Source organism: Sinohyriopsis cumingii, chromosome 15 (genome assembly GCF_028554795.1).
Source record: "Sinohyriopsis cumingii isolate HCF-2022 chromosome 15, ASM2855479v2, whole genome shotgun sequence".
NCBI lineage: Eukaryota > Metazoa > Mollusca > Bivalvia > Unionida > Unionidae > Sinohyriopsis > Sinohyriopsis cumingii.
Window position 1 is genome coordinate 25,073,842 of NC_142975.1, and position 144,179 is coordinate 25,218,020.

Below are 144,179 nucleotides of genomic sequence, written 5' to 3' on the forward strand. Positions count from 1 at the left end.
GGAGTAAGAGGATGAAGTCTTGCTTTTTAATTTGATTGTAATGCGTGTTCTGTTGTATACCGTCCCGCAGGTCAGTGGAATATTGGGTTATTAAGGCGGGATTGATATTGTCCTGTGTTGTGATATGTACCCCTTTTTCCTCTTCTCCAGCACTAGGGGTGGTATTTTCCTTGTTTATGTGTTGACTACGTGCTGGTTCTTGTATGTTTCGTTTGGGTGTAGTATTTGCTTTTGTGTATTGTCTAATTTATGTGTGTCATTCCTCTTGGTTGTGGGTGATTGAGGTCGACTGAACGTAGCGCGTGATCCAAGAGAGGTAGTTGCTGTTGTTGGTCGCTGCTTGTGTTGGGTTGTTGTTCTTCGTCAGTTTTTTGGCTAGGTTATAGGAGATTTGCCTTTCTTCCACGATTTGTATGATTTGTTTTTCCTGTGTTGTGTAGGGGCACTCCCTAGAGTATGGTGTGTGTTTTCGTTTGCAGTTAGCACATTTATACGAATTTGTCGCATATTTTCCTTTGTGCTTTCCTCCGCATTTATTGCATCTTGTGTGATATCGGCATCGGGAGGTGAAGTTCCCCCATCATTGGCAATTATTGCAGTAACGAGGCTTGTTGATGTATTTTTGTAGTGTTATGGGCTTGCCATATAGACCGAGCCTGATACTGTTTGGGGGAGGTTCTGCAAATTCAAGCATTACTGTAGAGGTTTCCACTCCTTGATGATTTCTTAGTTTCGTAATTCGTCTATATGGAATATGGTGGTATGTTAGATCATATTCTATTTCCGATATTGTCTTCCATAGATGTTGGCCTATAAGCTTTAAGATAGCTTTGAATCCACAGCTTGGGGTTTCTTTCCTTTCCTTTTCATTGGTCTTGATTGGTTTATTTGGGCCCCTGTCTCTCGCCTCTTCTCCCCGATTGGGCGTTGTTGTTTTGTTAGTGCTGATAGTGTTCGTTGCTTTATGTCTGTTGATGGTAACAGGGATGCCCGCTGTGTTTGTTATTTCCAGGTATTTGGCGAGCTGCCGTGCAGAGTTACACCAGATAATTATGTAGTTGGCCTCTGGTCGAATAATTTGGAAGGTACCGCTGTGGTGTTGTGTTAATGTTACTGCTAAACTCTTACTACTTATTCGTAGAAATCTTTCATTGGTGCCACTGATATATATTGTTAGCTCTGGTGGGTGATAGTGGTATTTCGCGGGTTTAGAATTTTCCTTAGGTTGGTATTCTCCATATGTTGTGTTGTTATTTCCCTTTGATCTTAGGTGGCTGGTGTTGTTGTTATTCTTGTTTCTTGTATCCTCGTTGGTTTTATTGTTGTCATGTTGTTTTTGACCTGTTGTTGTTTCTCTTCTGTTTGCTGTGTGTTGGTTGTGATTGTTTTTTATATATGTTGAGTTCCTTTGATTGTTTTTTTCCCCCTTCCCTCTGATGCTTGTTCTTGGTATTATGGTATATCATGGTGGGTATGTTGTGTTGTTTCTTGTAGTTCTTGGTTTTCTTCCTGGAGGGCTTTTTCTATTTCCGCCATTTCCCTGGCCGTTATGTGCTCCGATGGACCCGCTTGCTGACTTTTATGTATGGTGTATTTTGGGATAGTGGACGGGCGTAAGGTTTTGTGTGTTGTGCTAGTGATTGTTGTTGTTGTTGCTGTGGATGATGTGGTATTGTTGACAGTTTTTTGTCCAAGTACTACCATTATATCTTGATGATGTAGAGTGCTAGGTGTTGTTTGTGTAGGCGTTGTTGATTGTGTCGTTGTTGTTAGCTTGTTGTCTCTCATCCTTTGGTTGTTGCTCGCCGTTGTTTCTGATCCATCTTGTGTCTCCTGGTGTTGGTGTGTATTGTATGTTGTGGTTGTTGTTGTATTTGTATCAGTTGCTGTTGTCTTGTTGTCAACCTTAACATCCTTTGCAAGGGAAGCTGGTGGCATTGTTGCTATTTTGTTGTCGGTCCCCTTTTCATTGGTGGTTTTGTCCTTTTTGGGTTTCTTGTTTTTGTTGTGAGATGTAAGTTGTTTGGTTGGAAGTAGTTGTTGTGGTTATCGTTGGTGTCACTGTCGCTACTATGTTGTCAGTAGGTATTGTTGGCAACTCTGCTGTTACTCTGTTGTTAGTCTTTCTGTTTTCAGCTGTGTTGTCTTCTGGTGTCTCCTGATGGTGTTGTGGGGTGTAAGTTGTGTATTCGTTAGATGGTGTTATTGGGGCTGTAGCGGTTGTTGTTTGATTATTGTTGGTTTTATCTTCCACTATGGCTGTTGTTGGTGTTGTTGTCGTTACCCTGTTGTCGGTTTCTTTGTTTTCAGTTGTGTTGTTGTTTGCTGTAGTTGTGTTGTCGTGATCAGGGTCTTGGTTTTTGGTTTCAGTTTCAGTTCTTTGTTCTACTTGCAGTTGTATGGTAATCCGTTTTGTGGTGGTTTTAGTTTTCATGGCATCATCAAGATTTGTGATTTCGGTATTTGTCTTTCGTGTGGACACTTTATCGGTTCTGGTTGAGTACTTTTGGACTTCTAATTTCCTTTGCGTGACTTCCTTTGATGGAAGAGAGGTTAGAAAGTAACCTTTAACAAGCTCCCTGGGGGGTTCCTTCCGTATTGTATTACTGGTTTCTTCTTTTGTGTCGTTATTCTTTTGCTGGTTAATTTTTTTCATTTTTCTAGTTAGTCTACTCTGCTTAGCAGTTTCCAATCTCGTTTTGTTAAGTAGGGCAACTTTGTTTCTGGTGCCCTGTGACATGGCTATATACTGTACCTGTCTTGATTTGATGTTATGGTTTGATGATGTTATAAAATATATATAATGATAAATAATATTTGGTAAATAAGGCTAGAGAATAAACTTTACAATAGTAAAGGTTGAAGTTAGATTTGTTAAATCAGGGCTGTTGTGTGTTGTGTGATGTAATTGGGTCCGTTAAGTAATGATGTAACTTTACTTTGGTGTTTTGACAGTTCTTTGTTTTTATTGTAAATGTAAGTCAGTTGTCATGAACAGCCTTAAGTGAAAAATCTGTATCAACACTGGCTTGTTGCTTTTCAGGATTTTGACCAGGTATTGTTAGTGTATGTTGCCTAATAATGGTGACTTATTCTTCTTACCTTGTTGGTGAATTAACTCAAGGCTAAGTGTAATTTAATTGCAACCAGTCGCACTGCTGCGCAGGCCTTCCTTTGTTCTTTGTTCGGCTAGGCTCCCTGCTGCTCGCTTTCCTTTGTTCTTGTTCCTGGTCGATTTTTAATTTCTAGATTCTGTATCTTATGCTGGCTATTCTTGAATTTCGGTGTTTTCTTGCTCTCCTTTAGCAGCGGAAGTACAAATCTTTGTTAATTATCGGTTCCAGACAGGCTTTTTTGATGCTGCTTTTCTCTGTAGCTGCGTGGCTCTCGATTCGGCTATGGATACTCCTCTTCTAGCTAACTGCTCTCCTTTGGTGTAGCTTGTGAAATGAAGCTTTGAATCTTCTTTTTCTGAGAGTTTTATTCTTCTTTTCATGGCGCCAGTATTAAATATGCCTATCATATATCACACACAACACATCCAAATGAGACGATAGAGCGGACCTAAAAAAAATTATATTTCAATGTTTTTACAAACATACACACTATTACAAACAAACTCAATAATCCATATAAAAAAAACCTACTGGAGAAGGAAAAACGTTTTGAAAAAACAAAGACAAACACATCAACACATCAAATATAACCAACACAATATAATACAAGCAAGGGCAGTAAGTACTTGTAGGCACACCACTAAACACTCACATACAAACCCAGATTGGAGAGTGAAAATATATTTTTCGTTTTGGAAGAAAGACAAATAAATACAAGCACTAACATAGACATACACACACATGCATTGTTTGGGAAATGGATGAGTTTCTCTTTTTTCTAGGATCTGGTTGGCTCTGTAAATTACTATCTTTATCCAGTGCACCTGGTTAATGCCCACACCTCCCAAGCCCATTTCCACATACATCGTTACCTCCATATATCTATTCCCCGTATATTAATAGTGATGGGGAATACTGAAGTGGCTTATTTGGTTTCAGAGCACCAAGTTTCCATTTGATGGATTCAAAAGACTCTTTAATTTGTAACTATACGATGTGCATGTGGATGTTGTGATGGTTGTGGACGCAGGGGCTCCCACTCTCGTATCTCCTGCTACAACTCCAGTGACCCTCTATTGTGATGTTTGGTGCTGAAGTGGTGTCATTACCAAAGCCTTCATCTCTTAGATCTGGCCTTATCATTATATGGGGCATTACCGCCCTTTTCTTTTTTCTTCCTCCATTTTTGTTGTTCTTCTAGATTCGTCGCTTCCTTTATTGCCACCATAGACAATTCGTCCAGGAGACGAAGAGTGTATTCTAGTTGCATGTAGAATTCCAAAGTTTTGGTAACCTGCGACGTGAACGTACCCCGTTATACGCATGAAGTACGGACGTGAAAGAAAACATCCCTGGCACAAATTACAATACACAAACATCCCTGGCACAAATTACAATACACATCAAATGCAAGACCCTAAAAGAGACCTAAAATAAACCCTTTCTTCACTTTTTTACATACAAATGCACTATTACATACAATTACACTCTACTGCAAACATATTTAGTACTCTACATTTCCAGAAATAAAAGATAAACACACACATTCACATACAAAAGACACACCATAGCACACTCAGGGTATTAAGTGCTTATAGACACACTACTATATCCATACTTACAAAAAATACAACACATACTCAAGAAGAGACGGAAGGTTTGTTTGGAGAAAGACACACACGCGCGCGCAAACAAACAAATTAAATTTTGGCAAATGATTAGTCTCTTTTCAAAGATCCGAATAGCCCTAAAAAGAATTGTTTTGTATTTGACGAATCTTCCTGTTACTGTTTAATTTTTGCGAGGACGACCTCGTCTCACGGCTGATTTCACCACTAGATACGGACTGTTTCTGCGAAAGAAGAAAGATAACTCCTCAGTGTCCACTGCATTCAATGTCTCCTCCCTGTCACTGTTGTCTCTGATCGTCCGGATGTTGCTTGTACATTTCTGCTGACTATAACTTTCCGTCCACTTTTCTTCTTCCTGCGTGACTTCTTCACGGAAGACCTTTTCTATGAGGTCTTGTGCCATTTTCGACATCCTAGCATTCTCTATTTTTTCAGGCTTTGGAATCAGGTTTTGCCTGATACGATGCAAATGCACGTGGACTTAGCTCAGCTTGATAACTAAGGCATTTTATCTGCTGACGATTCAGCGATGGGATATCAGACTGATGATGATGATGATGATGATGATGATGATGATGATGAAATTAAATTTAGGTCGCATGCGCCAATCTGGCATGCGCAACCAGTTAATGTCGGCAAGCTTGCTGTTTAATTATTCGCGAAGGAAGGAAAGAGCCTATTTTATGCACACAATCTGTGCTGTTTAATTAGTCCGGTTCCGGGACATCTATGCCCAATGGACATGCGGTGGGCGGGAATAGAAACATATATGCCCATCGTTATAGTCTGTATATAGTCGGTGGGGTTTTTGTTTTAATTTTGAGTTATTATTGAAACGAACATGTGGTGTTAAGGTTGATACGGGTAGGTAAATTGTAAAAAGTATAAAATAAGTATAAAATAAATGTTTAAGAATGGAATGAATAGTTATATTGCATTGCTTATTTCTTATTTACTTATTGCTTATTGCATTGCTTATTGAGATGTCATACTGCATTGCTTATTGAGATAGTATAAGTCTTTTCCTAGTTTATCTATCTCGTTGAGGAAAATTAATATGGATTCGTTTGTTAGCTTTGGGTTTGGGATGTTCTGGTATAGTAATGCAGGAGATGAGTAGGGAGAGTAAACGTTCATAAGAGAACTGATCAGTTTTTCCCTTGGTTTTTTGTATCTAAGGCAAATATTGAATACGTGGTGGGCATCTTCATTATTCTGGTTATAAGGGCAATTGGTTTGTCTTAATTTATTAAGTTGAATGTAGTTCCCCATACTGTCATCTAGCAAAGTTTTGCCAGTCTTGATCCTATTTTTTTTGTATTGAGTACAGCGTACGACCTTTGGGGATGAATCCCACTTAGTTTGCCATTGTTTCATCTTGTTTTAAGAAGCATTTTTGTTTCTTTTGGAAGATTTTCTCGCCCCTTTGAATTTCTGGTTACTAGGGATTTTAAAAAGCTAAGCGAGTCGCTAATTATTCGCGTTTTATGGAGTTTCTGGTTGTTTGCCAATTTTATTGCTTCAGATGGAGCCCAAAAGTATGCTGTTTATATAGAACAATTATCCGGGAGACTGTTTCCTAATTCCTTATCTAATTCCGGGATATTTAGGGCTTCAGCAGATCTTTTGATTTCGATCTATCTGTCTAGATTTTTACCAGTTCCTTATAGGAATTGTCAATTATTGTTAGGATTTTAGATCTTGTCTCTAGTGGTTGGTCTTGTTTGGAGTCAAAGGTTGTTGCTAGATAGTTTATACTTGGATTTTTGCATACCATGGTATATTCTGGGTGTTGGATGAGCTCTGCTTGAATGCTGTCAATTTTGAGTTCTTTTCTTAATGAATCGATCTTTTTTTTCCTGATGGTGGGAAGGGAACAAGTCTCTAACTAAACGGGATATTGCATCTGCTTATGATGCCTCTTGTGGGGTGACTAGGGTTATGTACTGAGATTCCGGCTGCGTAACTTAGGGTCAGTTCTTCTCTTCTCAATGTAAATGATGTTTCGCATGTGAGGATCTGTGGTTCTTCTTTGGAAGTCTTGTTAAGGGAACCTGTACATATACGTAACGCTTTGGCTTGGATAATTTATAGCCGTTTGAGGAGGGAAGGTTTGGCCGAGGCGTAGATCAGGCACCCATAATCCAATTTTGGCATAATTAGGGCCCTATAAAGCGTTGTGAGCGTGCCTTGGTCTTCTCCACGTTTTAAGCCTTTGATGTTTTTGAGGGAGTTTAGGTCACCATTAGATTTGCGTACTAATTCGGTAATGTGGTGAGTCCATGAGAGATGTTGATCAAAAAACTTACCCAAGAATTTGGCTAATTCTCAAATATAATGGATAAGCCTTGTATGTACAGGGTGGGTGGTTCCATCGTAAATATGGCATTAGGGGAGAATAAGATTCCAGTTATGTTCCCTTTTCATATTTTGAATCCCCATTTGACAGCCCATTTACCAATGTTTGTTATATTGGTGTGCAGATCAGCGATTATTTGTTGGCTGTATGGGTTACCCGCTTTCCATATGCCACTATCGTCAGCAAATTGTTTTGGATCCATTTGTGCATCTGACCGTTAATCCAATAATGGTTCAGATCATCGGTACAAACCAGATCAATGGCTTTCTCAAGGTCTAGAAAAATCGCTATGACATGTCGACCGCATTTTCAATAGCGTTAAATGCTAGTTTAATGCGCTACTCGAGCCTTACTAGGTGGTCCAACGCGGATCTTTTGTTATGAAAACCACTTTGGTTCCTTGAGACAAGGTTGTTACTTTCAAGGTGATGTTTAAGTCTGTTGTTAATCATTGTCTTCTTCACCTTACATATAGAGTCAGTGAGTGAGATTGGTCTGTAGGATGAATTTGTTAAGGGATTTCTTCTTCTCTTTAATTATTTTTTTGCAATCATCGTTCCACCATGGGATGAAAGGTTTTGCAATTGGGTTGTTCCCTGTTTCTGTTTCGGGCACGCTTTTTCTTGTAGCTGCATTTATAGCTTCAAGGATGTTATTGTAATATGTGTCGATATCATCGTCTTGCAAATTTGCTAAAGTTATGCCTGAAAGTGAGGAGTTGAATACATGCCAATAGGCACAATTCAATCTCCATTTGGGTATATTTGAGGAGACGGCGATTGGGTGTATAGGGTTGATGGTAATGTGTCTTGCGAAATGGTCTCTACCTAGTGTGGTTTCTCTATAAACTTCCCAATTGGTCACTGCTGCTAATTTGGGGATGCAGATTGTCAGGTCTAGTGCTGATAGATGACCGTCATCTGTGCTAATCCTAGATTTGGTTCCGTCTTTTAGTATGACTAGGTTATTATTATAAACCCATTTCTCAGTCATTTAGCCTCTTTTGTTTAGGCGAGTTCCTACCCATCGTTTGCTATGTGCATTGATATCGCCTCAGATTTTATATTCATTTGCAGAGCTGGTTAACTGAGTATAGTTTAGAGAGGAAAGAATATATGATTTTCCAGGATCATAAATATTAAATATTTCAATTGTAAGTTGGCGAATGTGAATGAGTATCGAATGATACTCAAGGGCTATAGGGTGTTCTGGGTCAGTCAGAGAATTTAAATGTTGTCCAAGGGATGTATTAGGGAGTGAGTCGATGACAAAGATAACAAGACCCCTCCCCCTTTCTTTTATTTTATCTCTCATAATACATTTACTGGTTGAAACACCGGCGATGTTTGGTAGATCTTTAGCGTTTTGATGAATTAAAGTTTCTTGGATACAAATGATATCTGGTTTGTGGTTGGTCTTATTAAGTCTGATCAGTAATTCAGGTTTATTTATGTTAAATCCCCGGCTATTCCACTATATATATATATATATATATATATATATATATATATATATATATATATATATATATATATATATATATATATATATATATATATATATAGATAGATAGATAGATAGATAGACAGACAGACAGACAGACAGATAAATAGATAGATAGATAGATAAATAGATAGATAGACAGATAGATAGATAACATCGCCCTATTAATAAGAGGGGTGGTTAATTGGATTTGGCTAGCGCTATGTAGAGGATGACCTCCCTCGATATTACAACCCAGTGGGAGTGGAAAGACAGAGTTTCAACAGAGTACTAAATAAGAATGTTGGGAAGAAATGATACAATACGAGCCCCGTTAGACAATTTAAAAAAAAAAAAATAAAAACAAATTAATAGCGGCAATTCTAATTCAGTCTAAATTATGTCAACAGAATTCAATAGCAGTTATCTAATTTGGATTTATTTCATCATAATAACGAGTTGTGAAAAGAGCGCAGTATCCACGACTGATTGCATCGCCTTCCTCCCGTGACTGTGTATCAATGTCTCCCTGTTTCCACGAGCCTTCCTATTCTTTAGTTTTCATCCCTTCATGGACTTCCTAAAACTTTATTCTGAACCAGTCACTTTTTTTTCTCGAACTTCCGTCTTCTGACTGCCTTGTCTCTCCCCAGAAGGCTGTTCCTTAAGGGACACAATTGCTGGTAAATCTCTGTATGTACCATTTTCTACACCTACATAAAATTCCCTCACTTATGCTGCTCAGAAGCATACTAGCTATCCACAATGCAGAAATTCTGAACTAATCAGATAGAACATTACCCTCGCTTGACAGCGACACGCCATAATTGCTACATTAGCGGTATGTCGAACGTTACCGTATGTCTTTAGCTACGCTACCACATGCTCGATTGCAATTGCACCAAATTCTAGCGTACAACAATTCCTATCTTACAAGATTATTTAAACATTACAAAATCAGATATAAATATATGATTATCGTTAACTCACGACAATCAGTGTCGTCCTAACAGACAAAGAAAATTATTACATATGACCCGATGAAATCCTACAATATGAAAACTTGGATAGCACGCAATACTCCGTTCAATAAATGAATTAGTGACTGTAAAGTTAAAGAGATAAAATGCATAACAACTGAAGCATTATCGGATTTCCATGAAACTGAAAAAACGAAACATAATAGGGATCTTAGTCATATCAAACAAATTTGCATAAAACAATCAAAAATAGAAAACTAAGAGGAAAATTAAAATTATGTACCTTAATGCTGTTCTCTTTCAGAAATTGTGCATCCTAGCACTAAACCCTGTCTTTTCTCACAAGACAGCCACCTGGTCCCCTGTTCTTGTTTAACGAGGAAAGCACTATTCTTTTCAGGCGTCCTCGGAGTCAAACTTCTCTTCTCAGGACTTTTAAAAACTAAATAATTTCGACTAAGGTCGTCATTCTAAATTCATTCTATATTCAAAGTGTACGCTTTAACTTACTCTGCCCAAGCGTAAGCAGCGGTTCCTAAATTATCCCAAGATAATCATTTCTTCGGTCAGACTTTAGACAGCATAGAATCTATGAAGTACGTGGCATATCAAATTCCCTTGGAAAAATGATAATTTGAAATGGGTTCCTATCAAGCAGTGATGGTTGTTAGCTCAAATGTTTACTTTCTCAGGACAGCTTAGCAATGCCCTGGAGAATCTCACTGAATCATAAATTTGCGCCTTTCAAGTTTTAACACTGACACTGGGAATGAAAAGAAGAAAGGTCGATGTGACTTTTCTGACTTAAAGGTGGTAATTTTTTTAAAGCTCAATGCATTCAACTTTAAGGTTCAATACAATTCAAAATTCGACAATTTACATTATATATATATATATATATATATATATATATATATATATATATATATATATATATATATATATATATATATATATATAATTTAATAAAATTCTATTCGTCATATTTAATGAACTAAAACAAGATGTTTCTCCAACAAGTCTTGGAGCAGTTTGAAAAAAGGGAATCATGGTATGTGGTTGGTTTGAGTGAGGGTTGTGATACCTGCCGATAAGTCTTTTAGGTATGAAATAATGGTGTTATGTGTGAAGACTTCTGGTGGTTGATATCATTGTGTTACTTGCATTGCTTGTACCTTTGTCACTTGCACTGTTTATTATTTTGTTATTCGTTTTGTGTGCGGGTTCTTTGTTTCATTGAGTGCAGACATCCTGAAGGGTGATCGTTGAGTCTGAGTTTGTTTCTTGCGAGCATTTGAATTGCCTTTGGGTGCTCCATCTGTTTATCGATCCCCTTTAAGGGTGGTGGGAAGGTCCCCTTGTCAGCTGATTTGGTGTAAGTGTTGTGAATATGGTTGTTTAGACGATTTGATACTGTTTCCCTTTCCTATTGAACATTTTGTAGACGGGTTAGAGCTTAAGCTTTTGGATACGTTAGGTTCTGTTCCGTCAAAAGTCGAATAGTTTCAATTTACAATTTACACATTTTTGGCCTTGGAATGTGCATTTGCTACTATGGCTACCACCACAAGTGTCACATTTGTTCTTAAATTTATATTTGTTGGCGTAGTGTCCCCATGATTTGCAACTACCGAAAAAGCGAACCTTATTGGTGTCATCCTAAAGGGAGTATGAGTATCCATCATAGACGAAAAGAAATGGTGGGATTGAGTTGAACTCCAATAATATAGTCGAGGACACAAGACCACTGTTAGTCCGTAGTCTAAATGCACTGGAGATATCGGCACCTTGAGTTATCAACTCTCCTGTGATCTTAGCGTTGCTTAAGGAGTTGTGCTTAACATTGAGATTTAGGACTTTTGTGTAGCCCACATTATGTTTAGTTGGTTATGTTTGGTTTGTCATAGTCCATGTTTGGTTTGCCATATTCATTATTTCCCCATCCTCATTCTTATTAGCGTCTTGTGCCAAGTTACGTATATTCTGATTGGACCGATGTACTGGATTTTCGTATATTTTGCCACCTGCTTGAGGATACTACATCTCACTATAACATAGTTGGTTTTTGGTCTGATGTTTGAAAGGTAGCTGGGTGGGTTTTCGTCAGGACTGATGCAATGCTTCTTGTGTTGAGATTGATCTATCTGTTAACATAGGTAATGAAGAGTGTGTGCCCTTTCATGTGGTGTTTTCTCTTCTTCTTGGATTGTTCTCGAGTAGCAGGGTTGTTCTTTTCCAGCTTCTGATTTTGTTCCTTCTTTCGGTGGATTAGTATCCTGAGGTTTGGATGTTGTTCGTTTCTATGTGTTTGCATTTTTCTTTTATACTGGGTGATAAGGCATGCACGAGGAAACTGATTTGTTTTCCTTCTGTTCCTAATAGTTCTTCTGTTTCTGTTTCCTTAGCGGGTCATGGCGTTTGACTAGAATGAATTAACTTTGGTGAGGAATTTTATTCGGGTTTGGTTTGGTCGTTTTCAGTCTATTGGTGTTTTTTGACGTGTGGCTTTGGTGACATGGGAGACACTTGATTTATATCGTTCTTCCTGTCACGATTCGTATTGATAATGGTTAGACTTTGATCGTCTGTCACATTATTTGCTGGCTGGTTTTGAGAAAGCGGTGAAATATGGGTTGTGGGTGAAGGAGGTAACGGGATTGTGCATTGAGGTGGATATACGATTGGGGATTGGATTGAATATGGTGGAGAGTTTGGGTTAGACGTTGGATAAGGGGTGGGTGGTTCTGTTGAGGGAGAAAGTCGATATGGTGCGTTTTTTTCAGTTAGGTCTGGGAGTGATTTATTCTCTCCCACTGGGTTTAATATCCCTACGTCTGGGAAAGCCCCTCTATTGCTGTCATTGAATTTTAGTCGAAAGCAATTTGGATGGGGTTTTTCCTGTTAGGACATAAATTAAATGTTTCCAAGCTACTTAAATTTGACATGGTTGTTTGGGATGTGGTGTTTGCTGTTGCATTCATGTTGTTTATTCCTATAGTACTTTGTATGGGAGAGGCCAATTTGAGAGTTTTGTTAATCCCTTCTGGTTCCAAAAGTTTTCGTTGACCTGCAAATGAAACTGAAAGATCGTCGCGTGGTATGTTTTAAATCACGTCCAATGGGCGTTGGACAAATAAACACGAGATGGGGCTAGATGAAAAATGACCCATTATGGAATGGAAGGTGTGGGAACTGCCGAATATGGCATTCGATAGGGCTTTGATACTATAGTCATTGCTTGCTAAAGTGGTGTGTGTAATTTTAGTTACCAGGTGAATTGCTCATGGAGTTGTTGAGTTTGTTTGCCAAAGTGAGTAAGTTATTTGTTTTCCTGATGTTACGTCTAATGGAATTCGTCTTAACTTGGGTCATAGTCACTCGAGACATTTTTGGAAAAAGACGCCAAAATTTGAAAAAATGAAAAATAGATCAGGATCTTAAATTTCCTGATAGTTGACGACTACGTTTTAAGAATGTTCTTGAATTTATACATGTACCAATTATTCGAGATCGTAGCGTAGTCAAAAGATATATTACTCGGTGTTGGGGGCCTTACTAATTGGATTGGGGTGGGATAGTGGTTGTTAATGGACAAAAGTGAGAGTGAAAGAGAGAAGGCGAATGTTTTCCAAACAGCACAAATAGGTTTAATGCCGAATTAATAAATTATAACTTTTGATTTCCCTCCTTTAACGAAATTTAACTTGAAGAGGTGTTAGAGTAAGTTGAGTCACAGCTGGGCGGGCTGCTGTGCGGGCTGTAGGGCCTCGTCTGCAGTTCGAATTTCATGGCGGGCTGCAATATGCTAGACGGGCTGCATTATCAGATGTTGAATTGCTGTTGAGTTGTTTCGGTGGTTATATGTTGTTATGCCAAACAAGTCAAGCAACAACTTTTGTGATTTTTTGATCCGTACACTTCTTACTAGTGACAAGACTCAATATGCGTCTGCTCTGCTCGGTGTCGATGAGTGGAATGGAATAGAATGAATGATAGTGATCAGACTGGCGAAAGCACTGTTTTAAATGCCCCAAGTGCGGACACGACGAAAAATATCCTGTACTTTCCATAACGTGATTTATAACATAACCCAACGTGATCGAAAGGGGAAAGGGTATATATTCATACAGTATTAATCCATCAATAAACATCAATATAGACAGAATATTGTCTACTCACCATGGAATATATTCCTTGTAATCTCACATTATTGAATCGAGTCAATTTTGTATTTCTTATAATAAAATCGAAGATATCGTCTTCAAAAGATGGTTATCGATAAGAATCAAAATAGTACAGACTGTGATCATTGGGAAAGTAGACGGCTACTCAGTAGATTCCTGGTTGATGACACAGTGTTAATGACGTAGGCTTGAATGTATCTAGGTTTGCGATGAGGAAGTTCTTCTTAAGCACACAATACAGGATTACAAGAAGTTGTGTACGATCTGTGTCTCAGAAGGTAATACAGATCCTACGTATTCAATTCTGACTTTTTCTTTGAAAATGTCTGTCAAGTAAGTAGCTTAGCTCTTTGCTTCATCTCTTTACTTCGTGGAAAGAGAGATACGATCTCAAGAGAAGTCAATGGAAGAATAGTCACGCAACTCTTTATACCAATGATGCAACACTTTCTCTTGATAGATGAGACCCCAAGCGGCATTCATATACTCCTCCAATTTTTCTCATCATTATATAGTTATCGTGTTGACTTTAAATGGGTTGATCCGTTTGACATCTATAAAAATGTTCATGAGTCAGATGTGCATAGCAAAACAGAAGACTATCTGTTCTTGTTCCGACTATCTCGACATCATGACTGTCTCATTGTCTTTTCTTCTGTATTATTTTTATTTTCTTGATCTAGCTCAAGGATATCCCCGTCATCCATCTCCAATGAGGCTCCGTATTCCAAAAAGGATTCGTATTCTTCCATAGCTTCTAATAGTCTAGAATCACTTCTTTCAACCTGTTGATTTCATAAGTAAGATAAAATTATGCATAGACGATGGCGTTCACTTTTGTGTTGTCCAGAGCTTTGACATATGAAAATTCTACACAAAGTTGGCCTGATTTTAAAGGATGGAAATGTCTTTCGTCGCTGCTTTGGTCAGGTGTGAAATCAAAAGCCACAAAACATATCTTCCTGCATAGTCGTCGTACAAAATACCGTGACTGATGTTGAAACCTATCCGTCTCGTGATTTCATACAGGGATAAGTAAGATCTCAAGTAGTTCTTCCTGTCAAAGATAGGCTCGAAGAACCTTGTACACCAGGCCAGCCCATCTCGACCTACTTCAATCTTGTGCACGTCGAAGTGTTGAAACTCAAAAGAACTTTCAGTGATGGTTCCGTTGAAAACTGACGTGTTGACGATGATAACGATTAAACGTTTGAGTTACTGTCCTTGGAAAAGATGATTTTCGATCTTTGATCAGAGTCCCTTGGCAGTGGTGAAGGGTTACACTACCATTTGTCGTCTCAGATAACTGGTGGTCGTTCTGCTCAAAGTAAAACTGATGTCGCTTCACACTTTGGGTAACACTTCCTACACACATAGCACGTAGAGTCGGGCTACCGCGATGATGTTTTCTACGGTCTGTTCACATTAAATAGAAGTCGACACGGCTTCCATTCCAAATACAAACGATCTGTCACTTCTAACATGTGTTCAACTCTGATTTTGTTTTGACGTTCGTTTAATCCCTCATTATGGTCTGGACTCTATTTTTTAACCAAATTTGTGTCCTCGAACTTGCCTGTTGTTTCCGGTTGCCAGGCCAAGGAAATCACACAGATGTGTGGTTTTGGCTTTGTTACCATACGTCGAGAGATGTTCTAGGGACGCACTTTATGGGTAAGCATCAGTACTGCTGCTGACGAGTTTGTACAATTACAAATCCACTTCGCTGAGCAACGAATGCATGAAATTGTTCATTACAGCGACTTTCTTATCACGGTCGATGATGTTCTAAGCGGTAATCCAAGAATTAAAACTCAGGGTATATACTTTCCAAGGCACTTTCACTTCCTTGATTCAGCATTTGCCTATTTTAAAGGGTTTTTCGATGAAGAATGATTTTGATGTGGTACATTAGTCTGCTCTTTTCGTCACTCGTTGCGACTAGGGAAATTGAAATTTCCTTTTAATACATCCCCCTTCATTTCTTTCAATGTTTAGAGGATGACGCCCGTGCACTTTTCCAGTAATGCGAATCAATTATGTGGTCCATTTCAGCAAATAACCTTTGTCGAAGGTGCGTATGGTTTCGCCAATATACATCCGATCTCCCGTCGTCAACGAGCCACGTTCGTTGGGTACAGCGGCAGTAGGGGACGTAACATAGAGGCGCACAAACACGGTATCTTCATTATCGCGGCTGACTTCATCCAAGCGCATCAGACGCTGCAGTCGTACGATTTTGATTAAGTTTTAACTAGTCATCAGACCATGTTGATGCACTTGAGCATGTGTTGTTACGTAAAATATTTCCACATGCGTTCTTAAAAGTGCGCTAAAAACTTTTCGTGAAGTTGGCTTTTGTTTCTGGATTATCGGTGGTGAAGAAATGGATGTCTATTCTCTACAATTATTTTTGGAATGCTTGGTTCAGAAATTCGCTGATTCAGAGAATCGTTCCCTCCGCTCTTAATAAACAGTGGTTGAAATGTTCCAGAAGATCGCCATAAAATGTCCACTTCAGAGCGACAATTCTTTAACATTTATTCCTGAAAGAAAATGGGGTTGTTCGGTGCGCATTTTGTCATTATCGTAATAGTATACGTCAGGGACACGGGGTAGGACTGCGTATTGGTTGGTTTTGGTATTGATAAGAATGTGGATAAAACCATTTAGCCATTTCTGTAATTCCAAATGTTTTAGGCATTCGACTCAATGGCATGGATAAATAAATCAAGGAATTGTCCCACGTGCATGTAGATGAGCTTGGTTCCGTTCATTGTGCCTTTGGGACATTCAGTGCTTGTTATAAATAGTATTTAAGAAGTTGCCCATTGAATTTTTAGAAAGTATAAGCCATCACCGTGACAAAACGATGGCATTCTCCTTAACGTCCAATGTCCTCTTTGCTCTACGTGTTGTCGATAGTGTCTAAGATCCACCTAGATAAATGGGGAACAGTGTTAAGTCGTAGAAAGAATTTTTTCACGCCCACATGGAATCTTGACACACTTGGGGCAATGGAAAACGTTAAGTTCTTGGATGCACTTTTCGCAGGCTCTATGAGCGATGTGTACATGTGACTGTCTGGCACTTGCATACATTCAAAATAAAAAAAATGAAAACCCCTTTCTTTGTTTCACCCTTCTGTTTAGATTTGTATTTCTGAATGTAACATGCATGTTCCAAGTCAACGATTTGGTGACAAATTTGACACCGTTTATTTCCTGTAAAAAGCTCCGAGGTTGCTAGCGCTCATGAGATATCCATATTTGGAACACAATCTCAGAAGTTGACAAGCACTATTATACTGTGAACCTTTCGCCATGCGATGTTCGTGGTATCACGTCACGCTGACAAAAGTTCACTAAAAATCCGAGCAATGAACTCGTTCTTGTACTTCGTGAAGATCAGGGTTTAGCGGCTAAACAACAATAGCATTTCTCTCCGCAAAGAATGCATTACTCCGATTGGCAAATCCAAAGTCGCATTCACAATCATAAGCGTATCTGAGTACACTGGTGATACTGGTCGTGACACCGAACTGTTCTTCGTGATGATAGACGTAAATGTAGTTCGTCTAGGAAACAGGGCCCTCAAAACGCCGAGAGGTCCGCAACGCACTTGATGGTACTCTATCAATGTGTATAGTGGAGTCAAGACTTCTTAGTCCGTGCATTTCGGGAATGTCACATTGGATAGGCTTGCCTGCAGCAACGGGAATTTTGCTTCTCATTGTTGTGCTCGGTTGAATGTTCACCATGGCTCTTTTTCATTATGCCATGTCGTTCTTATCGGCATACGTTCGTCCCACATCGATGGCTCGGGCTAAACACATCTGGTTTTGGTCTTTATTAATAGCCGATGCTATGTTTGGTGCTGCGAATGTCGTCCACCTATAACCTTTTTTCTACTTTCACTCTCTTTCGGATTGGAAACATGGATCATAGAAAGTGTAGCTCTGCCTCGATGATGTGAGACTTGTGATTTGATTGCTGTACGTGTTCAATCTTGTCAATGATGGGCTCGTAAACTCGATCCATAAAGGAGAAATCAATCTGTCTTGATAAATGGAAAGTATCAAACGTTCGTCTTCTTTGGCTTGGCATTGTCTTTAAAGTGTGGTTAACAAAGAATCTCACACATCGTGAAGAAACTTTCTAATTTCTCAAGCGTCACTTCTAGCTTGAAATCTTTAAATTTCACCGTGTAAGTTTAAGCCGTAATTCTAAATTTTCTGTAGGAGCGTTTTTGCATCTCTAAAATGTGGTAATAGATTTCAGGTGCTGGTGGCTGACCCTCGTAGGAGCTAGACTCTCTTGGTCTGGGGGCAGCCGAGGAAGTTCTTGATTTAAGAACGCTCATATCGTCTTCAAAATCGCTGACATAGATTTGAGCCAACACAAGCTTTTGTGTATGAGGCGATATGTCACGTCATTGCTTCTTATTATATTCCTCTCTCTCATTTAAATCAAATCGTGTGATCGTTTCGTCTTGACTGCGAAATTTCATTGGACTAGATTCTACACGCATCTGACCCCTATATACAGAGTTAGTGTCATTTAGCTTTCAAACGGTCAAGAAGATGGAATAGGCAACTAAGATCGACCTTCTAGTCAAAGCTTTGAGAGACTTCATATGAATATTTACATCCGAAAGAACAAGGCTACTCCTCCTCTTGAGATGAAAGTCAAGATACTTGCTATATCTGTCAGAACAAAAGGACATTAGGCTACAAAATGTCCACAACGTCAAAGCAAGTCAGGAGTAAAGAGAGATGAATCTCAAGATACCTGTTATCACTATCAGGAGAAATGATATTGGTCTTCATTTTGTCCTAAGAAAAAAGAGAACCAACTATAAAAACAAGAAGATGGACGGGGAAGAGAGGCTTCTGAAGATGAAGGACTCATACCCGTCAAGAAAGGCAATACAAGAAGCAAAAAAGGAAAAGAAACAGAGGAAAAGAGACAGTACCCGTGAAGAAATTCAAACGAAACAGTGAGTGAAAGAAAAATATAAAAGGACTATAATGATATGTTGTGAAATGTGCATTGTAATTTCAAAATATGAGAGAATATACCTGAAAGAAAAGATAAGTGACTCTTGGTCTTTATTTGTATAAGGACCTGCACGCACGCACTCACACACGTACATCATTCAAGCATCATGGGGAAAAAAGAGATTTTAAGTTTTACTTGATTTGGCAATCTTTTAGTAGCATCTCGTTTCTAAAGTTGTGGGTAGTCCTAAAAGGGCCGTTGGGTGTTTAATATTATTGTTTTAACAAACTAATGGACCGCACACGATGGTCTTACTTTCACATGGTAATGTGGGTGGTTTGGTAGTGATCTCTGCTGCTGTTGATGGTATCTCAATAGTAGTCAACGTAGAGGTAGTGATCACTGGGTCGGAATGCTTGGCACGGGAAGGTCTTTTTCTCTTGGGTCCAGCTAAAGTCTGATACATTTGTCTCAGATACCTAAAGACTGCCAGGCTGTCTAGTAGCACCGTCACAGTTTGCCGTTCATCATTCTTCTCTCCTTGGCACTTTCTCTTCTTTTCTTCCTCTCGTTTTTTCTTTTATCTTCTCGTTGTTGCTGTTGAATGACAAAAGGTTGTTCAGCTTCTTTCTAGTGTTGTAAAACATTTCTCTAATTCTTCTTCCTGTCTCTGTCTAAAATCTTATACCTAAGGCATGGAAGGAAAATGTGGTGAATGTACTGGTGGCGGTAGGTACAAATTATTTCGAAGAGGAAAAAAATCGACTTAATCCCAATTAAAATCATTATCGTCTGGAAGTATGACAGTTGTTCTTTTAGTAATTTTTCATGCCACCACTTCTCGTAACCCCCTACTGGCTCACACTAATACATCATCTTCTTCGTTTCAGTCATGATCAAACTATGCCGGATTGATTCACTGTGGCGAGCTAAAGAAGTCTGATATATGTGTCGGACGCTAGCGCACCTGTATAATGCACGTGACGTCACAAGTAGCACTCTTCTGACAGGAAGAGGAACTCCCTGCTCAGAATGAATTTTTGCAACCCGCGTTTGGATTGATGAAACATGTCAGTCTGTTTCGATCCACCTTTGACTTTGAAATATCAGCGACTCGCCTTATGGATTCACCTGTTCTCATGAGAAGAAGTGGACAAACGATGAGTCGTCTACCTTAATGTTGAGGTTGTTGTTCATTCCAGACTACCCGTTGTATTAGAAATCATCATGGGCTATCACGAAAATTACAAATACAGTTATTTTGAAGAGAGTGATTTATGTCGAGAGGCAAGGATCTCTGAAGAAAGTCTTGATGTATGATCCCGCTATGAGACTAAGTTTTAAGGACAAGAAAACCAGTGCGGTGATTCATGTTAACTGTCTTTGGTTAACAAACAACAACCGCCCTTTTCAGAGCCACTCATTTTCCTATGAAAGATGTACGATTTTATTATTGGCAAAAACAAATATTCTTTGTGCTGTTTAAGTTTGAGGTTTTTGTGCATGTTGACAACTTAACTTTGAAGCCCTTTCCCATTACCCATTCCATAATAACTGATAAAACCTTTTTGGCGCGATAAAGCCACCGGACTCTAAAATCTCTTTTGACTCGCAAGTACCATTCTCAGGTTAAACCTATGGACCCATTTAACATGGAGTTTCCCGTATGATTCCCAAGTGCTTTAACTTTTGCCTATGGAAAATCCCACTGGCTCCAAAATGCCACATACAACTACTTTCATGATCACCATGAGAACTGAATCATTGCAAACAAACTGAGTGATTGATTTAGCTTTGTGCGCATTACGATACGGCAGCGCTTTCAAGGTTATATCGTACCACAGCATCTAGAATAAAGAGTTTTTACATCAGAAATGACCACGATAGCCGATCAGGGATTATCCCGTTGAAGGAGTAGAGTCTCGTCAAGAGTCCAACATCTTAAACACTAAACAACCTCTGATTGATCTGACTATAAATTTGAAAGGGTCACCAGGCATTTTAATCATCATATTGAAATATAAATAATGTTAATAATAAATCTTGCACCCAGAAATTGTTTGTAATGTAATCGCCACTTCAAATATCAGTTTTCGATTTGACACTAAAATCTAGCTATCGTCTACAACAGTAGATCAGAGTAACCAGCTTTTTGGTATTTCACCAATATGTTTTGTTTCTTATCATCATCATATTCGTACATATTATACCTTAAATTCTCAATTCTCAGGTTAAACCTATTCTTAAATTATATCTTAACGATGCATGACGAAAGATGCATTAATGTAACTAATGTGTATGAATTAGGATATACATGTACCGTGCTGATTTCGCTTCCCGGACACATTCAGGCATTAACATTCCATTTATTGAAATTTATGGAATTCCATGCCATCATAATTTTAAAGATATTGATCATGATACAAAGGAACAGTTAAGTCTGGTTGGTAATGTGACTGACATATCGACAGGGAAGTACTGTACTGCTGATCCCCGGATAAATATACGCACGTACTGTTAGTCCTTGCCACATTTCATGTACATGGATGTGTATTTGGCTGTTGCTAAGTTGTGAGAACTTGTAGCCCGACTTCATGTGCTTTAGTTATGGCAATAAAATATGTTAAAATCCAAACAAAATACTGATGGAGCCAGGAAAGCTAAGTGATCGGTGTACTGGTCTCGCAATCGCAGGTTTGAATCCCACTCATGTCAGACCTGGTCTGCTGCTCGAAATTTCTGGACAAGGATCTTCACTCTAAACGCCTCGGCACTATATAGCCTTTCATGTGCTGGTGAGCCATGAAACTCCAAACATATAAAACAAACAAGATCCTGAAGTATTCACCTTCCGGGTAGGGTACAAATTTTCAATTATGTATCTTCACAAGACATTTAATTAGAGTGGTAGATTGCTATTAATATCTTGAAAGATTATGAGACACAGAAAAATGAACTGATATTGTGCTCCTATTGTTAAAGATTCCAATGTAAATGAACGTTTACTGTCAACAACAAACAATGAGGTTAAAAAACGTGTATCGAGATAGCCTGTACAGACTTATGGCACCTGCACGTCTAAGTTCTCTTATGTCGGTTTTGAGACCAAATCCAAAAAAGTCAAATATATTATATAATTCCTATTTTTGGAACGAAAAATTGCCACACAAAGCGCACATATTAACGGGAATAATACAAAATGGCACACTTTCTGATTGCATCTGGTAAGAACTCTTCTAATAATTATTGCAACTGCAAATATTTAATTGTTCATTTCTACACGTATGTTCTGTTTTAGCTGCATAATGCCAATATGTTCTTATTAAATTAAACAAAATTAATAACTAGACTGTGATATAGGTCTGCATAATTTTGAAAATACACACAAATAAACAAACACACATACACATGCAAACAAGTGTGTCACAAGTGTATTGCTTCCTTATTTTAGCCCACCATTTCACTTCTTAGTATTCAAAAACAGACCAGGAAATAAAATAGTAACTGCATAAAGAAAACAGATTTTTGTTTCATCGCAAAGAAGTCATTTCTGCCGATAGAATCATCTGCGTTCAGCTAAAATTGTATGTGGGCTCTCTTTTAAATTGTTAATTTGTTCACAAAATCAAGCAATGCTATTACTTTACGCTCTTTTTTGACTATCTTTAGTATATTTTGATAGGTGTAAGGTATTTTCAAGTGGAGACACAGAGAGAGAGAGAGAGAGAGAGAGAGACAGAGAGAGAGATTTGTTTGCTGTAAGTATCTGTACATGGCCCGTTTTATTTGTTGAGGTCTAGATCTTTAGGTTCCTTCCACACTTCACATTGCCTTAATGTACAGACAGACTAAACAGAAGTTTTGAACACACAAATTAATTTTACATGATTTATTTGACTAAGCAAAAAGAAAATAAACAGAACAAATGGAAAACTGAATTTAAATTTCAACGCCAATGTACAGATTTTTCAACTCTCAATTTATGCTAAATATGAGCATGTCCACACACAGATAACTTGTAACAAAAGTAAGTGATTATACTACTGGAGTCTTCACTACATACTTTGTTACCAGGGCCGGAACAGGTCAAGTGTTGGGGAGGGGGAAAGAAAAGTTTCAAAAGGGTCCTGAATTTCATCGAAAGGGCAACAAAACAAAATTATATGTTTATTTACTTAAAGTGTGCATAATAGCCAATAAACGTTCGCAGAAATAAAATGATAGTAAAATTGTACATTTGTGTATGTGTGCCCTTTTTTATCCTGGAAAGGGAATCTGGAAACCCCGGACACTCCACAACCCACCCACTCCATCTGGCCATGGTTATTGATATTTCATATATATATATATAAAATGACTGTAGCCAATCTGCCTAAATATCAAACCCTATTTTCTTATTAATAATATATATTTACTTTTAACATCACGATCATCAACTCTTTTTTTTGTATAGCTCCCACTGAGTAAATCTTATTCGCGAACTTTTCCAAGCAAAACCAAATCTATTTCTCGTGAAAGAAGAGCCAAAGGAGGAAGAACAAAGATAACACTATCTACTCTGGTTCGTTCGCATATTAAAAAATGGGTACTTGTTCTAAAAAAATAGATCATTATATATCAAGCATACCCGAAATGGCACGCAAGAAATGGCATTCTATTCAGAATCAAAATTCAATGTACCATTTCATTTTATTTGGCGATATTGAATAAACTGACATATTTTTAACTGTCTTCGATGTTGCACCATCGTCCTAACGGTATTTAAAATAAAGCAACCAGAGAGAAAAATATGTAACTAGATAGCAAATTAACACTAACCGTTCATTTAATGATCGTGATAAACCATGCTTAGGCAAAATTATGAACACTAAGTAATTTACAATCAAATAATAAATCAAAATAAAAAGCTTTCAAAATACGGCCGTTCAAACGGCAAATTTATACAACCTCAAAAAATATGTTTAAAAGCATTACTTGAACACTAATGAAAAACTGTATAACAATACATAAACAATATGGAAATGATTTAGAACTACAGTTACTTTTATATTGTCGCATTTAAAATTAAACATTTCATTAAAAACGTGAAGGAATGATTTAGGAGTGGAAAGAAACCGTTTCCTTATAAAAAGGATTTCCGTATGAGTTAACAAAGCATACATACATACATACATACATACATACATATATATATATATATATATATATATATATATATATATATATATATATATATATATATATATATATATGGACAAGTAACTTATATTTCTTCCTATTCATATCATCCGAACATGAACTCACACTTTGAGAAGAAAATGTAGAATTATCTTCAATCCTTTTATAAGTATTCTATAATTACTTCTGAATTGTTTAATGTAACTCTTATAGTTAACATTGCTTTAATATTTGTCTGTTAACTTGCTTTATTTGTTCAAAATAAAAGACTTAACAGTAAATTTTCCAGATTTCTTAATTATGTTTAATGTTATTATACCTGTACTTTTTAAAAAATTACATACGCAATTGAATTTTATGCAACAAGTTAAATACTTCTGTATTTATGAGCCTTGGTGAGAAAAAATTAGAAATTATTCAAAGGATGTGATAAATTCAATTTCATATGAGCAAAACTGTAAGTATATATCATGGCGAAAAATACAGATTTTATTCCATAAAATCACAGAGAACTGCAGGACGATGATTGAAATTCATTTGAAGACCTCATAAATTATACATGTGCCATAAATTATATTATTATATGCTAATTTTTTCTCCGTTAACTTCACATTGTCAGAATCGTGCAATATTATCCGATACTGAACTCGCGCGCAAATACACATATTGCATTCACGTGCATAAAGAAACTACTTTCTATTGTAAACAAACAATGGACCCAGATGCCAGCACTTTTGATCTGTAAACAAATCTTGTACACTCGCACAGTAAGCGTTTTACGTTGTTGTTGTTTAAATTTGTTTCTGAATGAACTAAAGCAGATGTTTCGTGGACTGCCACAGATCAGCTGCTTTGGCACATTCTGCGTTAACTTTGTTGATACAATGTTTCGGATATAGGCTAGCTATACAACAGACGCAAGAAAGGGTCCTTACAAATAACACAAGTGACAAGTCATATACTGTCTTCTTTAGCTGGTGATGAGAATGGCAACAAAAAAAATATACTTATAGTATTACATCCTGAATTTCGTCAAAATGTACTTTTTTAGTTCTGCAAATCCGAATTACATGAGCCATGTCATAGGTTCTCAATCTTGATCACACATTTCGAAATTGTACTGTAATTTTGAATATAAGTGCAATTACAGCCTCCTTACTGCATTCAAAATGAACTAAGCATTACATTCCATAGCGTCTTTGTGATAATTGCAATTGAAAGACTTCATATTTTCCCCCACATTATGATTTCAAACATTCAATGACAGAAACAGAAACACATTTGCAGATGTCAACACGCTTCTCCCTCGCTTCTTCAAGCCGGTGTATTTCATGTGGAATTGTCACATATAAATCCAGGCTATAATCACGAAATTTCGTAGAATCGAAAACAAATATCAAAATCTATTCATTCCAGATCAAATGGAAAAGTTGTTGCAATGCGCATTCATTCACAATATGACTCCAAATTTAAATTTTAACTAGACACGCCATTTTCTTTCGAAAGTTATGTCGAGCGCGTGATTAAGTTCAAATTTATCTGGGCGGAGTTATGTGCGCAGTAATAATGTTGATTTGTGTAATGATGAATATGCGCTTGTGTATTTAGTTTGGCATGTGGCATACATTCATTTACATTGCTTATTGTAGTGTATTTTGTTTATATAATTAATCCTTAGGTAGAATTTAAAAAAATGAGCATATAATAAAAAGGTTACTGCATTTGTATGGGAAAATATGAACTCGTTTTGTGGGAATGATATACTGCACTCCCAAGGTCGTGCAGTATTCCATCCAAAAAATTGTTCATATTTTCCCATACAAATGCAGTAACCTATAATTAGTATATGCTAATTTTTCCCTGTTAACTTTACATTGTCAGAATCGTGCAATATTACCCGATATTGAACCCACGCGACAATACACATACAGCATTCACGTGCATAAAGGAACTACTTTCTATTGTAAACAAACAATGGACGCAGACGCCAGCACTTTTGATTTGTACACAAATCATGTACACTCGCGTAAGATGCTCTTTACATTGTGGTTGTTTATATTGGTTTCTGAATGAACTAAAACAGGTATTTCGTGGACTGCCACAAATTAGATGCTTTGGCACATTCCGCATTGATACAATGTTTCGGATTTTGGCTAGCTACAGAATATAACAGATGCAAGATAAGGTCCTTACAAATAACATACAAGTGACAAGTCATATACTCTCTTCTTTAGCTGGTGATAAGAATGGCAAAATAAAATATACTTACAATTTTACATCCTGAATTTCCTCAAAATGTATTTTCTTAATCCTGCAAATCCGAATTACATGAACCATGTCATAGGTTCTCAATCTGGATTCCACATTTCAAAATTGTACTGTAATTTCGATGATAAGTTCAATTACACCCTCCTTACTGCACTCAAAATGAAATAAGCATTAAATTCCATAGCGTCTTTTTCATAATTGCAATTGAAAGACTTCATATTTTCCCCACATGACTCCAAATTTCAATTTTAACTAGACACGTCATTTTCTTTCAAGCACGCGACTAAGTTCAAATTACAGCACAATTTCGAAATGTGCAATCCAGATTGAAAACCTATGACATGGCTCATGTAATTCAGATTTGCAGAATTAAGAAAATGAGCATATAATAAAAAAGTTATTGCATTTGTATGGGAAAATATGAACTCGTTTTGTCGGAAGGATATACTTCACTCCCAAGGTCGTGCAGTATTCCATCCAAAAAAACTTGTTCATATTTTCCCATACAAATGCAGTAACCTATAAATAATAACGTCATTTGTGACGTCACGGGGTGCCATTACACGTGTATAATATGGATCAATATGATATGGGTTTGTAAACCTAAATATAATAGTAGCTATATAACAGCAACAATTAAAAAAAAACATGCATATCACATTTTGGAGACACTTCTCTTAAGGATGTTTTCAAATGCATGAAATAGATTGATTCTCTACCTAATTGGACTAGATTCCATGTGGAACATAGACTTCTATAAATCTGATGGAGCGTAGATTATATATGATGAAGGTTTAAAAAAGATCATACAAATAATATTTTAAGATGGAATAGAAATTATAGTTAAATAAGAGTTTATAGGTCTCTCATATCCCGCACCAAAAAACAAAATTTGGTAATCTATTGATCAAAAAATTTAAACATTCATTAAAAAACTATATACATAATGTCATATGATTTAACAAGAAATAAGCACGACATATTTTAAAAACATACTAACTGCATACGTCATCAATTATGTACAAGCATCATTACTCTTACATTTATCTTCTTAACACCATGCCTATGTCTAAGACATCTCATCGCACAGTATATTCACTAGCGGACGATTTTTGGTATCCTATCTATCACCTCTATAGAAAACGATGCCCTATTACAAACATACCTGTAATGCCAAGCCAGTCAACGTGGTTAAGTTAAATTATTCATTAAATCACATCGGAAAGCTTCATACGTTTTCGCTGTTGGATATTTTTGCAGTGTTTTCTTATGAGTCTTAAAAATATGTATCAAGTGATTTGAATGGTCCGAAAGTTAACATTTTCATGAATAAATTTACTGTAAATGATATGGAAACCATTCTGAGTAGTTTATAGTTATAGTTTATGCATTCATATTGAGGATATAGGTTTCATAGAACTTGATTGACTAAGATAATCGAATTCTAAACTGAACTAGCTGGAAAATTAGCTAGGTAAAAGACAATAAATCCCCAGTACTCTATATAGTTTTTATATTAACGGATGAATTTAGAAACCTACGTGACAGCCTCAAAACCTCAAATGCTTGCATTTTAACATAATTTACCACGCAAAGCATGGATATGAATTAAATCGGGGTGCATTTTCTTAAGTGCTTAATCAATTCATGCAGAATATGCATTTGAATAAATTATTTTAAACTTAAACGTTTAGATTCAAAACTGAATAAGTATTACATTGCAAGTAAATATCATAAAATGTTTTAGCTTGTAGATCTTAAAATATTGATTACAAAACATAAATAGTACTAATTGTGTTTTACATTTCAAGCGAGACACACACACACATTATATATATATATATATATATATATATATATATATATATATATATATTCCTTATAATACTGCTCTTTTGTTAGATATTGGCCGTAAACAATTTCCTACTTTGAAAAATCTTCCACTGAATTTTATATTAATTTTATTGTTTCAAAAAAAGGCTGCCGAAGAAAAATAAATCATTTAATATTTTAAAGTACAAAACATTTTAAATATCTAATTTTATTGAACTATTTCATAAAAAGTACATATATGCATAAGATATACATACTTCTGGGTATATACAATACAATACGCATTACACTAACGGCAACAGATTCTCTAGCGATATTGTGCTCAACATCGTGAATTGCTTGGACATCAGATTAGAATATATCCGGCTGTCATCTTATAGAGAAGATGCTATTCCAAATGGGTATATAGAGTTTCTTATCATCTAAAACAGATGATGTTGTTCCAAATGGGTTTGGAGAACGTCTCATTGTAAAGACACGATGCTATTACAAATATGTATGGAGAGCGTTTCCTTGTTAGAATCAATGGCAGGATTAGTTTTGATATTATATCTATATACTAACGATTTATTAACTTTAGCAATTACAAGGAAAATTGCAGAAAAAGTAAGTACTTTTTCATTTGCATGTCAATAAATCTTAAGCTGGCACCGGTAAAATCAGTTAAAAACTCGCTGATTTGTTGTCAAATATCCCATACAACTTAAACGCACTTTCTGTCTCAAATCTGGTTAATTAAGTAGAAGGAAAATCAAGAGCACAACAGGCGTAAGTGATCGACGTTGTGTTGAAATGCTGTACGTATGTACGTATGATCGAAGTTGTGTTGAATTCTGTACGTGTGATCGACGTTGTGCTGAAATGCTGTACGTGTGATCGACGTTGTGTTGAAATGCTGTATGTGTGATCAACGTTGTGTTGAAATGCTGTATGTGTGATCGACGTTGTGTTGAAATGTTGTATGTGTGATCGACGTTGTGTTAAAATGCTGTATGAGCGCGTTCTTTGATGAAACTTATTTTTCAAGAAGAAGGTCCCTTTCAAGGATAAACATTTTTATGTGAGGGTCCCTTTCAAGGATAAACATTTTCATGTGAAGATTCTATCTTTCTGAGAACTGGAAAGCAGTATTTTATGAAATGTTTGTTATTTCCATTACGTTTTGAGGGAAAACAACTATTAAACCTCCCTTCACTTTATCATTTTGTTTCGAGTCACTATTTTGAAATCAAAAGTTCATGTTTTATGGGGTTTGTTAAAACCCTTTTCTTGTGTATATTTCAGAGTGATTTTTACTGCACTTACATTTATGAAAATCTAACGACTAATATCATAGGAAATTGTTTGCACTTTACGCATGGAAAAATGATTATCTTCAATAACAAATATGATTCGTTTGAAAAATAATTCATGATCATATGAAAGTTATGTTCAAACTTTAAGACAGGGTGCACATTCTTAGACTCGGTTAATGTACAAATAATAATTTGATGTTATCAAATTAAAACTATCACTCAAATGTAACTGTCACAAATAAATTACAAACATTATAATTAAAACATGAAAATATGAAACAAATATGATATGTTCAATCAAAAATATTAAAATATGATAAATGAATAAATGCTAAACACTATATGTGATACACAAGGAGAGAAAAAGAAAACGAACATAACGTTATGTTTATGAAAATTTAAGCGAACTACCTTTTCAATTTATCATACGATATTCATAAAGGCTTGTCAGTGGTACTGTTGCCTATAAGGCGATATAAATTTGTTTTAGAAAAAACTATAAAAAACAAAGAAAACACTAAGTATTTCACAAATGGAACTATATCAAAAGTACATTTTAATTTTAATTCGTTGTTATTGTTCGATCATCAACAGTACAAAATAAACTGCCATTCCAAATTTTTTTCTCTGACCTAGGACTCTATACCAACGACTCAACAATTTACAACCATGATGTAGAAATGACCCAATGTTTGAATGGATGTAATACTGCAATTTGGTTGTGGACTATGTGAATATATCATATATGTCAAATTAAAAAAAATATTTACAAAAAACACAACAAAAACAAATAAAAGCTGATGGAACTTTTCCTTAATTATAAATATCAGAAAAAGTAACTTGAAATATTATATCTAAGACTGATTTCCGTGCAAGATTAGTTCTGACCTGTATTTCCTTGAATTGTCTGTTGCACTTGATCCCACAAAGAGTCACAACGCTACTGCAATATTTGTTCTTTCAAAATTTGGTATGTTTTTCCTAAGTATTTAAGAGAAATAGATCAAAGCAAATGGCCTTTTGACCACAAGCATTCTATTCTTTGCGCTAGTGCTTTGGGGGTTGGGATGGTGGTGGTGGTGGTGGTGGGGTTTGAGTAAGACATCAATGCTTAAAAAGTCCAAATCAAGATTTCTTGTTATAGAAATAAAAGGCACATAAAAATTCAGATATTTGTCCACTAGCAGTCTGAGGGTATATAGAGGATATTTGCTTGAAACGAGTGAATAACGGATATATTTCATCGAGTGGGTGAAAAACTCAGTATTTTCACGAGTGGCATAGCCACGAGTGAAAATGCTAGAGTTTTTCACCCACGAGATGAAACGTATCCGTTATTCACTCGTTTCAAGCAAATATTCTTTTTATTTTATGCTCACATACGTTGGCTACCTAAAGTTTGTGACACAGTGAATGAGAAGATTTCTTACGGTAATGTCAGCTGTTTACCGTACATGTTCTGCTGTGCTATGTGTACATGCGCACAAAATTAGTTCCACATCAGACTGATAAAAATTAACTGATATTTCCAGAATAACAAACTACAAGTTTCAAGGATAACAGACAGGGATTATTAATCTGCTAATTATTAACTATTAATTTGCTAAGGTGCAAAATCAAAGGGAGGTAAGTATGTTCTGACCCCAAAAAGTAGTTCCGGTAGTGAAAAAATATTGTTATTTTTTCACTGCAGTGAAATATCAATAATATTTTAATTAGAAAATCAAGTAATTCACTGCTTAGCATAAAATAAATTATTTTAATCTGCCAAAGGATAGAGTTTCAGCATCTGGGGAGGTTAAAACTGATAAATTTAATAAAATTTTATCAAAGACAATGCAACAGCATTTTGACATAGACCATAAATTCTCCATTGGAGACAGACATGTGAAGAGTTAAATATAGATACCCAGATCTGTTATTATATTTTATTTCCGGGTTTAAAATAAAATTTAAATTTGACTTAATTTGAGAACACGTGATCTGCTTGTTCAATGACCCCTATGAGGCTATAGGAATGATAACGAGTGTAGGGCACTGATATTTTCTTAATATGTTATTCCTTTTTAATTCGTTTTAGTATCTATACAGGGAAAAATATTGTTTTAATACAATGTTTAATATGACACATTCATTTCCAGTATCAAATATAACCAACACGTAGCTAATCAAATTACCCAAAGTTAATGTATCGTGTAATGCTGTTTCACTCTGTTCTACTATGATGTACCTTTGTCTCATGTGCATATATAAGTTTTCACAAATATATTAGCTCATACTGTTAAATTGCATCGCTAAAATGCTCTTGTTTTTTATCAGGCAAACGACCATTCTTCCCTACAGAGTCCGTCCTTACAAGCTTGGCACAGTTCTGCATTGTGCTGATTTCTCGGTTTCCCGGAACGCCGATCAATACGGAGAGGTGGGCGGTAAAATCCGTAGTAAATTTGACCTACTCTATTGTAGACGTTTCCAATCACCTGTAAGCAAAGACAAAATAAAACTAAATCTCTATACCCGCATACCTCTATGAATATCACAACACAATAAATTATTACAGCGTGAATCAGGACATATAGTACATGGGATTTCTTTGAATTTTTAATGAGGAAGTGTAATAGTGAAACATTTTGTAGAATAATTTCGCAGTACATTCTGTCGTGGTCAGCATGACAAGTAACCATTAAGCTTAACATATCGGTTATACTGGTTATAAAGTGTTGATGAGGGATGAGATCCTCACCGTTAGGGAGATGAACTGAATATTAAATAAGATCCGATCGATAATGGTCAGAGATATGGAAGATGCAAATGTTAAAGCAAGGTCAATAGCGGAAAATGGCAACAGTAGAGACAAACCATGGACAATTTTAGGAAGTCTTGAGCTATCTGAAACAGGTGTCATAAATGATATCTTCTCGAATATTTATTAATAAAGGTGGACTAAAGAAGATTATTCTGACTTCCTGAGGTTAGTCGAAAAATTGGCGGGTAAAGAAAGTAATCCTCATTGGCTAAACTAAATGAGGGAGGTGTTTCCTGGCGGAATTCAGGCTTTTAAGAAATTATCCTGCAGAATTAGTTAGTCTAAGAGCTGACGAAAACCAGAACTTTTGCTCCGGGGCTCCGGAATTTAATAAGTATTTCTCGGTAGATTGTTTAATAACACGAATTTATGTTTCTTTCTCTGGATATGTTTGTCAATGAATCGCTAATTAGATAAGTAATGCAGGTAACATAAGGAGTGAATTTCATTAATTCGTTGTGTAATTAAATTGTGACTTATTTTCAATCGAGAATATAGAGTATAAGCATTAGGAGCGTATGTCGGCAGGTATAGTTGAGCTGGTAATTTATAGCCACAGCTGGACAGTGATAGTTACCTGAGAGATATAATTATGTCATAGTTTCAGAGCCTCTATAAAAGACATACATTCACGTTAACGGGATTGTGAATGTGTATTAGGTTGTGAACTGGCCATAGCTAGTTATGTTGAATAACGTTAGACGATATCTGACATTAAAAGAGATGGAAATACTGTTTGATCCCAGGAAAAGATAAATCTGACCCGTATTTAGGCTCCGTATAATAACTTTATTTTTGAAGTAAAAAATAGCTTCATACTTACTGCACAGTGAGAAAAGATTACAGTCTACAACCAAAAAGGCTGATACCACGAAAATGGGAGAGAGAGAGAGAGAGAGAGAGAGAGAGAGAGAGAGAGAGAGAGAGAGAGAGAGAGAAGTAGGGAGGGAGGGAGGGAAAATAAATATAGCAACGCCGACCTATCACCAACTGGGATTTGGAAAAAACAGGAAGCACCAGTTGATTCTGACATTCAAACAATTTGAGCTCAATCGGTCATTCGATCATGAGAAGAAATTTTCTCCGTCAATAAAACGGAGTGGCTAATTGAATTTCGTATGAATTTTATAACTATGTGTGTGTGTGTGTGTGTGTGTGTGAGAGAGAGAGAGAGAGAGAGAGAGAGGGAGATATTCACATATTATGTTCTATTCCATTTGTTTATTTAAACTGATTAAATTGTTATATTTCAAAGTTCTTCACAGAGTGATGGGGAGATATTGGTCAGCATTTTGTAAGAGCAATCAATTTTGCTTAATAAAGGTGAGCTATCATCAACTATATGTGTGTGTGTGTCAGAGAGAGAGAGAGGGGGGGGGAGGGAAAAGAAATATAGCAACGCCGACCTATCACCAACTGGAATTTGGAAAAGACAGGAAGCATGAGTTGATTCTGACCAGCAAAAACAATTTGAGCTCAATCAATCACTCTATGATGTGAAGAAATCTTCTCTCTCAGTATAACGGAGCGGCTAATTGAATTTCAAATAAATTTTATAACTCTGTGTGTGTGTGTGTGTGTGTGTGTGAGAGAGAGAGAGAGAGAGAGAGAGAGAGAGAGAGAGAGAGAGCTATCATCAACTCAGAAAGAAGGTGGAATGTTCCAATACATCTCCCAAAAGGGGATAAGCCAAAACAATTTAATACAAACCGGAGACCCATTTTCTCACTTAATGTATCATTCAAACTCGCATCAGCATGCATTAAAAATTTACTTAAACATATAATTCTATTAAATATAGGTAGCAATCAAACAAGCTTTATTAAAGGCAAATAAATAGGAGAAAATATCCGTACTCTCTATGACCTTATATTTTACAAGAAGACATGCAAGCTACATGGACTTCTTCTTTTAACTGCTTTTGAGAAAGCATTCAATTATGTTGTGTACACTTTTATTGACAGAGTTCTAAATTTTCTAACTTTTATCAAGGGTTTTCAAGGCTGGAATCATGTCTTCTATAAAAATGTCAAACCCTGTTTCACTGTAAATGGACCGTGTTCACCATGGTGTGAAATCAATAGAAGATGTAGACAAGGTGACCCCCTATCCCCATATATATTTATTTTATGTGGAGATATATCAGCCCATTTGATTCTGTAAAATACAAACATCAAAAGAACTTTAACAAAGGCAAAGCATATCTAGTTTCACAGATGACACTACTCTCACCCTGGATGGTTCTTTTAAATCAGCTCTATCTACCTATATTCTAAATGTTCAGGGCTCAGCATAAATATTGAAAAACCTATATGTGTATGGATAGGAAGTACAACTAGAAGAACTATACGTTACTGCCAAGAATATCATTTAGATTGGAATACATCTTATTTCATGTATCTAGGTATTACAATCTCAACAGAGTTAGATGATATGGTCAAGCTCATTTATGAAAGCAAAATTAGAGAATTTAAATCTTTACTTTTACAGTGGTCAAAAAAATCACATACCCCACGTGGAAAAATTGTAGTTGTGAAAAGCTTGGTCCTATTTAAGATTACTTACATATTTCTAAGTTTACCAAACCCACCTAAAGCCACGCTTTGTGAGTGAGATTGGCTTTTCCACAAGTTTGTATGGGGTGGTAGAAAAAATAATGTAAAAAGGGAAGCCTTACGTAAAGATAATTTTGAAGGAGGTCTGAAAATGTTAGATATAAACATGTTTGTACATTCATTGAAATTCACTTGGGTGAGAAGACTTGTCACCTCTAACCTAAATGGAAAAAGATTTTAACAACATCCATGCCAATATAAATATGTTTCTCAATTTTGGTATAGATTTCATGACAAAGCTGAGAAATACTTTGAATACATTCTGGATTGATGCATTTGCAGCATATACTGAATTACATAATAAATTTACCGTAGAGAACTCGTACGATTTTCTTAAAATTCCAATATAGATGAATTCTAATATTAAGGTTGTAACAGAAAACGATTTAGTCAATGAAAACGATTCCTGGATTAATATAGATGACTTTTGTGATAAGTTTGGCATGCATATCAACATCCTAGAGTTTCAAGGCATGCTCAGGGCCATGCAGTTTTTTCCAACAAACTTCATAAAAAATATTATTTAAAATATATAAGGCCCATTTTTACATAAAGCTGTAATTTTGCTCATTAATGAAAGCAGAGGTGCAAAAGTATTCATCAAATCCAAAGTTAATAATTTACAGGCCAACATCAGTATTGAAATGGAATCAGGAATAGGAGTTTATAGATGAGAATGACTGGAATGAATACTTTTTTCTTGCCTTTAAAAAGAGCTAGGTATCCTAAACTGAGATGTTTTCAAACTAAAATAATGCATAGAATTTTACTAACAAGTATATTTTTGAACAAATTTGGAAAAGTCCCTACAAGCATGTGCTCTTTATCCAGTCATTACTTACTAGTTTCACTGGGTGGATACGCAGTAAGTGTAATCATCTGCACAATTTCAAGTTTCAAAAAGAATTTATTCTTGGTATAATAGATCAAAACATAAAAGATAAACTGTGATCAATCTCCTTTTGTTGTAACTAATATCATATATTTATATCTGTAGACTTAACAATGAAACGCCAAACATTGCCCTTAAATTAAATGAAGTTCTATTAGATGTCAGAAAAATGATATGCATATACAGTGTATCAAATGTACAAGGAAAATGTTTGATGACAAATGGCAAGGATACAAACATCTTTGACTGACTCATACCATTTTTTCAAATCACAACTACAATTATAATTAAGCTCAGATATGTCCATATAGGAAATTAAGAATGTGTACAGTGATGGAGGTATGACCTCATTTATTTTGTTGTTGGATATATTAGAAATGAAAATTGTAGTAGTTATATAATATCTATAATGTAATTCGAAATGTATTAATACAGCAAATTGTTAAAGTAATATTTGTCTCCTAATTTATGTCTGCTTTATTAGGAGATTGATAATAAGAGAAAAAAATCATTGAACATAATAAAAGAATGTAAATATTGTCAAAAGAGTAAACGAACATAGTTACTTTATCAAACTTGTAATACGTGAATGTTGAATCTGGTAGTAACACAAGACACACGAATAGCTAAGCACTTATATCGAGACTGGGTAAGCTAATCTACCGAAAGTCGGAAGAGCAAACGATAACCATGCTTTCTAATTGTTATAGCAGTTTTTGAAACAATTTGACATTTATATGAGTCAGATAATTTAAACAATTGAAAATATTGACTTCTAACTAAACGTTTCATGAAATTTTGAAGCAGGATGGTAAAGAAAAATTGCTCAAATATATATCATTTATAACGAAAACGAACAAAATGCCACTCAGTTTCTACAGCAAACTGACAGTCTCGTTGTAATCACATAATGATTAACAAAAAGCGGCTGGGTTCGGGGTTGGGTGGGGTAAAATTGGTAAGTGCTCGAAATAATGTATTACGGGTTAATTATTAAGGCAATTTCTCATTACGTTTCCTTTATCTGCTGATAAATATGTAACGGAGATGGACTGAGTAGGCCTGGTCATATGAGTCAGCTGAGCCAGATGCCATACTTATTGCTCTCTACAAAACTCACCCCTTATTTGGCCACGCCCTTTTTGCTATAAACCCAGTGACTAGTTTTACGAATCGGTCTACTGATATTTAACAGTATTTCATGAAAAGGAGTAATACCGATTTCGAGTCTGTGACGGTAATCACTGATCAACTACTACCCACCCACCCCGCTTTGACCTCAATGGACACCAAACTCTGATACTACGCAATAAAGGGTTTTCATTTTCATGTCGCAGTATCGTGACAAGGTAACCTGACCATAAAACCAGAAGACACGATTGTTTGTTATCAGATTACCGCTACTCAGGCATCATATAAACGTCACTAGAACCATAAATCCAAGTCAATAAACCGATATATGGACATGTGTAAAAGAAAAAAATATTTCAAAATAAACTTAACTATTAAATTACACGAAACACAATGATGCTAACATATATTTTATTATTCCTTAGGTAGTGAAAATCTTGAGATGGGGCAGTCTCCATATAATAACCGGTACGAAAGTGGAATCCACTAGGCTCCTGTTGAGAGCCACATCTATTTGCACTTACACTTTACTAATTTCCATCGAAATATGCCATTAGCATAGACGAAATATTAAAGACCGCAAATAAAGATTTTAATTATACGAATGTTTTAAAATCTCTAACATGATATTAGGGAATTAAACCGCCTAGTTGCCATTATATTCTGTTTGCTTGAATTGTTATACCCGATTGACGAATCTAGCATACTTAATTGTTATATGCGAGAGGTTTCATACCGAGTAAATGATACACACGCGTGAGCGTCGATTGATGTTCCATGTTTTCTCCTATTTCCAAGGACCTCAAGACAACAATCGTTGTCAACGGAAAGGTTCTTAAACGCGCAAATAGACATATTCTAGGTTTACTACGATATCTGGAAATTAGTTATATCAGAAATATGTTCAAATATTGTTATAAAACGCTTATACAAAAATTAAAACAAAACATACTTTTTATTAAATAAAGTGTGTTTCAACACGAAAAGAGACATGTACAACGAAAAATGCCCCTACCTTGACAACTTCTTCCGGATACCACATGGCGTGTTCGAATTTGCCGTTTTTGCACTTCTGACATTGTTGACCGTATAGTTTAAACATCACGGCGCCATAGTTCGTGGCGATGTTTAGATCAAACCAGAACACCACTCGTCCCTTCATGGAGGTCCATCCATGGCCACATTCCTTAAAGTTTAAAAAAAAATATGATGGCTAAATTACATAACATCTATCCATCCGTCCATCCATCCATCCATCAGTCCGTCCGTCCGTCCGTCCGTCAATCTATCTATCTATCTATCTAAGTGGATCTATTGTCTTTATTCACGTAGATGCATATTTGCATTCGTACATTAAACAGTAATCGATGTAGCAATGTAACTTTGAGTTTTATTGGTAAATTAAGATAATTTATGTAAAAAAAATCATACAAATTGGTCTGAATGTCAGTGTATCAAAGATCAAATTGTATTTACGAACTTTATTCGGAATACTAATATTCAATTTACAACTTAATGATTCAAATATTTATTACTCCGACAACCACAGTTGATACGAAAGACATATCCTAATCTCAATATCTGTGAAACAATTTTCTTTAGTCCCTGTCTTCAAATGCTATTTTTTACCATAAAGAGAAGGACCTAATAATAACACGAGTGATATAATCTCCTTAATCGCTGGTAACCAACAATCAAACTACTTAAGATCGCGTATCCTCTAAGATCGTTAAATCGTTCAATTCAAATATCAATCGGAGGCAATCTAAATATCAATCACAGGGTCCTCATTCTTGTCAGTCACATGCTAGAAAAAGACGAATATATTTGTCTCTCATCGAAAAGACAGGAAGACCTCCTAAATTACAAATTTTATAAAAATGAAATGGTATTAACCAGCGATGCTTTTTATTCGGCCAATTTCACATTCTAAAGGAGGTAGCCTTTCAACGCTATTTTGAAAGTAACAGCTTGATAGTTGGAATACCACTATTACATACGTGGATTCGGGGTTCACGTAAAAAAAAAATGGCCCTCAAAAGAGATGTTTTTTTAATACACAAAATACATTATCAGTGATTGTGTTTTTAGGACAAAACTGCTCTGACGTTCTAAATATGGTTCAACTAAGTTTTGTAGCTGGAAAACTATCGAATGGATATTGTTTATGAAAGATACTCTGATGTTCATTTGGGAACCAGTTCAATATACCAGTAAATGGGTGATAATTAATGTTTTGAGCCGATGAGTGCGAAAGGTTATTGAACGGCATTGTGTTATTTTGTCATTAATTAGAGTAATACTTTCAAGCCATTCATTCGAAGATATATATATAACTACATAATAAAACAATGCTAGTAAAGAAAACTTCGGACTCATCATATTGTAAGAGTGGCATTTTCCTTACATGATCATTTAATATTTATACAGTGTGTCAAAGTTTATTTCATATTCAGTGTTAGAGCGTGAACTGATACCTCGTCTATGAGACTATAGCATCAATTATCTGAATTTGTATTCATCACTGATAATGCCCATATGTTGCTTCAAGGAGAAACGAATTTACGCACGCTCTCCACTGATACAACTCAGTGGTTGCATATCCGATTGGAATATTGCTTGGCCATTTCCCTCAGGTCCTGAAATAAACTCAGAAATAGTTGTAGGAATACATATCAATTTGATGTCTTTGGTGATTTGCCTCTGGAGGAGTGCAAAACGTATGTTACAACAACATAGGCCCAAATTGTTCCGATTGTGACTTTAGATCCATCTGCTGCCATATTGTTTCAGATGAACGAAAATAGTTCAGAGTCTTGTTCTCTGCGGCGACCAAATACATCCGATATGTCTTTATCGACTGGACAAAAAAGACCGTGGGTTTTCCGATTGACTGTACCTCCTTGGGCATGATGTTAACTCTCTTGGCGTAGACAGCACACGAGTTGTTGTCAACGAAGAGACCAAGTAGGCCTCGCTAACTTTTTGAAAAGCAGAGCTCCGTAATCGGAGATCTGTCTTGAAATTCTGAGCGATTCCACAAACCAGACATTGAAAGGGCGTTTGCTCTGTAGGTGCCATTGTCAGACAAGTATGCGATTTTTACTAGTTTCCTTCTCAAGTATGACTGTAAGAACATGTAAACTGATATTGCCATTCCTCCTGATACCCCTCGACACTCTCGCTTAGATCGCCATCTATATTTCCTATGGATGTGTATCCTGTATTTTATACAAAGTACGAGGATTGAAACATATATATTTCATAATGGTATGATCCGTAATTAATTCATGCAATAGAATCAATTCTATAAAGCTTGGCAGGTCAAAAAGTGGAAGTTCGCATGTTATATGTTACCATGCCGTATTCGATTCCCAGTAGGTCCATGTATTTTTAAGAATAGGGTACACTAATGCCATAAATATTTTATTTGTCCAAAGGTTAGTTATTTCAACCATCCGGCGCAGTGGTGTTACAGAAGCAGTGCGGTACCGGATCGTAATGGAATAAATGTGCAATGCCAAAGAATCACGTTTCGTCGGTAGTTTGTTCTAACACCAAGTTTAAACACGTACTTCTGTTCATTATTATAAATTAGTTATTGTGCAGAGCTTGTTATTTTATTTTATTGTTTAAACAGTGTAAATTTGACTATTTTGAACCGCTTTACGATTCACTGCGTCATAAGTATTCTTTCTCCGGTGGCCTGGTAGTTAGAGAGTCCGCCTCTGATGCGAGAGGTCGCGGGTTCGAACCCCGACCGAGTTATACCAAAGACTTATAAAATCGGTACCAATATATGCCTCGCTAGGCGCTTAGCATTAAGAGATTAGTGTTAGAGAACTGGTCGACATGGTATCAAAATAATGTGACAACGACAGTGCTCGACAACACTATAAATACTACAAACAACACTGCAGACATCGCAGGGATAGGACTGAAAATTGTAAAAGCTACCTTAAAAAACCCAATTTACACATATTATTCTCTCACTTAATTCACACACTGATTCACTTGTTCGTTTTCTTGTTTTTTTTTTTTTTGTTTTTTTTCACTTACTCATAGTGATGAATGTACAAATGACATTACCAGTAAATACGCTTACCCTGGACAATGAAAGAACAATTTTTTTTATGTTTATGTTTAAAAGCATTTTTATGTAGTTTTAAACAGTTGATTTGGTTACCGCCATAGCTAGCCCAGAGATGGACAAGCATGGATTAGATAGATAGCTGAGGTCATGTGATATTAACAGGAGTCTATGGAGAGCGATGTAGACACCAGAGTATCAGATAGCTGTCAGAGTGACCGAATGTGAACATCGTTTTAAGCAGAAAAGAAATTCAAAATTCTGTCAGATATCATACGTTATTATCATAAAGCGAATATTTAATTTGTTTAACACTTCAAAATAAATCCAGCTATTATTCAAAAGAAACTTTAAGTAGATTTACTACAGGGTTGCTTTTGAATTTGACTGCCTTATGATTATTATGAAATAATTCCTTTTAATGCCACTACTATTTCCTACCAAACTAACCAATTACAATAGTACAATAATAAACTTTACATTGAGAGATCTCTTTACTATATAAGAATGTCTTAACAGTCAATCCAATAAAATAAGCTGATAATGTGCATATAAATATTCTAATCCAATTCAGAATTGCATATAATAATGTTGAAATTCAGATAACAATTGCGAGTTTGTTTATTATAAGAAATTGATTGTGTTGTGACAAAAACTGAGCAGGTATGTGCTATATTGAAAAGGCATGTTCTATACAATCGTCATTATTTTATGAACTATTTCAACTTAAATTATGATCTTTTGCGATATAACCCACGCACTATCACTAGTGTTTCCTCGACACGTAACAATTTCCAAGAACAAATCTGAACTGGAATTGGTCAAGAAGTAATTTATATTGCTAGAACAAATGCTTACTGATCATGAAGGGTACTCATTTCTATAAGCAATAGCTTCTATGGTTCCATAAATTTAATGATCTCTTGAATTTTAAACTAATGTCATTATATATCTATCAATCCATCTACCTACCTACCTACCTACCTACCCACCCACCCACCCACCTATCTATCTATCTATCTATCTATCTATCTATCTATCTATCTATCTATCTATCAAAAATATGGAAGCAGATGGAAAACAACAACAAGAAACAATAATAGCAGACATATAAAGGCTGTAATAACTGAAAATAATTTCTTGATTAGAACTGCTCAAAATGTGGACTATAATATATAATAAGTCTTAATTGCGTACCTGGCATGAAAACCTGACCTTGGCACTGTCTTTGAAGGTCCTCCATTCCTCTGTTGGGGGCTGGAATGTAGGGACCAGACACCAAATGTGGGGGAAGTACTGACTGAAGAGGCGGTCAAACTCTCCATGCCATACCAGTTCCATTCTGTAACAAATACATTTATATATAAAAATTGTATCGATGGTACTCATACTAAGTCTTAGGCTGCATTTCCGCATCAGTTTTGGGAAAACTTGGAAGGACTGTCCTGCGCATGATCTTGTTTTGCGTTGTGTGTATAATTTTTTATTCTCAAAATATTCATTACAAAGAGTTATAAAGGTGTAGATTGTCAAGGGAACTGGCAAAAATGTCCAACTGAAAAAGATTTCTAGCTTTTGTTTTTACATCGTTAGGAAATAGAAGCATAGCAGACCAAATATACATTTCTTCTGAAACAAAGAAGAAAAACCCAAAAGTATATTTGTACCTGAAATGGAAAAGCAGCGAAATGTGTGAACTAGAAACTATATATGGTAAGTCTGCTCAGGTATTAATAATGTGATGGATACATTATTTCCCAAAGTATCTGGTAAACCTCACTGTCTGCAAACGGAGAGGATACGATATAATTTGTTATTTAACACGGACTGAAATATTATTATTTCATATCCTCTCCAAGCAAGAGGAATATTGGCCAATAATACTTATTTTGCGTTGTTCTTTATTACAGCTAAGTTCCCAACCTCATATTTCACAAGCTCCTTGATTTTCACCCGTTTCGAGAAAAAAAAGTAATATTTTTCTATGTTAGTATTTGTATTTATTCTCGCCAACAAAGTCGTGCCGAAATGACTCCAACATATATTGGAGGCAACAAAAACTATAGTAAATGCAATGGCTCGCCATCGTATATATCCATGTTTTTATTGTACATTTAAACATTTACACCAACCCACCCACCTCCCACACTCGCCATTTTATTAATTCATCTTCGCAGACACTTGCACAGGACAAAATCGATGACATTTATATATTGGGTCATCGTGATAAGATTTTTGTCCGAACATATTTGAAACTGCGATTGGAATAGTTGTACATGTGACCTTTGATCTGAATCCAAGGGCCCCACCCACGCGCGGTGGACAATGGTTACAGCCCTTTATGGTAACATAACTACAAAGTTTCACGAATCTCGACCGAGCGGTTTCGCGCTTTAAAAAAAAAGCTTATAAAACGGAGATGAGTGGGTGGGGGTCAGGCCTGGCCATATGGTTTACAAGGCCCAATGCGCCACGCTGGCAGCGAGGACCGATCGGTAGAATAATTGTAGTTTGCCTAATTTGCTTGTCAATTGGAGCACTGGGCCTAGATGCACGGGGCCAAGACAACCGCCTTGCTCGCCTTCCGCGAAAGCCGGTGCTTGAACGAGTGATTGACGCTAAGGCCTGTCCTGGCGCGAGTGCTTCGCGTTAAGGCCGGTCCTGGTGGGATTGCTTTGCAGCTGTTTGTTTATACTTGCTGCCATTATTGCACTTCAAACGCAAGAAATAAAAAGTCAACCATTCACACAGTGATATTTATTTTGTTTATAACGTTAATCAATGAGAGCTCAAAGGGGTTTAAATGATGTAAACAATAATTAATTCATTCTAGCTAAGAAATAAAGCGAAATCTATCATGGATTTTACGTATTTTTGTCTTTTTTAAAAATAAGTTTATTCAGTCAAAGGCGCTGCTCTAAGGCAGAAATATCAAGCTATTATCATGATGTACCGTGTATTGAAGCATGGTGGTTTATATCGCCATATCCAACATTTAAATAACAGATAAAAAACAAATGTCCACATCATCTGAAAGTGTCTGATTTCTGTTTCAAATGTAAACGATCTGAATTAGTTTGCACGTTGGCAACTTACTCCTATGGAATAAGATACACTGGATTCTCCCATCCTGTCAAAAGAGTGATATTTCAGATTTAAAAGATTTAGACCACACAATAAAAGTTGTCTCATTGACACTCTCAATCTCTAACCTCATACTTTTATATTTGTTTGTTTGTTTTGTTTTGGTTTGGTTGGCTGGTTGTTTTTGTGGTTCTTTATGTTGTTGTTTTCTTCTTTATCGGTGTATATGTTCAGTATGTATCAACATATTATTTGCCTAAAGGGGATAAATAAAATTGCACTCAAATACATGTCTATCTTACACACTGATATATTGCTGTATGGAGAGAGAGAGAGAGAGAGAGAGAGAGAAATTTGCAAGCAACAAAAGACGATACCTTTTATGACATAGCTGGTTGCCTCATAAAGTTATGCAAACTAATCAAAGCAATATTTGATGTAAAAAAAAGAGGTAATAAACTCAAACAGTTTGACTGATTTACTGGTTTATATTAACTCCTCAATCTAAATGTAGACCGTGTACATATCAGGGACGGCTCTCTATCAGTACAGCAGGCAACAAGTATTCATAACTATCCTGCATGAGCAAGTTTAGTTCAAGTGCTGTCTAAGTAAACAAAATATAAATCTGTAACGTCCAAAATAGTCCCTAATCACCCTCTCCAAATCTTCATGTGAAATCCCCGCACATGTCAACGAGTATGGTAAGCGTCAGTCGAAGCTGTATATGCAAATTAGTTAAAACACGACGGATGAAAATAGCTCCAAATATCTTAAATGCTGCAGTCTCAACGTTAAAGGTGCGCGTTATTACCGTTACGCCAGATTACCGCGGCATTTAGTCCATTGGTACGTACCACAGTAACTTGTCAATGTACCGTGCCTCGGTAGATCTGTCAGCAAGGAATGTAAATATAAACAAAAGCAAATATTATTATTTGTACAAAACAACGCTATTTATCATAAACTAATTTTTAATAATACAAATATAATTATATTTATTTTATGACCCTTTAACTACATGTCTGTCGCGTGGTGGCCCAATGGGATGTTGTGAAAGATATTCGTGCCAAATCAGACTTGGGAACATTTCAGATTATAACAACAAAACTTAAACATGTGAAGTGCATGTTAATGTGTTAAGTACAGTATTCCTTTATACGACTAAGAATCATTATAAGAGTTTCAGGATAGCGCTCGTTTTCTGTTTGAAACTGACGCTTTTTCTCAAGTCCACTATTTATTTTGTCTTTGCGTAAGTTCTTTTTATGACTGCTAGTCCTGTCTAACAAATTTCTTGTCCTGGTGTTACTTTTATAAGAAAACGTAATGGTCGACGAAATATTTAAAAGCGTGTACTTCTTGATACGATTATATACAAGGATCAAAAGAAATTAACAGCAGCCCAAAAAATCATTTTCTAAACCAGAGTCAGCGTGCCATCCTCTTACATCGCCGATGAATTGAACAGAGCTTGGTACCATGAAACGCACTGCCGTAACATGGTATACTGGAAATATGTTAAAACCAACAATTTCATGTCCTGGGGCAAGGGACCGACACAGTATTTTTTATGCAAATGTCTGTCAATAGCACCATATTATTCCCATTAAATTATTGGAAAAAAGCTTATTATCTTGTGATACAAGAAAATAAAATATATCAGCTCAAAAGAATTCGCCGTACCTCCACCCACTGCAAATTAAATGGTTGATAACTTATGTTGAATAAATTTGCAATGTGTATACTAATTTTTGTATAAGGTGTAATGTAACAACTGTAACTAAAGTTTGATAATTTAGCTTGCACTACAGCTGACACCTTGTGAGAGACATTGTGCTGACTTTACAGAGTATGCTGCTAAAAATAAGAGATGTATACAATGAATCTTGAAGTGTAATAGCCACTCTCTTCATATAATAGGTAGGCGAACTTAGAGCGGGATGCCAACACCCGGACAAGATATTTATCAGAGATGACCTGCAAATCTAAAACAACACGAGAGAGAGAGAGAGAGAGAGAGAGAGAGAGAGAATTGCAAATATACACCAAACGGATAAGAAAATACTATCCCTGTCTCGAACATGAGAATACTTGAAACCACTGACACAATTTATAAATATAAATATATAACATTATCATACAGATTACTGAATTAATACATTTACATACCAACGAAACCTGAAAACTATCAATCAGAAACAAATGTAATGAGGGGAGGATGCCATTTGGCAACACATGATAGGCTATACATGGTAGTCAGCAAATTTGGTGGTGGAACAACCCGGAAAGAATAAATAACCCACAAGAAGCTACTGGAAAACTTTCTCGCCTACCCACATTGGTTGAGCTGAGACCAAAACTCACGCTGTGAAATGTGTGTGTGATCTATAAAGGCCAGTGCCTTAGACCACTCGTATACCTGAGAGAGAGAGAGAGAGAGAGAGAGAGAGAGAGAGAGAAAGTTAACCAGTTACTTCAAAGAAATGTAAAAACTTATACTAATATTTAGATAACTATAAATAAGAATAATTAGTTGCGACAAACTCTATGTATGTCAAAGCTCACGCAAACAAACATACGCAGGCACATACATACATACATGCATACATACATACATACATCTTGCAGGCGACTGTCAACAATGATTAATATCTGTTTGTGATGGGCTAAATAAACTGATAAGAAATGAAGAGCCATTTCATTAAGCTGTGTAAACGTCTATATCTGTGTACATTTTCGATCACTGTGTGACAACCACTATTGATCCTCTACAATTTTGCTAAGTTTCTGAAGCGTTTAATTTGTTATTCTGCGTTCCAACATGACATCGCGTTATGTCAATACGTATTTACGATTGAGTATTCTTATTTCTTAAAAAAAAGTTTTATTACGATGAATCGCGGGAGGCCAGGGTCACGGTTTATCAATAGTAGGGTATATTTTCTGTCTTGAATAAGCCCTTCAAATCGCCATAAACAGGTCTTAGACAGAGTACCCCGAACATAAAGTTGTCAAAATATGGTCCTGGTCTGACAACCGAATTTACCGGGTTTTATTTCAATCCTGTTAAACAAGTTTCTCGTGTAGATTTATCACAAACACGCACATATTATACAGATTATATCTATTTGTTAGGTTTTAAGTCTTTATCTTTACGCGTTCGTACAAACAAATATACATAGTTTGTTCTTATTGGGATCTTTTGATTACTCATTGTTTCTTCGTTGCAAGTTCTTCTGTCATACTTTCTCACGACGGAAATGTTCAGTCATACGATCTGTATAAAGGGTATATATGCCTATATTGGTGGATCAACCATACGATCTGTGTAAAGGGTATATATGCCTATATTGGTGGATCAGCCGTACGATCTGTATAAAGGGTATATATGCCTATATTGGTGGATCAGCCATAAGATCTGTGTAAAGGGTATATATGCCATTATGGCGGATCAGTCATACGATCTATGTAAAGAGTATATATGCCATTATGGTGGATCAGTCATACGATCTGTGTAAAGGGTATATATGCCATTATGGCGGATCAGTCATACGATCTGTGTAAAGGGTATATATGCCATTATGGTGGATCAGCCATACGATCAGTATAAAGGGTATATATGCCTATATTGGTGGATCAGTCATACAACCTGTGTAAAGGGTATATATGCTATTATGGCGGATCAGTCATACGATCTGTGTAAAGGGTATATATGCCATTATGGTGGATCAGCCATACGATCAGTATAAAGGGTATATATACCTATATTGGTGGATCTGCCCTACGAATTGTATTAAAAGGTTGCATGGCTATATCGTGGCTCGACACTAAAATTGTATATAAGGGGTTGAAGGCTATATCATGGCTCGTGCCTAGAAACTGTATAAAGGGGATTTCATTGATATATCGTAGTTTTCTAATGGTAAAAAAATCACGGAAGAGATTTTAGTTTATTGACACAGTATATAAATAACATAATTTGTATAAAGGGGAGAGAACTAGTATTGTTGCTGGTGTTTAACAAGACATCAGCGCACAATACAGAAATAAAAAGGAGTTTCTTTATTTAAATTGTTTTATGTCTAACGGTAGATCGCTTCAAGTGTGTTCCTTGTCAAAGACAGACTCCCTACGGATAATGTGGCATTGTCTGGGCATGATTCGAACCCGCACCCCTCTGGTCGAGAGTCCGGGCTGAACGACTGTGGCTGCAGTGAGTGAGAGAGGGAGGAGGTCTAGTCATGTGTCTGTGTATGTGCTTGCCATTCACCAACAAGCATACGACTCAGGGAATGTTTAATGCAACAAAAATAAAAACTGATCATATTCCAACTAAATCTGAAGCTACTTTTTTATTATCAAGGACATATAAATTATTCGGGCAGTTTAGTATGCATATATTTTGAATTTGTCTTGCGTCGATAGTCTAAATCTGTAACATTGGTTCTGATAAACCAATAATTCACTCTTTGATGGAATAACCCCTACTCATTTGGTATGGCATTTTATTTTCTTTTTTTTTAAATTAAAAAAATGTTTCGATTGGTAGTAAACATATCACCAGCATCGGGCAAAAGCTAGTGAAATATATATATATATATATATATATATATATATATATATATATATATATATATATATATATATATATAATTTGGATAATAATATTAAACACTGCCATGTTCTAAGTGTACCACGTTGACAGAGAGTCATATAAGTATAGCAGACCAGGTTTAATGACGTAATGTTTCTCACCTAGCATAGCCAGTGTAACGTTTCGACCTTCAACTGTGAATTGACCAAACTCTTAGCGGACAATGTCATATATTTAAATAAGTTCATCCAAGGTGCTAATTGCATGGTATCCTTCCAGCTTTATAACAATAGTGAGTCCGGCAAAGGGATTTAACAATTACTGTATAAAGCAGTTAAATTATTTGAGGAGGGGGGGGGGGGGCAGGCAACTGAAAGCCATTTGACATGATTCGTATTTATATCACATTAGTATGACGTAATAGTAAATGAACCGGATCTAGGACCAGCAATTAGCAACAGGCGTGAAACACCTTAGCGTTATCAAGTATGCAGATAAGATCATTAGCAACAAAAAGTGATTAAATATATCATAAACACAGGGGAATTGGAAAAAGTTAAAACTAACAATAAAATATTACCGGTACTAATCAATTAGTCAACTAACACTTTTTTAACCTGATTTAATTAGGACCTTTGGGAAAAGTTTGCTTTTGTTTTGGATAATTACATTTGAGATTTAATTAAATATAACTTTCAAGAGGAAAGACAAGGCATGTCCGAAATTTAAGAGAAGCATAAATCAATAAAAGAAACGTGGCTCCTTAAACAGGGCACGGTATTCTCACCCTTGAAATAGTTCAGGAAGAATGAGAAACGCCACACAATGAACACGCACATAACATAATAGGATTTTGTTTTTCAAAATGTTTTATTAAAAGCACCGTTTCTAAATAAAATTCTTAAAAAAAGGAGAGTTTTCTAAATTACAGGAATTCGATTTTGGACAGATAGAATTGATAATGTCCAAAATTAAAATAAATAATGTTTATCCAAGATAAGACAACCTGGGAATATAATTTGATCAAAGTTGCCGTCCTTATAGACAAATCTATAGCATACAAACAAACAATAGAGCATTGCACATATAGCATACACAGGACTTAGGGAACCTCTGGCAAAGATCACTCAAAATATAAGACAAGGGAATCCGATCTGGCAGACTGAGTTTCAAATCGGATGAACAACCCTTTAGAAATACACAAGGGAACAAAAGTACCCCATATTTTTTTTTTAGTTTGAAACAAATTTGTGATCTAAATTCTTTTGATAAAAAATCCAAACATACACACCTTAGGGAGTTACACATACACATAAAAACATTTTTCCTTTTTTGGGAGGGAGGGATTGGGGGGGGGGGGGGCATATATACCTCCCCCCCCCCCAGCAAATATCAGCAGATGTGTAGTAGATTAAAAACAATGTACAAAAGTGATAGTTTCCAGACGGGGAACGGTGTATTTGTTCATTAGTTTATGGAAGTAATGCCAAGCTCCAAGACAGTCTAACAAGTTGTTTTCCGAAAACCTGAATACTTAACTGATATTTTCTCGTTACGACGAGAGATGTCACAAAATAATTGAAATGTTTGGAGAAAAACTCATAAACTTGTCATATTTAAATCTGTACATGTAACTGAACATTGTCTCTCTCTGTCTCTTGTCTCTCTCTCTCTCTCTCTCTCTCTCTCTCTCACACACACACACACACACACACACACACATACACGCACACACACGCATAGACATACACACACACATACACACACACACACGCACAGACATACACACATGTTTGATGAGAACAATGAAATAATTACAAAGGGAAAATTTCGAAGGTAGATGTCCACAATAATGTTATTAAAATTTGATGTCACGTGGATGTGTTCTTTCTAAAAGTATATCTATCATTGATATCTAATGAAGTGTACATTTCACGTGCACTATGCATCTCGGTATGTTCGTTGATCATTGCAAATCAAATACCTTAATTCGTTTAGATTAGTTAATTAGATGAAGAATCTATTAACATAAAGAATTTCTGAACATAAAATAATAAGATTCCATTTGCAATACGAATCAACCACGACTACTGTATCACTTAGCTGTTGTGGGAAAGTTGTAATAGCGTTATAAATAGCAACTACTTCTTGTATAGTTTGCAACATGCAAACTGACCAAGAAATATAATTCGGGCCTAATTTTATTTATGCAAATGTCAGTGTTACTATCATTGTACTCTATAATGACCCGGTATACCATGTCTGAGGTCCGGTCATATTACCTAGTCATGCCATATTACAAGCTATCCAGTAATGCCACGACGAACCAACGACACTATCTGACTGCATTTCAAAATTATTAACCATTAGATAATTGTTTATTTTTCAATATTCGACGTCAGTTAATTACACTGCATATATTAAACTATTGCAACTTACATCTCTTTTATCTAATTAAAAAAAAAACATTTTTCATATAAATTATAAATTACCTTCCCCATTTATTGAAATGCTCTGAGAAACACTCATTTATAGAAATGCTATAATTTTATGAAGACAGAATTAGCTTGTATATTCTTAGAAAAGAAGGGTCGTTCTGAATTCTGATAATTAATGCAGAGTCGACTTCATTTAGATTTATCGCATTTATTATTTTCTTTAAAAAATATCCCATACAGTTTCAAGACAAATTGAACTTCTCTTTCTCATATTCATTTTTGGGATGTTGGGTACGAGTAGCAAAAGTTCATCGGTGGGAACACTGGTTGACGTTAGATATAGTAGGGAACACGGCTCAAGGTGCAATGTCGGCAGCATAACCGTAAAGTGACATTGGCGCCATCTGCACTCTTCGCAATCCATCGTTAAGTTATTTGTTGTGGTGGGGTTTAACGCCATTTTTCATCACACAATAGGCTATACATGGCGACCAGTATTAATGGTGGAGGAAGAACACGGGAAAAAACCCGGAAAGAACCACCGACCCACGAGAAGCTACTGGCAAGCTTTCTGACATACCACACACTGGCCGAATCCGAGACTCGAACCCACGGAGACAGAGGTGAGGCGGTAGTTATTCGTAACGGAGAGTGCTTTAGATCACCCGGCCACTCGGAACCTCCATCTTTAAGCGAACAAACAAGCAGCGAAACAAACAAGATCATGCAAAAGTAAAGACACCAACATACCCCCCACCCCACCCCCCCCCAAGAGAAAAAAAAAAAAAAAAAAACGCTAAACGCAAAATCAGAAGCTCTCATTCGACCACGTCATTGTTTACCGGGATTTCGCAATTTGTAGTTGCGCTTAAGGATCCTGAACGAATCAGGAAACGTGATGTCACATATTGTGGCTTTGAGGAACTGACCAAGTATCGGGTACAAACCCATTAAGTGATAATATTGTCAGCATACACTGTCCCGATTTTGCTCTATCATGAGTTACCAGTATAATCACTTTGCGTCAAAAACTAGGCCTTATATTTTATTTTAACTGATCAAGAAAATGAATTAATAATATATGAATGGTCCTCCAAGAATACGGAAGTGACAAGTAGTGTTACCCTTGTCAGCCTTGACGTCGCTTCAACCTTCTTGCCTTCCGACGGTAGGTCTGTCCGTCACACTTTGATTAAGTTTGGCGCTGCGGTCAAAAGTGGCTGTAGCGAGGAAATTACACTATACTGCCCATTTCTGGTTCTTAAATTTAATTTTATACTATACGTACAATACGTTTGATGCAATAAGTTCTAAATATTATTTGGAATACGTATTCCTCCTATAAGTTACAAAACTGCTTCTCTACAATACAGTATTTTACTATTTTAAGCACACATAAATCAACTGAATCGGTTGGGTAGATTAATAGCATATCAACGCGTGAAAAGCTCTTTATTGCCGACGTAATAAAATAATCACTTAACCCACAGATAGCACGGCAACCCGACAAGATATTGGCAGTATTTGAACCAAAATCACGCAGAGTTTAATTTGTGAATCCGAAAAGCTTACTACTGAGAGAGAGAGAGAGAGAGAGAGAGAGAATAGTGCATGTCCTGTTCATTCTATATAAAATATATTTTGAGCACTAAAACCTTTTTATGTCAGTTATTTAGCAGTAGAGACGTTGCTCAGTGTATCAATCGAATCGAGAACCCCAGATCATGTGAGAAAAGTATTTTTAAAAAATCATTTCCATATGACGACAGCATAGATGATAAAAACGTTTTTTTTCGTTTTTTATTTTACCTCGAAAAACGCGTTTTTTTACGTTTTTTATTTTTTTTTTGCGTTTTTTATATTTGGTACTTCCATTTTTTTTTATCATCGGCCACACAGGTTATTATATGGAGGAAACCATAGAATGGTCAGATCAGTCAGATGGTGATAACGACATTGAGTGAAAAAAATTTCAATGTTATCTGGACTACGGTTTAAAACTTTTGACATTTTTTCATATTTGTATCAATGAAACTTTAAAACTGGTATGTAGCGTGTAAATAAGTAAAATATTGATTTTTGTGTTGCCTAAAAACTACTGGAACGTTTTTTTTTTCGTTTTTTATTTATTGAGAAAAAAATGCGTTTTTTACGTTTTTTATTTTAATTTTAACGTTTTTAACATCTATGGACGACAGCTGATATTCAGGCATACGAAGGAGGCCTAGGTAGTTTGGTTTTGGTAGAACGATGGACTCGTATCCAATGTCGCGGGTTATATATCCGCCCAGGCCAATCCAGGTCTATTGTCTCTGTGAAACCTACGTACGTAACATCCAATTCTCTGCGTGATGTGGCCAATAATGAGTTGAAAGTGCTGTTAAAAACGAACCAACCAATCAAGCAGACTGTTTGCTTTAACTCGTGTAATTCTATCCTTGTCTCACAACAGGAGCTGGGATGATGGTACAGTATAGGTTATTGTTCATGGTATGAATGTCCTTGAACAAACGTTGACCTGTGACATTTATTTGGAAAACAAGTACAAACGTTGTTCTCGTTGTTGTTGTTTTGGATTTAACACCATTTTCAGCACATGATAGGCTATAAATGGCGGCCAGTATATTTGGTGGAGGAAGAACCCTGGGAAACCCCAGAAGTGAACCACCCATCCACGGAAAGATAATGGCAAGTTTTTTCGCATACCCGCTTTGGCCGAGCCCGAGAATTGAACCAGAGCGGAGATATCAGTGATCTGTAAAGGCCAGAGTCTTACACCACCCGACCATCCAGCATCCCCACCCTACCACAGCATTTCAAACTATGGATACAGCCCGAAATTCTTCTAATTTCATTTTGAATTAGTTCACTCATTTTTACAACATTTGTGAGACCTGTCCTTCACTAAGTACAGCACCATTTTCTTTCCAATCACATTTTGCAACCACCCGTGGGCTCGGGGGTTGTAAAATAGGTCATGTGCGCCATCCTGCATGTAGTAATAGGAGGGAGGCACACATCATTTTAGGTTGGTTATTGGTGTATCTGATTCGCGATGGAGAGGGTGTAGAACATCAGATTTCACCATCTTGATCAGCATGGGGTAACTAATGTGGGTGTGTCCTTGGGTAAGGCAGTTTACTGCAATTTCCTCGGCACTAAATAGCCAACTTGTGTTGCCGTGCTGTATACAATGCAGAAAACCAGGCAAATCACTCCAGAAAAAAACCGTTTGATATGCAAATGAAAGCGAGTAGTACGTTGGACACGTCTTGCAGCTAATAACACAGTGTCATCCACACAACGCTTTTGAAGATAAGGTTGGCTAAAACTGGATTAAGTAAGGTGCAGTTAATGTGAAGAAAACAAATCAGAAGTGAAGGCAGGAGTGTAAAGTACGCCGCAGCTTTAGCGAAGAATCTGAAATTATTTCGAAACGTTCATATTCAGTGATATTCAAATTCAACAGCCTCTGAATACAATTTTAATTACGGGGTTTCGTCACTTCTGCCACGCACAGTCGTCACCGATGACACAGCAGACTTGTAAAGGCTGTATTAAAACTAGTCAACAAAGAGCAAGGGTTACACACACACACACACACACACACACACACACATATATATATATATAGAGAGAGAGAGAGAGGATTAATTACATAACATAGTTCTTCAGCACAATATAATTAAGAACCTTGTATTTTATTTTCTGTCATTGTTGTTAGGTCGGTATTAGGTCAGAATTTATGTTTGTCCGTATGTATGATGCATGTGCTTAATATAAAAAAAATATGGAGAGTGGAATGGAGTAGAGAATACACCAGTCGGTCGAATCAACAGACAGTGAGACAAGCAGCTTTTTTCAGTAAACTTGGTGGAATGTTTTGCAGATAAAAACTGTGGTGAGGAAAATGCATAATGTATGATATTTCAGCAGGGCTGACGGGGGGGGGGGGGGGACCGGAGAAATGTCTCTTCGGCCCGGACGAACACATTCTATAAAAGACATTTTTATTTGAACAAGAACTAGGAGAGCCCCGAGTGTTTTCTTACCCGCCAGTGCCCGTGATCACTCTCTACGGCCCTGCATTTCAGCAGGGCTGAAAGGTAAACCTGGTTTTATTTCAAGCATGTAATTTCTCAAAATATCAACATTTATGTATTCAGTACTTTCCAACATATACTCGTTTGATGAAATTAACTACAATACATTTTACTTTCTCATGAGCTTTTGAATATTTTTATTGTGTATTTTTGTGTAAAACTGGGTGTCGGGTGGGTGGGTCTTGACGCCATGCACCTATGGTTCAACGGTTACAATGGCTAGCAGTGTAATTGTCAGGGTAATTGTCCATATTTTCTGCTTTAATCACTAAATAAGACATTTCATCTCTATTAACAAGCAATCTCAGACTCGTTGTAAATGATTTATAACGAAGTTAGAATACAAATTTACACAGCGCACTGGAATGGAAAAACACTTTGTCAATCTACTGTTACACACATAAGAAGAAATATCTCATTTATTTCACATTCGAATGTTATCAAGTCTGATAATATTTGCTTTTATGTATGCACTCTTTTTATTTTTTTCAGGCCATATTTTAGAGCTCTGTGTAATTAACATTTACAAATACCTATCTGTGATTGCTACCGCTCATACCCATCTGTTTTCACATGATGGCCTATTTAGCGCATAAAAAAGCCCCATCTTTTGTGCAGAAATAAATTCAGTGATCATAAACTAGTATGTTCACACCAATGTAAAAGATCTAAGGAGATATGTTGTTTTTTTCATTGATATAAATGCACCGTCTAAAATATACAGGCTGAAACACATACAAACTGATCCAAGTCTAACATTCTGACAGCCAGATATGATGATAGCATAATTATTGAACTATGTATAGAATACATCAGTAGTATTTAAACAAGGCACTTAAGAAACCAATTAAAATAAAACCACCTTGATCCAGTTTGTGGACTAATTAAGCATTAAGATTAACATTTATAATACAAGGAATCCATTAAATACTTCCTCGGTAATTTGACAGGCATCTCTCTCTCTCTCTCTCTCTCTCACACATTAAATTCATTAATCATCTCTGAAGGGTGTATCTAAGAAGATTTTTGTGTATGTGTGTGCTTCATTTTTTAATCAACAAGATCTCTAATGTCAGCACGATGTCTTTCACAATATCAGCTATAGTGTATGCTCATTCATCCCACTTTAGTGACAGTTATTCTTTACCATTTGTACCACAATTACATTAACACAGCAAATTCGTGTTCTATAAGGCACTGAGTACTTAAATGTTTCGGTGGGAGGAATCTTTCGAGCACAAATCCATCGTTTCCCTACAAGCGATGCACAGTTCGTATACTGCTAGATAATTCTTTGTATATGTTTACTAAGAAAGAAAACTGTGTGCATATTTTAGAAGTTTGGATGTAAACAAGTATAAAAAGGAACCCTCGTAAATTAAGGTTTTCTTTAATCTATGACAATCAACTCTGGCAGCAAGGCCCGTGATAAAACGTCAACAATTGAAGACACCTATGTGGTCCTTTCAAAACACAAGAGTTCAATAATATGACACATTTAAATGAGTATTCCTAAAAAAAATTCAGAGAAACATGTAGCATTGGATTTGGTCTTTCATTATTGTAACCACCGTATAATCTGCTATAACATATCCAGTATGGTAGCCGATGGGAGCAGTAAATATTTACGAAAACAACATGATGGTATTATTTAAAATCACACTGCATGTCTATTTTACCTGTAGCCACCACCATTAGCACCAGCACCACAACCATCCACCCCAAGCCTAACACAGAATATTATACCCCATCTTTAGATATACAATTGTTTGCTAACTTCTGTTATACAGGAAAAGTTATACGCAACATTTGGATATAGTACAAATGCAAATGCATCCAACAAACTTGAGCGAATACTGAACAACCCCTGGTTCTCGGCGAAGATAACAACCTAAATAGAAACAACTCTATGCCACCACACGCGCGTGAAAATGGGGTCAAAGTTAGCAATTAAGGGTTTCCTACCGGTAAATTGATTTTTAATTGCACATTTATTACGATTGCTTATGTAGTGAGCAGATCTAAATGTATCTGTAATTTCGAGCATAGGGCAAACAGTTACAATCTCGTCCACGCCTGCATGTGCACTGCGATAGCTATATATATATATATATATATATATATATATATATATATATATATATATATATATATATATATATATATATGCATGTATGTATGTATGCATGTATGTATGTATGTTCCTACTATATAGTGTCCAACGCGTCTAATGACATCTACTTCGCTGTCTCGTAGACCAACGTGTCTGACGACCGCTGGTTTTCTGTCATTTACACCCTTGCACATTACGTATAGCATGATTAGCGACATTTTTTTTAAAATACAAATTAATAGTAGTTTTCTACTTCTAACAGTCATCCGTCTATAATACTAGTGTATGAAGTAAGTGAGGGTCCAATGGACCGGAACTTGAGTTGATCCCTGCTTATTCCATTAACTTACCGAATCGCGCGCACCATAAAAACATAATCTAACCTTGATAAGTAATTTAAATAGTTGCATCTAATTTAGGAGATACGGTAGCTCATGCACCAGTTAGCAGAGGGTCTTCTCGTAACCAAAGGGTCACGGAATCGATACCCACGCTGGCTAGCCCCAGTTGGCTCCCTTTTCCTCGGCATGATACAGCAAAAACATATGCTAACAGTGCCGTTAAGCCAACAAAAACAGCACACAACATCTTCCTTTGTTACTGTCATTCCATCTCTCACTACTTCACCCTTACTTTCAAATTCAGGTACATTACTATTACCCTTTAAGATCACAAATCAATACAGACCATTTTGTTGTGTAATCCTTGGGCAATAGCTATACTTTCGATATGATATGATAAAATAAAAATCCATCTCTTTTATAAATCTCACCTTTATTCAAATGTGTCCATGTTATATAATTATTTGTCTTTCATTTATAGAATATGGTTGTATTTACATGCATTAATTGTCTGCTGATTATTTTCTATTTTCTTTTAAATACGACATGTCATATGCATATAATTCCGCTTTCCTATCATTTACAACATACAGGCTGTAATGTATGTTACATGCAATTCTGTCATTTAATGTTTATTATCTCTTTGTATGTTTACTAAAAGACCAATTGGCCTAATGGCAAACAAAGTCTTCTTCTACTGGATAGCGTGGTTGGCAGGCGAGACATTCTAGTCCATGGAACACGTGTTGAACAGTAAGTCTCTTTTACCAACCCGACTCAAGCCTGAAGTTATTTGATAAAGATTGTCATTTAGCACATATGATGTTATACACCTTTTCCACTTTTGCACTTCTTTAATGTACACAAATCGAACGAAGGTAAATGAGTAAGTATTTTAATTCATTCTATAAATTCATTCATGAACTCAAATGTTTGTATATCAAATTACAGCGTTACACCTAGAAAAAATTATTATCAGCTTGAGCAATCGCACTCTACTCTTCATCGAAATTGAATAATCCAAGTCAGAGATCAGATTTATAAAACTGTAAACCCAAACATCTGGGAACAAACTTTGAAATGAAGTGGAAAAAGCTTAAAATGTAATTAGGATAATTACATAAAAGCGTCATCAGTATGTGAAATATTCTTCTAAATCCATGACTCGACGGCGAATGAAAGTAAAGTTCTACAAAATGACTTCATACTCCTAAAGCGAGTCATGTGCAAAGTTTTATGAAGCCAGGTTTTGTAATGAATGAAAGAACATATGTGCAGATATGCCCCATATGAGACCCACACGTGCTGTAATAGAAGAAAAAACAGACCGAACCGGGATCGTTAGGACATATAATCTCAAGGCTATCTCGACGATCAAGACTAGGTCTGTATAAATTGCGTAATGATCAGATAGCATAGTAATATTTTTTCACTATACAATTGTAAGAAGCGATGATAGACGAGAACCGGTGTAAATATTGCGTATTACGCTACACTGCATCAGTGGAATCATATTCTCGTAAAGAGATGTCACCAATATGCGAATTCTCTCTCTCTCTCTCTCTCTCTCTCTCTCTCTCTCTCTCCTTACCTCTGTGACAGAAGCAGACCGAGGTCCTTGTCGCCATAGTTGATCAGGTGAGTTAAGTCGGGAAAGATCGGACTCACGGAATTCACAGGACTGACTCCTGGGCTTACCCCCGGGGATATGGGCGGTTGCTGCGCAATAGTGTAGATCAGCACGGCCTGTTCTGTGGGAAGGGCCAGCGTTGGGGGTGCTGATGGCGTCGGAGTTAGCCTCATATTTAGAGCAGTTTTTTCCACAGGAGCTGTGGTAGCGATTAGTCCGAGTTCTAATGTCCTCATTGAACTGTATTGCAGCGCCGTTTTAAATTTCAAACTCTGATCAGTATCATACAAAACTAAACTAAAAAGTGGTATGTTTAGAGAATTTCGATTTTTCCAAATAACAAGAAAACTCGATTTCTCACAGACGAAATTTCTTTTTCGACGTCTCTAAATTTCTTTGCTGCTTTATCTCTCCGTTCCTTTGACTGCTAAAAGCGATTTTGCTTTTAAATTTAGCCTTGTCCTTAAATTGTCAAAGAGTTAACTTTTATCTATGTACCATTCTGTCATAAAAAAGTGTTTTAGTCACAACACCATTACATCACACTGATAAATTGGACGGCAGTTTATTGTCACGCTTCAAAGAATTCTCAAGATTAGCAAACATACGGGTCCTTCTGTTCAATTCAGAACAGTACAGTCGGCTAAACTGTGTGCTTTTCTTACAAGTTATAATGACAAGATTTGATGAGAACGTCAGATTGTGATATTGTATCGAAATAGCCTGTCACCAAAGTTCGAAAACTTCAACAATGGAAAATAAATGGTATGTCGGCTGCAGTATTCTCCAAAGACTTCTTTGATGTATTGGAATTTTCACAGGTAGCTGTTAATGTCAAATTATTGACTTAAATTTTTAATTTCGTTGGTGATAGGAACTTTTCAAACCTTGAACAGTTATCTTATCCAAATTGTAGAACCCAGGTACGTACAAGCAGCCTACTGCATGGATGGTCATTTAATGCAAGTAGATTGTATAAATAGATCGATATCAACCGTCTCATAGATAGGACACCTACGAAAAATGTAGTAAATCGATAAAATGCAATCGAGTATACTGTAAAAGAGCAAACACACACTTTTAGATAAAAGTCTGTATTTTTAAGTTACCCTGTTTGTTCGCACTGCAATGGATGGTCTTGTCCTAAACTAAACTTTAAATGCAATATGGCAATTATCAAATTATATGGAATAAAAGTACAATTCAGTCTTCCAGACAATACGCTGAAGCGTCTTCTAATGAAGCTTTCACTTTTTGCACGAACATTCCTATGACAGAATCACTGAACGTCCAACTGGAAATATAAGTCCTGTAACACTGGTTACAAAGTTGGGTAGTTGGTCTGTTAAGGTGCTAACCCTTTGGCGGTGATGCGGTAACTGTCAACTTGATGATTTAGAGGCTGTATCTGTGTTTACAGTCGGGACCACTAGCAGTGAGGGTCTATCTACTACTGTGCATGCATTCCCTTTAAGAGCGGTATTTAAACCACCCCTAACCTCGTGACGTTGAAATGCAATCTTCTGTTTCGGCGCAACCTGGTGTATGTCTACTAGATATTCGTACCATAAAGTCGTATGACCCCGCGTCTCCACTTTGTTGGTTGAGCTGAATTACTTTACATACTGACGGAGCAACAAGTAGCCTGATATATTCAGGGCAGGATGAGGTAGCAACAAATCGTGATGAGTAATTAATCTCTGACCATAATAAAATTCTCTTTTGTTACAAACCAGATAGAGGGAGTCCCATGTACTCTTGCCACAACGCATCGCAAGTCGGGTATGGTTTCTTAAGCATCAGTGATATCTGATCCAACAACATATCACGCTACCAATCAAGCACTCTACAGCATGCTACCCGTACATTTTATCTAGAACACAACATTGTAAATCTTCTATGACACTGAAACCTGACGCTATCAATATATCTACATTCGGACAAACCCAAACCATGGTTTTCTAATGACTTCGCAATACCTCAACATCTTCGAATACAAGATTAACCAGCTCTATTTTAGTCCATGATAGATTGCTGTAATCGAGGTGTGTGTGTGTGTGTGTGTGTGTTAACAGTAAGGATCAATATTTTGACTAAATACAAATTTAGTAATTTTAAAAGGAAAAGAAAATCACACTGCAGTTTTCTCTATTACACGATCTCTAACATACAATTCATGTATGTATCTCAAACATTTCACGTAAGTTATTTAATTCTAATTTTGTGAATGATAATGGATTGGTTTCTATCATGAACTGTAGTTGCGGTAAATCAGTATGTTTCTCTCACTGACTGAATCTAAATGACCCATACAAACATCGTCTCTCTGTTTTTGTCTCTCTCTAGTAATTTGTTTTCTTTCTATCTCTCTAACTTATGTTATTTACGATAGCATCCATTACATGCCAGTTTTATCAGTTACGAGTTGGATACGTATGTATGTATGTATGTATGTATGTATGTATGTATGTATGTAAAAAGTGAGGATGGGTGTCTAGGTAGGAAATATTGTGTTAGGGTCTATTTATACACTTGATACACCTAAGCATGTTTAGTTTCATGCAAATAGTTTTTGGAAAGTCTATATTTTTTTTGGAATATATGACAAATGGATCCACAGTATTTATAATTCTGGTGTACAAATTAATATGAATGCACAAGTCCGTCAACAGAAAAAAACACTGAAGGAAGTTCTATCCATGAGTGCTTGACACGATCCATAATCTCTCCCTGTAAAATCATCCAACATTTTCCTTTGAATTAAATATTTCCATTTATAGGTAAAGTGGTTTTCCATGAGGAGAGTATAAATGTGATTTTTTTAGATTAAAATATGAAGCATTGTGTTACAAAAAGCAGCCGAACTACGGTCGACCTCAGTGCAAAAAACGCTGAAACATTTTTTAAGAAAAGTTAACGAATGCAATAGTTATTTTGTATGCGTTTTCATTTCCAAATATTACTATAAAAATATAACACTTAACTTTGAAAGCATTCCTGCAGTACTTTCATTTACTTATCATTAAGCAAATATTACCGAGACCATACAAATATAACTTCCCTAGCAACACGAAATAAGAAAATGGTTTTATTTTGTGAATTTTGGTACATATGACAGTGGGGGGAACTAACTAAAACACCATTTGGGGTAAAACTTGAAACATGAAATATTTTCCTTGAATGTCATAACTTTTTACTTTCTTCGCTGTGAGTACCAACCAGCCACGTATATATGGCGTGGCGGCTTAGATCCGCATGGCATTACGACGACGCTTAAGGCTTATTTTCATATTAAACATTCCAAGTAACGTTATATTCAACTGTAACAATGTAAAACAAAGGATAAGTATGTACTTTAAAAAAAGACGTCACTTTTGCAAGATGGTTGGCACTCTTTTTCTTTCTCGCGTTTATTTGTTTTCTTCTTTGTTACCTTAAACCAAAATGTGAGCATTAAGCTAAAGCTGGATTAATAAGATTACGATTATATATAACGCCACTTCTACTTTGTTTAAATGGATAACATTACGATTTTCTCTATATATATATATTAGATAATACATCAGGAATAGAATTTAGTACCCATGAATTTATCAATTAAAAGACATTTTCTTAACTAGACGAAAAAAATAATTTACCAAAACAATTTTAACACAACTACATACCGTACTACATTTCTAACGATTGAAAACATAAAAAAAAGTAATAGCTCACATTCGATCAGGAAACTTGAATGATTAGTGAACTGACTGAGGCAGCTAATGTGAGATATGTAGATATATTTCTATAAATCAGATACTTTGGGGTGAACATTCAAGATATATCAGAAATGCACACATCTACACCTTGGATGGTAGCATCAACTTCAGTTCGGTGGCTAGATTTGTATATTTGGGTGTCATCAGCGTACAATTGGTGAGACACTGGATGATGATCTATGACACTTGAGAGCGACTGAGTGTACAGAATGAAGAGAACAGTTCCAAGAACACACCCCTGTGGAACACCACAACTTAGATCAACTGGGTTGGAGTGTTTTACATTTGCAGATACAGTTTGTGTCCTGTTGACCAAGTAGGACTTGAACCACAGTAAAGCTGTATCATGAATGCCAAATACATGCTGGAGACGGTGAAGTAATATATCATGGTCTATTGTGTCAAATGCTGCAGACAAATCAAGAAGGGTGACGACTGTAATCTTTCCGCTATCCAACGCAGAGAGAATGTCATTAACTACCTTTAGAAGAGCAGTTTCAGTACTGTGGCAAGGGCGATATGCAGATTGTACATTACTAAAAAGACTGTTGAATTCAGATGATATACAAGCTAAGTTAGAACAACCTTTTCTAAGATTTTTTATATGAATGGGAGATTAGAAACTGGGCGATAGTTCTTTAAATCGTTATGGTTTAGTGTTGGTTTCTTCAGCAGAGGCTTTACAATGGCAGATTTGAAAAATGATGGGAATTCCCCAGATGAGAGAGAGGTATTAATAACATCAGTTAGTGACGGCAATACTGGATCTAAGCACCCAAGCAGCAGTGATGATGGAATTGGATCAAGTTCACATGACTTTGGTGCACTCTTCATCACGATTGTACGTACGAAATCCATAGCAACAGGTTCAAATGCTGCTAATGGCTGCCGCTCAAATTCAGTATCCCAACTGTATGGTGATGACGAGTCAATTGAAATTGTGCTGTGAAGCTTATCTCTAATGGTTTGTACTTTGTCACGGAAGAAATTTGCAAACATGTCCGGAAGGTCGACTGGAGAGAAGCTTGTTGGAAGTGGTGTAGATTTGTTCCTTGACATTAGCTTGTTAGTAATCTCGAACAGCTCTTTGCAGCTGGAACTTTCAATGATCTTAGTAGTGTAGTGGGCTGATTTCGCTGCATGGACTATATTTGTGACATTCTTCTTAGCGGCTTCATAGATTTGCTTATGAATAATGTGTCTGGTGGAAAGCCAAAGCCTCTCAGCTTTACGGCGGTCTCTTTTAGCAGTGGGAAGCTGGTCCCTAACACTGCTATACCATGGAGAACACTTTTGAATTGATACTCTGCACATGATAGCTGGGGCATGTTTGTCGAGCAATGAACGCAGGCAGTTATAGAGTTGTTCTGCTGTAGGAGGTAAGCAAGTTGTTAGGTTAGCTTGGATGTTGTGCATTAGTTTGGTTCTAATTATCATAAGGAGGTTTCTCTTAGTAGCAGATAAAGGTGGAGGGTTAGGGACTGATACGTCAAGATGGCATATAATGCAGAGGTGATCTGATGCAAGGTCATGGGATACCAGGGAGGACCGTAGAATGTTATCATCAGGTCTATGAAGAATCCAGTCTAAAATGTGATGTTTATGGGTGGGTTGGTTAACTGACTGTTTGAGGTTGAAAACATTAATGGAATCTATGAGTTTTGATGTGTCTGGGTTTCCGGGACAGTCAAAGTGAAAGTTGAAATCTCGAAGAATAATCAGGTTGCCACCTCTCGAATTTCCATACTCCAGGAGATTCAGAAACTGCTCCAAAAAGAGAGAGTCAGTCAGCTTGTTTTTTTTTTTTACTAGGAGGAGGGCGGTATAGGCAGAAAAATGGACTGACCTTTGCTTTGATCACCTGATGTTTGGATTTTTTAAACTAATTCGCATCTCGTTTATTTTATTTTTTAAAAACTACAAGCTTGGCAACTGTTTTCCTCTTCTTTCTGGCGATGTGTAGCCGAACTTCTGAAACTGTAATTTAGTGTTTATATATCTATGCATTCACGATGTTGTTCTGTTGTAAGAGTTAGTTCCCCTGTATTTTGCCTTCATTAGCGAAGAGTTGCCTCCCTGTGACAACATGATTAAGCGTCTCTTTTTGTAAAATGTTATCCTTTCATCAGCTCTCGTTTCTTCTCTCAGCTTATATTGTAAGAGAACCTTACAGTTAAATAGTGAACAGAAAACAGAGTATTAGTATTCCAGACACAAGAGTCTTCCGCTGAAAGACACTCAAATATCCTTATTTTAGTGACTATATATACTGTATGTAACGAACAAGTGCCATTTTCATTAATCAAGCATGAAAAGAATTCAAGATTTTAGCACACACCCCTCCCCAAGAACTTAGATGTCAGATTAACTAACCGTCATTATCGTGCCCTCTGAGAAAACGTGGATTCAAATTCAGTGTACCAACCTGGGCAGATGACATTTTTATATTATTTTTTTATAACTGGATTTTTATCATTTGTTTCAACTTTGCAATCAAGTGATCAAGTAACCGAGTTTTACTTTACTGATGATAATGCTTGTATTAAAAACAGCAACCAGCTGGTCAAAATACCAATAATACCAGGCACTGATACTGCCTGAACCCAAGCAAATTAATTGCCTAAATTTGTCAAGTTACTTTTGATTGTTTAGAAGCGATTCGATTGAAAGGATGAGTAGGTTGGGTAGGGGAATGAGGTGAAACGGGGTAACAACAATTTAAATAATCAAAATCACCGGTGCATTCAGCTATTTAAATAGCGAGAAATGGGCAAAAAACATTTGGAAACAGAATTCGGACTTCTGATTGAAAACGTAATCGAGTCTGGCTTCTGCACTCGTGCAGAGCTCAGTCAGTTATCTGCAGAATTGAAATGGTACAAGTCAGGAATTGAAATTATCAATTTTGGAAATGGAGCATACAGTGAGATAAACGGCAGTTGTTTAACTGAAAACTAGTTGGAACAGGTGATCAAGAAATAAAGAAGACGTGTGAAATCATTTTCAATAATACTGTTGCTCCAATTTCCAAATCATTGTCAGGTGTTGATTTATGCTGTAACCTCGCTCATCAGCAGACTTTTTTTCCGATGGACAACTTAGTTTACCAAATGAACTGATGAAAGAGAACTAACTGACATAAATATAATCAGGCAGTTCACTGAAAGTTTGTCGATGAAATTGAGATTATTTCTATCTGCACCTGGCGCAAGTTCAATAACATTCAAACGTATTTAATTTCAAAAGGTCAACTGTTGAAACTAAGGACATATAAGGTATGACATATAAAATATTGAAAATCTGAATATTACAGACATAGTGTAACATATGCAAATGAGAATATCTACTGCTTGTTTTGTTGTTGGTGTATTTATGGCTTGAAACAATACAGTCTCTGTCTATTATGTAACGTATTCTCACACGAAAAATGGATTAGGCAATGATATTCATGGAATATGGATCAGGCAATGATGTTCATGGAAGATGGATCAGGCAATGATGTTCATGGAATATGGATCAGGCAACGATGTTCATGGAATATGGATCAGACAATGGTACTTATGGAAGATGGATCAGGCAATGATGTTCGTGGAAAATGGATTACGCAATGACGTTCATTGAAGAAGCATCAGGCATATTATTCATGGAAGATGGATCAGGCAATGATATTCATGGAAGATGGATCAGGCAATGATGTTTATGGAAGATGGATCAACCAATGATGTTTATGGTAGATGGATCAAGCAGTGTTGTTTATGGAAGATGGATCAAGCAATGATGTTCATGGAAGATGGATCAGACAATAATGTTTGAAATTGCATGACTAATGAATTAGCCATCTTGAATGATTCAACGGCTTAGTCCTCGATTACATTTGTATCATTGTTTTAGCAGTTGTCACTTGCATTTATATACCTAAAGGTGCCAAAGGAAACGTTATATTAAGATTAGATGGGTCAAAGCAGTCAAATAAAATGAAATGATCCTTGTCCAAAATCATCTCCACTAAAACCTTTAAGTTTGGGCCAGTTTGCCTACCTTTGATAGAAATCAACTGGTGGAGCATCCTGTAATTTGAATGTCTTGTCTGAAATAATGCTGTCTCAATGTTGTGAAAATACTTTTTCTTGCTATGTTTGACATCACGTGTCTTACATCAGTATTACGGCTCAATGGTCTTAAACTATGTCATCGAAAAGAGCGGAAACAAGTTTTACAAGTTTTGTAAAATTTAAGAATTATTCATTTTCCTAGAATACAAAGTAAAAACGTTAAAAAGAAACTTACATTAGTGTGAAATGAATCCCAAAATAGTCGTAAAATTATATAGTAAGTGGAAAAGAACAGAGTATTTCAAATGAATTCCAGTAATGTTCTGAATGAATTCCAATCTTGAAAGAGTTGATGTAAATATATGTGGAATAGTGTTGATGTGCCATTGGTCTTGATGTAAAACATTTATATAATAAACAATATCTATAAAAGAATTCGCAATAATTCCAAATTTAGCGATTTATTCCGAATATATAATTGAGCACTTTTGTAATTCCAGTGAATACCATTCCATCTAACCTATGTCGCAATAATCACTTTCTGAAAATACTCATCTTATTGATGATTTTTCTATCAAATTTGTAAACAAGGTAAGGTCAGTTTGCTTAAATTTTAGCAAGGTAGACTATGTTTTTCCCTGTGGAATACAAAGTTCCTAAATTCAGGTTCAAGTAAACATGTCTACCTCCAAATAACAATAATCTTTATGTATAATCAACAATCATAGACAAACATTCACTATGTTGTTGTGTTGTGTAGGGTTTAGCGCCATTTTTCAGCACACAATAAGCTATACATGGCGGCCAGTAATAATGGTGGAGGAAGATCCCAGGGAAAACCTCGGAAAGAACCACCGACCCACGGGAAGCTACTTGCAAGCTTTCTCAAATACCACATTGGCCGAATCCGAGACTCAAACCCATGCAGACAGTAGTGAGATGGCAATGATCCGTAACGGATAGTGCGTTAGACCACTCGGCCACTCGGGGCCCCAACATTCGCTATGTAATATGTTGTTTATAAAAAAGACATCAGTCAAGTAAGCTCAAACTGCTGCACAAGGTTAATCACACAATACAAATTAAATATAAATGACATATAATCCTGGACATTTCGGCTAATGTGGGTATGTGAGAAAGCTTGCCAGTAGCTTCTCGTGGGTTGGTGGTTGTTTCCTGGGTTTTCCCGGGTTTTTCCTTCACCATTAATACTGGCCGCCATGTATAGCCTATCGTGTGCTGAAAAATGGCGTTAAACCCAACAACAACAACAATGACAATAATCATGGACATAACACAACATACAATACAGATTAAATATGCAACACATTAGTATGGTATCGTTCTCATTGCTGTGCTCTCTGGTTTACTTTATAAGATATTCACTTTTACATGGTTTATATTTGATTTTGTTTTTGCGAAAATTCATATCTATGTTTTACTTTTTCAAACACAAGACGTGTATTGGAATCCATCTTTTTTATTGACTAATTCAAATTAAAGCTTGAAGTAACACTAACATACTACTTGAAATTCGGCTAGCTTACAAAGTTAATTATAACTGAAAAGGAAGATAACGAAACCAAAAATGAAAAGAAAATTATATTTAGCAGACAACATGGAACGGTAAGTTCAGAAACGGCACGCCATAATATCCTAGTCGAGTTAAGCATGGAATTCAACTTGACAAACACTCAAAAGAAGCTTAATAGAACTCTAAAGTTTCGCGTTTGAAAAAATAACAGTCTATAATATGACTAGATGCTGCAGACACAACTACGTGAATTAACTGATACAAATTCACATAGCTAAACCTGCTTGTGCACGAGACGGTGGTACAGATGATGTAGGTATCTTGTTCAACTGATGAAAACCAAAGGTCTTCTCAGATGAGATAACAAAGATATGTGCAAAACAAATCGTTAGAGAAAATGAAAATCAACACAACTTAGTAAGAACACAAGAAAACTTTGTCTTCATACAATTCAATACCAGAGATACTTTAACAGTTCGGGAATTGAATAGCAGTATGTAATTCTAATAATGTGTAATCATTACAGACAAATGTCGAGTAAACCCAAAAACCCAATTATTAACTTCATTTATCATGCAGCATTAAAATCAGCTTTCGCAGTTTCCTATCGCATCTATGGATGAGGTTGCTTAAGAAATCACCAGCTATACCATCAAACATGTATAATTAGAGAGATTGAAAAATTAAATATTTCATTTCACTCTCTCAAGTCACAATCGACTACCTCACTGCACACTGACTTTCATCTGATACAGCTGTCAGCACCGTAGCTGTAAAATGACAAAGTAGTGCCTATTTGGAATGGAGTAGTATCCCAGGACTAAAGTACAACTGCATTTTTATTTTGGAAAGCAAGCTAATGAAAATGTACAAAAGGTGCAATACAGAATGCAACCAAAACGACGTAACATCTATAGGTCCGTATGTGCATAGCATAACCAAAATATAATTAGGTACACGTCTAAGTTGACAATTTCCTATATATAAATGAGTGAAATAGTGTACAAAGTACCCCGCTGCTATGTTCTACACATTCTCAAGACAACTGACTTAATTTTTAACTGCTAAACAATAAAGATATATAGAATGATTTGGTCAGATATATCAAGGACTACTGATGTGCGCTAAAGGAAGACTTACCTATACGTGATATACTCAGATGGAGCATATTAAATTAGATGGAGACTGCCATGGCAGCATTAATAGAGTTGTTGCAAAAGCTCTCACGGAAAAGTCTGTTACGCAGCAGAGTTTCAAAGCATCATGAAATATTAATATATGCAGCATATCAGTTCAATAGTATTGCCAACATGATAATAAAGGTAGTACGTGAACAAGAAATAATCCAGGAAGAGTCTATTTAAGTCATCAGCAAGCTGAATGCATACTATCGGAGTCATCAGCAAGCTGAATGCCTACTATCGGAGAGAGAATGACGGCAAAGAGTCTATTAAAGTCATCAGTAAGCTGAACGCATACTATCGGAGAGAGAATGACAACAAATAGTATATTTAAGTTATCAGCAAGCTGAACGCATACTATGGGAGAGAGAATGACGGCAAAGAGTCTATTTAAGTCATCAGCAAGCTGAACGCATACTATCGGAGAGAGAATGACGGCAAAGAGTCTATTTAAGTCATCAGCAAGCTGAACGCATACTATCGGAGAGAGAATGACGGCAAAGAGTCTATTTAAGTCATCAGCAAGCTGAATGCATACTATCGGAGTCATCATCAAGCTGAATGCATACTATCGGAGTCATCAAGCTGAATGCATACTATAGGAGAGAGAATGACGGCAAAGAGTCTATTTAAGTCATCAGCAAGCTGAATGTATACTATCGGAGAGAGAATGACGGCAAATGGTGAGAACAAAGGAAGTATAGATGAAGAGTGTTTGAAGGACAAGGCATAAGTTCAAGTCACTCATAGTAACAAATGCATAGCATACATACAAATGCATAGCATACATACAAATGCATAGTATACATACAAACAGCAAGGCTAGATTATTAGGATTAAACTATATATGCAGATAGATGTCTATTGAATCTGATCCCGTTCGCAGACATTTGAAATCATGATTTTTAAGTTTACTTCAACCAAACAAAATTACAAGAAATTACTCTGATGGTTATTACTCGTCTTACTAGACTTTTTGCAAGTAAAAAGAAAACTGTATTCACAGTGACTTAGTTCTCTACAATGTTGTTACAAGCAATTAGAAAGAGGTTTAATGAACATAATTAATGTAATGATAAAATATAATTATGGATAAAGCTCGATAGACTTTTACGATATGCCTGCAACATTAGATTTTCATAGTAGATAAAATAATGAAATGTTTACGAATATATCATTGACAGGCCATAGTAATTCTCCTTTGGAATTGCCCGTTTTGTTTGGTTGAAGTAAACTTAAAAATTATTAAAAAATATCAAAACAATGTGTGAATCTATTTAGTCTCAATTATATCCATTGTTATTAATAAAACGAAAAATATGTACGAATCTATTCAGTCTCGATGTTATCCATTGATATTGACATAACATAAAAATGTACGAATCTATTCAGTCTCGATTTAATGCAGATACATTTTTTATATAACATACCTAAAATCTGCATTGTTTACTCAAATTAGTCAAAATTCCTTGTTTATGCAAACTGTTTTACTCCGAATGATCTCTAATCTTCGGAGCTCTTCAATGCGTTATAAACAGAATTGCGAGTGATCTGTAAATACATTGTTTGAGCAGAGTCGTGCTGAAAGAGCATACAAGCATAATTCAGATCTACAAAACAGACTAATGAGAAAAATGTCTGAGATGTACAGAAATCCTTCATACTTGAAAGGCTGCAAAAAACAAGCTCTGCAAATAGTAATATAAATAATGTATGCACAAGGATCTGTGCCTAATATTTGAAAATATATACATCAAACGGCATAAAATAAACAGTAAGAAAAATGCTTTTAGAGCTCACATGGAGAAAATGAATACTAAAGTTCAGTAGGGGAGCATACTACGTTTTACTCACAACTGGAAAAGTTACTTAGAGACTCTAAATAATGAAATTCAACAAAACGACAAAGAAATAAAAGGTATATTATTTTGGCACACCATTTGTTTGAACACAAAGTTACTTGTTAACGGTAACACTCAATCGGGGTTGCAGAAAGAGAATGACTGAGCAAAGACAAATAAAAAGATAGAGGAAGTCAGAAAGGAAAAAAATTAATAAAAGCACGATTTGTTTTGTAAAAACAACTTACGATTGATCTATGACAGAAATGAGCGAGAAGATCAGAATGATAAAGGGTGTGGCACTCAAGGAATTTGACAACAACATTCTGAGGTTCAATAATCAAATAAAAATACAAGATGATATGTTGATTGAGAAGTGGTTTTTAACATAGATGGCGAAGAAGAAAGATAACTTACGTGTGGATTTATATTAATTTGCGAATTTCGCATTGCATCATGTCACGAGTATTACATTATCTGTGAATTTAAGAGATGGCATCTTAAGTGTTAATGAGAGCGCAATGATCCATTTTCATCGTTTTTTGGATCACTGCGTGTTGTTGAACATTAGTGAGTTTGATCGTTATTTGGAATACTCTGTGTTGTTGAACATTAGTGAGTTTGATCGTTATTTGGAATACTGTTAGTTGTTGAACATCAGTGAATCCCAAACAACACCTGTATATTATTCACTAGTTATATATTTAATGATGCACCATCACGACTTTTTAAACAGCAAGTTGCAAACAACAGCTGCCACAATGGATGTCATTTAATTCAGAATAACAGACTATTTGCACAATTGGTATGAACATGCATATTGTTTTTGTCTTAGATAATGAATTTTATATTGCAATTTGAGGTAAACAACTAACGTCTTGCTTACTCATCAGCCATTGAAACTAATCAGTGAACATAATATATACAGTGTAAAAGAAACATATAAATATGATGCAGAAGAAAGCGATATTTTATGAACACACACGTATGTATGTATATATATATATATATATATATATATATATATATATATATATATATATATATATATATATATATATATATATATTCTAGATGTAAGATTAAAAAATATTTTATTCCGAAAAGTAGTACATATGCCGCAGCAGAGGTAATTATCTGGGAAGCACTAACGGTCTAGTATTGACAGCAATCAGCAATAGCCAAAGGTCTAGTATTGACAGGAATCAGTAATAGCTAACGGTCTAGTATTGCCAGGAATCAGCAATAGCTAATGGTCTAGTACTGACAGGAATCAGCAATAGCTAATTGTCTAGTATTGACAGGACTCAGCTATCTGCACAACTTACCTGATCCTAACAGAGCTGATGAACAAAGAAGTATGTACAATAAAATATGGAAGAAAAACAAAGTAAAGAGATAACAGATAGTTATTACTTGAGTGAACGGCTCAAAGAACACGGTTTTTGGTGAAACTGACCTTAAATAGCCAAGATGGTGCTTTTGTTCTATTCGTTAAACTGGTGCACATGCATTTATTGGGACTGAAATTTAGATCAAACTTGAAAAATCAAGACAAATTGATTTATTTATACCACCCTTTTAATAATAAAGCAAACTACAAGTACATATTAGACGTACTTGAGATAGATGTTAGCGTTTGTGTCGCCTACTAATGAAGGTAATCATGTAGAATGCATGTGTGCGAAGTACAATTGTAATGTTGCAAGGAACGATTAACTTGTATCCGGCGATGAAAGTAACGCGTGTAGTTCCAATAGAAAATATATAACTTACCAGATAGAGCAACATAGCAAAGAGTTAAATACCCCAGTCTAACATCATTGTATTAGTTACGCAATGTGTTAAATCGTCAGTCCAACATCACTGTATCAGATATGGACCGTGTTAAATCGTCAGTCCAACATCATTGTATCAGATATGGACCGTGTTAAATCGTCAGTCCAACATCATTGTATCAGATACGCACAGTTAAATACGATAGTCCAACATCACATCACTATATCAAATAAAACACCGAATTAAATACATCAGTCCCCCATAACTGTATCAAATACACAGAGAGCAACATTAAACCTGAAGAAAATAACGTTACCGATAGCAATCCTAAATGTTATCGTAAATAGTTTGATTGAACAGCGTATTTTTTCGCCTAGCTTGCTATATATGGAAAAGGTGTCGCTAACAATGTAGCAGTAATGAATTGGATATAATGTAGAATGCTTGCAAAATAAAATACCATATCCTAAGGATAGAGACGATCTTCCAAATTTGAATGATTACATCATCTTCGTGAGATACAAAGATGTATGCTAACCTGTTTAGATTAGGACAAATATAATTAAATAAGATCTTTTGACGATTAAGTCACACGGGAAGGTATCTCGACATAACATTCAATACAAATTCGACGAACGTCCTGCTTGATTCTTTCTTAATGAACTTACATGAAGTTTTGAGAATGTGCAAATAACTGGAAACAGTGATCTAGAAAAGTTTTTCAACTCAGCAATACAACAAATCCAAGTAACTGTTGTGGGACTGCCAAATATACTTTATTCCGGGGTTTTCGATTGAGGCAAAAGTTTCAGAAGCTACAGGATATATATTTGACGAAAAACAGAAACACACAAGATTTAGTAACGTAAGCGTTAACACGTTTTAACCTAGTTCTAATTCTGTAACGCAAGTATCCTGGTTTTAAAAGTATGCATAATAAAAAAAATTGCATGATAGTGGTCTAAATTACCGAACGATTGACAAGGATTTCGCTTTGAAATCAACGGAAAACAAAACGTCGATGCTAACAATATTTGTATTTACTTCCTTGTAGATTCTTATATATACATTGAAAACACCACATTCCAGTATGTTTTAGGCACGAATAAACGTACCTGAAAGAACATTACAGCATGACAATCTATAGAGTAACTAATAGGAGAAAAAAAAACAACTGTGTTCACCAGGAATCTGAGTACAATAACGTATCTTACTTGATGTCCTTTACCTGGTCATTACCTGGCCAATTATTCTGTAAAACTATTAAAGTATTACCCAAAAATGTTATTATTTCAGAGGTCTTCTACATTCAAGACAAAAAAAGAAGAAAAGAAGCCATGTTTGAACAAAACCATGTAATTATTGACAAAATTTAACTAGAAATTGACATTTTGAAACAAAAAACCTCCACCCACCCACCCAAAACTAATACAATTTTAATGAGACCAGAGTATACCTTTCCGTAAGGTCCCCATATGTTCGTAAGGTAATATATTTGCGCTGTTAATTAACAACGCTTACCGTCCTACGCATATGCAATGCAACCTTTTTCATTCTCATGATTGTACGACCTGAGTAAATTCATTACACGGCAAAATTTTCCTTGTGATTAAATCAGCAATAATTTGTTCATTTCGAACATTAAATTCTTTTTCATCAGCTATTTTTTAAAATTAATTCATTAAAAATTTACCTTTTATCTTTGTCCGTGTTAAATAAACGAAGTTTTGTATTAAAAAAAACTCTCCTAACTTTCTAACTGGAACATTGATCAACTCAATTTTAAACGTCCCTGAATTTTCTTATTCATCTGAGGTAAAGATATGTTCTTCTCGACGTAGTCAGCAGTGTCACGGAACTTGACGTAGACAGCATTGTCAGAAAACTTTACTTATATATATATATATATTAGTAACTAGAAATACATTATCTACATTATCAGTGTTATATCATCACCTTATTATTTTTCATCTGCCTTTATTAGAATTCACGTATTAGTAACTTGGATAGCATAAACAACATAAATCAATGTAACTTAATTTTAACTTTCCAGGGTTTCAAAGTCAGGGTCAATAATTGTTTACCTGAACAAAATAAATCTTTATGACATTTGAGAAGTTTAGTTTCATCTGCACTTACTTTTATATTTTGTTCTTTTCCTACGATGTTGAATCTGTTTACTAAATACACCGTTCTTTTCCTACGATGCTGAAACTGTTTTCTAAATATGCTAATCTTTTCCTACGATGTTGAAACTGTTTAATAAATGCACTGTTCTTTTCCCACGATGTTGAAACTGTTTACTAAATAAACTGTTCTTTTTCAACGATGTTAAAACTGTTTACTAAGTACACTTGTTTGTTGTGAATTTGAAGAAGACTCAGTTGTTGTTGCTTGTCCCAAACTAATATTCAGTTGAATGTAAAATTTATGTCACTGTTGTTTAATATTAGTTTGTTCCATTAGAAACCCAACTGTTTATAAATCTTTATGTTTGTGTAGAGAATGTTTTTCTGTGTATTTTTCAGTTGTGCAATATTGTTTTGTCCCTTTGCTATCATCAATCAACTACTTTAGAAACTCTGATAAATCATTTTCTCTGGAAGTACAATTTCTGCAGCTAACGGATACTGTTTGAAATGGTCATGCAATGTAATGTAATCTGCATTTCTGACAAACAGCAGGCACTATGCTTTGCATGTATTTTCAGATCAGATCATCATCCGGGGATCTCGTTGCTGCAGGCGACGACGAAGGCAATTCATAATCATCATGTTAAGCGAGTAAAGACTTACATAAGCGAATAAAACACACATAAAGGTTGTTAGGATCTAGGTACACACTTCGTGACCTTGTAACTTTACCTTTCGTACTCACCATCCTTTTTTTATCTATATTGTATTTGTGATTTCCGTCAGCGCATCTGCCTTATGCTGTCTTATTCCAATCTTAGTCATTAGGAATATGCCACAGTCTATTAAAAGTTCCTTTGTAACATAACATATCATTAATGAGATAATAGTTTGCAATATTTAAAAAAACCTTTCCTGATTTCTATTTAAAAAAGGTCAGACAGCATCAAACTATTAATCACGTAGATGACCTAAAGTACGTATGCTCCTTTCCGTCCTAACATGCTGGTAATCGCCATTTGATGCTGAAATGCTCCATCCCGTCCTAACATGCTGGTAATCGCCATTTGATGCTGAAATGCTCCATTCCGTCCTAACATGCTGGTAATCGCCATTTGATGCTGAAAGGCTCCATTCCGTCCTAACATGCTGGTAATCGCCATTTGATGCTGAAATGCTCCATTCCGTCTTAACATGCTGGTAATCGCCATTTGATGCTGAAATGCTCCATTCCGTCCTAACATGCTGGTAATCGCCATTTGATGCTGAAATGCTCCATCCCGTCCTAACATGCCGGTAATCGCCATTTGATGCTGAAATGCTCCATTCCGTCTTAACATGCTGGTAATCGCCATTTGATGCTGAAATGCTCCATTTAGTCTTAACATGCTGGTAATCGCCATTTGATGTTGAAATGCTCCATTTAGTCCTAACATGTTGGTAATCGCCATTTGATGCTGAAATGCTCCATTCAGTCCTAACATGCTGGTAATCGCTATTTGATGCTGAAATGCTAATTTAGTCATAACGTGCTGGTAATCGCTATTTGATATTAAAACGCTCTATTCAGTCCAAACATGCTGGTAATCGCCATTTGATGCTCAAATGCTCCATTCCGTCCTAACATGCTGGTAATCGCCATTTGATGCTGATATGCTCCATTTCGTCCTAACATGCTGGTAATCGCAATTTGATGCTGATATGCTCAATTCCGTCCTAACATATAGGTAAATGCCATTTGATGCTTAAATGCTCCATGCCGTCTTAACATGCTGGTAATCGCCATTTGATGCTGAAATGCTCAATTCAGTCCCAACATGATGGTAATCGCCATTTGATGCTGAAACGCTCAATTCAGTCCTAACATGCTGGTAATCGCCATTTCATGCTGAAATGCCCCATTCAATCCGAACATGCTGGTAATCGTTATTTGATGCTGAAATGCTCCATGTATTTCTAACATGCTGGTAATCGCAATTTTATAAGGAAATGCTAATTTTGTCATAACGTGCTGGTAATCGCCATTTGCTATTAAAACGCTCTATTCCGTCCAAACATGCTGGTAATCGCCATTTGATGCTGAAATGCTCCATTCAGTCCGATCATGCTGGTAATGTGTGTGTGTGTGTGTGATTTGGATTTTTAACGTAGCATTAACAATTCTTTTCAGTAATATCGCTACGATGTCTGCAGTGTGACAGTTTATAGTGATGTCTAGCACTTGGGCATCATGCCGCAGACAGGTAGCATGATGTCCCACCCAGTCACATTATCCAGACACCAGACCGACCAGTCCTAACACTAACCTCTTAATGACGTGCGCCAAGCGTGGCAGCTGTAGTACCATTTTTGTAAGTCTTTGGTATGACTCTACCCGGGATCGAACCCACGACCTCCTGCATCCGAGGCGGACGCTCTAACCACTAGGCCACGGGAGCGGTAACATGCTGGTAATCGCCATTTGATGCTGAAATGCTCCATTCCGTCCTAACATGCTGGTAATCGCCATTTGATGCTGAAATGCTCCATCCCGTCCTAACATGCCGGTAATCGCCATTTGATGCTGAAATGCTCCATTCCGTCCTAACATGCTGGTAATCGCCATTTGATGCTGAAATGCTCCATTTAGTCTTAACATGCTGGTAATCGCCATTTGATGTTGAAATGCTCCATTTAGTCCTAACATGTTGGTAATCGCCATTTGATGCTGAAATGCTCCATTCAGTCCTAACATGCTGGTAATCGCTATTTGATGCTGAAATGCTAATTTAGTCATAACGTGCTGGTAATCGCTATTTGATATTAAAACGCTCTATTCAGTCCAAACATGCTGGTAATCGCCATTTGATGCTCAAATGCTCCATTCCGTCCTAACATGCTGGTAATCGCCATTTGATGCTGATATGCTCCATTTCGTCCTAACATGCTGGTAATCGCAATTTGATGCTGATATGCTCAATTCCGTCCTAACATATAGGTAAATGCCATTTGATGCTTAAATGCTCCATGCCGTCTTAACATGCTGGTAATCGCCATTTGATGCTGAAATGCTCAATTCAGTCCTAACATGATGGTAATCGCCATTTGATGCTGAAACGCTCCATTCAGTCCTAACATGCTGGTAATCGCCATTTCATGCTGAAATGCCCCATTCAATCCGAACATGCTGGCAATCGTTATTTGATGCTGAAATGCTCCATGTATTTCTAACATGCTGGTAATCGCAATTTTATAAGGAAATGCTAATTTTGTCATAACGTGCTGGTAATCGCCATTTGCTATTAAAACGCTCTATTCCGTCCAAACATGCTGGTAATCGCCATTTGATGCTGAAATGCTCCATTCAGTCCGATCATGCTGGTAATGTGTGTGTGTGTGTGATTTGGATTTTTAACGTAGCATTAACAATTCTTTTCAGTAATATCGCTACGATGTCTGCAGTGTGACAGTTTATAGTGATGTCTAGCACTTGGGCATCATGCCGCAGACAGGTAGCATGATGTCCCACCCAGTCACATTATCCAGACACCAGACCGACCAGTCCTAACACTAACCTCTTAATGACGTGCGCCAAGCGTGGCAGCTGTAGTACCATTTTTGTAAGTCTTTCGTATGACTCTACCCGGGATCGAACCCACGACCTCCTGCATCCGAGGCGGACGCTCTAACCACTAGGCCACGGGAGCGGTAACATGCTGGTAATCGCTATTTGATGCTGAAATGCTCCAATCCGTCCTAACATGCTGGCAATCGCAATTTGATGCTGAAATGCTCCATTCAGTCATAACATGCTGGTAATCACCATTTGATATTAAAACGGTCTATTCCATCCAAGCATGCTGGTAATAACCATTTTAATGCTGAAAGTCTCTATTCCGTGCTAACATGCTGGTAATCGCCATTTGATGCTGAAATGCTCCATGCAGTCCTAACATACTGGTAATCACCATCTGATGTGAAAACGATCACATCTGTCCTAATAAGCTGGTAATTATCATTTGATAATAAAACGCCCCATTCCGTTCTAACATACTAATAATCACATTTGATGTTAGAACGAAGCGATGTATTCATAATGATATACTTCCAGTTTTACTACCTTTTGAGTGAATGTAAACGGTCACGTGATACTGATCTAGAATTTTTTACACATCGATAAATTCTGCGGACTACTTTTGGTTCCCTGTTACCAGATCATTTGATGTGAAGCTTTATCTACATCAACGCCTTACACCCTAATAATAAAAAGACAACAAGCTCCCACCCACCCACTCCTGTGATTTCCAAATCTAAAATGACAAGCCACAGCTTAAAATCGACCATTAGAAGTTAAAACAATGTAATTGCGCAGACCTTCCTGCACTCAAACACGCACCCCTTTTGACGAAGAAGGCATATGGCAGGCTTTAGAAGCTAATCTTCGGAAATTATTGCATTTCACCTCAACAACATGTTACAGCAGCGGTTATTAAAGGTCAGGGTCATATGTCAACCAAGGGATGTCGCTAAAAATGGACACGATTTTGCTTTTGAAAGATCGAAATGCATTGAAAGTAACAACGACGTTGCTATAACAACACGTACCATACGCAAGCATAATTTTCAAAAAAAGAAGGAATATTACTAGATTAACCGCAACAACCATTTTTTATATATTAAAATAATGATCATAGCAATATATCACTGCATGACCCGCTATGATATTCCACCCCGTATCACTGTATAAAGAATCAATGAATCTTGGCTAGCGAAGATAGGGCTATGTATTATATCGCAATTAAGAGGCTAATGAAAGAAAACTTCGATGTACATAAAAGTGAATGTTGTGTGGATTACATCTGCTGATCTGATGTTAGAAAGGAAGTAAATTGGAATTATAAGGATTAAGTGATCATGGTTGGGTATTTATCGATGTGTAATTTTCGGACTTTATTTACTTTGTGAGTGATTAAGTAAAATTTACACATCGATAAATACCCAACCAGGATCATTTAATCCTATAATAAATATTTCGTCAAATATTTAGACTGAAGATCTGTAAACACTGTTTGCTACAGATATGCTATTCTTGAGGGAAATTTGCATATAATGTGTTCATACCTTATTTAGATGCAATCATGCACGTTACACCTAGCAGGTACTAACGCTGAAGAAATTGTTTTGTATAATAACATATGACCAGAAGTGTACCTTCAGGACTAAGAAATTCAGACATTACAATAGTAGGATTCATCTAAGATTTTCTTAAATTAAAGCAACTGCTGTAGCATTTATTTAGCAATTATTCAAATCAGTTGCTGACCTATCTTTTGTTAATTGTGACTATTTGCAGTATAATTTTTGAAATAGCAGAGAGATAAAGTTAAAACTAATGCAAAAGTATAGCGAAAGAAGCTACAGTAGTACCTAGAGCAATTCTACAGCCTTGCAATTGGTTCAAACCAGACTGGATAGTGAAATCTTATTTGGCGAAATAATTATTATTGTAGCCTGAAGTATTTAATCTGTCATTCATAGTTGGCTTGAATGAAATTCTATAGCCGCCACTTTGACGAGGATACAAAAGCTAATTCTAGCAGATTCTACATTTACTTCAGCCTGAGTGGTTTAGTTATTTTCAATTATTATCAGAGTATCTCCATAAATGCTGGTCTTGCGATTTTCAATTTTTATTTATATTGTTCACGTGCCCATACAATAGATCGTTATTCATAAAACTATGACTGTCACATATATTCTATTCCCTTACTTACACTGCTTATGTCTATTTATGAAACCGCATCTGGCAACACGGCAACTTTAGCTGATTGACACATGTCTGAGTTCTGTATGAATGTGCCCATGAATAAATGCTAATAGGACCCAAATAAATAAAATACCTAGCATGGGAACACACAAGTATACATTTTTATAATAATTTTAAATTTTCACTAGCATTGTGAATTTAAATGATCGGTGTCATATTGACTTTCAAATTTGAAACTTCTCAACTCTAAGTTGCTATTAGAGTTAAGGAGGCATAAAGAAAATTCAAATAACGCTTCAGTTTTGAAAACTTCACCGATATTTGTTTGGTTTGGTGTTTTAGGGCACATCAACACAAGAAAGTTAATTAGTGCCAATGCGAATGGAGCGCCTTGCCCATGACACGCAACGATAGTCGAGCTGGGATAATTTGATGGCAGGTTCCCAAGTCTCACTCTTCGGTTGCAAGACCGGTAGGCTAATTACTGAGCTACCACATACATTTATCTAGATGTCCGCTGATCATAAAGTCACGTGATCCTGCAGGAAGCAATTTATAGATGTGCTTACTAAATGTCAGCGGTGTCATGGATAATATAATTTACGAGGTGTTTGTCCCTGTCACGGAACCTTCATGTACCTTCTCTATGGTAGTGGTTATTATGGCCTACATGACCATCAGAATTAAATGCAACGATGTTATGTTAATTGTATTCAGCCAGAAGAAGGACAAGTACATGATTCAGGTAGCAACAGATCGAATATATCGGAGAATTTAACATGCTAAATTTTGCAACTTAAGGCGACTAAGATTTACAATTAAGACGTACAGGAGAGGACTTGAAATACTTTGTGATATTTCACGGACACAATTAACATCACATCTTTTGGAGGTACATTGCCAGAATAAGTTAATTATCTCAGCACCCGCTGAAAACAGAAGTATAGTGTATCATTTATTCAAAGTAATTGAAAGTTCACCATACCAATTTAGAAACACAAGCAGAGAATTTCCGTTTAATGAAACTGTTTCTTTCAGTGCTTAAGATATGACGAGAAAGACATTATCCTTATTGACCATGAATGTATTAACATATATACTCAGATAAGCATGATTGATTACATGGACTTACGTCGCGTGCGCCCAAAAGGGCACGTGCGACGGATAAGCATGACGCTGAACAGTATTGTTATGGACTATAGTAACAGCGTTGTGTCCCTCTATGTTACCCTAGAGACACACCCACTCATGCTGGACCTGTAAAATGATGCAAGCTCTGTGTTGAATGTAGTTTCAAAGGACCCCAAGTATCAGGGTCGATATGATACCATAGCATTGGCCAAATAATCTAGAGTGCGGCATGGCATATCATAGCACATCCTCGCTAGCCAAGGTTCCGATAACCCTATCTATATCTTGGCATATCGAGCAGATATGTGTCCGCTTCGTGTCTGTGGATTTCATTGGATGCGCCGGCAAGCCACTGCATTCAATCAAATTTCCGTTGTTAAAATTTGGACTATGTTTCTAAGTGATCGAGACAAGGGAGCACACAGTTTGAATGGACTGACAAATAAGCACTTTTCCAGTGCCGGTTCGTGCTTTGAACAAATACCTTTCACTCAAATAGACCTGTAATGGCTTCCCTCGGGTAGATAGACATACTTTCGACGTTAAACTTACAAAGTATCCTTTTTAGGTTAATTGCCAAAACCGTTTTCGGCGGATGTACAATGCACAACGCTATTAGTTAGTTGGAATTACAATCTAAGGGAGGCAACACTTGACATCCAATAGGTGTCGCTAGGACAAAGCACCGACATAGCTGCTGGATCGGCCAAGGTGTAGATGGGTTATCGGAACCTTGGCTAGCGAAGATGATCACAGCACGGGTGAAGTAATAAACACTGCGGCATGTCTTAGCACATCTCAGGTTATATACATTGCGGCATATTATAGCACAGGTCAAGTAATAAACACTGCGGCATTTCACAGCCAAGGCCAAGAGCCAGATACAAGTACTGTGTTCAGCAGAATCGTTGCTTCTAGGTTAGGTCAGAACTTGTGGTGATGGAGATAATTCCAGAAAAGATTTTAAATCAAAGATAAATCATCTCAACTAATCAAAAAGATTGTGTGTAATTACATATCAACATTTTGTGACACTAATTTGTTGGTCCAACTGTCAAACCTTTGTATTAGTAATTATTACTTTATTAGCTGATGTTAATAAGTCTCTTTCAGTTATCAAGCAGATCACTTATACCTCAACCGATGTATACTACTTTTGTCTAGATGACTTTCACTGATTACACATTATCAAGCGGCCTCGCCGCTGCATGACTGACATTCTTTGATTACACATTATCAAGCGATCTGCCTGTCTGACATTCATTGATTACAGATTATCAAGCAGCCTGACTGACATTCACTGATTACAGATTATCAAGCAGCCTGACTGCCTGACTGACATTCATTGATTACATATTAGCAAGCAGCCTGACTGCATGACCGACATTCATTGAGTACACATTATCAAGCGATCTGACTGTCGGACATTCATTGATTACAGATTATCAAGCAGCCTGACTGCCTGACTGACATTCATTGATTAAACATTATCAAGCAGTCAGACTACCTGACCAGCATTCACTGATTACACATTATTAAGTGGTCTGACTGCCTGACAGACATTCATCGATTACACATTATCAAGCGGTTTGACTGCTTGACTGACATTTATTGATTACACACATCAAGTGAAGCGGGTACCTGACTGCCATTCATTGATTATCAAGCGGTCTGACTGCCTGACTGACATTCATTGATAACACACTATCAAGCAGCCTGACTGCATGTCTGACATTTATTGATTTCACAAATCAAGTGAAATGGGTGCCTGACTGTCATTGATTATCAAGCAGTCTGATTGCCCGACTGATATTTCAAGTGAAATGGGTGCCTGACTGACAGTCATTGATTATCAAGCGGTCTGACTGCCCGACTGATATTCATTGATTATACATTATCAAGCGGTGTGTGTGTGTGTGTGTGTGTGTGTGCGCGCGCGCGCGATTTGTAATTTTAACGTAGCTTTAATAATTTGTCAATCATATTGCTACGATGTATGCAGTGTGGCAGTTTATAGCGATATCTAGCACTGGGGCATCATGCCGCATACATGTGTTGTCGAGCACTGTTGTTGTCACATTATCCTGACACCAGGCCGACCAGTCATAACACTAACCTCTTAATGCTGGGCGCCAAGCGAGGCAGCTGTTAGTACCATTTTTGTAAGTCTTTGGTATGACTCGGCCAGGGATCGAATCCACGACCTCCCGCATCCGAGGCGGACGCTATAACCACTAGGCTACCAGAGCGGTCTATCAAGCGATCTTACTGCCCGACTGACATTTGCTGATTACACATTATCAAGCGGTCTGACTGCCTAACTGGCATCTACTGATTACACATTATCAAATAGTCTTACTGACTGACTGAAAGTCATTGATCACAAATTATCCGGTGGATCAAGTATATCTCAACCGATGCTTCTTACTTCTGCTGTCTGAACAGCATTCACCGATTACAACTGATACTTTTTTAAAAAAAATAATCATTTCTGGCGAGTCTCAAATTTTCACGTTATGTTTTTTGTTAAAAATATATCTAAAATATTTTTTTCAAGAAAATTTTCGTAGTGTTTCTCATGTAACTACAATTTTAGGCAGAAATTATTTACTTTAGGAACGGGTGTTTCTGTTTGAAATTAAATCAATCCATTACGTTTGCTTTGTTTTCCATTCTCGATGATGGTTTAGTGTTCGTTTCTTTTTTCCCCGTAACTGTGTGAATCATACATTGTTTTAACTTTTGTTTCCTCTTATGAACGAATACATTATTATCTTTAATCGTTGCCATTCGATATGCAATAAATAGAGAAAGAGGGTGGGGGTAGACACATTTCAAAAGATCTTAACGGAGATCATTAGAAATAGATGCGCATAAATTAAAAAAATAAATAATTACATGTTTTATGTTTGCCTGTCTACTCTGCATTGGGGCAACAACATGCATAACTTCACCCTATTGTCGAGATTCTACATTTGTGAATTAGATATTATTATAAAATTACATACAACCTAAAATGTAGAATAAATTTTATAATATTCAAGAAAATTATTCAGCCACTAGTATTTCAATGATTCTAAAAAATAGATGGCAAAGAACAAAATCAAGTTTATGTATAACGACTTGTTAAGTGGGGAAGAATTTTATTTCTTTTCTCTCTAGACGGAGACAAAAAGAATCAAAATCATGGGACAAAAAAGAGTCAGACTTGGTAATAGTGTCAAATGACAGGAAGAAAAATGAAAATTTTATTCATGAGACTTTTATATGCAATCCGCGTATGTGGAAGCACACACTTAGCTCTCGTTGCTATGGATTAAAGGAGCAGGATTAATAATTATAATAAAACAAATTCTCCTGTTTTCTAACTTTGGTTTATGAACATCAACTTCAATGACATAAATTTGAACAGGTCAGAGTTACTCTATCAAGAGAACGATACAAGTCAGATCATATCTAGATAATTTGACTGCGTAATACGCTGGCTGTTCGTCCTATTTACACTTTCGCTAATATTTCTCAAGGTCACCGATGGGGCAATGACTAAAATCTTGCATTGTAAAGTTCAAGTACACGCGTTTGGAGGGTTTTCTTCGCAATCATTAATTAAAATGTTTGTTTCAGTCGCAAAAACGTCGAAGTATGTACCATACACATTAATAATTTTTGCCCGCATGCATGTTGGGCCGAAAGTTTTTACAATGCTTTATAATAAAAAAGTTAAACATAAACTCAAAATGGATTTTAAATTGTCATTATACATTTAGTAACCTAGCTCGCTGAATATTGTATCTGTATGATTTCATAATTTCTTTTATTTGACTTCTCTCGTTCTTTCCTGAAATTTAATGTCACCATGCACTTGAATTATACTGTCGCTTTTAGGGTCACGAGTTCGAGTTTGTGCCCCCCCCCCCACCCATTCCTAACCAATATGCCCAATATGAAGCAAATTTTATATTGGAAAAACCCAAATTTCAGTGTTTGGAAAAAAGATGTACAATACTAATGAAAAACTCTCAAAAAGAAAGAAAAAAAGCTTTCTTTTCGGTCTGACCATCATCGCTAGCTAAGGTTCCGATATACTAATCATATTGTACACTTTTGAGGATCGAGCAGGTATTTCTGTGCTTCGGTTCTTTGAATATCATTGAATATCTTTGGATACAGTGCCAAGCCACCGCATCCAATCAAAATTAAATTGTTCTAATTTGATCACTGTTCCTACATGATCGAGACAAGGGGAGCACATAACTTTATTGGACTCATAAATAAATACACATGTAATGGCATCACTATGGTACCTAGTCATACTTTCGATGTTAAACTTGCAAAGTTTCCTTTTGAAGGCGATTGCCTCCACAATTTTCGGCATCGCTGTTACACGCCATTGTTAAGCTTGCATTGCATACTAAGGGAGACAACTCGTGAAATCCAATAGGTGTCGCTAGGATAAAACGCTAAGATATCTGCTCGATCCGCCATGATGTAGATGAGATTAACATATAGTCACCTTGGCTAGCAAAGATGAGGTCTGACTGCAGTATGTCCTATCTTTCGTTTACCTCTGACCTTATTATTTCTTATTTTGCCACAGTATCTCAGCCTTGGACCATTCTTTTCTTGAAGGTGTCTTATTTACTTAATTCCGTATCTATGGTGAAACTTCTAAGTTACACCTGTGTATATTGGCAGAAGAGGTCTATTTTTCCCTTAGTAGATTAAATATCGCTTTATACGAGATAATTAATCAACACGTTAGAACACATACAATCAAGCCAGCTTTATTAAAGGTTAAAAGTTCATAAATGTCCATTATAAAATGAAACATTAAACAGAGAAAATTTGCAAACCACCTGCTGCGGGTTCCACGTTCCGCTGATTGAACTATCCTGTTCCCCTTATTTGTAAACCATCTCATGTAAAGTCTCCTGTACAATCTCTAGCTGGGTTCATATCCGGAATTTATCTGTGGATTTATTGTCGCTTACACGGCGAATTCAGAAGGAAGGATGAAGGGATGGTATGATGATCGGATTAAGCAGTGAACAAAATATGATGGATGAGGCGAGGGTAACCTGACGTTTATAGTTGTATAAAGTACAGTATCAATATCTGTTGCTTGAACGTGACGTCACAAAACCATAAGCACTTCCATATCCACCATTTTGATTCCATAGCTACGCGAACTGGCGCGTAACAATATTGTTCTTCCAACATCAATACGAATGCACGTATCGTTTTGTGCGTACGAATATCATAATACATCGCGTTTTGATGTGCATGTCAACCACACGAGACTAAATGTGTGACTTTTCCATATTTTCTTCAAATAAAACATTCAATTTCAACAATTTTACTATTCTTTCGTAAACATTAAAAAACAGATGTATAAACAAATGGATACGCAAATAAAGCAGAAACATGTGATGCTTTTAATTTGTCACGGGCTTATACCAATCATTTGGTCATCACCTAAAATTGATTTGTCTGCTGTCTATAGAACAGAAACGTGGTTTCACGAAAAGTATTTGTACATAAAAGTTCTGGCACATGCTTTGACATTTTAATTCAGTAACTGATAGTGTATCCTGAAGATTTTTGTCTGAAATAGTATTTCAGCGTGACAATGTTGTGGATATCATACAAAATATTTTTTAAATCGCAATATTGTCCGTTTGTCAAAGATAACTGCATTTCTATTTGAATGCAACATGCATGACTTCGATTCAACTTCACTATTCCGTCTTCAGATACAAACCAGGGAACTTCCAGCGTTATTTTGTCTTTCGCGCTATGTGGCACATAATTTCAAGTATGATCTATGTAACGTTTCGATGAAGTAAATATCCTTATCGACAACTGAATCAGATTTTTGTCTTGAATATACGTGATGACTGATTAGGCTCGTAACGAACACACATTGGCGGTGCAAGGTGTGCACGAGTTGCATTGTGGGTATTTGTGTACACAATTGTGACGTTTATGAAAAAACTCATTCGAAGTAGAGGGCCGCAAACCTTCTTCGAATAGTAATAAACTATCTGCTAAATTAAGATTGTGACTGAGCGGGTGGAGTTATTAGTTAAACGGACAACTGTGACCTCAGTAAATCTTAAGAATTATGTAAGATGCAATTTTTTTTATATCTTTGAGTGTGAAGGACTACACTTTCAATAACATTTGCGATATCTCAAACTGTCTCAAACATGGCACAGTTTAATCTTAACATAAACGTTATATCACAATGTAAAGGTCCAATGACATATGTGATCTCAATATAAATATAAATTCCAATCATAAGCATTTCTTTCCATGTGTCAGTTTATATTAATTGTTTTCATATTCGCTTTTCTCTTATCTTATTCAAAAATATTTGTGGGGAGAATATTAATGTTAATAAATTCTGACTGAAAAACTCTGGGAAATAAATTATACATCAGCTACTGATAATAACACCCTAACGAAAAATCAAATCTATTTTCGGGTCTGTATTTTTCCTGGAAACAGAAGGGAAACTATCTAACAAATCACCTCTTCAGATGAATAACTGTCTAATTCTGATTGGTTGATATAAGGGATGTCGTCAATGATAACATTATGCATATTTTGCACATTTCCCGCATGTTTCGTAAGATCAATAATCCGAAAGCTGAAATTAACTGCTTTAGGTTTTGTTTACAAGAAAATAATATTTGATGTTGTTCAACATCGATCTTTGAGATCTGTACTAAAACGGAAAGTACCCGGAGATGTGTGCACAAATACAAAAATCCTGGTCACGGACCCTTGATTTCTTTAGTTGATTGGTTGATTTGTAGCTGCATTTTTAACATATTAATGGCTATAATATGCCGAGGAAATAGGAGCTAGGTGTCTTTCCCAATAAGCGCACCGAGGCAGCCGACTTGGCTTACTTGCGCGTGTATGAAATCCGAGATCCTTGGATAACGAGTTTGATGATTAACAATCGGAACTACCGCACCTCCTAGCTCAGAGATATAATGCTCCGGTTGAGAGACACCTTCCCCAGCCATGTCTTTAACTCTCACTGTGACCATGAGAATAAGTCCACTCTATGGTCCGAGAACAAGAAGAAATACTAGCATCAGTTTATGATAAAGATAAGACGTTTTCAAAGGTAAGGCCACCGTTGATCATGATTTAAGAGTTTAAGTGCGATATAATTGATTAACATACGAGGAACTCGGGGCTGAACAGGTCATTCATAATGACTAGATTTCGATAAGCTCATACGAAATAGTTTTTGGAGGGAAGTCATGTCGATAGTATCGTCATTGAAAATGAAATTGTTAATGATTCAGTGGACAGGGTAATGTGATAAAAACAAATATTTTGATGCCGCATACGTTTATAATAATTCTCTTTTAATATCCATAAGCACAAATCTGGGAAGTATGCGAGTGAAAACACACAATAATTTTGTCAAGCAGAGGAGAAAGTAATGGACTTGCAAAAAATCACTGATATGTATTTATTAACATCTTTTTAAATGTAACATAAAACCCAGCATATTGCTCAACAAGAAATCTTGGTACAAGTACAATATAAACAAGTAGCTAGGAATGGTCTGAAATTTACAGTCGTACGAAACTTTGTAAAAATAAGTGCAAGTTGATATCTTTCAATTTTTAATTAGTTCATAGAATGATCGTTACTAGTATTTAATTGAAAGCAATTAAAATATTAGACAGGACAGATGCACTTTTTGTAAGAGTGAGAAGTAAAGTAAAGAACATACCTTCTGTGACTGCGAAATTATATCAAATTGTTGGCACCGTTTTACAAATGACCTTATCACCTGGACATTGTAATATAACAAAGGACTTTATCACCTAGATTTTCAATATAACAAAGGCGGCCTTAAGACCTAGATTTGTAATATCACAAAAAACTTTATCACCTGGATTTGTAATATCACAAAGGACTATATGACCTAGATTTTTAAATTTACAAAGGACTTTATCGCCTAGATTTGTAATATCACAAAAGACCTTATTGCCTAGACATAGGAATATCACAAAAACCATTATCACCTGGATTTGTAATATCAGAAAAGACTTTATGACCTAGATTTTTTTAACATAACAAAGGACTTTATCATCTAGATTTGTAATATCACAAAAGACTTTATCACCTGGATTTGTAATATCACAAAATATTTTATCACCTAGACATTGTAATATCACAAAGGACCTTATTACCTAGACTTTGTAATATCACAAAGGACTTTATCACCTAGATTTTTTATATAACAAAGGACTTTATGACCTAGATTTGTAATCTCACAGAAGGTGGGACTTGTAATATCACAAAGGACTTTATGGCCTAGATTTTCAATATAACACAGGACTTTAGCACCTAAATTTGTAATAACACAAAAGACTTCATCACCTGAATTTGTGATATCACAAAAGACTCTATCACCTAGATTTTTAATATAACAAAGGATTTTATCACATAAATTTGTAATATCACAAAGGCCCATATCGCCTAGGCAGTGGAATATCATTAAAGATTTTATCACCTGGATTTGTAATGTCACAACGGACTTTACCACCTAGAAATTGGAATATCACAAAGGACTCTATCACATAGATTTGTAATGTCACAAAGAACTTATCACCTAGACTTTGTCATATCGCAAGGGACGTTATCAGCTAGATTTTAATATCACAAAGGACTCAGTCAATTATATTTGTAATATGAAAAACGACCGTCGCCTAGGCATCTGAATATCACAATGGACTTTATCACCTAGATATGTAATATTACAAATTACTTTATCACCTAGACATTGCAATATCTCAAAGGACTTTTATCAATTAGATTTGCAATATTTCAAAAGACTTTATTGCCTTGACATTGCAATATTACAAAGGGTTTCTTCCCCTTGATTTTGAAATACCACAAAGGACCTTATCACCTACAAATTGTAAACTTGAGTTTGTATATCTCAATTGTGAATCTATTGAGAGTGCATGCTGTATGATTGTGTTCTTTCTTTTTCTCTTTTCTCCATATCGTATGTATTACCCCTAGATTATCTGAAAACTCACGTGTACTGTCCCTAGATTATCCTACACCTCATGTATATTGACCCGCCATTATCATACAACCCATGTGTAATGTTCAAAGATTATTGGACAACTCATGTGTATTATCCCAAGACTATCGGACAACTTAAGTGTCGTGTCACTAGATTATCGGAAAAATCGTATGTATTATCCCTAGATTATCAGACAAGTTTTATGTATAGTAGTATTAGATTATCTAACTACTGGTAATTATTGTCATCAGATTATCAGACAAAACAGAATGTTTGATTGTACTGTGTTTCCAACCCAGAGGTCATCCTACTACGGGAATAGAACATAATAGATGAATTACATTTTTTTTTTAATTAAATAAAATAAGTGATAATAATGTATGAAGCTCAATTTCACTAAAATAGTAAATGACAGTAGTCGAATAATCCATTGTTCCACGACTGATTGTAGTTGCTAGCATTTATCCATAAACTAGACATATCCCATGCGTATTTTCACTGATTAGATCGCGCCACAAAAAACGCTGGTCAACATAATTTGGATCGCCCATAAACGAACGCAATGTAATTTTGAAATGCTAAACATTTCAAATTATATTTCTTTTTGTTCCAATACATTTTTTTCTGCGTCATGCTGATCATTTCCAAACAAATTTCGATTCTTACTTTTAATTTAATTTCCTTCATTTTCTAACTGCGCTCAATTAGAATAACACATTAACATACAATAATATTAGGAACACTTATCATCATAATCAAGAAGGGGTCCCGAGTGACCGTTTGGTCTAAAACGCTCTCCGTTACGGATCACTGCCATCTCACCTCTGTCTGCGTGGGTTCGAGTCTCGGATTCGGCTAATGTGGGTATGTGAGAAAACTTGCCAGTAGCTTCTCGTGGGTCGGTGGTTCTTTCCGGGGTTTTCCCGGGTTCTTCCTCCACCATTAATACTGGCCGCCATGTGTGCTGAAAAATGGCGCTAAACCCTACAACAACAACAACAACATAATCAAGAAAAGGTCTGTGTATATGTACTGTACTATTTTAGAAATAGTCATCACCAATATTTTCTCATTGTCTTCAGATACAGTTCATATCCGAAATTTATCTGTGGAGCGAGATGATCCTAACCTGATATTTCATTTTTTTTCTTCAATAAATACATGCAAAAAGTAATTCAGATAATATGCTAATTAGAGCCTTCATTTACTTCGGGCGATGTTGTGCTATCATAGACTGATATGAAGTTTCTATTCACATGGTGAGATGTTATGCTGTACCAAGATGATGGTGATGACAACTATAATGATGACGACGACGATTCTAACGATGATCAAATTTAATGGCTATAAATATATTCCAGTGAGCATCATCAGAATATAAAATGCGCCCTCTTTCATGTCGTAAGAAAGGACTAACTAAAGCAACAATGGATGCATCCCATAATGATGTAACATGTGAGAAGGTCTTAGACTTTTTACAGAGCGTGGTGATTATATATATATATATATATATATATATATATATATATATATATATATATATATATATATATATGAACAACAACGGCCTGCTCCTACTCAGCAAATGTATATAATCTGACCTCCTAATCACAAACTCCAATGTTCAGAATGTCGAACAAACACAAGAACACATGGATTCACCCCAGATCTCGCCAAGGGCACTTAATCAACTATGTAATAGTCCGCCAGCGCGATGAAGGCCATGCGACGAGCGGAATAGACAGACCACAGACTTGCCCGAACTACCCTAAAGCTGCGCAATGCCCCATATCACCCAAGGCGCCCTAAGTTTGTGCGCACAGCATTCAACATTGTCAAATTCAGCAGCCTTCCACCCAGCTCAGTTTCCAGAAGAGCCTAGACGACAAGCTGTCCACCAACGGACCTATAATGAACCCGAGAAATGGAACAAGCTCAGGGACATGATAAGAGAAACAGCTATGGCAACTCTAGGCCCCAAGAAGTGAACCCATCAAGACTGGTTCGACGAGAACAACGGTGCCATTGAAGATCTGCTTGCCAGAAAGAAAGTATTCATGGACTGTCAGAATGACACTAACTCCGCGACGCATCAATTGTGACCCTCTATAAGAATAAAGGCACACTTGCGGACTGCAGTAACTACAGAGACATCTCCTTGCTCTCCATAGCTGGCAAAATACTTGCTCGCATCATTCTCAACAGGCTTATTGCGGCATTGTCAGAAGATAACCTCCCCAAGTCTCAGTGTGGTTTTCGCCCAGAGCGCAGTACCATTGACACGATCTTCGCAGTTAGACATGTCCAAGATAAGTGCATTCAGCAGAACATAAATCTGTATGCCGTCTCCGTGGACCTGACAAGGCTTTCGATACAGTCAACATAGACGCACTGTGGGTAGTACTCAAGAAGATTGGGTGTCCTCAGAAGTTTACCAACCTCATCCTTTTCTTCCACGATGACATGACTGGAGAGATTCTCTCAGACGGTAAACTCTCCGAGAAATTCCCCATATCTAAACGGTGTCAAACCGGGATGTGTACCCGCTCCGGTGCTCTTCAACCTCTTCTTCACACAGGTACTGTTCTATACCATCCATGAACTTGACATTGGTATCTACATTATATATCGCCTGGATGGATCAGTGTTTGACCTCCGTCGCCTAGCTGCAAAAACCAATTCGTCACTGAAACACTCTTTGCAGATGAATATGCCTTCATGGCCCATGAAGAGACTCACCTACAGGCAATAGTTGACAGATTCTCTGAAGCCTCCAACCTATTTGGACTCAACATTAGCCAAGGAAAGTCAGAAGTCCTCTTCCACCCCGCCCCAAACACCATCCCATCACAACCCTGCATCATCATTGGTGACACGCAGCTGAAGAATGTAGACAGATTCAATTACACTGGCATCACAATATCCAGTGATGGCTACATGGACAAAGATATCACTGCGATGATCCAAAAAGCTATTCAAGCACTCGGACGACTCCGAACCAAGGTCTTCAGCAAAGGACACACCCCTGTCAACAAAGATGAAAGTGTACAATGCAGTTGTCAGCGCGTCTATTGTATGGTTGTGAAAAGTGGACTGTCTACCGAAGACATATCAGTCAGTTGGAACAATTCCACCAGTGCTCCCTGAGATCCATCATGCGGGTCAAGTGGCAGGACCAAATCACCAACCAGGAAGTCCTTGATAGAGCGAACACAATAAGCATCGAAGCCAAGCTAATTCAGGCCAAGCTTAGTTGGATTGGCCATGTCATCCGCATGGATCAAATCAGAATCACAAAGCATCTGTTCTTTGGCGAGCTAGCTAAGGGCAACTGAAACAAAGGCCGCCTTCGCAAGAGGTAAAAAGACAATCTCAAGACGCACATCAAATGAACAGACCTTAAACCCCTCCAGCTCGACCTCGCTGCCACAGACAGTAGCCTCCGGCAAGCCCTGACCAGAAAAGCCTGTTCCACATTCGAGGTTGACCGCCAACAGCGTCTTGCTGCAGCTGGTGAAGGACATTACAGATCTGTATCCCAGCCTTCCCCGACCACCGGTTCCGCTGCCCAACACGTAACAGCATGTGTGCATCAGAATTTGGACTCCGGAGCCACATGCGCGTCCACTGTCGATGAGATCGCACAACTTGTCTTTCTCGGTTCGAGAGACTACCAATATATATATATATATATATATATATATATATATATATATATATATATATATATATATATATATATATATATATAATTTTATTATTATTATTATTTTGCATACCATTTTTTAAATGCAGAAACTCATTCGGCACTATCTAGCCAAAATTGTGCGATGAGACTTCATATAATGTACACATATGTCCATATATCATTTATCTGTATTATTGTACGCAAGGGTTTTGCCAAAAAAATACACCATTTCGTTCTTTGTAAGACCTGTTTCTCCTGGAATTAAAAAGTAAAAATAAAAAATTGAATATGTACGCCTTAATTAACATTGAAAACAATAAGTTATATTTGTCACATAGTTGATTAAAAAGAAAAAAAAAAAGAAATGAAAAAACCAAAAACACCCAACAACAATATTTTATCACTAGAAATAGTTTTCGTGGAAAAGGTTTATCGGCAAGGAGAAAGTTACATATAGGACCCTTGGTGATACACCTTTAAAGTTACCGACCCGAACCGAAATTAAAGTTATTGGCCAACACCCATTCAATGGCGTGAACTAATCGCGGGTGAAATCTTGATCATATCTTCGATCACTAATAAAATACGACTATTCTAAATTAACGACATTTATTAATGAGTGATTACAGTCTGTACTAGTACCAGATTACAACTATTCTTGGAGAGAGAAAATGTACCAGTAAGGAGACGTCCATTCTGAGTACAATCAATGTACATATTACGCAGTAGATGCACTTGTTTACCAATGTGCCACTCATAATAAAATAGATGAATAGATAAATTCCAAATACAGTACTTGTCAAATATGAAAATGGCAATGAGAAACAAAGTATTTTCTTTCCATATGTACATATTACGCAGTAGATGCACTTGTTTACCAATGTGCCACTCATAATAAAATAGATGAATAGATAAATTCCAAATACAGTACTTGTCAAATATGAAAATGGCAATGAGAAACAAAGTATTTTCTTTCCATATAAGACTTTGCTAAACTAGAAATGTATTTTTTTTTTCCGCCATAGTGCCCGAGATGACCTAAAAGCAAAACTTAACCAATGTGTGAGGGGCGGACAATCTGATTAAAATCTGATCTCCACTGTCCTATATCAGCCAGTCAGTTGAAGTCCTATGTCTTCGCTTATTGGAGCCTGAGCAATATGGCTGAAGAGCATCACAGTGCGTTGAACGATTTGATTTACGTTCAAATTTCTGAAAGCTGCATTTCTATTGTTTAGCTGAAAGGTCATCAGAACATGACCCATAAGCGGTCGCTGTCAGCTTTTACGTAGGACAGTGGAGATCTGATTTTAATCAGACTGGACGGACGAACGGACACTGGGAATATGTTATGCCAACAACCAGTATCGTGGTCCTGTGGCGTAGCTATCCATACGTATTATGTTTCTAAAGTTCTAGGATAGTCCCATTACGTATGTCAAGATATTGTCTAGCCATCTTCGCACCCTACAGAGAGAGAGAGAGAGAGAGAGAGAGAGAGCGATGCCACACATGTTTGGTGAGTGTGAACATTCGCTGTTCTGACTGGTCAATGCATGATTTGGATGTACACTTTACACGTTAGTGTTTATCACGGAATGTCACGCCCCTTTGCCTTACTAACTCCCATCTGAAGATGCTATCTAACTAACAGCAATGCATACAACTCAAGTACTCTAAATGCTCTTATCTACTGTAAGGAATAAATTAACCTTCCAAGTATATTTACCTGAGTAGCGAGGAACAGCCTACGGAGAATATATATATATATATATATATATATATATATATATATATATATATATATATATATATATATATATATATATGATAACAATGGTGCTTACCAGTATTGAATGTTACTTGTATTCATGAGCACCACCAAAGCTTGCACAGAAATGAACGTTTCTATTTAGTCCAGCTTTTGATATTTCGTCTAGGATGACGAAGTTGAAAGGTGGGAATTGTGTGGTACTATTTCTACAACAACTACTACATTTGTGACAATACTACTACAAATAATAATAATAATAATCATTATCATCAACATCATCATCATCAAATTATTTCATTCAGTACCATGGGCCTTTGCCAAAGTTAGAGAACACAAATGGAAAGTCTCACCACCAAAAAGTTCCGTATTCTTCATTCTTCAAGATAAAAAATTACGTCATTAACGGATTGATATCAAACGTATAAAGGTTATGATTATATTTAATATGACACAGGCTATGGTTATATTCAGTTTGATAAAGAGTATATTTATATTCAATATGGCACAGGTTATGATTAAATTCATACGACACAAAATATGATAATATTCAACTTTACACAGGTAATGATTATATTCAGTTTGATAAAGATTATGATTATATCCAATTTGTCACAGGCTATGTTTATATTCAGTACGACACAGAACATGATTATATTCAGTTTTATGCGGGCTGTGATAGTAATAAGTACGACATAGGATATTATAATAATCAGTTTGTCACAAACTATGATTATATTCAATATAACACAGTCCATGGTTATATTCAGTACGACACAGAACATGATTATATTCAATATAACACAGTCCATGGTTATATTCAGTACGACACAGAACATGATTATATTCAGTTTTATGCGGGCTGTGATAGTAATAAGTACGACATAGGATATTATAATAATCAGTTTGTCACAAACTATGATTATATTCAATATAACACAGTCCATGGTTATATTCAGTACGACACAGAACATGATTATATTCAATATAACACAGTCCATGGTTATATTCAGTACGACACAGAACATGATTATATTCAATATAACACAGTCCATGGTTATATTCAGTACGACACAGAACATGATTATATTCAATATAACACAGTCCATGGTTATATTCAGTACGACACAGAACATGATTATATTCAGTTTTATGCGGGCTGTGATAGTAATAAGTACGACATAGGATATTATAATAATCAGTTTGTCACAAACTATGATTATATTCAATATAACACAGTCCATGGTTATATTCAGTACGACACAGAACATGATTATATTCAATATAACACAGTCCATGGTTATATTCAGTACGACACAGAACATGATTATATTCAATATAACACAGTCCATGGTTATATTCAGTACGACACAGAACATGATTATATTCAGTTTTATGCGGGCTGTGATAGTAATAAGTACGACATAGGATATTATAATAATCAGTTTGTCACAAACTATGATTATATTCAATATAACACAGTCCATGGTTATATTCAGTACGACACAGAACATGATTATATTCAATATAACACAGTCCATGGTTATATTCAGTACGACACAGAACATGATTATATTCAATATAACACAGTCCATGGTTATATTCAGTACGACACAGAACATGATTATATTCAATATAACACAGTCCATGGTTATATTCAGTACGACACAGAACATGATTATATTCAATATAACACAGTCCATGGTTATATTCAGTACGACACAGAACATGATTATATTCAATATAACACAGTCCATGGTTATATTCAGTTTGATAAAGACTATAACCGCGTTCTAATTACATTTCTATTGTCCAAAAGCGCATACAATCACATGTGACGATCCGATAAAAATAATAGTCACGGAGTATAGAAGGCGATAACTTATATCAATACCAAAACTAAACATACATTATTGCTTTGCTGTATAGGTAAACTTCTGCTTACTATTAAGAAAATGTCGTTGCAAATCACTTCCTAAGTATCTTACAATTTTGAAAACAATTATCTTTGTTTTATCTAAATAAACATTCAATTTCCATGTAGTGCAAATTCCTAGAAAATGTACAAACTTTCGTAACTCCTTGACTATATATAGTATCATTTAAAAACATGCCGATAATGGTTATCTCAATACGTTAGTAACACATTAGACCCTTAGATCTTGTTTAAAAACACGTTTTTACTTGAAAATAGATTGACCTAAGCATTCTTAACAATTATGTTCTCACTTTCTTCACTTTTATGTGGAAATAGCCTGTCAATTCTGTCGAACACATTGAATATCATTTTATGACCGACACTGAGAGACATTCTACATTTTTAAGACTTTTTATATATAAAATATCAGTAGCATTTCCATCAAATGTATGTTGCTCTCCAAACTTCATGACTGTTTCATTAAGATACCTTGCTGGGCATATTATATAATATATAGTTGATAAAATCACATAACGCAAAGAACTCGGCCATTGAGAGTGACTGCAATAATTGTTGTTTCGAAGAAGGTATCCCACGATCGGTGTCAAAATAAAAATAAAAACAAATAAGCTTGATTTTGAAATTATTGACTCAAATACCATTTGTTACACTTCATATGTTGTTGTCATTACATGTTTTGTCCACATACCACATTATTTTTCACATGACTTAACTGGCTCGATACAGCTAATGGACACCACGGTGAGACTTTATTGTGTGACAGTCTGTGTAGGACATACCCGCCGGTTAAATAAAGACTGGAGAGTCTGGTCACAATAAATGTGATAGCCACTTAGCACTTATCTAATGGGATCATATGCATTACCCAGACATGACAGATGATGCTAAATCAGGATTTTGCAATACCTAAAGGGTCTTTCACAGCCCAGTCTCGACCCGGTGTGTTTCATAGTTTGTGAACAGAAATGTGGTTCGGCCTAAATCATCATTCAGATGTTTAGTAATTTCCATGCAGCTGTAGTCAACATACGGATCTATTTTTCTCAGCAAAAACCAGGATTACGAACCCAATCGAACATCAAAAATTAAAGGACGAATACATTTTCTGGTCATTGAGTCAGTACACATCCTGCTTCTCTCATCTTCCTCTCCCGAGCTTAGTGTTTCGCACAGGGTTACAGTGCTAAAAAAATGTCAGCCCGACATTTGACTCCAGTCTTTATGTAAAGTGGAATTCTGACAGTTTGTGTTTGCTGAGTCAGGTTTTTTTTTTTATAACATTCAATACGTAATAAATGTTGCAAGTAACTCACTATGGTTACCACAGGCTTTGAATGAGACACTATGTTCTTGGTGTGAAAGTACAGTTTTGGCAAGCGAACATGTGTATCATTTGTTTGAGATGAAATTAAAAAGGGTCTATCTGATCCCAATTTCCTTCGATTCTGTCTAGAGAAAGGCAAATTAAGTCACTTAATCTGCACAAGAGTCTAGGTGAAGAACAACTCGTCTGTTAGGACAAGGACAGGGCAAAAATACTGAATTTCGACTATTTTTACAAATCATATTAGCTAGTTCACGAGCTGCGTTTAAACAGGTACCTTAACAAACAAAAAACATCGCCAGCTACGCGGACAAATAATTTTATTTTGGGGTGTATAAGAACATAGAAGCCCCCAGATTTCGACTGTTTCCACCGCAAAGCTCGAATCTTAAGCAGATGAAAAACAAAAGTGAACTGTGGAATGTAACCTAAGGTAGCAGACATCTTATTCCAACTCTAAAATAAGATAACATGGAGTCTAAACTTTAGGAGAGAGAGGGAGAGAGAGAGATTTATTTATTTTATAATACCATTTTTCCCTAAAAGGAGCAAAGGAAAGAACGGTGCTTAAATTAAAAGTATCCAAGTATAATCATCTTGACGTATAATTAGCGTAATTAGCTCCAGACGAAAATACTTGGTCAATGTTTGTGTACATAATGATGATTTCCAAGTTGTGTAATGCAAATAGTGACAACAAAATTAAACAAATAGAACATAATAAATGGATGTAAATCAGATGTATATAACTTCAGCTACTCCAATAACAATAACTCGAATATTGTGCAGTTTACGGATTAACCTTTTTCAATTGAATTTAGCTCAGAGACTCGAAACAGTCGAACGCAAATCAATGGTCCTGGACACTTAGAGGTTTCTAAATTATACAGCATATGCAAATATCCTTTATTTTGACGATATTGTGGAATGCTCTGGATAAAGATATATAATGTATACGGTTTGAATATTTAAGACTAAAATTTAAAAATTTTAATTTATTATTCACGTCAATGGTACACTAAGTTCGCACAAGATGTTAGCAATGGTCTAAAACACTTGCCTTTACAGATCACTCAATATATGTCCTTGGGTGTACAAGTCTCGGCTCAGACAACGTGGGTATGTGAGAAATTTCGCTTGCCCATGGGTCTTTTGTTCTCCTTGGGAATTCCCTCACCAAATTTACTGACCGCCATGTATAACCCATGTGTTAATAAGATGCGTTAAACCTCAAGGCCCAAACAATCAATGTACAACTCTTGTTATTCACAGTGCTGCTATACGGCTTGCTTTCAACATCCTATCAATGGCTATCATACACAAGGTGTTTATCACTAAATTCGTGTGTACAAACAAGTTTTGACCTAAAATGAGTCGCACCTTGTAAGTACGACCGCATGTACACACGAGATAAACAACAACGGAAACATGGGTGCATGATTAAGTCAAAGTCTTTTTTTATTTCGCGATTTCATGGGTATGTACACAGCCGGCAGACAAGTTTGCTGTCTCATAATCTCAACTTCATGGTAAATGAGAAAAAAATTGTGACGAATGTGATGTATTTTTATTATGCGACGAATCTCGTCACTTATTAGTTATACCAACCTAATAACTTTGCATGTTGTCTAGATACACACACTAGACATCTATGTGTACATGCACTTCACTCTATACACCTATTTTGATATATACATGTACTTGTCGAATACATACAGTTTTTTCAAGCTCCTAATTTTGCACTTGTTAATCAATTGTAAAGCTTACGATAATATTTCTATAATAAACTTTATGTTCAATCTATTGAGAAATTAGCCTTTTTTTAGTTGTAGCTCTTTATGTTATGTCAAAAGTAGAGAATACAGTGGTGTAGTTAGGGTTATGCATAAACGCACATGAGTATCGTAGAAAATTTGAGATAAAATATTTACAATTTATTGAGTATTCAAACACCCCCTCCCCCCAACGACGGTGTGTCAGAAAATTGTTGAGCTTAAGTCCTTTAGAAGAAACTGTTTTCAACGCAAAATTACTTGTTGCCCAGATAAATTTTAGCAAATGTTTGCGTATAGTAGGAATTTCACTGAATCACAAAGGGACAAAATAGTATTAGTTATAGTATGTATACCAACAAAGGTCAATGACTTACAACTACATTATTTTTGTTCTTTCCATGGCGCTATTGTGATGTCCTCGAAAGAGAAAAGCATTAAAACCTAATTAGAAATTATTAATATTAAATCTGTTGATTTAAATTTAAAACTACAATTACTTCATATTTTGCTTTATAAACTGCATAGCATATAAATACACTGTTAGGAGCCCCGAGTGGCCGAGTGGTCTAAAGCGTTCTCCGTTACGGATCACTGCCATCTCACCTCTGTCTGCGTGGGTTCGAGTCTAGGATTCAGCCAATGTGGGTATGTGAGAAAGCTTGCCAGTAGCTTCTCGTGGGTCGGTGGTTCTTTCTGGGGTTTTCCCGGGTTCTTCCTCCACCATTAATACTGGCCGCCATGTATAGCCTATCGTGTGCTGAAAAATGGCGTTAAACCCTAAAACAACAACAACAACAAATACACTGTCCCCCAACCCCTTGGTTATATATAAATAATTTCTTAAGCCGTGTTGACTGCTTATGACACGGTGGATATTTTAGGTATTCCGCTTGTTGGTCGGGCTTGAGAGGTGTCATAAAACTTTGTTAGGACGTCAAACATTGTTATACCAGGTAGTGACAGGTCCAACCACAAGTTACGCATGCTGTAGTATATGCCTCATTTTATTATCCCTCTCCCTGCCACTTTGCATTTTAAGTGTTTCCAGATTAGAAATGCAGATGAATGATTGAAAAGTAATCCCTCGAGATCTAACTTATACGCGGAGGAAGTATCCATAATTAACCAACACAAAGAATTTTTATCTTCTTACAAGGTTAGAATTTTATATTCAAACTTTACTGAAATTATCATAATTATGTAATGCTATATATGCACGGACATATTTCACGGATAAAGTGGAAACACTATTTTCATGATTGGTGGAGAGTGACAATACAAAACGTTTCCATTACATGAGTGAAAGATTTCCTTATGTCTACTAGGAGACAAAGCAAAAACAAAATCAATCGTAGATTTTCTTTTCAATATATACTTTTTAGGCAAACGTTTTCTAGTTGAAAATAAAGTTGTTCCAAAAGTGGCGACAGAAGTAATATCGCCACTGTGACAATTTCTTTTTCTGCCATTGACATACTTCAATGTAACATAATACAATATATATTAAAAATAGCATATTAATGACAGGGGTGAGAGATGGTGGAACTGATGTTGGGGAAAAACATAGTTGTGTTCTAGTTGAAGAATCATGTAATGTGACTAGCATGGTGTTTGGGTCATGTAATGTGATTTGCACGGTGTTTGGGTCATGTAATGTGACTAGCATGGTGTTTGGGTAATGTAATGTGATTTGCACGTTGTTTGGGTCATGTAATGTGACTAGCATGGTGTTTGGGTAATGTAATGTGATTTGCACGGTGTTTCGGTCATGTAATGTGATTAGCATGATGTTTGGGTCATGTAATGTTACTAGCACGGTGTTTGGGTCATGTATTATGACTAGCACGATGTTTGTGTCATGCAATGTGATTTGCACGGTGTTTGGGTCATGTACTGTGACTAGTACGGTGTTTCGGTCATGTAACGATGACTTGCACGGTGTTTCGGTCAAGTAATGTGACTAGCATGATGTTTCGGTCATGTAATGTGACTAACAAGATGTTTGGGTTTTGTTATGTGACTAAGATGATATTTTTGGTTTTCAAAATTGAGTGGCACTTTTAACACAGAGGAAAAGAGAGCTAAGTGCCTTTCCCAAAGAAACAATGAGTCAGACATCTTGTAAATAGAGCGTGTGTGTGTGTGTGATTTGGATTTTTAACGTAGCTTTAACAATTTTTCAGTCATATCGCTACGATGTCTGCAGTGTGGCAGTTTATAGGGATGTCTAGCACTGGGGCATCATGCCGCAGACACGTAGCATGATGTCCCACCCAGTCACATTATCCTGACACCAGGCCTACCAGTCCTAACACTAACCTCTTAATGCTGAGCGCCAAGCGAGGCAGCTGTTAGTACCAATTTTGTAAGTCTTTGGTATGACTCGGCTGGGGATCGAACCCACGACCTCCCGCATCCAAGGCGGACGCTCTAACCACTAGGCCACCGGAGCGGTCTGTAAATAGAGAATGTATGTATGTATGTATGTATGTATGTATGTATGCACAATTTACCGAATATGTTTTATAGTATTCCTAAAATCTAGTAGGTAAATAATCTCTAGAATGATTGGGTTTGTGGGGATGTCAATAGCAAATGCAAATCAAATTCAAAAATCTAAAATCGGTAAAGCAATATACAAAATCATGTGCAACGAGTCAAATGTTCGCAATAATTAAAAAGAATGTGAAATTATGTAAAACATCCAAGCTAAGTAACTATTGTACTTTCATACAACGACCTGAAGTTTGAAGATTACCCGAAAATGATGTACATTGTTCTGCTGAAATGTAGGTCTAGTAAACATCAGGGTACTGGGAAGTATATCATACGACGATGGTATAGGTAACATATGCGGAATGGTAAAAGTGGGGAATGAGTTTCAGCAATCACTGGTCTTTCCATATTTTTTATAAGAGACGAGTGACAATACTTAATGAATGCTCTTGATATTTTCTTTGTTGTGGAACTTTCTATGCATTTATTATGTATTGAGAATTGACTTATACACATTTTGTACGATTTTACCATATATCAATTTTTAAATTAATAACAACGGTGAGATAATCATTAATGAGTCTCTTTCTAGTATTGTTTCTTACATTATTTCTGCTGTTTTAAAACTTCTCGTTTATGCATTGAATTTATCGTTATAAGAATGTCTAGTTACAGGCATGAATAAAGTACATTCTAAAGTAACAAAAAAAGCACACACAATCTCTCTCTCTCTCTCTCTCACACACACACACACACACACACACACACACACACACTACATAATCTTGACTTCCCCAATTTGAATATGCTACGCCACCATTAAAGTAATTTGTGTTTACTCGTGTGCCACCTACATGTGGTCTGAGAACTACAAAGCAAATAAAGTTGTGATGTGCTCCCTGGCCTTGTTTTATGAAGAGATTTACATTATGTGTAACAGTGGATTATCGTATGAAAATTGTGATTTACATTGGATTTATGTACGGTATCTCGGTAATTCTAATTATTAAATAAAGTACAAAATATGCTTACGATGCAGAAGGAGAGAGTGCCGTCGGAGTTGATGTCGGCGTTGGCGTCGGAGAAGCTAAACCAGAGACCCCTGATGTCACCGGCGAAACGGGTGGATTAATCCCAGACGTTGGAATAAACGTCAGCATTTCATTCATCAGCTGTATTTTTGACCCAGGAAATCCACCATACAATGAGAATCCAAGTGTTGTCGCATCTTGCTGTGCTAAGCCTCCGTACACTGGGATGCTGATGCAGCTGATGGTTGGATTTACGTCCCCCTCGGTTCCTTTTATGTACATCTTTCGATCTTGTCAAAATCTTTTGGGCTTTGTTTTGAAAATTTCTTCTTATATTCTGCTAGAGATGTAAGTCTATAGGATCCGAAACGCGTCCTTTTACAAGTTGTATTATTAACACAAAATAATGTTATGCTTATAGACTATAAAAAACCACAAATCCAACATAAAAATAGCACTTCACAGTACGTACACTTTAGTTAAGTCAATCCTTCTCTGGGCAAAATTACTTCACATTAACAATTCCCTGTTATCGCGTCTTCTCGCTCTATCCTGTCACGGCTTGCTGTGTATGAGAAACCACTATCTACTTGTCCCTCTTTACCATGAACAGAGGACAGAGTGCAACATACTTATGTATAATTTTTTTTCGTCTCACTCTGTCCGCCAGTTTTAAAGTAACAGCCTGGTTGCAGAATGTTCCGCTTAAGTGTACACCTGTCTGTCGTCTGTGAGTTTGATTGACATTCACCGTCCAACTCTTCCAACCTTGGTAAATTAGTACCGTATATGCCCCAAACAAACCCTGACTACTTTTTGTAACCACCAGATTATATTAGAGTGGTAATATTAAATGAAGAAGAAGAAGAAGAAGAAAAAGAAAAAGAAGGAACAACTGACAACGTAAATTCCCAGAAAAAAAACCTTGAAATGATAGTTTTACTTTGAAGCATTGGCTCAAATGATGTGGCCATTTGGGATGGAGATATGAAATTACAATAGCATTACTAAGGTAGAGTACTTAAAGGGTTTTCCAGGCTTTCACGTCACGTCACGTGTACATTTACAAATTTACATGCGGCCTAAATACAAATTTGGAATTGGTTTATATATATATATATATATATATATATATATATATATATATATATATATATATATGACAGTTTCCAATTTACTTTTCTTTTTCTTTATTTGGCACGAAAATTAATTTCTATCTTTAAGAAAGGAGAAACATATTAAAATAATTATGTTAAACGCTCTTTTCGTCCTGAAAAAAAATCACCAGTAAAAGGTAAATTGTGTTTGTATTGACCCACCTTTCTTGCTAAACTAAGATTTGGGATTATGTACCGTATATGCAAAGCAGACTAAACACATGTTTCAGCTGAGTTTTCTTGTTGGTTCGATCTTAACGCGTATCTTGTGATTTGTATCCAATTATAAGTGTGCAAAAAGATTTAAAAAATCTTTCATTTGAATTGATCTCATAAATGGGAAATACAGTTTCAAGCAATATTTATCTCGTGTTCTTAGAAATAGATATTGTATTCTTGTGTTAAAAAGAATTTGTCACAAAATAAACTAGTGTCTATATTTGACAGAAGCAGTCTATGCTAAATTTATTTGTATTTCATCGAATAAAATGTGTCTTTCAAAAAGACCCATAGGAGGTCAACGTGTGTTACTTACTATATCATTTGTTCAGAGAACTGACATCTAAGAAAAGCTAAGCTTTCGTCTACCCCAGAGACTAATAGAACATGTCGATTTAAATAGCTTGTCAGAATACAATTGCATTGTGTTAGACTCGTGCATTTGTATTGAGTCTATCGGTCTGAAAAGTACCATTTACAGTTTAAACAGTGCGTAAATGAAAGACCGGTATACACACAAGGCGTAAATAAAAGCCCAGTATGCACAGAGGACTTTTATTTAAAGTAAAGCATTGCAGAAACGTATTATACATTAAGCTAAGGCGATAATGTATGAGCACATTTGGTTTCAATGCTTTTTTTCTTCTTCTTGCTTTTATTATTTTTTTTTAAATTTTGGCCCCAGGTTGGAGTTGGCGATTTGGAATAGGGTTTGAAGGAGGGGAGGGCACATTAAAATAGTCACAGAGTGAAACGATTGAATTTCGTAGTTTTTGTTTAGTTGAAGCTTACTTTTTATAGATCTTATTCTTCACTAATGGATCTCACAAACTGTTGTTTTTATGAGTTTTACATTTCTGTTAATAATTGATGTGGTAAAATTAAATATTTACGAAAATACTTTGAGTGTCTAAAACACAAGGATAAGGAATCGATTGTGCCAAGAATGGGTGAAGATTCTAAAAAAGGCATGTCGTTAAAGAAACATGCATATATTGGGGCACTCTGCAGATATTATGAATTTATGAGAGAGTGATGAGTGTAAGGTGAAGTTGTTTACATTTGCAACATACACAATGAAGAGAATATTGGTATACCTTAATATTACTTTCATGTGCCGTGGCTGAAATTTCTTTGGCTAGCGCATGTGGAAGTTGTACATGATTTAAGCACACAGCTGACTAAAATGACCACTCCCTTGTGCTATAAAGATCGGCCTGAATTAGGCTAGAGTACACTATCTCCAGCAGTTATTAAAAAGGGAAAATGAACGTTGCCAGACTAGACAATACAAGCTCTTTGTTCTTTTTGTTGTTTAGTTTTTACAATTCACCACCGTCATCGAATAAGTGAAAATGTCCAAGCGGACTTTGCAGTTTCTGGGAATTTCACATCTGAAGTAAGGCTAAGCTGTATACTCTATAACCAAAATTACACCCATCAATTATACACCAAAATAAAGGGAATTAAAGGTTCTTGGAAGAATACGTATAATATACAAGGTCTTTTTTCAAATAGCCAGTATAACCAGGGAAATTCTTCCTCTTTAAAATTCTAACCCAATGCAAAATACGAAACTGTGGAGCGTCACCATTATAATGGAATGTAGGGATATGAAGACCCACACAGTGAGGAAATTTATCAGGTATTAATGAAAATAACACTGTGCTGTTAGTATTCTCTAGAGATCGATGACTAAACCACTTGGAACTCAACGAACAATGACAGCGTGACCAGGTATAAAACAGAGTTTGATATTTGGACTCAGATCACAATTAGTACGAATGTAGTTCCAGTCTATTTTGAGAGTATTTTCCTCTCTTTCTTTGGTGATAATCCTTGGCTTATATTTAGGGAGTCTTACTACTGATTTCAAGGAAAGTGTTTATTTGTTAGAATATGACCATCATGGTGTGTGTTTTGACGATAGCGCATAGCAGATAATCTGGCACTGATGTGGACCCGTACCAAAATCTATGACCCATGACATGTTCTGTTTACAGTTCAGTGTGGTTAAACTAGGACCCGAACTTAACCGTGAGTTAATCTTTAAATATACTTCGGATCAACGTATGATGTATTACCATCTGGACAAAGTGCAAAATTCAGTACTGAAAAACGAATGTCGGGACTATATAGGGAAAATAATGGTTTACTGAGTCAATTTGTCTCCGCCTCATACTTAACCTGTTTACTCAGTTTTGTAGGCATCCCCGAGATGCATTGCGACAAACGAGGTTGCGCTTCACATATATTACGTACTAATAACAGAGTGGCAAGTGTAAGGTGAAACTGTTTGCATTTGTAACAAGTTCATTGGAGAGAATGATGGCATACCTATATGCTACTCTAATGTACTGTTAAATTTCTTTTTACATGTATTTGTGAAAATCGTACATGATCTAAATACAGATTTCCCAAGTCTCCAAAACTCAGCCAAGGCACACAAACTCTAACAGTTACTCAAAAGATCGAAAACGAGGTAATAAATACTTCAGAAAGTGTAACGAACTAATTATCAAATATATAAAATGTTTGAAAAAAATAACGGCTAGTTTCTTTCCAATTTTCTTTTGAAGTCCAGTAAGTGAAAATGGCCAAGCGTAGTAAATATTTTTTTTATACATGCATATTTGAAGGCCAAGCTATATTTTCTATAACCCAAATTACACATATCAAATATGCACGAAAATAAAGGGAATTCGACGTACTTTTAACAATACCTAAGATACACAAGGTCTTTCTTAAATAGTTGAGATCGTTAGTAAGAAAGAGAAACTCCTCAGCTTTAAATCTTAGACCCCATGCAGATCTGTAGAGTGCAACCTGACTTCTATGATAACTAAACTAGTATTGGCTCTTGTCAGACACATCAAACATTTCGATACAGTTGTCTAAATTCCAATCGTGTATAGAACAAATCAGAAAATCCATATAAAGAGTGTCAGATTCACAATTCTTTCAGTACACATGAATTTCACGTTGACCTCCTAGATGTATGTTATTTATTATGATAATTAAAACAGTTTTGACCTTGACCCCCTAGATGTATGATATATGTTGTGATAATGTATACAGCCGTTGGAATTGACCAACTAGATTATGTTATTTTGTGATAATTTATGCAGTCGTTGGCCTTGATCCACTAAATATATGTTATACATTGTGATAATTAATGCAAAATAAATAATAATGGAAGTCTGATTTCATCGGCGACGTTCCAAGTATTAACACACAAAATGTTGTATTCGTTCTTTGAATTTCAATGATCACTAAAATAATAAAGCAACACTTAATTTGAGGTGTATGATATAAAAATGTTATCCGCTTTTTTTCTATAATCTTTTTTAAATATTAATTTGGAGAACCATACAGAACTTTAGAAGAGGTTATAGTCTACAAACTTTTTTGCCATATCTTTATATAATCGACATTTATCTAAAACAAAGAAAGAATTCATGTAAATTTGACGCCGATAATCTTTTTTCCAGCTAAACAGTGTTAACAGTGCATTGTTTGGGCAGTCACTTTGACACTTGGCATTACTGTTAGCTGTCCGAATGATGCCTGTAACATTTAATAAAAGAGAGGAGGAAAAACGAAAAAATTGAGAGAGAGAGAGAGAGAGAGAGAGAAAGGATAGGTAATTGGAATTTATTGGTGAAATAGCACCATAGGAATGAACATGAATTAGACTTAAATACCACCACATTTCTTGTAAGACTGAGTCACTTAGATCTCTCAAAGACTAAATCACTATCAACTAAGACACCGAATCGTTATGGTCTAAGACTTAGTCGCTATGATATCTCAGTGACTAAATCACTATAATCTCTCATGGGTGCCTTTTGCTGTCAGACAAAACGAATCTGATTTGATCGCGGGTTTGAGGCTAAAATTATGTTCTTGTCTACGAGCAAGAATATCTGTTGCAAAAACTATAGAAACTTATGTTGTGAAACAATAAGCACTTCGTTTTATTTATTTTCTATGGATATCTTGGCCATCAACAAAGAATAAATACAATTGGATTCGGAGAGCCTGTATACATCCACTGAATACACAAAGTGTCTACAGAGGTAACGTTCAAGAAAATAAAACTAAACAAACAAACAAAAACCTAAACAAATGCCACAAAACATGGTAAAAACTAGAGCACCAAAACATGGTAAAAACTAGAGCACCATGCTAGACGGAAATGTTGAACAACGAGTGAAACACCAACCACAGTCACCATCCTTAAGGTTAACATTCAAACATAGATTAGGACAAGCAATTTCAAACGCCATGACGCCCAGGTACATTTACCGGAAGAAAGATATTACACAACTGACGGACATCAAAAGAATACTTAGCCCATTCGTTATGGTGGCTGATTCTTTTCAAGTTATGATTGGATACGGTGAATGCATGCAAAAAATGTGTACAAACTAGAAGAACAAAAAAAAAAAAAAAAAGGTTGCTTCTTACCAGTGAGCTTAAATACAAGATATCAGGGATAAGGTTAAGACTTTATCATGCATCATTCCACTGAAATCATTTTTTTTTTCTTCTTCTATTTTTGACCTGGATTTCAAATATTTCAAATATGGCAATTGTGGGCATGTTTTGCCTTCTGGAATATTGCTTCTTGGTAAATATGAATACCCGAGATATCGAATACTTGCGTATTAAATAGGTCACTGTGACTTAATATTATCTGAATGGTAATGTACTTGAAATTACCGAGCATAACTGGTATGAACTACTGAAATAGACTTTAAACCAATTAGTGAAAAAAGTGCAAAAGAGAAATTGCTTAATGAAAACGATATACAACCATGAAATGATTTGTCAGCAGTCGCGAAGGTAGACAGTATGCACCTTAGAGTAAGGTGTCCTATTTCCGCATATGTCAGCAATTTAGATGAATGCATTAAGTCAGATGAATAAGTATTATTATGTGGCCGTTATGGTAGATATTAGTCATAGAACAGATGATAATATAGTAGGGAATACCTCCATCAAGAGTACACTTCATTCAAGCATTTTCCGGCATTGGTGTGCCATAAAATTGAAGCGTGTTTTACCCGTGTCAATCATTAACTTTTGTACAGGATGCAAACTTGGGAAATGTCTTTGATTGAAAGACATTGCCATAAATTTGTCAAGCCATAAACGAAGATACTAACTGAATGACTGCTCCTCCGTGTTAAGACACGACCGAATTATTTTAAACAACTGCGTATGCAGCCAAGGCTGTAAGAAACATGATGGATATAGTGGTGACGTTGGCGTACCGATCATATGGTCAGTAATGTTTTGTTTTCTAATTCTTGTTAACAAAAATCATGCATAACAACAGTGTTAAACCATGTAGCAAAACATTGAAAATGAATTTAGATTATGGTGATAACTCAACCATCAATCTGTATGGCTGTCAAGTGTTCAACTTAGTCTGAGAACCTACCGCTTTTCAATTGGGCAAAATAACAATTATTATTTAGTTATGTAAATTATAAAGTTATTGCGAGATACTGCTAAGATAAGTATGCGATCAAATTAAACCCAAATTATGTCAAAAAGTACTAAAAAATGGACAAAATACGTCTATTCACTTTCAATCAGCTTGTCACGCAATCCTAATGGATTACGTAACCTCGCGGTATGTACTATTACATCTTTAACATAAAAAGTTTACAGATAAAGAGAACTTCTGTGGATCCATCGTGGAAAGTAAAGTGACAACTGTCCCATACAAGAGTACTAACAAACAAAACTTTGGTAATTGTCAAATTTTCTACACTGTTGTCATTTAGTTAAAATGTTTTTTTTTTCTTCTTCAGATAGGAAAGACGTAAATTAAGAGAACAAAGGCATTATTTCCGTCAAGAAGGATATTGTAAGATAAAAAAGCACACGACACATGTTCAAACGGATGTCACACCACGAAAGAGACGGTTGACTTGCATTTTTATTGTTCTAGATAAAGAACAAATTACCATCATAAGTGCAATATGAGCATATTTCTTTTTAAACAGCTTTTCTTCTGTGCATATTTATATAAAAAATAGAAATGTACTTGTTCCAATGAAATCTGAAACCTTGTTATTTTCATTGGTTCATGTAATATAGCTTACGGTAAATGGGACTGGAACAACATAGGTATCTTCATACGATAATCCTGTCATTTGTTAGGGAACTATTTTCGAGTTTTGCATTCCTTGCACAGTGAACCTAGTTTATACTCGCGTTTATTTGTTTGTTTTGTTCTGGTTTGGCTTTTCATTGGGGAGGGGAGGGGCGATTTATGAAATATTTTAGAGCTTGGAACATGACACAGTAACATATAATACTAATAGAATTATCGCATGATTTTGCAAGTGGTATTCTCATTCAAGAGCGTTTTAAAATCTTACCTCTTTCAGCTGCAAACAGATTTAATAACATATCTTTAACCTTAATTATATTTATCATGTTTTTTATATTTATAATTCTGCGGTGTCATGTTTTAAAAAAAAATATAAATTGTATATGTATATGACTTTTAGTGTTAACCAAATTGTAATGAGTTTAGAGCTTTGAAAGATGTAGCGTTGTACTAAGTTATTATTATATGTCGTTTCAACAGATATGACAATTGCTCAGCACTAGTACTGAACTTTAAAACCTAAAGCTTTGAGAATTTTTCCTTTTAAAATTGATTACAAGGGGAAATTATGATTGTTCTTCTTTCAATATACATTTGTACAATTAATTACCTAGTATGAGTAATCGGCATATTTTACGCGTGTTGATGTTGTTGGTGTTGTAAAGGGATTGTACGCCACCTTTCAGTGCAAGATAAATCACACATGGCGGCCACTGTAACTGGTTGAGGGAAAACCAAGGAAAACCTCGAGAAGAACTACCGACCCACGAGAACCTATTGGCAAGCTTTCTCATTTACCCACATTTGACGTGAGGAGACTCGAATCCACGCAGACTGAGGTGAGGTGGAATTGATTCCTGATGGTTAGCGCTTTAGACCACTCGGCCAGTCGGTGCCCCATTATTCTACGCTTGAAAAGTACAAGAGCACATTTTAATAGGAAATGAAGAGATTTTATATAAATCCATTATATATGTGGTTATGTCATGAGCCATAAATTTAAACAGGTTTGACCAAACGAAGCTACTTTGAATGAGTTTTGAGAGCCAAAACATGTTTCTGTTTACAGAGGAAGCTTGGTCGAACCAGAGAGACAGGAGAAAGACAAACTAACAGACAACAGTGCAAAACTGATGCGAAACCAGCGCAAGTGCTATCGGTGTCTTTCTCAATGTCTCCAAAACACAAAGGCCGATTACACAAGCATGACAAGAACAATAGAGCACCCTCCCCCCAAAAAAGTTTTATTCTGAATATAGTATGGGTTTACTTAAAAATAGTGAAGTTATTGTTTTAAAGTAGTATTATAAAGTTGTGTTGTGATTTATTAAAAACATAATAAAACAACTTATTTGCACCTATTACATTATATATATATATATATATATATATATATATATATATATATATATATATATATACACACAATTTCATTTATAATTGAACTTATTACCTGTTACTGCTAAATAAACGAGAAAGCTTTTTATTGGCTTTACTGATTTAACCAATGATTTTATTTCTGTATGTGGCGACTCTCACCTGTGTACCATTATGCCACGTTTTCATAACCGTGGGTATGGTCTATTCATAAGCTTTCAGAAGAAAAACCAATGGCAAGGTCGCCAACCGGTCAAAGCATGACTGTAAGTGAACCATGCTTCTGGACATGGTAGCCAAAACATGTACACAATGAAATGATCTATAACTGCTGTATCTTATCTCATGATTTATGATATGTGTGTTTTAAAAGGCCGCATTCTCTATGAAGATTTAATTGACAGATGCTGCATTTCTATTAGAAATTTCTTCATACAAAACAAATGCCACTCAGCTCCCTCTCTAGCACTTTGTGCATTTCCCGCCAGAATTAGATGCAACACAAATTAAAACGCCGCCATTTTTAGGATGTAACAGATAATCTTCATTGCCGTTGGCCATGGTATCAGTTAGATAGTATCCAAATGTAGAAGATGATTTAACATTGAATTTATGCAACTTGTTGAACAATTCCCAGCTTTTGTGAGCCCTGGAGAGCAAAACCTGGACATTATTAAACGATATTAATACATTTAGTATTAAATCAGTACCCATTTGAGATTTCTTTTTTCATATCTTTTTTGTAATAGAATTTGCTTATAGATAAAAAGAACAAATAATTTCGTTCATTGTCACTCAGACGTTGCAATTTTCAAAAAGTTGTCCGAAACGCAGTTCTATAAAAATTAACATTTAAAAGCAGATCTTATTTTATTTTACAAATGATAAATTAAAATCTTAATAAAAAGAACACTTAATAGAGACAAAATCATTGTCCAACACAGAATGTCCAATGGAAATTCTCTGTTATGTCACAGTTTGACTCGTGTTATAGGGTTGTTGATGCCTAAATTTTGCCATTTTCACCAGCAAACATTTCCAGTTGTTGGGATATTCATGTGCAAAGATGATTACTGGATGCAGATTTACTGTAATGCATTTGTGACCGGATATTTACTTTATTTGATTTTGGAACAGTAGACTACAGTATGTATGTATGCATGCATGCGTGCGTGCGTGCGTGTGTGTGTGTGTGTGTGTCTTTTAATTTATGTTACTTGGGAGACTGGTTTACGTCCACATTCTTCTGTGAACAGAGGTGAGTTTTTTTTTACTCTTATATGTTAACATTTAAACCACTCTTATAGATAGGGTGGATTCCATGTCACAGGTATACTACCACACACCCTCTAGTGGGGGCTATCAACTGACAACACACACACACACACACACACACATATATATATATATATATATATATATATATATATATATATATATATATATATATATATATATATATATATATAAACAAATAGATCTAACAAAATATTAAGAACTCATGCCATTTACTATTTAATTTAAAAACCGAAAATATTCTTTTTAAGGCTTAATAGTTGAATGATGATCAAGGGCCTGATATAGGAAGTACCTTGTCTGTACTCGCAACACCCAAAATACGTTATACGCATGTCAAGGCCAGACTAGGTCATGTTTCTTTTATGTTCTAAAATTTCATAAGGGCCATGATATTCCTCGAAAGGTCACCAACGCAAAAGTCTATGCGTCGTTTTAATCAAAGTGTGCATAATACCCACTAAACGTGCGCAGGAATATAGGCTAACGATGGTCAAATTTCAAGTGATAAGTGACTACGTTTATGTGTGTACGATGTTTGTTTTGTTTGTTAATTTGCCGGTGTGTCAGGAAACCCAGGCCTCGAAACCCCACACCACGTTAAAACTTTAGATTTTTGTCTGATTTACTGGAGTGGCACAATCACCAAAACAGGATTGAACGACGATGTCATGTTGTTTACTTCATGTTTGAAACAATCCTTCTGTAAGTTTTTCTTGTTGTCGTTGTTTTCCCTGTGACCGCAAAAATTTGTTTTACCCTTTCATTTGTTATTCTACCGTGTCATCGACTTTAGTTGTGACGGAGAAAAGAAAACATTCATGTTTACATTTAGGTTGCAACAGGGTCACCAACGTCTGAACAGTAATACAGACCGAACTATATTTATAGCCACTAGCGCCAAATAACCCCAGTTTGGACAGGTTGAAGTAGGGACGTAGGTGGGTCTGGAAAGTGTTACGGTATTTACCTATACCAAAGAGATTCACTTTGAAATGAATGTGACACTGAAGTCTGAAAGGACAATGAATCTGATTGCAAGAGGAGGGGTTAGCATCAGCAGCCTAACGATTGGACAAACAACTTTAAATCAGAACATTACTCTCTGCATAATGTATCCTCTTTGAACAATGTTTAATGTAATAAAGTATTCTTATGAATAATCTTGACCTGGGAATAAATTAAATATTTTCCGTTAAGACGACAAAAATAAAGTAAATGCTGTTCCAGCTTGTAAAATTCTTCCTGAGAGAGAGCGGTTCAAGCTGATCAAATATTCGATCACTAGCAGGCATGTGTTTTGGTGCCCTAACTAATGATGTACGTTCGGGTCTTGTTCAGGCGTTGTTTTTACTAGGTATACGTTTCACTTTGATCATTGGCCGCCCATTTTGGAGCCCTTGTTTGTTATCGTCTGTGGAAGGATTAACAGAAGCAAGACGGCTAACACAAGGCTCACCCCCCAGCCGTCTTAGCGATATTGCGTGCTTAAGGTCATTGTTTTTGTCCCTATGCTACACATTTTTGCACGTAAAACAGACCATTCTTTGGCTTTCAGATTCTCTGTCAGAAGAGATAGCTTTGGGTACAGTACCCCTCCACCCCGAAAGAAAATGAGTCAACCAAAAACATTGTCTTCTTCACTTGCAAAAGTAGCTCCTAGTACCGGGGTGGTCTAAGGCATTCGCCTTCAAAGATCACTGATATCGCACCGATGCCCACTTTCGGGTTCGAGTCTTGGTTACGACAATTGGCGTGTATGTGCGAGAAAATACGCCAATAGGTGTTTTCCTGTGTTCTCTTTCCGCCAAATATACTGTCCCGCTATGTATAGCATATCATGTGCTGAAATAAAATGGAGTTAAACCCATTAAACCGCAACCCACTTGCAAATAGGGGGTGGGTTTAAATAAATATGGCGAACTATTCTCAGCCACTTTTGCTTTAGTACATAAACCACGGCTAAATATGTACTATGCTGCTCCTGTTGAAAGTTAGTTTAAACTTTGATCATACTTTCGCAGGAATAATTTTGTCACTCGATCACAAACATTGTCGTCAAAACGGCTGACCAACGATTCGGGTGAAATGAGGTCCTGTTCAGAGTACCAACAAAAACCTCTCTCGGTTTGTGGGCTTAGGCAGCGTCGTAGCACATGCATAGGCGTGTCTCCAAGTGTAGTACTCGATGTTCAAAAAAGGAGCTTGATTTTTGTGTGGGTAAGAGAATATGCACTCTAGTCTGCTGTCACGTTTTTGTAGCATTTTGTTAGCGTACTTAATACTTATATTGTACATGTCAATAGTTATATAAAATATACCAGCACCACCCCAAAACAATCAAGGATATGTCTTCATAGGCATGTAATGTTGAAGTATTTGACAAAAACGCACCACTTTTGTCGATGAGAAACAAGGGATGTTGTTTTGTTATTGTTTTTGTTGTTTTGTTTTAAGGATCTTGGAACTCAGTTGTTGAGCAAGGCATAGATAATACAATTTTTATATCATATGCCAGATGGACCCAGAGTCAGTTTTTAAGGTCGGACAAGCTTGTCATAGTCACTCAACCTCACAAGCCAAATGATTTATTTAAAACGTTCTGAATACTGTATTAGTAGTAATAGTACCCTTTACAACAAAGTTCTTTATTAGTGAACAGCACGTCAGTGCATCCCCTCAAATTACTTCCCATGCACCTCAACACATTACGCACTTTCTCAGGCTGATTGTTCAGTATTAATTGCAATTTTGTTTTCACTTGGGATATTTTCAATATAAACTGGCAAACTACACCTACAACCGCATTCGTTTTAGGTCGTCTGCCTCAATGGGATTAGTCCAAAAATCACTTGGACATAAAACCAAGGCTGTATGGATGATATGGCAGTGTTTGGATGCTACTCTCCTTCAGAAAGTGTGACATCGTACCGTTGCCAGGGCGAGGTGTTCGGTAGTGTTTCATAACTTTCTGCAACGCTTTGGAGTAATCAGCATATCAAATGAGTGTAGCAGACACACACAGGCATCTGGACGACATAGCCTTTTGTATCGACACATAAAGTGTATAAAGGTCTATTAACAATTCGACTACATCCTGCGACCTGTTATATTTGTTGGTTTTCTCTGATCTCAGCTTTATTATATCTACTGCGGCGGGTTAAAAACAAGTATATTCGTATTTCATTACCTGTGACAATCTCTCTCAAAACTTTATTGTCATAATTTTAATATTTGGAGAGTAGAAGTTTGGGGATTTCATCTCAAGTACATTTATGAGCAACACAAATCGTTCTGAGTTGGAAATGATTTACCAATATATTAAAACAGCCTACAAATGAATGCCTGTGACAATATAAAATATCTGTATCAAGGTTCTTCATCTATTGCATCCATCACAGAAACCACTTATCACTCATCAATCGCAAATACCAGTATTATGAATGTAGGCCATCTTCTATAGATCCGTGAACATCTTTAAACCCATGAAACCAGCCTAAAATTTTATGATATGATAGAGAATTACATACGCAAAATGTTTATCCATGCCGGCCTTGATATTAGTTTCAGAGTACCCAAAGAGTGCTTGGATTTTACAGCATACGTTTGAACGGTATCAAAATTGTACTTCTTCTCCGATATCTTTACGTCACTCTCATATATCTATGTTACGTCACGCGCGTATATCTGCAGATATCCTGCGTGATATGCGTGCAGCTTCCCATATTTTTTAGAACTTTTTCTGTCAATCGATCGGCTTTCAGTTTATTGGCAGGTTCAAAGGAACAAAGAGTTCATAACAAAATGTTCAGAATATTTCGTACATACCTCTTACTGTTCATGTAGCGCGCAAGTACTTCATAGCATCATGGTGTTATATAAGTGTTAGTATTCTATGTCTATTTTTCAATCTGACAATTCTAGACAAATAAATTTACATTTTACATCGACAAATAATTTCTTCTAGACATCGTTTTGTTCCACTTCAAAATGGTGTCCTTTCTGATTTATGACATGCATCCTGGTATGTATGTATGTGTGTGTGTGCGTGTGCTTGCGTGTGCATGCACATGCACGCACGCACACACGTACTTATGTACGTACGTAAGCATGCATGCACTTATATATATTTAATTTGCATTGTTTGTTAGTTTTTTATATTTATTAAATTCTATGTATAATTGTATTTTGGACTTAACCTTGTCCAAAATCAAGTTCATTTTCTACCCGACTTGAATCATTGATTTTGATTATGTAAACAACATGTTTATCCCAATCTGAGTCCAGGACATTGGATATTCCCATCAAAAGTCGGGTCTACATATTGTTGATCAAATTATTGTATTATACTTTTATTAACATTCTTATGTCACTTGTTTAGGCTCGAATAAGCAGTAACATAAGAAAGAGTGAAAACAACAAGCTTTTAAAAATACAATAATTTATTTCCCTGGAAAAATTCTGGAAAAATGAAAAATCATGAACTTATGGTTTTGTAGAATCAAATCCAAAAATGGTCAAAAAGTGATCAGAGAATAACATTTTAGTAGTCCTAATAACAAAATGTTCTACTGATTTCACGTTCGAATCCCGACGATGAATCCAAGATGGGAAGACGATGACGTATACTACAATCTGTAGTGTTGAAGTCTACAGTTCCTTGCAGAAATAAGAATTTTCACTCCGGTGTCTGATATCTGAATACATATTGTATAAAACACTGTCCTTGTTCCACATTATTGCTTGAGCACGTATGTTTTCCAGGCAAATAACAGAAATAATTCTTTTGAATCCAAGTAATTTGAAATAACTCCAAACATCACAAAATAAAACAGTTTAACGGCCCAACTTCTACTGATTAATTCTCCAAAACATGGGTTATATGGGCTTTCTTAAACGTAAACAAGGGTCAAGTGATCATCATCTGGAAATTTATAGAAGCAAGTACTTGTTACAGCTCACGTTTAACCAGTGTGATCCTGGTGGAAACCAATCATTTTTACTCTAAGAAATATAAAAATAAAAAAATTGTTTATATCTTGAAGACAGTGTTCCATCATGACCTTGGAAACAACCAATCATTTACAAATAAAATAGACCTTGTTTACGAAGGTTGCTACAAATTCTGAAACAAGGTGAAGATTTAGATCAACACCTGGTGTTTAAAAACTAACAGTCAAGGTCAAAATATGTTTTTAAAAAATATCATATCTAGTGAAAAAATTACATCACAATATCATGTAATAAATATAATATAAAAATAAAACTGATTAACAATTAAATTGAAATAAATATATATTAAATCAGACATAATTAAATCAAATATACTTAGCAACATACATTGTAATTATAACAAATATTTTATATCGTAAACATCTGGAACCTTCCAGAATGAAATATTTTATTAAGCAATGACTTTAGCTTTTTAAATGCTAATTATTACCTCGGTCAGGTAGATGAGAACAAAAGCTTGTTTACGGGAACAATTCTTTATTCCTATAATAACATCTGAAGCAGAAAAAAGCCTTTAGTTTTGTTCATACCATCATTTATTAAAGTTTATTACAGTTTATTTCCATTCTTAGTTAGAGATCACAGTTGATCGTTATACCGAAAATATAATTTCGTTCGATATAATTAAATAAAATAATTGAATGAATTAAAAGATTTTCATTGTAAATTCAAGAACATACATTGAGGACATTTTAAAATAATTCATTTAATGCAGTGACACACTAACAGGATATATTCTTGTCTTGACAAGGTCTCTTTAAATTCAAAGTCTGAGCGGCGGTTTGACGTCAGTGTGTCAACAATAATGTATAAAAACGACGAGAAGACTGGAACAGAAAAATCCGATGTTATGATGTCAGTGTCACCCAAAAGGAATTGAAAAGGTTATGCAATTGTTATCATGCTATTCATACTGATAAATGTAGACTAAATTTTTAATGTTTTTGACACGGTATAGTGCATTTAGATGACAGTTACATTTTGATGCTTCCGGAAACGACTGACATTCGAGGAGATCCGTGCTAATGTGCATACATTAATTCAATTATAATAACTACGCATACCAATATCAGGAAAAAGATCTTATGATCTATATATAGAATTTGTTTTACAGTATTCTATAATGTATACTTTTAATCAAATTTTGAAATTTTGAACACCTAAAAAACAATGCAACCGTCATGCATAATTACATGACATTTACAGGTCACTGGGTCAATTTCACGTCTACTTGTAGAAGATAAAGTATTTCGTAATAAAGGACCCATTAATGCTGGCGTTAGCCTTTCTAATTAAATTCAAAACGACGTGAACAGAGTTGATTTATGGGTATCAAGTGTGCCAGTCACATACAAAGGAAGGGACTGAATAATTTTCGACGTATGAAACTTTATCTTTAAATTATTCTTGTAAACCTGCCCTTTGACTCTTCGACCAACTTCATTCTGACATGAATGAATCTATCACCATCATCATCATTGTAAATTTAAAATGAGAATATATATGTGTGTAACCAACAGGTTTATTATAATTGACAATATTAATTTATTTTCCTGAAATACACAGTAAAAGACTTAAAACTAACTTACGGTATGGTGAGAATTCCTAAAATCCTAAACATTCTGTCAAGTCCAATAGTTCCAAGTAATCCAAATACGTTTAAAAGTTTTTCCGAATGATAAGTGTAATGCACTGCTGTACCAACACTAGATAAGCATAACAATGTTTAAATCCAAATGTCCGTTTAATGAGTTCACGGTAAATCAAATAGAACTAAAAAGTCCAAAATATCCTTGAATGTTTTAACAGTGATTTCACACAACTATTAATCCAAATAGTCTTTTAATGTTTCACAGTAAATACGTTCAACAGTAACTATATGAAAATGGTTTTGAACAAATGTTACAGCACCATAATTCCAACGAATGGTCATATTAAATATATCACATATCTCAATAGTCTTTCAGGACCAGTAATAATAATAATAATAATGAGGACTTTGTATAGCGCCTAATCTTTAGAAGCTCTTAGCGCTTTACAACATTAGACAACATCTATAAGATAAAAAACATATAATGATATGATTACAAAAAACAAACATCATGAAATTAGAAAACATTAAAAAACTTGCTGAGAATTATTTAAGGTAGGAAACATTATTAGGTCTTTAAGTTTGTTCTTGCAGTCGGAATAAGGATGTTTAGCAATAAAAAATGTCATTAACTAAATGACGCTAAGAGAGTGTGTGTGTGTGTGATTTGGATTTTTAACGTAGATTTTACAATATTTCAGTCATATCACTTGCTGCAGACATTTAGCATGATTTCCCACCCAGTCACATTATCCGGGGATCTGGCCGACCAGTTCTTACACTGACTTCTTAATTCTGAGCGTCTAGCGAGGCAGCTGTTTGCACCATATTTTAAAAGTCTTTGGCATGACTCAGCCGGGGTTCAAACCCTTGACCTTCCGCATTAGAGGCGCTGCTATAACTACTAGGCCACCAGAGCGGTCCATTGACGCAAAGACAAATCATTATTATGAAAATAATATACATAATATAGATAAACACTATAAAACCGCAAATCAGTACATGATTTCACTCATAACCGTTCTAAATGGGGGCCTAAAACCATTTAAATGATTGTAGCTATCAAACAGCATTATATCCGCAACAACAATAAGAATTTGGCTCGTTTAGGACGGGGCTGGTTGCAATCGAGAGGCGGCGCAATAAATGATGCATGCCTCTGATGTAAATGTATGTATGTATGTATGTATGTATGTATGTATGTATGTATGTATGTATGTACCTAAATACATATCTATTTATCTATTGGAGCCCCGGGTGGTCGAGTGGCCTAAGGATCTAAACTTTACAGAAGACTGAACTCTCACCATCTCTCTCTGTGTCGGTTCCTGTCTTGGCTTGGCTAACATGGATATGCGAGTAAGCTTGCCAGTATGTTCCCGTGGGTCATTGGCCCATACATGGGTTCCCCCGGGTTCTTCCTTAATCAATCACACTGGACGCCACATATAGATTATCCAGTGATGAAAAATTGCGTTACATCTACAAACAAATTTATTTATCCATCACGAAACCATACACGCCTCCTCCATGCTCACCCCCCCCCCCCCAGCTTTCTCACCTATTGACTGCTCCGGTTAGAACCACAGCCGGGTTATACCAAAAGCTTAAAAATGGTACTTACAGGTGCCTCGCTTGGCATTCAGCATTAAGTGGTTAGTTTTAGGACTGGTTAGCCTGTTGTCAGGATAATGTGTATACGTGGGATATCATGCGACATGTCTGCCGCATTATTCCTCAGTGCTAGACATCATAATAAACTGACACACTGCAGACATCGTAGCAATCTGACTCAAATTGTGAAAACTGCGTTAAAATACAAAAACACACAAAGTCTCACCTCTCTACCAAACTAATGATACTGCTTCGTCCCCTGTTATCGAATATTACTGATATGGGGTGGCGGGACTTCTAATATGGCGATAAGTGACATTAGCTAATCTGCTCCACCTTGACTACCCATACATATAAAAATGTGCGAATAGTATAGGTCAGTTTAGGAAATTAAAACTTGCTGAGTTCAATCGTAAGCACCAACTCAGTCACTCAGACATGTATATGTAATAATTATGCAATTTTATGAAACGTCATAGCTGTCTTATGTTTCATCTTAGTTTATCGTAGGGTTCACCAATCATGATTTTGCTGTCAGATGCTACTAAAAATGGTTCTTTAAGTGTTATATCAGGTAAGCTCAACCTCATATGGGGTTGCTAAGCCATGATATGATATCAATTTAGCCCAGTATCATTCATTATATAATGTCAACGTTACTTAATGTGGCGTTCGTCTGTCTTCATTTGGGGGTAAAACGATAATATGAATGCTACTTTAAGTGTTACATGAGGTCAGCTGGACTTTATATGAGTTGCGAAGTCATGATATGATTTCAATACAACATAATGTAAGGTTCACCAGTAATGATTTAAGGTCAAATGACAATAGGAATACTGTTATATGAGGTCAGGTGGATCGTATATCTAGTTGCAAAGCCATGGTTTTTATGGCATTATTTGCTGGATGCAGTCATGGTTCTCTTGTTTGCGATCATGATTCTCTTTTTTGATGCTGCACTAACATTATATATCATTTTAACACTGCTTGACCTGTTGTCAGTTCTATGGTACGGAGCCCGTGAAGGGACAAACTTCACATTTTTTGTAATCCGAGATCTCGGTTTACTATATATAGTTTTAAATTGATGAATTTGTCATTTGGGTGCCTCATTTTGACCGTATGCGTTTATTATGGATAAACTGCTATAGGTTGGAGGCGAAATATTCAAGTATCTGAGGTAAGTTGTAACTGTAGATGTTTGTTATAATGGCGTTTATTACAATTAAAATATAATACTACTCGTGAAGTGACGAAGCGCAAAGGTCTATGTGATGGATAAAAAATATGCTTTGCTGTATCATGTAAGCCATGACTTCTCACTGTCAGTGTTCCAGTATGAAAGCCCCACATTATACTTCTACATTATGTAGTTGTCCATGATTATTACGTTTGTGATAATGCATTCATAATACCTGCTTGTACGAAAAATCAAGTATATTTGTTTTGTCACGGCAGCTGAGTCTTTGTCAACTGGTCCGTCTGCACGTCCATCGTTCTTTATAGTCTTTTGAAGCCCCAATTTAGAGTTTGTAGTTAGGTTCCGTAGGGCTTGTTAATAATATGTGGATTTCGGATTCAGGTTCGATCATTGGGGACCCTTGTTTAGGTTAAAATATCTAAAGATTACTTGTCTTAGTTAATATAGAAAAGTCTACACTGCGATTTCTTTGTTTTCAAATTAGAAGACCCATCCGGTGGCCTAGTGGTTAGAGTGCCCGCTTCGTATGCAGAAGGTCGCGGGTTCGAACCCCGGCCAAGTCAAACCAAAGACTTATAAAAATGGTACTAACAGCTGCCTCGCTAGGCGCTCAGCGTAAAGAGGTTAGTGTTGAGACTCATCTGCCTGGTGTCAGGATAATGTGACTGGGTGGGATATCATGCTACATGTCTGCAGGCATGATGCCCCAGTGCTAGACATCACTATTAACTGTCACACTGCAGACGTCGTAGCGACATGACTGCAAAATTGTTAAAGCTATGTTAAAAATCCAAAAACACAGACACACACACACACAAATTAGATATGGCTTAAACAATTAGATCTTGGTTTTTTATTTGATCTCAATCAATTCATAGAGATGGCATAAAGATCAAAAGGTCAAAATATGTTTGCAGAGTTTGAATCGAATTTGTCAAGATGCTTACGGCACTCGGAAACTGATAAAAGTGTGTGTCTTTATGGGGAGAGTGGTCTTTTCAAACTGAGTATTCCACAGCAATAGGGTAAGGATTTATCTTTAGAAATAAAACAGGACTTCACCACGTCCTGCAAAGTTGATATGATGTTATTTAAAGGTCCTGGAAAAGTGACTTTGTTAAACTGTTTCACAAATATTTCTATAGGTATTACTCAGCTATTTAAGTTCCATACATGTTTCCTTCATTATTCCACATATTTTTTTTTTATGAAATCCAGTCAAATAATTAAACCTTCAGGTGCATCAAGACTATTTTACTTATGTTAGGCACTAACTTGGATGCACCATGTCCAAAAATCGGCTTAGGTTACGTGGGATTTTATGGAAATAGCTACATCTGACTTAAATCACTGGATTTTCTTCTGCGATAAACCTTTTCAAAACCGGTTGAACACTTGTTTGTTTGATCTTCCTATGTAGAAACCATGGGCTGAACTAAAACAATGTATTTTCTGTTTATTACTGCTTTCGATTCAATCCAAATCAAATTACTGCTTTCGATTCAATCCAAATCAAATTGTTCACTGTTTAGTAAATTTCCAGGGGGAAAAAATTAGAATAAATGTCAATTATTTTCTTCGAGATTACAATAGGACACATAAAAAAAGTTGAATGGCTCAGTTAGTATAGAGATATCGTATCTCTGTAAGAACCTGAATTCAATGACTGGAGAAAGATGCACGTTTATTATCGGATTAAAAACTGAACTTCACCCAAAAATAACATTAGAAATGTAAAAGCTAACACTTTGGCAAGGTTAATAATGTATACCTTATCGGTCTACAAAGATAAAATACATATAAACGATAAATGTGATACACCCATCTCCTTTCAGAGCCTGACCTTCAGGAAGAAAAGCTAATTTTTTGCGATCACTTTCCATTATCATCGGTAAAGTTTCTGATTCATATAGTTTTCGTGGAAGTTAATTTCATGAATGTGACATTTGGTGGAAGCAGAAAATATGACCAGACGAGTTATCGTATCTGAGTAAGAACCAAAGTTCGTCCTAATTATTACAACCCTTTCATATTCATCTAGAGCCATAGTAAGTCCTAATTATTACAACCCTTTCATATTCATCTAGAGTCAAAGTAAGTCCTATATATTACAACCCTTTTATATTCATCTAGAGCCATAGTAAGTCCTAATTATTACAACCCTTTCATATTCATCTAGATTCAAAGTAAATCCTATCTATTACAACCCTTTCATATTCATCTAGAGTCAAAGTAAGTCCTATATATTACAACCCTTTCATATTCATCTAGATTCAAAGTAAATCCTATATATTACAACCCTTTCATATTCATCTAGAGCCAAAGTAAGTCCTATATATTACAGCCCTTTCATATTCATCTAGAGTCAAAGTAAGTCCTATCTATTACAACCCTTTCATATTCATCTAGAGTCAAAGTACCTCCTATGTATTACAGCCCTTTCATATTCATCTAGAGCCAAAGTAAGTCCTATATATTAAAACCCTTTCATATTCATCTAGATTCAAAGTAAATCCTATCTATTACAACCCTTTCATATTCATCTAGAGTCAAAGTAAGTCCTATCTATTACAACCCTTTCATATTCATCTAGAGTCAAAGTAAGTCCTATATATTAAAACCCTTTCATATTCATCTAGAGCCAAAGTAAGTCCTATATATTAAAACCATTTCATATTCATCTAGAGCCAAAGTAAGTCCTATATATTAAAACCATTTCATATTCATCTAGATTCAAAGTAAGTCCTATATATTAAAACCCTTTCATATTCATCTAGAGTCAAAGTAAGTCCTATATATTAAAACCATTTCATATTCATCTAGAGTCAAAGTAAGTCCTATCTATTACAACCCTTTCATATTCATCTAGAGTCAAAGTAAGTCCTATATATTAAAACCCTTTCATATTCATCTAGAGTCAAAGTAAGTCCTATATATTAAAACCATTTCATATTCATCTAGAGCCAAAGTAGCTCCTACATATTATATTGATCCAGAAAATAATATCTCAAGCCACATCAACAACTTGCACATAACCTTTATTTAAAAAAAAACTAAGTGATTTAACTGGTTACACATATACCAGTAAATCACAAGACATCATGACTCCTCTAAGCCGTGTTTGCATCAATTAATGGATAAGTGGATGGTCAGACAGATGGATGAATAAATGAATGCATACAGTAGATGAACATATATATAAACAGAGATTAATTAATTAAAAAAACAACAAACATATGGTTTGATTACATATTTTAAGGTGGACATGTAATGTATACATGTTGTTCTTGTTGAGTTTAACACCATTTCTCAGTACAAGAGAAGTGTGAAACGAACAAAAACTTCAAAACCTCATCCCTTTGTAAAGATAAGAACCACTAAACTGCCCGTCTAAAACTGGTATGCAGAGCACATTCGAAGGATTTGCTTCTCAGTACAACTCTGGAGGTAAATGTTTCTTTTCTTCATTTGTTTTCTTCTGTTTATATTACAGCATTTAAGTTTTAACTTTGCAAATCATAATTTTAACATTTGTTCTCAATATATATATATATATATATATATATATATATATATATATATATATATATATATATATATATATATATATATATATAATTGCTCTGTGTACGTTGATAGACCTTTACTTACTATAAAGGTCAACCCCCATCCAATGCTTTCCAATCATGTACATCTCATACAAAAGTAAGGTGCATCTGCTAAGTAGTAGCTCTCTCTTTATAATGTTCTCTATTTGAGCCATAAAAGTGAATCGTATTTTAAATCAGGAAACATTATTCCGAGGAATGTTCTGATTTATAGGCGCAGCGACTTTTAGCCATAACTTCACATTTGTACAGTTTTTCGTAAGAGCTAAGGAAAGTTTTGATCCAAAGAAATACAGTCAAGAAGTATTTTCTGTAAGCCTTGGGGGTCATCTATATATGATTTTAAATGTTCATGTTAAATAAGTTTTGTTGTCCGTATCACGATGCAGGAATAACACCGTTTGCACATCGTGGATCATACAAATGTCATAAACAGAAAACGAGTAATAAATAGTTATGGTACATACACAAAGTGTTAAACCATATTTTAGTTACAGTACAAAATGTCGTGCAGTAGGCCTATATTTTGTGACGTAAAGGTTATTTTCATAATATTAGCACAAGCTCCGTGACTTTTGCATATTTGTATAAATTACTTAAACAATACAGGCTGGGTAACGGTGCGAGGATCTGACTTGAGTAATATACCGAACGCATTTGTCACTTAAACTTTCTCGCCTCGTCACAAAATCTCAAACGTAATAATCATGAACACTTAAATACTTTAGAAGCATACTGTGGGGCTTTACTACAGGATCACCGACAGTGAGAAAGTTTGGCTTACTTGATACAGCAAAGAATACTTTCTTATCTATCGTCGTCACTTCACGAGTAGTATTATATTTTAACTGTAATAAACGCCCTTACAACAAACATCTACAGTTACAACTTTTACCTCAGATACTTGAATATTCCGCCTCCAACCTATAGCAGTTTATCCATAATAAACGCATACAGTCAAAACGAGGCACCCAAATGACAAATTCATCAATTTAAATCTACATATAGTACACCAAGATTTCGGATTACTAAATCGAGATCTTGGATTAGTAAACCGAGATCTCGGATTACAAAATATGTCAAGTGTGTCCCTTCACGGGCTCTGTACTGTGGCAGTAGTCATAGCGGCAGTTTAGTTTTTGAGGTACCGTGATATGTTGTCACTTTTCGGTAACTTGTAACTTGTTATTGATTTATTGTTGCAGATATCTCATTGTTATAAGTAGTATAAGCGGTGAGATTAGCGACAATGGGAATTAGCATTAAAAACACCCCCTGGGTAAGATTAGCGACAATGGAAATTTAACATGGGCAAAAAACCCTGGGTAAGATTAGCGACAATGGAATTTAACATTGGAGAAAGGAAAAAAAAAGGAAATATTGAGATTAGCGACAAAGGCATTCGAACAATGGAAAAAAAAAATATCGATTCTAGGGACAAAGGCAATTGAACATGGGGAATAGAGTTTGGGTCTGTCTAGGGACAAGGGGAATTGAACATGGGAATAGAGTTTGGGTTTGTCTAGGGACAAAGGGGAATTGAACATGTTAGAAAAAAAACTACTTTAGGGACAAGGGGAATTGAACATGGGATTATTTTTTTAAAAAAATTTTTTTATAAAGGGGTAGGCAATCGAAAGGCTATCTCTTTTCGAGAAATGTGGGTGGCCCTGAAAAGGGCCTTTGGATTTATGTTAATATTAATATTAACATAGACGGCATCTGTCACATCTTCTTCTTCTTAAACTCCTTCTAACTGCAGGTCCATACACAAGTACCCTCTTGAGGCATCCTTGTCTTTCTATGTAAACTCTTCTCATCCATAGACTAGTATCTGTCCTATCAACAACAGTCCACTTGGACCGGACATACATGAGCATGTCCGTCCTAAACATCATGGAAGACACAAGGCTGGATGATTCAACTGTGGTCCACATCGTGAGGCGACGAGAACAGGTGAATCAATGCAGTGAACTGCGCTTATTTATAGGTAGAGGAAGGATTGAAACGGATTGAGTTCATTCACCAATCTGAACACGCGTTACAAAATTCAGTCAGTCCGCATCCAATCCAAAGAGAGCAGTCTGTGACGTCATGTGGTCTATATAGATTCGCTAGCGCCTGTGTGCTGTCAATCTATGCGACAGTGATTCAACATGACGGAAACTCAGAAAACGATCCATTGGGGTGCACCAGCAGTGGAGACCGCCCAAGGGAACCCGGACTTACTTTCAGAAGAGGTACATTGGGATTTTGTGGATTTTCTTACCTTGCAAGAATTTGTTCCGGAACCTTCGTCTCATTCTTCATTACCGCAAGTGGAGAATTTTAGACAGAGACAGAAAGAAGAATTGGAGAAATTTATGCAACGACAAAAGGAAGCGGAACAAGCTTTTCTCCTACAGCAACAGCAACAGCAACAAGAAGAGGTAAGAAAAAAACAACAACAAGAAGAAGTAGCAGCAAAGAAACAAGAGGGTGAAAATCAAACGGCTACGGTACTGTTGGACATTTTAGCGGAGTTAAGAAGTCTGAAACAAATGTATCAGACTTCTTTATCACGACCGAAGAGAATACGACCTTCCCGAGCTAAACACGCCAACCCTGTGACTAAGCCTATCGTACCACCCTTAGTGATTTCAACCCAATCATAATCATCAGAAGTAGGCCTCGGCCGTGGCAAAGGCTTAAGACAGTTAAAGTTGATTGCTTAAACTCACCCCTACACCAAAAAAGGCCCTTTTCAGGGCCACCCACTTCTCTCGAAAAGAGATAGCCTTTCAATTTGCCAATAACTCAAAAATCAACAAAACAAAAAAAACCATTTTACCCTTATAGTACATGTCTGTGTATGAGTGCGTGAGTGTAGCTTCTTATTTTAAAATCAAAACTCAAAGACACTTACCTTATATAATTAATGTATTCTTTTCTCCATAGTTACAATCCAATTCACAATTCACAACAGAACACTTTATAAATTACATTCACTTCTTCTGTTTCTTTTTTTACCCTCTCTTTTTTTTCAATTTCTTCACCGTCACAGTCTTTTCCTCCTCTTCCTCCTCACTTTCTTCCCTTCTTCTTTTCTTCACCTGGCTGCTTTCTTCCTCTGAAGAATCTCTCTCTTCTTCTGAAGAATCCCTCTTTTCTTCTGACTCCTCTTGTTTCTTTTTTGGGCAATCTGGAGACCAATGTCCTTTTTCTTGACAATAATAACAGGTATCTTGACTTTTGTCTTTTCTAGCCCCTGTTTTTGTTCTTTTTTGACGGTCTGGACACTCTGAAGACCAATGCCCTTTCTTCTGACAGATATAGCAAGTATCTTGACTTTTATCTCGAAAGGAAGGAGAGTAGTCCGTCGGCTGGTCTGAAGAGAATTTTCTAATGACCCCTCGCAAAGCTCTGATGAAACGTTCCATCTGGGTAGTCTCTTCCATCGTTGTGCTCGGTTTGAGAGTGAAATGAATAGTGAAAGGATAAGACACACACCCTTTTTATATACGCTGGTTTGCCATGACTATAAATTAGTCTATGGTGTTTAAACTTGAGTCATTTGACGTTTTGCACTCAAGATGAAACGATCCTATTCATTCGAGAAGAAAGAAGAAGAAGAAAGTAAGAGGCAGAAACGTGATCTATCGCCTCGTACCAGAGCTGAAGTCTTGGCACAAATTCATGCCACTGATTTTGAAGAGGACATGAGTGAACCAGAATCCGAACCCTCTAAACAAAGTTCACCACTCTTAGTCAACCCTGAAAAGTACTATTCCATTCGAGAGACGGAAAAGCGCTCCTCTAGAAAATTTAGAACCACGGCTTACACCTACACAGTGAAGTTTAAAGATTTCAAGTCCGACGTACCATTGGAGAAAGCAGAAGGGTTTATCACCGAGATGTGGGATTCTTTGCTCACCGCACTCAAGCGACAATGTCAACCCAAAGAAGACGATCGCTTGACACTATCCATAGATCACGACAGCTTGAAATCCCCTGTTTGGATCGAGTTTAGCAGACCCGCAGAACTAACCCCTTCCAAAGTCATGGACAAGATTCAACACGTACAACAATCTAATGACCAGTTTGACATCACCGATGGTAAAGCCACACTGAAAATGGCCCACGTCTCTCCTCCTCAAGGGACCGGACAACGCAATAAGGTGTTATTGGTGAACGACCTTCGCAACACCAAAAAGAGTCTCGTCCAAATTCACAATTCTCAAGACCAGATGTGTTTACCCGAGCCATCGTGGTGGGACGAACCTATGCCAACAAGAACGACACGGTAGAATGGAAAAGAGCCTGGAAAACTATTCAACGATCCGACCGAGCCAAACAACGAAACGAAGCAGAACTCCTGTTACAACAAGCCGGGCTGTCCAAAGACACACCTTGTGGCATTCCTGAGATGCAGAAATTGCAAGATGTCCTAGCTCCACTCTACACCTTGAAAGTGCACCCTCAAGAAATGCGCGGACCTCTGTTGTTTCGAGGGAAAGACTTTAAGGACGGAAAATACATTCATGTCTATTATCACGATGACCATTTCGATACCATTACCACTATCACTGGATTCCTGGGATACAGCTATTACTGTGAGAAATGTGACTATGGCTATAACAATCGAGAGCAACACAAACATTGCGGATGGAAATGCCCAGGATGTTTGGCCTCTCCACCCTGTCTGAGCGAAGGACAAGAAAGAGTACAATGTCCTGCTTGTCTGCGCACGTTTGTCAGCCCTGCCTGTTACCAACAACATCTGAAGACGCAAGGTTCACAGCAGAAATGTGCTTGTCAACTGCTGAGATTGTGCCCTACGTGTCGAAAAGGCCTACGTACCAATAATACCAAGGCACACGTATGTTCAGGAAAGAAAAAATGTCACATTTGTCACCACATCGTGGACTTGGAACACCAATGCTACGTGCAAAAATACCAACCCCCACCAGAGAAAGAGGACGGTCACAAGAAGAAAGGCAATTTCATCTTTTTCGATTTCGAATGCATGCAAGAGACTGGCATTCACATTCCTAATTTCTGCGTGGCTCATCGAGCGTGCGAGAAGTGCATTCAAGAACCTATCTTCAGTCATTGCCCTCACTGCAGCAAGATTCCCGGAGGGCGTGAAAAAATCTTTCGAGGACCGAACACGTTAGCCGATTTTGCCCAATGGGTCTTAGATCCCATCGACAAGACGTGGAGCCAAGAGGACATCGAACGTTACGGAGATTGTCATCGTCATGCCACGGTGATGGCTCACAATTTCTCCGGATACGATGGACAGTTTCTTTTGAGGTACTATACGGAACATGGCACCGAACGTCCTAAAGTCACTTTGAACGGAGCCAAAATCATTTTCATGCAAGTGGGACAAGTGCAGTTTAAAGATTCGATGAGTTACTTGGCCATGCCTTTGAGTCGAATGCCTAAAACGTTTGGAATGACAGAAATGGCTAAAGGTTATTTTCCTCACTTTTTCAATACGGAAGCCAATCAACACGCCGTTCTACCCCATTTGCCTGAGGCTCACTATTACGACCCCGACAACATGCGTACCGAACAACGAGAAGCTTTCTACGCTTGGTACCAGACTCACGCCTCCGACCCTTTCGACTTTCAGGAAGAAATGCTAAAGTATTGTCGTTCTGACGTGGACATTTTACGGCGTTGCTGTGGAAAATTTCGAGAACTGTTCATGGAACACGGAGGGGTCGATCCTTTGAAAGAAGCTTGCACCATTGCCAAAGCGTGTTCCTTAGTGTATCGACAAGATTCATGCCTGAAAACACCGTGGCTGTCATCAGTCCTCAAACGACCCACTATGTCAAACGTCAATACTCGGTCAAAGCCCTACGTTGGTTACATTACTTGTGCGACAAGGAAGACAAATGGATTCAGCATGCCCGCAACGGAGGAGGCGAAAAGACCATCGGAACGTATTCGGTCGATGGCTGGGACTTAGAAAACCCCAAGATCGTGTACGAGTTTAACGGTTGCTTATTTCACGGATGTCCCGTCTATTACCCTGATCGTAGCACTAAAAATCAGTTTTTACAACGAACCATGGAAGACTTGTACGAGGACACTTGTCAGCGACGCCTAAAGTTAGAACAGCAAGGATACCAAGTGGTGGAAATGTGGGAACACGAGTACGATCACCGTATGAAAACCGATCCCGAGTTTAAACGTGCCGTGGAAAGTTACAAGCTGATGGACCCCCTAAACCCGAGGGATAGTTTGTACGGAGGAAGGACCAATGCCACCTGTTTGCTGTACCAAGCCGACGAAGAGAAAGGAGAAGAAATCAAATACTTGGACGTGTGTTCGCTGTATCCTTACGTGTGCAAATATTGTCCCTTTCCTGCAGGGCACCAACAATTGTTCACGGAACACATCGACCTGAAAAACATTCGACAATACGAAGGCTTGATCAAGTGTAAAGTTTTGCCTCCCACGAACCTATACCATCCCGTCTTACCTCACCATTGTCAAGGCAAACTGATGGTTCCATTGTGCCGTACTTGTGCCGAAACGTGCAACCAAGACCAACCTTGTCAGCACACCCAGGAAGAACGTGCCTTGACGGGAACCTGGATCAGCGTAGAATTGTTCAAAGCTCTGGACATGGGATACCAACTGTTAGAAGTGTACGAAATTTGCCACTTTCCCAAGACACAACAATACCACAAGGGTGACCCCACGCAGAAAGGCATTTTCGCCGACTACGTGGATGCATTTTTGAAACTGAAGCAAGAAGCCAGCGGCTATCCTTCCTGGTGTCACACTTCCGAAGACGAAAAGACATTCAAAGAGAAATACTATGAACAAGAAGGCATCTCTTTAGACCACATCGAGAAAAACGAAGGCAGGCGGTCGTTTGCCAAAGTGATGTTAAATTGCTTGTGGGGTAAAATGGCACAACGACCGTGTTTACCCAAGACGGAATATTTGACAGAACCTTCCCGCTACTTCCAGATGATTCACGACAAAACCAAATACATGAAACACGTGGACGTCGTTCGCGAGGATTTGATTTTGGTCAATTACGAAGAAGATCTGGACTTTGTACAAGACGACCCTTTGGAAATGTCATCATTGCGGCTTACGTGACAGCTCATGCTCGCTTAAAATTGTACGAAGCTTTAGAACTGTTAGGGGAACGTGTCCTGTACTTTGACACGGACAGTTGCATTTACATCCATCACCCGAGTCAACAGCACCCTGACATCGAAGGAGACCGTTTAGGAGCCTGGACAGACGAACATCCCGACGACAAGATTCTAAGTTTCGTCAGTGGTGGTCCCAAAAATTACGGCTACGAATACCGGGACCCACAAGGAGAATTGCACACGACGTGTAAAGTGAAAGGATTGACTCTGAATTATCGTACCAGTCGTGTGGTGAACTTTGGGGTATTGAAAGAAGCCTTGCAATCGGGAGAGGATGCAAACTTTAAAGTGACCACCTATCAACCGAACAAAATTGTACGTTTACCCACTCACCACATCGTCAGTCGACCCTTGGAAAAAGTCTATCAAATCGTGTACCAGAAGCGAGTGCGACGTCCCAATCATTTCACCTTACCGTATGGACACGTCGGTATTGGTCTGTATATAAAAAGAAACCCTAGGCAAGATCGATAGTTCATTGTGACTACCAAGACCGAGCGAACAAGATGAATACTTTCAGAGAAACACAAAACAAGTTTAGACAGGCACAATTCAAGTGTGGGGCTTCTGAAGTGGAATGCGACTGTGAGCCTTGCGACTTTTCAACCTGTGTTAGTGACGGTGCCAGAAGAATCCGTCACACAGAACGGGACTGTCGTGGACAGGCCTGAAAGACCCTTTCGGGAGGACACTTGTGTGACCTTAAACCCTACTATAGAACTGGTTAGAACATTACCCAAAACATGTTGTACAGACATTTGTGTTTATTCCACGTTAATGGTTATCATGTGCCTTTTATCCTTATACTTAAGCCTTTGGCTTTTATGTATTTTTGTCTTTCGTATTCATGTTTGAAACATTCAATAAACGTGTTCTGAAAAAAAGTATATAAACTCTTGTCTTGTTTGTTTTCGTGTCACAAGTGACATTTCTCACACTATGGTTACCTCTGCTGTCTCTGCTCCCTCTTCCTCTACTGTCAAAGTCATCGACGAACACTTAGATCGTGCCAGTTGGGAGGCTTTGTATCTTCGCCATCCCTTTAACATGCTCATTGCTGGACCTAGCGGTTCAGGCAAAACCGAATTCGTCAAACGTTTGATCGAACATAAACATCATTTGATCGATCGGCCACCTCAACGGATCGTGTGGTGTTACAAAGAGTGGCAATCGGCGTACAGCCTCTTGCGAGAAAGTCAAGGCGATTCCATCGTGTTTGTGGAAGGCATTCCTAAAGAAGACGACGGCATCGTCTCTGACTCCCGTCTAACCCATTTGGTCATTTTTGACGACATGTTAGGAGAAGACGAAGAAGAAATTAAACTGTGGTTCACGCGCAAAGGGCATCACCGTAATGCCAGTGTCGTTTACATCACCCAAAATGTGTTTCAACAAAGTAAAGCCCATCGCACCATCAGTCTCAATGCGCATTACGTGGTCTTGTTTAAAAGCCCTCGAGATAAATCGCAAGTGCAAGTCTTAGCCAAACAGTTAGGAACGCCTTGGCTGACTCAGGCGTACGACGATGCCACTCAAACGCCACACGCCTATTTACTCGTCGATTTGAAACCTACGACCCCCGAGGATTTGCGATTTCGTACCCACTTGTTTCACCACTGGTGCCAAGACGGAGGACCTGTCCTGTACACGTCTCCGTCCTCGACTTAATTTCACTCCACAAAAAAAATCTATAAAAACCTCAGACCCTTTTCGTCTGTCTCACACAGCGTCAACATGACGTCCCTTCAGTCGCATCTTCCCGTCAAACTGATTCGTGCCTTGTATGGCATCAGTCGAGAAAAAAATCCACAAATACGAGCTCGTGTCTTAGAAGCTAGTCTCAAAGAAGTCTTACGATGGTTCACGGTGACGGCACGTCAATTACTCCAAGGAATCATTCAGATTCCTCATCAAACCAAACGCTTTTTCGATCGAAACAAAGTCGCTTTGGTCCAACTGGCCGATCCCCGCATCGACACTCAAACCAAAAAACAAATCATTTTGAAACCTGGCGGAAGCGGTACTCTAGGAGGGGTCATCATTCGCTCTCTCTTAAGATGGGATCCTAATGCCCCCAAACTTCTCCCCAAGAAAAAAGTCCAACGAAGCCCCAAGAAGAAGAAAAAGACCAGGTCCCCAAGAAGAACTTCTCCAGTGGCGGGACGCTCCTCTGACCAGACACCACCCCAGAAAAAGAAAAGAAGCCCCCAGAAAAAGAAATAGAGAAAAAGTCCCCAGAAAAAGAAAAGTCCACAGAAGAAAACTAGTCGCAAGAGAGGCACTTCTTTACACTCGCAAACCACGACCTGCCACGGCGGTGACCGCATCTCCGGCAGCCTCACGTGCATCCACTTCTCCGTTGATGACACCAAGAACTGAAGAGTACTTGGAGACGTTGATCACACCAAGAACTTCTCCGTTGATGACCCCAAAAATTACTTCCCCAGTGGTAGGACCCTCCAATTTAGTGGCAGTGGCTGCTGCTCACAAAGTACCTTCTCGCAAAATCAAAGTCCAAGAAAGATCGGGCATGTTACAGAGTTTACTGGATTTGTCCAAGCAAGAACTGGCTCGATTTAGTCCGTTACGTACCCCTGCACGACGTGTCATGCCTGTCCTCAAATTGATACGACGTAAAGACAATGAGTGGCGACGCGTTCCAGTATAAAAAAAGTGTGTGACCAAGTAGGGTATCAGTGTTTTTTTGGTGCTCCTGAAGACTCAAACATGTCACCCTCCAGAAAACCCCAAGGAAAGAAAAGAAAAGGACTACCACCACGTTTAATCAAACATGGGGACATGTTATCTGTCCTGTCCAAAGCTTCTCGACCTCTACGAAAAAAACTCATTCAATCGGCCTCCAAAGAGGTCATCGATACCTTGTGCAAATGTTGTTTGAACGTCTTGAAAGGCACGATCCCTTTGTCCAAACACCAGAAACAATGCTTAAGCAAACATCGTCACGTTCTTCGCCAGATGGTTCAAAAGAAAATTCCGATTCGTCAAAAAAAGAAGATGTTGGTCCAACGTGGAGGTATTTTACCTCTCTTGTTAGGCCCCTTACTGAAAGGAGTCTTGGGAACCATGTTGGGAGGACTGGTGGGAGCAAGATAAAAAGGCCCTCGGAAGTTCCAAGATTTCAGAATCGACCCCTGACAACCCCATGGAAGGACGAAAACTAGCTTTAGTGCCTTACAAACGATGGATGGAATACCATCGGTGGCAAGAACAACGCACCCCGCATTTACCTCCCAATCCCCATTTGAGCGAGATGTCCCAGTTACAACACGAATTGCAGTCCTTGATGGATTGCCAAGATTTGTCCGAAACAGAAAAATCGCAAAAGTACGGTCAACTCTTGCAACGACTGCAACTCTTTCACCAGAAAGCTTTAGACGAAACAGCTCTACCCACTCTGAAAGATTTTAAGACCTTGATGAAAAGTCCAGCACCATCACCAGTACCAGTACCAGTACCAGTACCACCACTACCAGTGACCAAGACAGAAAAAGGAGAAGAAGAAGAAGGGTTTCAAACTCCACCAGAAAAAGTACGCAAGTTAACAACACCACCTACCTCCAGAATTGGATGGATTAAAAAGATGATGGCCACCCCTTCTTCATCACAAGAGAAAAAGAAAGTGAAGACAGAAGTGAAGACAGAAGTGAAACAAGAACCGATATCCCCCGCTCAGACATCCTCCTCTTCAACACCTATTGCCGGTCGCACACGCAAAGCATTGCAATCCAAGAAAATACCCCAAGAGAAAAAGAGTAGCATCCTCCAAGAGTGGGTGTCTTATTAACACACCAACCAACACAAAAAATGGAAAAAGTCTTAGCCAGCATTTACTACGATCCCTCCCATCCTGCAGGTTACGCAGGAGTTCAAAAATTGTATCGTGCTGCCAAAACGCGACTGAAAAGTCTCCGTTTACCTCAAGTGCAACGATGGTTACAAGAACAAGCTACCTACACTTTACACAAACCCATTCGACGCAAGTTTGCCAGAAGTCGCACCCGAGTGGAAGGCATCGATCATCAATGGCAAGCCGATTTAGCCGATGTCTCTCATTTGGCCAGCTACAATCGTGGCTACAAATATTTGTTTTGTGTCATCGACGTCTTTTCCAAATTTGCCTGGGTCGTGCCCTTGACTTCCAAATCGAGCAGCGAGTTAGTGCGAGCCCTGCAACTAGTGTTGAAACAAAGTGGCCGTCACCCTCTTCGATGGCAAACGGACAAAGGCACCGAATTTCTGAACCAAGCTTTCCAAAAAGAATTAAAGAAACGTGACATTCATTTTGTTACCACCGAGAATCCCGAAACCAAAGCCAGCATCGTGGAACGTTTTCAACGCACTTTGAAAGAACGCATGTGGAAATATTTTACGCATCACCACACTCTGAAGTACATCGACATCTTACCGCACCTGGTGCAAGCGTACAACCAATCTTACCATCGAAGCATCGGACGTGCCCCGCAAGACGTGACTCCCGACAACGAAATGTTGGTGTTTGAGCGCCTGTTTGGTACGTCCCCGACGAGGGCTGTCCCCAAGAAAAGTGGAGAGTTGGCCGTAGGAGATTGGGTGCGCATTGGCAAAACCAAACGCACTTTCGACAAAGGTTACTTACCTAACTGGACGACCGAATTGTTTCGCGTCACTGGACGAGTGCATGGCCGTCATCCTGCCGTCTATAAATTGGAAGACATGAACGGAGAAGTACTCAAAGGAACGTTTTATTTGCCCGAGTTACAACGTGTCACCAAAAAAGAAGACGACGTGTACGACATCGAAAGCATTCTCGAACGCAGAACCCGTAAAGTGGGCAAACGACGTGTCAAAGAAGTCAAAGTACGTTGGAAAGGATATCCACCCAGTTTTGATTCTTGGATCGACGCTTCGCAAGTCATCGACTATAAAAAGAAGTGACCATCATGCCCTTTCACACAGACGCAGCTACGTCGACCACTCCTCCTTCACCTAGTTCTTCTGTGCAAGATTTACAAAAACAACCCTTGTGGGTGTGGTGTGGAGAACGTGTGCCTAAAACGCAAATCGTCTTTTTCTGCCAAATCTTCGTGGTGTATTGTGTCATCGGGGCAGCCATCGCCAATTTGAGTTTGCAACAAGGAGACACACAATTGTGGACCATTTTATTGAGCAGTTGCATCGGTTACCTGCTTCCCAATCCCTCCCTGAAATTCCCCTCGAACGGGAACCACGGGAACCTTGTGTCCAGTGCCAGTGCCAGTCACCACTCCAACAACAATCACAACCAGAACCTCATTTTGGGCGGAGACACGCCTCTGACGTCCAGTAACCCCTCGGACAGCCACAGAACTCTGGAATTATGAGTCACCAAAACCAATTTTACTTGACCTTACCCAGTGACAGTTCCATGGAGGTGTTCCCCAACAACACGTTGTGCTGTTACACGGCGAAATTACCTCAAGCCATCCAGTTAGATCACGAAGCCCATTGGGAAGTGGCTTTGGTAGAAATGATTCACCCTACACAAATCCAAAACATCACCGAAAAGCAAAACACTTTTGAGGTCGAAATCCTGAACCAACAACTACAAGAAGTCATGAATGACATCGGGTTTTCAGGGGACACAAGACCATCCAGCAATTCACCCTTCAATATCTGCACCTTGAAAATTCCGGCAGGGTTTTATTTTAGTGGTCAACATTTGGTGGACACCATTACTTCTAGGTTCGAGTTAGCCTTTGGCAAAGCCCTGAACAGAGTCAAAAAAAGTGTCACCCTGGAGTACCATAAAGTGGCTCGTCGCTTACTGATGAAATTTCAGGATACCCAAACGTTGTCCATCAGTTTTAATCGTGACTTGTTTGATATTTTAGGTGGAGACACAAAAATGGCTCCAAATTTTAAACCGAGGATCAACAGCAATACGGAATTTTACAAGTTTTTTCGATTCCCTGTAGAACTGAACCAAGGACTGAATTTGATGTTCGTGTACTCCGATGTGGTGGAGTATAACGTGGTGGGACACACCTCTGTGCCGTTACTGCGTGTCATTCCTTTCAAAGTGGATAGTGCCACAACCAGTGACCAGGAAGGTGGAAACACTTACCACGTCCACCGCGAATTTGTACATCCTTATTATTTGCCTGTCAGCAAGTCGTATTTGGACACGGTCAACATTGCTATAAAAGGAGATTTGGGACAAAATATTCCATTCACCAAAGGAAAAGTCACGGTGAAACTCCATTTTCGAAAACGGTTCTCTCACGACTCGTAAGTCATGTATCCAGTGTATGGAGGGGTTGCTCGACAGCGAGGACACGGTTTAGGAGATATGTTAAAATCGGCCTTTCGTTCGGTGGCCCCAGTGTTGAAACCGATGGTGACACGCGGATTGCACGCCTTGAAAGATGCGGCACTGACGCAAAGCAAAGAATTTCTCCAAAATGTCATCATCGACAAACAAAACCCTAAAGAAGCCTTCATGAGGGCAGGCAAAAATGTTTTGCTGCAAACAGGCAAAGACCTTTTGGGCCGAAGCGAAACACCTATAAATGCCCTGCACGCTACCGAGTCAGGCATTCAGCAGGGACAAGGCAGAAAGAGACGACGAAGAAAACACCCTTTCACCAGACTTCAAGCTAGAAAGGCAAAGAAAAGAAGAACCGTTCGAGACTTAGACGTTTTCGATTATTGAGACACAGCAACAAAAAAAATGATGCACCGAGAGTCTTGCGCCTGTTCCAAGACGGAACTGGATCTGTTTGCCATGCCACCAACCATGATGACCATGCAAGAATCCCAATGGGTGGAATTTCATCCCGTCTCCTTATTGACCGATTCCGCTCCCATCGAGTTTGAAATCAAAGGACAGCCCGAAGATTACATCGATTTGAATAGCAGTTACTTGTACTTGAAAGTCAAAGTTCAAGATAAGGATGGAAATGCTATAGACACTGAGCCAGTAGCTCCTGTCAACAATTTCATGCATTCCTTGTTTAGCGGAGTGGACTTGTACTTGAATAACAAACTAGTCAGTAGCAGCATGGATACTTACCCTTATCGAGCGTACCTGGAAAATCTCTTGACGTACGGAATAGACGTCAAGAACACTCATCTCAATGCCTGTGTGGTATGGGAAGCTGACGATGCAGGCGAATTTGAAACATTCAAAACTGATACAGCCAAAGACCACAATGCGGGATTTGTAGAACGAAGAGACAGAATCAAAGACGGACACAGTTTAGAACTGATGGATCGTTTGCATTTGGACATGTGGTTGCAAGAAAAATATTTGCTGAACGGGGTGGATGTCCGCCTGAGACTGAATCGGAGCAGTGCCGCTTTCCATTTAATAGCTGATAGTGACGATAATTACAAAACCAAAATCCAAGAAGCCAGACTCTACGTACGCCGTGTGGAAGTGTTACCTAAAGTGGGAAACGACATCAGTCAGACGTTGAGCAGAACGACCGCCAAGTATCCGATCCGACGCGTAGAAGTGAAAACCTTCACCATTCCTAGGGGACAGCGATCCATGATTGAAGATCATCTGTTCCAAGGACAGTTATCCAAACGTTTGATTGTTGGTATGGTCGAGAATACAGCCTTCAACGGAGCTATCGCTAAAATCCTTTCTACTTTCAACACTTTGACGTGTCCAAGATCGAAGTCAGTCGCGATGGCAAGACCTTGTGTACCCGACCTTTCGAACCTAACTTTGACAAGAAGAATTACTTGAGGTCGTACTTGTCGCTGTACGAAGCCACGGGACAGTTAGGAACCAACACCAGTCACGGCATTACGTACGAGGATTATGCAGGAGGCTACGCTTTGTGGGCTTTCGATTTCACTCCAGACCAAGGCAGCGACGAGGGACATTTCCACCCTATAAAATCTGGCCAGATTCGTGTGGAACTTCAGTTTGCAAAGCCACTGGACGAGACAGTGAACATCATCCTGTATGCAGAATTCGATAATACCATAGAAATCAACAGTTTGAGAGACGTCATTCTAGATTACTAGAAGCTATGGAAGACTGTTATCCCTCTTTACCTAGTGGAGAAGCTTTGAAGATGGAATGTGAGGAGACCGTGGAAGGAGAATCCCAACACAAAGACGAAAAGGACATCGTGATCAAGTCGAGATGTCCAGAACAAGAACAGCAATTGGTCTCCTACTGTGCTACATACCTGGCAGACACAATTACGACATGGATGAAGCATGATTACTATGGATGTCAAAACATCAGTCAAGAAGAAAAATTCAACGAATATCTGGACGAAGCTTGGAGTCTGTTTAAAAAAGACGTGTTACGTTGGTGGTATAAAGACTTGCGTGAACATTTCTGTCCTCCATTAACGACTCGAGACATCCATTACATCAAAACCCTCTTT

At 36.8% G+C, this 144,179-nt stretch overlaps 1 protein-coding gene across 2 annotated transcripts; it reads right to left on the reverse strand.

Annotated features, from left to right (window-relative positions):
* Nucleotides 1-22,626: 22,626 nt before the first annotated feature.
* On the reverse strand, nt 22,627-106,145 carry LOC149781430 (receptor-transporting protein 3-like). 2 transcript variants are annotated; one of them, XM_089935515.1, is made up of 4 exons: nt 105,416-106,145; nt 42,058-42,202; nt 37,786-37,956; nt 22,627-31,806 (listed from the first exon to the last, which is right to left on the reverse strand). In XM_089935515.1, exons 1-4 carry the CDS (start codon nt 105,694-105,696, stop codon nt 31,642-31,644), a joined length of 762 nt encoding a protein of 253 aa, XP_089791641.1. In that variant the 5' UTR covers nt 105,697-106,145; the 3' UTR covers nt 22,627-31,641. The 2 variants fall into 2 exon arrangements, with proteins under 2 accessions (XP_089791641.1, XP_089791642.1); XM_089935516.1 differs by lacking the exon at nt 105,416-106,145 and adding an exon at nt 59,128-60,666.
* Nucleotides 106,146-144,179: the final 38,034 nt, after the last annotated feature.

What these genes read in the sequence shown, in the direction of transcription:
- LOC149781430 (XM_089935515.1), bottom strand. Translation starts at nt 105,696, where the DNA reads ATGTACATAAAAGGAACCGAGGGGGACGTAAATCCAACCATCAGCTGC. An exon ending in GCACTCTCTCCTTCTGCATC is followed by an intron (nt 42,203 to 105,415) that starts GTAAGCATATTT and finishes TATTTGTTACAG; the next exon opens with AATGGAACTGGTATGGCATG. An exon ending in AGGTCAGGTTTTCATGCCAG is followed by an intron (nt 37,957 to 42,057) that starts GTACGCAATTAA and finishes TTAAACTTTAAG; the next exon opens with GAATGTGGCCATGGATGGAC.